General features: G+C 41.0%; 13 protein-coding genes across 20 annotated transcripts in view; 5 read left to right on the top strand and 8 right to left on the bottom strand.

Moving 5' to 3' along the window:
• Positions 1-480: 480 nt before the first annotated feature.
• On the bottom strand, positions 481-9635 carry LOC306703675 (immunoglobulin-like domain-containing receptor 1). 2 transcript variants are annotated; one of them, XM_079169725.1, is made up of 8 exons: positions 9366-9635; positions 7442-7612; positions 5917-6066; positions 5465-5584; positions 5208-5354; positions 4900-5025; positions 3001-3926; positions 481-1939 (listed from the first exon to the last, which is right to left on the bottom strand). In XM_079169725.1, the coding sequence occupies exons 1-8, from the start codon at positions 9412-9414 to the stop codon at positions 1901-1903; spliced, it is 1728 nt and encodes a 575-aa protein (XP_079025851.1). In that variant the 5' UTR covers positions 9415-9635; the 3' UTR covers positions 481-1900. The 2 variants fall into 2 exon arrangements, with proteins under 2 accessions (XP_079025851.1, XP_079025852.1); XM_079169726.1 differs by having other exon boundaries at positions 3099-3926.
• A 1987-nt stretch (positions 9636-11622) lies between these two features.
• Positions 11623-24779, bottom strand: LOC306704135 (immunoglobulin-like domain-containing receptor 2). Its single transcript, XM_079170351.1, has 9 exons — positions 24674-24779; positions 20877-21206; positions 20089-20208; positions 17122-17178; positions 15623-15769; positions 15376-15537; positions 13775-13976; positions 12768-13431; positions 11623-12126 (listed from the first exon to the last, which is right to left on the bottom strand). The coding sequence occupies exons 1-9, from the start codon at positions 24711-24713 to the stop codon at positions 12091-12093; spliced, it is 1758 nt and encodes a 585-aa protein (XP_079026477.1). The 5' UTR covers positions 24714-24779; the 3' UTR covers positions 11623-12090.
• Positions 24780-25095: 316 nt separating this feature from the next.
• On the bottom strand, positions 25096-29614 carry LOC306704538 (cell surface A33 antigen-like). The gene is made up of 7 exons (XM_079170928.1): positions 29475-29614; positions 29004-29170; positions 27761-27974; positions 27453-27617; positions 27195-27311; positions 26987-27110; positions 25096-26809 (listed from the first exon to the last, which is right to left on the bottom strand). The coding sequence occupies exons 1-7, from the start codon at positions 29524-29526 to the stop codon at positions 26167-26169; spliced, it is 1482 nt and encodes a 493-aa protein (XP_079027054.1). The 5' UTR covers positions 29527-29614; the 3' UTR covers positions 25096-26166.
• Positions 29615-32845: 3231 nt separating this feature from the next.
• On the top strand, positions 32846-46729 carry pou2f1b (POU class 2 homeobox 1b; the record flags this gene model as incomplete). Its single annotated transcript, XM_079170533.1, has 15 exons — positions 32846-32891; positions 39131-39196; positions 39840-39925; positions 40685-40780; positions 41852-42025; positions 42948-43068; positions 43165-43253; positions 43381-43554; positions 43702-43843; positions 43965-44119; positions 44273-44458; positions 44697-44811; positions 44916-45210; positions 45322-45407; positions 46182-46729. 15 exons carry the CDS (start codon positions 32846-32848, stop codon positions 46430-46432), a joined length of 2082 nt encoding a protein of 693 aa, XP_079026659.1. The 3' UTR covers positions 46433-46729.
• A 6146-nt stretch (positions 46730-52875) lies between these two features.
• LOC306704350 (uncharacterized protein) lies at positions 52876-59207 on the bottom strand. Its single transcript, XM_079170657.1, has 7 exons — positions 58992-59207; positions 55528-55622; positions 55036-55062; positions 54891-54911; positions 54734-54793; positions 54620-54649; positions 52876-53616 (listed from the first exon to the last, which is right to left on the bottom strand). The coding sequence occupies exons 1-7, from the start codon at positions 59053-59055 to the stop codon at positions 53530-53532; spliced, it is 384 nt and encodes a 127-aa protein (XP_079026783.1). The 5' UTR covers positions 59056-59207; the 3' UTR covers positions 52876-53529.
• Positions 59208-61815: 2608 nt separating this feature from the next.
• Positions 61816-67746, top strand: lamp1b (lysosomal associated membrane protein 1b). Of its 2 annotated transcripts, XM_079170032.1 has the most exons (7): positions 61816-61938; positions 62125-62206; positions 63785-63984; positions 64089-64217; positions 64932-64998; positions 65888-66055; positions 66144-67746. In XM_079170032.1, the coding sequence occupies exons 2-7, from the start codon at positions 62146-62148 to the stop codon at positions 66281-66283; spliced, it is 765 nt and encodes a 254-aa protein (XP_079026158.1). In that variant the 5' UTR covers positions 61816-61938; positions 62125-62145; the 3' UTR covers positions 66284-67746. The 2 variants fall into 2 exon arrangements, with proteins under 2 accessions (XP_079026158.1, XP_079026159.1); XM_079170033.1 differs by having other exon boundaries at positions 61842-62206.
• A 315-nt stretch (positions 67747-68061) lies between these two features.
• Positions 68062-73423, bottom strand: LOC306703720 (growth hormone-regulated TBC protein 1-A-like). Of its 2 annotated transcripts, XM_079169776.1 has the most exons (10): positions 73362-73423; positions 72850-72915; positions 72654-72743; positions 71995-72143; positions 71749-71907; positions 71275-71399; positions 70793-70889; positions 69563-69735; positions 69286-69471; positions 68062-68665 (listed from the first exon to the last, which is right to left on the bottom strand). In XM_079169776.1, exons 3-10 carry the CDS (start codon positions 72707-72709, stop codon positions 68564-68566), a joined length of 1047 nt encoding a protein of 348 aa, XP_079025902.1. In that variant the 5' UTR covers positions 72710-72743; positions 72850-72915; positions 73362-73423; the 3' UTR covers positions 68062-68563. The 2 variants fall into 2 exon arrangements, with proteins under 2 accessions (XP_079025902.1, XP_079025903.1); XM_079169777.1 differs by lacking the exons at positions 72850-72915; positions 73362-73423 and having other exon boundaries at positions 71995-72140; positions 72654-72812.
• A 659-nt stretch (positions 73424-74082) lies between these two features.
• Positions 74083-79072, bottom strand: dcun1d2a (DCN1, defective in cullin neddylation 1, domain containing 2a). 2 transcript variants are annotated; one of them, XM_079170762.1, is made up of 7 exons: positions 79027-79072; positions 77292-77508; positions 77044-77212; positions 76590-76720; positions 76411-76493; positions 75799-75895; positions 74083-75694 (listed from the first exon to the last, which is right to left on the bottom strand). In XM_079170762.1, exons 1-7 carry the CDS (start codon positions 79027-79029, stop codon positions 75615-75617), a joined length of 780 nt encoding a protein of 259 aa, XP_079026888.1. In that variant the 5' UTR covers positions 79030-79072; the 3' UTR covers positions 74083-75614. The 2 variants fall into 2 exon arrangements, with proteins under 2 accessions (XP_079026888.1, XP_079026887.1); XM_079170761.1 differs by lacking the exon at positions 79027-79072 and having other exon boundaries at positions 77292-77755.
• A 2233-nt stretch (positions 79073-81305) lies between these two features.
• Positions 81306-91385, top strand: tfdp1a (transcription factor Dp-1, a). Of its 3 annotated transcripts, none has more exons than XM_079170686.1 (12): positions 81306-81379; positions 83394-83481; positions 83690-83756; positions 84179-84300; positions 85247-85368; positions 85564-85729; positions 85850-85996; positions 86105-86173; positions 87143-87294; positions 88956-89122; positions 89988-90066; positions 90162-91385. In XM_079170686.1, exons 2-12 carry the CDS (start codon positions 83470-83472, stop codon positions 90298-90300), a joined length of 1242 nt encoding a protein of 413 aa, XP_079026812.1. In that variant the 5' UTR covers positions 81306-81379; positions 83394-83469; the 3' UTR covers positions 90301-91385. The 3 variants fall into 3 exon arrangements, with proteins under 3 accessions (XP_079026812.1, XP_079026811.1, XP_079026813.1); XM_079170685.1 differs by lacking the exon at positions 81306-81379 and adding an exon at positions 82555-82601; XM_079170687.1 differs by lacking the exon at positions 81306-81379 and adding an exon at positions 82610-82720.
• Positions 91386-91560: 175 nt separating this feature from the next.
• On the top strand, positions 91561-97414 carry LOC306703570 (rhodopsin kinase GRK1-like; the record flags this gene model as incomplete). Its single annotated transcript, XM_079169572.1, has 8 exons — positions 91561-91590; positions 93858-94571; positions 95323-95450; positions 96131-96288; positions 96382-96465; positions 96552-96676; positions 96783-96984; positions 97125-97414. The coding sequence occupies 8 exons, from the start codon at positions 91561-91563 to the stop codon at positions 97412-97414; spliced, it is 1731 nt and encodes a 576-aa protein (XP_079025698.1).
• Positions 97415-98132: 718 nt separating this feature from the next.
• mettl21cb (methyltransferase 21C, AARS1 lysine b) lies at positions 98133-100185 on the bottom strand (the record flags this gene model as incomplete). The annotated part of the gene is given in 5 exon segments (XM_079170836.1): positions 98133-98644; positions 99566-99683; positions 99761-99924; positions 100096-100164; positions 100167-100185. Coding segments are annotated over 5 exon segments (768 nt in total). The 3' UTR covers positions 98133-98246.
• Positions 100186-104796: 4611 nt separating this feature from the next.
• Positions 104797-108430, bottom strand: LOC306703592 (uncharacterized protein). Of its 2 annotated transcripts, none has more exons than XM_079169597.1 (6): positions 108276-108430; positions 105988-107454; positions 105744-105838; positions 105483-105623; positions 105194-105305; positions 104797-105084 (listed from the first exon to the last, which is right to left on the bottom strand). In XM_079169597.1, the coding sequence occupies exons 1-6, from the start codon at positions 108310-108312 to the stop codon at positions 105017-105019; spliced, it is 1920 nt and encodes a 639-aa protein (XP_079025723.1). In that variant the 5' UTR covers positions 108313-108430; the 3' UTR covers positions 104797-105016. The 2 variants fall into 2 exon arrangements, with proteins under 2 accessions (XP_079025723.1, XP_079025724.1); XM_079169598.1 differs by having other exon boundaries at positions 105744-105826.
• Positions 108431-110893: 2463 nt separating this feature from the next.
• The window catches only part of jam2b (junctional adhesion molecule 2b), a gene marked incomplete at its 5' end in the record, with an annotated part of 7333 nt that continues 3264 nt past the window's right edge, over positions 110894-114962 (top strand). Inside the window, 4 exons of the mRNA XM_079170711.1 lie at positions 110894-110945; positions 113436-113501; positions 114305-114415; positions 114570-114719. Of these exons, the coding sequence (XP_079026837.1) occupies positions 110894-110945; positions 113436-113501; positions 114305-114415; positions 114570-114719 (379 nt within the window). The remainder of the gene's footprint in view (positions 110946-113435; positions 113502-114304; positions 114416-114569; positions 114720-114962) is intronic.

Below are 114962 nucleotides of genomic sequence, written 5' to 3'. Positions count from 1 at the left end.
GTTTCATGCCTTAATTCTGTTTCATAGAAAACATTGCTGTGGAAAGAAAAATACAAGTTTTCATCTTTTAGTCATGTACTAACACACCACTGGACTCAAATCAGTCCGTACAGTCTGCAGATCTTATTAATAGCATCTGGTTCACCCAGCTGGCAGCAAAGCTTTTCTTCTTAATCAGACTTTAATGAGTCTTGAGTGTACAGTCATGTCTGGTTTAACCTGTTATGATTCCCCTGGGGCAAAATGTTGCTGTTGTAAATTCTTATGAAGTGTGCTGTGTATAAGCTCTTATTGTTACTATTTATAAAGGTATAAATGGCAGCTTCACTGTGTTTTGCCCAGAGCCTGCATTAGGTGCATTAGGTTCAACTGGATGTACATGTTAAGCAACTAAATGTAACATGTAGCCGACTACAGTGTTTCTCTAGTGGGGGTAGGAGTACCCCTATGGGTACTTTGGAGTACTGAAGGAGTACGTGAGATAAAAAAAAGAAGTTTATTTAAAAAATATCAGTCATTTTCAAATGGTCAACTTCCACAATGTTTGTTCAGTTACGTTGTATTTCAAAGGGGGTACATCATTGAAAAAGTTTAAGAACCACTGGCCTACAACACACAACTATTAACCCACATCTTTACGGTACATAAAAAACAAGCTGTCATTATTTGAATATAGGCATTAGCATAACTGATGTACAGAATCTAAACATAAGCCAAACATAAATCTTCATGTACAGTTCATCAATATTTAGTACACCCATCCAGCCAAAACCAATTTAAACTGTTTGATCAGAGCACAACGTCCTAAATCAAGTTCAAATTACCAGTTTAAAGTCTTGGATTTTATGTTCTCCCCATATGGTTCAAGTTGAGTTCATTTCTTCTATGAGTTTCTCTCTGTGTCAATTAGTTTGATGAAATGCAACTTTATTTAGGATTGTGCACCATGTGAGCATAATAAAAGCTTTTTACACAAAGACCCAGTTGATATTTTATTTTAGTGGTGCAAATTCCCAGATAAACTTGCAGGAAGTGAAATTAGCAGCTACCCCTGGAAGTCCAGAGGGCAGTTGCACACTTTGCCCAGTTAATAATTAATCTATAGGAACAGCCTTTTGATTTAAGTTATCATTTTGGTTTGTTTGGGACCGACAGATCAATCGAGCAATCTATATAATGTATAAAACATATGTATAAATGTCCCGCTTCCCACTAGCTGTATGTAAAAAGGTTTATTTAAAACATACATTCATGAAAATCCCAATTATGTCTGTGTTGATCATTCACTAAGCTCAGTAAGTCCACCAACTCTGTCCATCTTCATACAACACACTTTATATTGCTTTCTAATGTTATTATGGGTGTAAGGTTAAAAAAAACGACACTTTAAATAGTACAAGAAATTATGGAAAAATTAGAAAATATAAAAAACAAACAAATACACACTGTATCTGTCTCACACATTACATGTTCACAATGAACCTAAATAAACCAAAGGATCTCACAGTATCCAACATTCTACTTGATGAAACTGTTGACCATTTACTTAAAAAACACAAAGAAAAGATACTTCCATTCATCACCAGACACAAATTACACCGTTTAAAACAGCTCGGACAATAATCACACATGGGCTTCATAACATCTGCAATTTAAAGGCACAACTGAACAGTTTTTCTTCATGCATGCATAATAGTTTTCGTTACACTCACATACAGTGCATTCAGAGTAAAAGTATATCCATGCAGTACATTTTCATGACTCTCTATTACATTTCACAACAATTATATTCTTGCAGGCTGATTGAACAGATGAGAGTACCTACTGTTTGTCTTCATTTTCACCGTTCTGGAAACATTCAGGAACAAGTACAAGAAAGAAAAAATAAAATAGAAATGATTCAGATGACTACGCTGGTGCCGCTACGGGAACTTCTATCCTAAGAGAGAAAAGTGACAGAGGGAGAGTAAAGTTAAAGACGTAGATATCATGATTCAATCCCAGTGGTGGAATGCAACTAAATACTTTTACTGAAGTAACCTACTGTACTTGAGTGAAGTGCAATTATGTCACATTGTATTCCCATTTTATGCTACATTATTCTTATACTTCACTACATTTCAGAGATAAATGTTGTTATTGTCACTAAACTACTTTTATTTGACAGTAGTTACTGTTCATTGTTACATTAAAAACATGATAAGCAGTACTATACTACTAATCTACCCAGTAGTATACAAAGTATCTAAAATTGTCTCCACATTGACATAGTACAACATTAAAATGCTCTTACATGTATTTGTTAGTGATTAAAAAAAGAATATACTTTAAATTATTTAAGTATATTGAAATGATACTTATATACTTTAAGTACTTAAGGATGTGAGGACCTTTTCACCAATAGTCAATATACAAAAGCAGAAGAAAAGATCAAAATAACAAAGAAGTAAAAAACAAAAAAGGTGATGAAAGAATGTCTACAGCCATGCTAGCAGCGCTAGGGGTGTTTTGAGCTAAATGCTAACTGCAGCATGCTAACATGCTCACAATGACAATTTTGACATGCTGATGTTTAGCAGGCATAATGTTTACATGTTCACCATCCTAGTTTAGCATGTTAGCATGCTAACATTTGCTAATTAGCACTAAACGCAAAGTACAACTGAGGCCGATGGGAATGCCTTTAGTTTCGCAGGTATTTGGTCATAAAGCAAAGTATTGGACAACTTACAAATTGTGACCTAACCTCATAGTGGCCAAATAGAAGTTCTTACATTTTAGCGAGTGGGGAGGTGAATGTCTGCACAAAATGTAACAGCAATCCAACAAATAGTTGTCAATTGTGATCAATTTTACTCTGGGCCAAAGTGCTTGACTGGCTAAAAGTGATGAAGGAAAGAAGCCATGGCTAAAAAGTAACAGGAGACAGAAAGCAATGAACCAAAGCGATGAACTCATCAGACCATTGGTTTAGAGCTGACATCAGTATTTGGATCTTACAGAAAGGCGGTCGTAGTTCCTCCGACCGTTACTACGTCCTGGCTGGTTCTCGATGGAGAAGTAGCTGGGGGGCTTCTCTGGCCAATCCTTCCCTTTACCTCCTTTCCTCCCGCTGCTGTCCTCATCTGAGCTCCAGGATCCGTTGCGACGCTGAGGAGGCGAATAGCTCCTCTCCCTGCGAGCTGCTCTGCTGTGTATCTCCTCCATCAGGTCGTCGCGACTACGAGTCCGTGGTCTGGAGCCACCTCCTCTCCTCCCGGCCGAGCCTCCTCTCTTGTTCCTCGAACTCCTGTGTGGCTCTCCTGCTCGCCTGTTCTCCCATTCGGAGTCATCGCTGTAATCGCGCAGGATCCCTCGTCTGGGAGGGGAGACGTCCCTATAGCCACGACTGTCGCGGGGGAGACCGCCTCCGGGACGATTTGTACTCCCACTGGACTGGCTGGATATTCTGGGACCACCTCTGCCTCCGTCTCCACCACCAGGCCCCCTGCGTGAGGAAAAGCTGGGTACCCGCTGGATTATAGGAGGCAGGGTGATCACCCTTCTCTCTACCCCTCTCACCCCCATCTCATCCAGGGCCGACAACATACTCGGGGGCCCTGGTGTGTAGGGAACTGCTTGAGGAGCCGGCTGATGCTGTAATGGGAGCATATTCTGGTGACCGTGTGGAACCATTTGAAGTGCTCCCACATCCAGCCCCCTCACCTGGTTTTCCAGGTAGTCCAACACCTGACCAGTGCCACGATTGCTGCCATGCACACTGCCGTTCACGTGGTGTGGATGAGGAGGAGGCTGATGCTGATGCTGATGCTGATGCTGTTGCTGAAGCTGTTGCTGTTGCTGATGCTGTTGCTGCAGGGCCATGGGTGACAGCTGCATGGGAGCCATGGCAAAGTTTTGTTTGGTGGGGTAGTCCGAGTACGAGCCTGAAACAAAAGTGACAGACAGACGTGAATAATCTGCACCAGCTGACTTTTGGCCACACGGAGGCACCAGAAACAAGCTGTAAACACAACATTGGTACATTTTCATCTAACAAAGTTGATATGTTGTGAGCAAAAAGTTTCATATTTACATAGTCAGCAGTTAGGGAGCAACATGTGTTTAGCTAGTCACTAAATGTGTCTCGTCTTGGTATTGGGCAGGTTGGGTACAGTTGGTTTTAAGAGCTTTGTTTTTGCTATGGGAGTAGTAAAAGTTAACCAAAACTCTAGAGCTGAAGGTAACAAGTTTGTTGCTGATTATTTGCAGCTTCATCACTAAGAAAAACTCACATTCAAGCAGTCATGTGATCAATTATTCATATAAAAATATTGATTATAGCTGCTTTAATCTAGGCTTATTTTTTCACAGGGACTTTTCATTACTATATTATTATCTCCCCCATTTTTATAGTTTGAGTTTGATTTACTGACTAAAACATCTTTTACACTCTCACAATCCAAGGTCAAAATCCAGATAAGAGAAGCTCACACGTAACAAAATGTTGCCATGAGTCGCATGCAGCACCATGTAGCACCATGCAGCACCATGTAGCAGCATTTTGCCCATCAGGCTACATACAGGCCGTCCTAACTAACTGTTGGAGAACAGGAAGATCTCCAAACACTACTTACCAATGACTCTGACCTTATCTGAATGTTTTAAGCTACTTAATCAGTAATTAAGTATTATCTTAATCACCTAAAAATGTGCTAGAACTAAACAATCAATAAAAAAATGTTATTTGCTTGATATAAATATATTAAATATTGACATAAAAGTAGTGTTCACATAATGTGGACATTGTATCCTCCAACTACTGAGACCAAACATACGCCCTTGGGTCTGAGCAAGAATGATGCAACACCACATCACATTCAACAAAGCATTCAAGGGAAGTCTTTTGTGTGTATTCACCTGAGTACAGTATGGGAACGCCCTGGGAGGAGGCGTTGGAGCTAATGGGAGCGTAAATGGGTTGACCGTTCATCCAAGGAGACATCGCCTTCTGAGCCTCTCGTATCATCCTGTGCTGCATCACAGCTGAAATGCAAAGAGGGGGGGGGGTCAAAGGTTTGTGTGACTCGGTATTCACTTGGCAGATTTTCATATGTAGGCTTGAGCAAATACAAAATCTGCAAGAGACTAAATTTGATCGCTGGATACATATTTGTGTAAAATAATCAGTAAAATGTGATGTAGTTTATGGTTTTTATAAGGAGCACCTTTCTCCGGGCAGCAGCATGTCTGTGGACAACACGGGCAGCGGACGTAGCAGCAGCACTTCTGCGGGCAGCACTGGCAGCAACATATGCAGAGGAGCATGATGAGCAGGAGAGCACCGAGGATGATTAACAGGACGGTCAGCCAGTCTGGAACAAGTGAGAAGAAACATGATTACTGATATTTCAATCTCGGAAAGTCTTTTCAGGCTCTTTGTGAGCTCGAGTCGAGCGCCACAAGCTGAACTGAGGAAACTCACGGTATACGATAAGTTTGATTTCACGGTCCGAGTCGCCCGTCGTGTCACCGGCAGCGTCGATGGAGCAGAAATACACGCCGTTATCCCACCACATCACCTCATTGATGATCAGGTCGGCCTCTGTTCACAGACATGAGACAAGGATTCTTGGGATTAAAGTGTATTGAACTGGATCACTGCAGTAAAATGTAAATACAAATATTCAAACAAAAAGATGTTCAAGACAACCACAAAACATTTGCAATGGAATGCACTGATTGGCAAATAGTTCTTTGTTAACAGTATGTTCACAATCCAAACCATCTTAAGTATTACATTCAAGTACATACATTTTCCTTATTTCTATACAAACACATGCAGCTTGTACAGTGTCTTAAAATGTAGTCATGTATGATCGTATTGACAGTTCAGACAGAAATACTGTATCAACATTGTGATGGGATTAAACTTACGGTTTTGAATGGTTATTTTGCGTATTCTGTATTCTGCACCCAGGATGGGCTCATTAACGCCCCTCTTCTGGATCACAGTGCGGATAGTTCGCTGGCGGTCCGGGCAGTCGTTGGCGGGGTCCTGACCCAGCTGCAGAGCGGCCTGATAGGCTTCAGGAACAGAGGAAAATACCATGAAATATGTTCAATTTATTGCATGTGGCACTTATTCCTTCAAAAAGTACAACAATCAGCTTTTCAGTTTCAGCAGGTTAATAAAGCTGAATAACAATTGAATAGCAATTAGCTTATAAAATGTAAATCACCATGTTCGTGTGTGTTGCTGCTGCATGAAAGTTAGTGCGTGCTTAATTACATTGTCATGACCATCATTTTCCTTTCTTGCGATATTACAAAATACTGCTGCTCTAATAACATAAGATATTATCGTAGTAAACTGACTTAAATTACTTTCATTCATCAAACAAAATGTCATAAGCTATCACTCAACTACTGTTTTCTTACACTTGTATTTTTCAGTTTATAACTTGTCAATGACTGTTTAAGGATAAAACCATAAAACAAGACAAGAAAGATGCCCTGTTAAAGAAAGCAGCTTCAACAAACTTAGTTGACTAAACCTGAGATGGAAAACTCTGAGTTTTGAGTTCCTGAACAGTTGATCAGAGTTTATTAACTCTGAGTTAGGCTCGTGTGTGATAAATGAAAACATCATCAATGAAGCTTCAATGAAGGTGCAACAGGTAAACCACAGGCAGTAATACTATATATATACACACAGTAAATATTTTGACTCACTCATATCACTTGAGTCAACGTCGGTTTGGGCTGAAAACTAAAAGTTTTAAAATTAAAAAGAAAATGGTATACCAGACATCTTTAGCCCGTTACTCATGTCTGCTTGAGGCGAGCAGCTCGAGGCTACATTAGATGCTAGGTCAAGTTGCATTGTGGGTAATGTAGGCCCAATTTTCACAAAAAAAGAAGAATGGATAGAATAAAAAAACACAATATCTCTTGTTTCTTGCTGCATTCATTTTTATACTTTTAAGAAAACTTGAGCCCAACAATGTCAAGTGAGTGAAATGCTACTCTTTAAAGCGAGTGTTTGAACATAAAAAACCCTAATAATACTTTAGATAGTACAAGGAGACTCTGTATTGGAACAGCAGATATAGGGAAAAAAACAAGTTGTCAGCGAACATTTTGCGAGTGATATCTTCCTTAAAACTTTAACCTTATTATTTTGATAAAAGTATTACTGGGAGACAAGGTTCTAGTTAACAGTTAGATGTAAAAAAATACCAAACATCCAAATGAATACAATATATTTTGTTCTGGTCATTCTTCTGAGCATGAAAATATGACAAAACAAGTCTTTAGTGCTCCAGAGAATGAAAGCTACTGTGAAAAAGCTCACCGCGTCTGCAATTTGTTTATGCACACCACTATCTTTTTTTATATTTTGGTTGAGCTACACTATCGCACATTCAAAACCAGGGCCTCCTTCCACCTGCAGCCTCACCTGTGGAGTAGTACTCCAGCACCGGGTCTTTACAGAAGGACTTGAACCTCCAGGTGACCAGCACATCCTGAGGGTTTGCTGAGGTCGAGTAGTCACAGCGAAGGATCACAGAGGCAAACAGAGTCGTGCTCCTCTCTGTCTCTGGAACAATCACCTGGATGGACAGCAGCTCTGATAAAAATAACGACAAAGTGTAAAATAACAGCGCCCACGATGACACAATATATGAAATCACTGTAACTCACTGTAACCTTTTGTGTGTTTGTGTTGCAGCTTTGCTTGATGGATAAGAATCTCACTAAACTGGTTAACAGTTTACAACAGAAGTCATTACGTGTGCACCTATTGTACTCTGTCAATGGAAGTAATAACACGTCAATCACGATCAGCGATGTAGAAGTGACGAAAACAAGCTGATGACAGGCGACCTCACTGCTAATAGAGAAAAGTAGCAATTAAGGTTTGACTTCAAACACTTTCTTTTTTAAATAGTTGTTCAAATCTGATAGAGGTGAATGAATGTCAGTAAGTGTCCGACATGTGCTGGCAGCTTTTCTCAGTTGATTTATGTCTTGAAGAATATACAGTAGATAGATTAGGGCTGCAACTAACAATTATTTTCATTATCGATTCTTCTGACAGTTATATATAAATCGAAATTGTTTGATACAATAAAACACAGAAAAGTGTAAAAAATGTGTATTACTATTTGGCAGAGCTCAAGTTGACTTCTTTAAATTGACTTCTTTAAAGTCCCAAACTATTGTCGAGGATATTTTTGAAAAGCTGGAGCCAGTCAATTTCAGCTTTAGTGTCACTGGTTTATTTATTTTTTTTACAACTAATCAAGTAAGATTCTTCTCTAAGCCACGACATCATATCCTGACAACATGATCAGGTGTACATCCAATAACCCAGCTGTGTGTATTTTATCCAATTGCAAATGTATTTTAATTAACAACTTTGGCTTTTTGCCTTTTATTTACTGAGAATACAATATAAAACTGAACAAACAACTGGGAACATATTCTATGAACCACCCTGTCCAAAAAACACAGACATGTAAACATTTACAAAACTGAACTGCAGGTTTTAATAGTTTTCAGACTAGATTTCTCCACAACAACAACAACAATGTTGTTAATATGTAATTAATATTCTGATATAAACGTAGGTTTTGATGCAGAGCTGAGACAATTAGCCGTTCAACAGAAATTGATCTGCAACTATTTAGATTATATATTCATAGTTCAAATCAGATGTGATCTTCCTTGTCTTACATGATAGTAAACAGAAGATCACAACATTAAATACTCCACCCTGGCTCTTGGGAATATGACTAACATGTTTAATCTATTTCTGATCGATGAATCTTGTAAACAATCTGCAAACTAATTAATAATAAAAAATGATTGCATTTGCAGCCTTTTAAAGCTAATTTACTAGGATATAGAGCACAAGCACATTGTGAGGCTTGAACAAGAAAATGTAATTCTTGCTTGATAAACGACTTTAAAAAGTTTGTTCAGTTGTCAAAATGATTGATTTACTTTCTGTCTATATTTGATGTATTATTTCAGCTCCACAGGATAACATGTTATTATGTTATTACATGTGTTTTCCAAGACCGTCTGATGTATATTTAATACTGTCTTCTGTAAAAACGAGGCTGTTTCTACTGTGTGAACTGTTTGTTGTTAAGCACACCTATTATAGTGTGCAGTCACGTGACCAAAGTCGGCCTTGTCCTATTTCCACCTGTCGATAATTAACGTGTAGACATCACTGTTAGTTTCGACTGTTTGCTTAAGTAGCTTCACCTTAAATTCCGCCGCTTACGCTGAAAAAAAAAGCCAATGCAACTTGAATAAAGTATAAATGTTAAAGACAACATGTGTTTCCTGTAACGCCTTTAACGCCTCACCTGTCGGCAGGTGAGCCAGCAGAAGCGCCATCAGTATCATATTTCCCATCTCGTCGCTCTATATCCCTCCGCGGAAGCTTCGCTCTCTATCCCGTGGGAGACTCAAAATCCACCAGAAATCCCGAATATTTGGAGAAAACCGTTTTGCATCCGTTGTTCTGCATAGTAACTGTTCTTCACACTCGAGACGACATGCTAGTGGGGCTGTGTTTGTTCTCTGAGGTGGAAGACGAGTGTTTACAGCCGAACGGAGGAACAAGTTGCTTACAGAGCGAAAGAGAGAGTCGGTGTCGGAGGCGGATCATCCCCCTCCCCCCTCCAGCTTCAGGTGACATCATTGACCCCGCCCTCTCTGACAGGTGTAACGTGGAGGAAATAAAAAGAGGAGCAGGAACAACATACAGAAAAGATGTTGATGTTTTCCAAATGAGTAATTTGAGTCTTTCACAAACAATCACATGTTTTAGTAAGTCTCTTCTTTTGTAGTATGACAAGGGTTAAGACAAGTTGAGAAACAGTTCGATTAGCACATTACTAATTTATTAATTGTCTATGTTTTGATGAGTTCAGTGACCCTTATGAATTTACATGGCAGATGCAAACATTCTTTATGTGAATGTTAATATCCAGTCCATCAACCCAGTTGAATCAAAAGGAGTGAAACCTGCATAATCTGAATGAAGTAAAAAAACAAACAGGTCAGCTCGTCTGATGGTTTTCATTTATTTGTTTGCGGCAAACAGCCCCGAATGTATAGTTCCCTTTCGCGATGAGTCATATTGTCCGAGCTCTTTGTGCGAGGATGTTTACAGTCTCTCGTCCAGGAGGTGGACCCCAGCGAGCTTTGCTGTTGACACAAAACAAGCCCGCCCGAGCTGAGCTCGAGTGCCGCTCTCAGCTCACTGAAGTGCTCTTGAAATCCTGAGAAAAATGCTGCGTTCATGAAAAGCTTTGCCATCACATCTGTGTCTGGCTCCACTCTGATCCTGGAGACAGTCCAGTTTTTTCAAATACCTCCCATGTCAGTATCAGGGGAGGATGTACCTTTTGATTTTCTGTGGCTTGCTATCCAGTCTGTACACAACTTTTACACTGTACTTAGGCTGTGTTTTAAACAAATGTTCTTCTGTTTTGTTTTTGATCAACATTGAGGCTGAATTTTGCTAGAAATAAAAGCAAAAAGACTCTAAAGGGTTGCAAAATGACCATACAGAATCACAAAACAAACATAAACAGACGCAATGTAGCAACACGTAGTTCTTCTGTAAATGTTAATTGTTATAATGATGTGCCATCTAATACTTTCTGTAAACATTTTAAAGCTGCACACATGCTTTACACGATAAAGTGTGCTGATCGCGTGTGTAGTTCTGTCGATGGTTGTCATTAAAGCTCAAGTGTTTGTTTAGTTGTGTGTTTGATAAGCTTCGATAAGAAGTACACTGGCTTTATCCGAGGTACACACTTTATCACACATATTGTAAAACACAATAACCACTCAAACATCAGATTCTGCTGCAGACAGTGTTGTCATGTATCTTACATCAAAATCAATTTTAACAAAACAATTGAAATACTGATAAATGCAAGCAGTTTGTGTTTCTCTGTGGAGAGTGTGGAAGTGTTGAGAACAAATTAACACTAAAATAAAACACTGAATTTTCACTCCTGAAAGATTGTTCCTAGATAAACGTAACTATCCGCCCATCTGAGTTTATACTTGATCCCCTTATTTGGTAAATAAAAAAGAGTTAAGACTCAGAAGTCTGCTCAGCAACATATGATCTATAAATATATATAAATATGAAACTGCTTGTGTACAGTACGACACTTTCACGACACAATTTATCTTCTGAATTATGTGACGTAGTTGATTGACTGAAAAAAAACCTGAATCAATTCAAGGTTTAAGTAAAACTGCTAAACATTCTTAGCAGCTGCTTATTTGGGATGATTTGCTGCTTTTCTTTGTCTTATGTGTTAATGAACCAAATATCTTTTGGTTTAAAACTGTTGGTCGCATATTTAAAAATCTCAATGTTTTGTTATTTCTCACTATTCTCTGACATTCTATAGACCAAATGATGAATGTTTAAAAACAATCATAAGCTGCAGTCCGAGCTGTATATATCTTCTCTCTCGGCCAAGATAAATTAACATAGATTCAATAAGAGCGGAGACTTTTTTGAGTTTTCTTTATTGAAAAAGTATTTAAGCAGTGCAATAAAAAAAATCTGCAGAACAAATTCAAGGTACAGTACTTACATACAGTACAATATCAACAACAGACAAACACACAAATACTAAGTGAACCTGAGTTGCAATGTACTGAGTGAGAAGTGTGAAATCTGTAGGAAAATATAAGACTGTGGCATCCTGCAGATAAAACAATTGGCAGATAATGAAAAAAAACAAAAAAACATCTTGGCACTGGTGTCCCTCAACTCAACAAATAAACACATACATGACATCTGTACACGACACGTGAAGAAATGCCCAGATATAACTCATGCACATGAGTAGAAACGTCCTGTACGAGTGCACATTCGTTTCCAAGCATTTTTTCGATCCACCACTGCTGTTTTTTTTGGTGCAGTTATTTTCAGCGAGCGGAGCCAGACTTCACGTGGCTGATGGCAGAACCGTTAGCTTCTCCTGTCTAGCAACAGGACGGTTTAAACGAACGGACTGGCAGTGCTGTGCAGGTGGAGGCTGGGAAAACTTGTCACACTATGAGAGAGTCCCTGCTCAGTGCAGTGCTCTGTTAAAGAAATACACCGAGAGCCACACGTTAGACACTTTGCACTCATGCTCGTGCGAGGTTGCTCTAGTCTGGTGCCTCAGATTATTCACAGAAATCATGCAGCTCAAGCCGTGTTAGTAGCAAAGACTGTGCTACAGGTGGGGTTTTTCTATAATTAGTAAGTTAGTAAGCGTTTGTAACACTGTGAATGTTGCAAGAACAACCAGATTATACTGTGCATTTCTGAGTTAAATCATAAGCGTTGTTTTCAATTGCAAATTTCTGCAAAAAAATATCAAAGATAAAATCATGTCGGAACTAAAATGATATTGATTCAGTGTTAAGACCATTAATCGTGTATGTACATTGCACAAGAGACAATCAAATGATTTACATAATACTGTCAAACATTTCAAATGTCTAAACACAAAGCTGGCGTTATTCTTTTTTATTCTAGTCGTCAACAAATCCCATGAAAAGACCAAAACCAACACCGACAAAACTGAATTAATTATTTGTTTTTGGACTTTTCATTGGATTTGTTGACAATATGAAAAACATCGAATACACAAACTTATCGAGTAACTATTTACAGGATTTAGAGGCTCCTTCCTGAGGAGGAAGAAGCAAGTCCTTTGTTCCTGCTACAAGTAACTCACCAGGTTTCTGCTCCTGTCTCGCTCCTCTCGGCCCCCCTGCTGCAGTGTATGGGACGTTCCCTGGTGGGGGCGGGTGTAACAGAAAGGCCTCATGGTGGGGTCAGTGGTCCTGTATAGCTCTGATCTGGGAGGCTCTGCGGTGCGGTACCGGTCCGTGGTCGGGTCAGCCCTGCGGTGCCGCTCCGCCTCCCGCTCAGAGTACGGAGGCAAAGGGTCCTCCTCCTCTGGGCGGTTGCTGGGCGACCGGCTGTAGTAACTATCCTTTCCCCTGGAGCTGCCTTTAGAGGGAGTGTCACTGTCCTCGTCCGGTCTACAAGCACCTCTGTCCCTTCCTCGCCCCCTGGTCTTGCTGTCCAGCACGCTGCTGAGGAAGGCGTCATCGTATCCTTTGCCTTGGGGCGGTCGACCGGGACGATCGTTGTCCCATGTGTCCCTCCTCTTCTGTGGTAAAGGGGAGGGGCTGCGGCGGACCCAGCCATCATCTTCATCTCTGTAGAAACGCCTGGGAGGGCTGTAATCCCGCTGGTAGACCCGGTCTGGAGGCTCGGCGCGACGACCGCGGGAGCCGTAAGACTGGGCGAAGTCCTCCAGCTCGTCCAGGGAGCCGGTGCGCCCTCTTCTGCCCAACGTCTTCCTCTTCAGGTGCTCTGAGTGGGGGTTCCACCTACAGCCAGGAAGAGCACACAACTCAGCACACAGAGTTTGTATTATAATAATCATACATTTGTGTTTTTGACACCTTGAAAACTACAACACAAGTGCAGGTCATAAAATCAAACATGAAAAGCAGCTTTAAAAAGATGCTTTTCGGTAGCTTGATAGGAGGTTGGTGTGGAAGGAGGTACAGCAAATGTGTGGCTGTAATATCTTTCTTTAACGCCAGAAACACATGGAAAGATCCCATGTAATGGGCACCTGAACTGTCCGGTAAGCGGCAGTAAAACAGTTCATCCACAGTGGTGACCTTTACCCTCCCATAGACACATGCATGCACTGAATAATCATACCTTCTGTCGAGCTCATCGTCTGAGTGGTTGCCTCTGTCCCGCCTGGGCCTTCGACTCTGTGCAGGTGGAGCTGCTCTCATCGTTGAATGGTCGTCGAGGTCTGGGATGGGCGGGAGCGCCTTCATCTGCACCGTCTGATAGGTGTGTCTGAAGTCTGTAGTCCCTCCGTCATGAAGAGAGCTCAGCTCCGAGAGGCTACTGGCTGTTGGCACAGACACATCAGCGGAGCGGCATTTGCTATATTTTCATCATGAAATTCATTTGGAAAAACATTTTTCTGTAACCCGACGCTGGAATACACAACTGCAGCTGTGAAAATGATGTAATGGAACATTTCAGAGCACGATGTGGTCTGCTGGAAGTGCTATGTAGGTGTTTGGGGTAAGAGCATAGTAAATGAGGTGGCTATGACTATATAATCATGAGCACTGATTATAGCTGACTGCAGATTACTGAGTGCAGAAATGTCTCATGTGCCACTTCAGACTTATGTCACAAACAATTTAGATGACAAGTCTGGTATTATTATTTGAGCCCCCTATATTTTCAACAAATCTTACCAAAAACACCAACAACTTTGCATGTGTAGCCAAAGCCTGATATAGCTTATTTCTCTGTTATAGACCTCAAATGATGTGCAAAAACTATAAAAACACATCAATCAATAAATGTTTCTCCAATAAACACGGAAAGTTAATCCCACATAAGACGTCCTCCTGTCATAAATTCCCTCCAAAGCACTAAATGTGTATTAATCCACCGCTGAAAATAGTCCTCAACAAATATCCTATTTACTCCTGTTTCAGTAACTTCTACTAAAAACGTTTTGTCTTTTGTAATTGACTGTGGTATAATCCCATTTATTACACTTTGAGATGTCCTGACAACTTAATCAACTAGGGATGGGCAACATGATAATATGTACCGTGAGGCTATATACGTTTGACCCACTGTTTACCAATACAGTGTACGGAGGCTATCCCTTTAATACTGTGTCTTTTGGGGTATAAGACCAATGTTTCAAATCAATGGGCAGACACACGTTTTTCTCATCTAAGCAAGGACAGTTAGATGTTATGAAATGAATGTAAGGATGAGATGAAAACAAGCTCTTGTTCATTTACACAAACCATGCACATGAACACGGTCACACAGCCACACGGATGACAAGACACTGGCCTAATCTGTGCAGGCTTACGTTTATATGCAGCCGACTTGGCCGAGGGAAAATGAGCCAGGTCCTTCTCAATGTAGTACAGAACTTTCATTGAGTCCTGGTCTGGACTGGCATTCAGTCGATAACCAATGCGGGCTGTGGATGTGGACACACACACAGTACGTACACACACAGGGACATAACCATGCAAGGACACACATATATACATGCAAGTGTCAAATGCACGTTCTTACAAAGGACAAACTAACTCAAATAAGTTAAGACAGCATTTAAATAGCAAAACATGCATGTGGGAGACAGACATTTCTGTATCTTCTAGGTTAGAGACAGACTCGAGGATGAGGGATGATCGATGAAATGCGGGTTAGTCAAGTCAGTGTATCTGAAAGGCAATAAGACAGAGCTACACCTTATAAATACTCACCTCCAGCCAGGTTATTCTCCACTGAGGGGATGGAGGCGATCTTTGTCTCCACATGGGAAGAAGGGGCATGAGGAACAACAGTAGGAACACCAGGAATGTAGTAGGGATACACGGGCATCTGAGCAGGCAGTCCACTCTTTGCCATCTTCCCTGCCTCGTACACTGCAGAGCAACAAAACGATGAGTGACTGCTGTCAGGTTGATACTCAGAACGTTGTGGTAAATAAAGACAGTTTGTGTTTCTCACAGTGTCGTGGACAGCAGCAGGTTTCAGGACAGCAGCAGCAGCTGACGTAGCAGCAGCAGGAGTGAGGACAACACTGGCACCAGCAGATCCCCAACAACAACAGGAACAAGATGCTGCCCAGGACGACAGATCCGACAAACACCCACTCTGGAATATAGAGACACGATATTCTTTGCATTTTTGTTAGACATGGTAGGACTCAGTTAAAGGGATTACACAGGCTACATTATCCAAATGATACGTTTGCTAAAATGTATCCGTCCTTATGACCTCGATGTGACAATTGTATTTCTCTTCCTCATATTTTTTGATCCCTCAGTTTCCTCCCGCTGGAGCTCCAACTGCAGGAATCAGGCTCGGTTGCACCGTTGACAAGCATTAAGAATGACGATATAGAAATAGACAATCTTCTGTCTGTGGTCTCGTTTACTTACGAAGGTCATATAGAACATTGGTAGTAATTGAGACTGTTTCATAACCAGTTAAAAGTTCCTCACGGTAGTTTTAACTTTTGCACTTTAAAATGTTGTTCTTTCTATGTTTTATACAACACACACGGATCTGACAAACCCTCTTCCTTTAAAATGCGGGTACGATAGGTGACAGATAATGCAGCACTATACCTAAAAAAGTCTAAGAGGACAATAAATATGAGCAGTCAGATAATCAGAAACTAATGAACTGAGGTTAATTTGGAAGAAAAAAATAAAGAGGAATGGTAAGATTATTACCCAAAACCTCCACTGTAGAAATTCATCACAGATAAAATTCGTGGTTCAACTTTGACTTGCTGTAAAAGCCAAAGTTTTCTTATGCCATGAGAAGTTATTACAGACATTTTTGGTGCCCTCACTTCTAAACTGATCATCCGACCACTTGTATTTCTTGCCCATTGTTGGAGCGAGCTCATTGTGTTCCCAGATCTCATCAAACATGTCAGCGCTTCCAATAATAATTGGTCAGGACAACGTTAAAAACGACACAAATCATAACCAAGTTGTAATAAGCCATGCTGATGTTTCTGTCATCCCTTCAATGAGACCTCAGAGCATTTAAAAAAAAAAAAAAGGACACTTCAGGAAAACTCAAGGGAACAGTGATTGACTCATATCCATCACATCTCTTAAGTATCCAGACCCTAACAACACACTTCCTCAGGGTGTGCCCAAAAGCCAAATCCACTCAAAACCCCTCGCTAAGTCAACACATATCCCCTGTGGAATTTACATCATGACCAGGATAAAAGATCAAAAATGTGAGTCTAGGAGTTCCTTCTTTATGTAGCTTCAATAACTGACTGTGTGTAGTTTCAGGTTGGGTTAGACTCGACTTTCTGTAAATTTTTCCTCATTTTGATTTGTAACGGTGTAAACATGGGCTCGTGAATTTTGTTAGTAACAGAGGGTTTTGATTGGTTGGTGAGAATTCAAAGTAAGGAAGCAATAAGGAAGCTAGAAGATGACAGGCAGTGAGACGAAAGTGCAGGTGAGGTGCCGTACCTGGCATAATCTCCACATCAAACTCAGGTAGGATATCGTCCTGCTGACCTGTCCTGCCTGCAGAGAGAGGGAGAGCACAGGTGAAGGCCGGCAGAGGAAGCAGAAAGCAAGAGTCAAAAGGTCAGCAGAGTGGCTGTTTAGTGTTCTTTGACTAATTGAGGAACTGGAGGGACAACGTTTTTACATAAATGTCTTGTCTTACATGCTGTCATGAGGATATTTTTTAGCCATGCTAGCAGCGTGGTTTGAGGGATGGTAATGTTGGGGTACGCACATAAATGCCTCCCTGAAGATGAATTATAATAATTAAATTTCTTTGCTAGTGCCATCACCGGGTCTAAATTTGAATCTGCCCAAAGTTTGATTTATGACCAAATACCTGCTGAACTAAAGACATGTATAAGCCTCAGCCTTATTTTGTGTTTAGGCTAATGAGCATGCTAACATTCAAAAATAAAATGGTAAAATGGTAAACAATATATATGCTAGAAATCATCATGATGTCACTGTGAGCATGTTAGCATGCTGACATAAGAGTTTAGCTCAAGTGCGGCTTCACATAGCAGCTAGCATGACTTACCGTCACATGGATCACACTGATATTATTTTGGTGTCAAGAGTTCATGCTCATAAAAAATAATGCTTGGAAGTGTAAAAAAATACTAACCAGTAAACATGAACATAAGTCATGTAAGTCAGAGTTCAGAGTTCAAAATACACTTTACTAATTTTAGCAGGAGGCCAGCAGTGCTATATTTCTTCATTGAGCTGCACAGCATGCATGTGCCTCTCTAGTGGAGTTAAAACTGCTCACAAATTAAACTACACACACGCAACATGCATACAGTCTCAAACACACACACACACACACACACACACACACACATTGAGAGGTTCCATGAGAGGACAAAGAGGTTTTTTGGGAAACTGGGGCACATTCTAGGACAACAATTTAGCATGGGAGCCCATCAAAAGAGGTCACGGACGTTTATACGGCTGTGACACAATATCTCTTTTGTGCTTTACATACAAGATAAACAGGTCAAAAAAAAGAAACATTCAAGGCAGTTGAAAAACTGTAAAATAGAGGAACAATAAGGGGGCTGCGACAGGTGTGCTGGGACTGAGACACAACTGCAGGTGTTGATGTTTTTAGTATGTGTATATCGTGAGATACCGAGGACTATAATTAAAGACGAGTCACTGTCTGATCTGTCTGACTGCAGGGATAGACTAAACACCCGCTGGCTCCAGAGTGTGCTGAGTAGACTGTTACTATGGAGGGGGGAAAAAACAGTGTAACCTTTCCAACTGATAAAAAAAGTAATCTTGGTTCCCTGGCACGTTCATCGACATACCATGAAGCTCAGTAACACTGAGTAACCTGAGAGAGCCGAGGAGCTATGCAGCCCTGAGAGGTTGCGAGGCAGTGAGAGATGCAGGAAGGAGTAATGGAGGAGCGCAGGAGAGGAACTTGCAAGAAAAAAGGCAGCGCAGAGGGAGAAGAATCAATATGAAAGAAAAACTAAAAGAGAGATTAGGGAGATGATGGGGGAAGAACCATTGCAACTTGTTGCTTATTATTTTGACATTTTAGAAAATAGCTGATGTGCTTGCTTGCTGAGAGTTCGGTGACTGACATGTCGGTATGGTAAATATGGAGCTGGAGCCAGCAGCTGGTTATTTTAGCTTAGCATAAGGACTGGAAACGGGGGGCAACAGGTAGCTTACACAATATAACTATTTTGTTAACTGTGTTACAAAAAGTTTAAAATCATCAATTTGTGTTTTTTACGGGAGGTTATGTGCAGACTATTTATAGTTAAAACAAACAAATTATAACATGTATAGTTCAGCATTATTAAGCTGGTATTTAGTTATTTTCGAACAGCGCCAAGCTCGCTGTTTCCAATCTTTATTGCTAAATTAAACTAAAATAACTGCTGTCAGCAGCTTGATATTGAACTGACAGATATGAGAGTGGTATCAATTTCCTCATCTGATTCTCTGAAACAAAGCAAAAAGCGATTACATTTTGGTGTATAAAATTGGTAAGTTTGTGAGATCTGAAAATGTAAGGAAATGCTAATCTGGCACTGAAGTGGTTTTACACACTTTCTAATTCCAGTGTCTAATTCCAACATGGCAAAACCAAAACCCAGTGTAGTCTTGTTATTCTCACATGTTTAACCTCTCCCCTCTTCTCTCCTGTGAGCTGATTATAATCAGATTAATGCTCGGTGGAGGAGGACTGTATGAATGAGCAGACTTTAACACTACAGGGTTAGCCAAAGTTTAAGGAGGAAAACCCTTTTGGGTGACTGTTGTTAGAGTTTAGTCCCCTTTTCTACGTCTCTCTCTTCATGTCGACACCAGCGGCAGCCCTCAACGTGCCCCGGCCTCCTGCGTAAAAGCACTTTGCCATGGTAACAGCTTAAGGAGTGGCTTTGGCAACAATGGTCTCCACAGTTCTACCGTGGACGGGCTGCTTCAAGTGTCATTGACAGAAGATGAAGGATCTCTGACGTTCAGCACCAAAACGTTAGCTGTTCATTAATTAGCAAACCGAATACAAACATAATATGATCACACACAAACAGCCGCACATATCATCCCATACAGTGTTGAAGCTGTACAAACACTGACGTACTGTAATGTAACTGGCTTAAGATGTCGCTAGAGTACAGTCCAGTACACAATACCAGAGATGGAGAGTACTACATTTACTTAAGTACTCTACTTGAGTACAATTTTGACATACTTTACTGAAGCATTTTTAAATTAAAGTCCACTTCGACCCCGTAGCCTAAACCGTGTAAAGAGGGAAACGCCATCCATGGAAACTGTTGTAAAGACACTTTGGAACGCAGAGCAACAAAGAAACTATTTCTAAAACCTTCACCAACATATGGAACGAAACTTCACTGAGCTTAATATGGAACCAAACATTTAGGCATTTAGGCATACCGAGCACCAGTAACTCCAGCTGGGCCTCATTCTTCCCCTCCAGATCATCAGCAATGACGACTTTACAGAAGTACACTCCACTGTCTCCCCACTGCAGCTCCCCGATACGCAGGTCTGCTTCTGCACAGAGACCAAGAAGAGAGAGGTGAGGTCATGTTCACAGAGCAGGTCAGTGTTTAGTCGCTGTATTTGTGAATCACAATGGATTAACGTTGACAACAAACTGACTATGATGACATTGTGAAACAGCTTTTGGATGCAGACCACATTGACACCTTTGTAGTGATGTATGACCGATGCGTTGTGTTTGAAAATGTTCAATACTAGCGCTTCTACGATACCTGAGTTTCAGTATCTGTACCAAAACTACTATTTAAGAAGTATTAACATGTTTTTCTACTAAACTCTTTTCATCGTTTGATAAAAGAGATTAATTCATCATGTTGGTGAACCTTTATCTTATTTACTGTATCAAATGACGACAGGAGGGCATTGTTGAATGTTGGTGTGTCCCATTGACGCATCTGGATAAAAGACGGGTGTTTTGTCTTGATAAGGCCTGAGGTTTTACAAGGAGGCATACATGAATAGAAGTGAGAGCAGGAGGTTGTGATCCTGTGTGTGTGTGTGTGTGTGTACTCTATTGTGAGACAAAGACAAAAGAGGTTTATTTAAAGAACAGGAAACACAACTAACAGTCAGCTCTGAGTCCTGCGAGCAGTCATCAAACAGCTGCAGCAACTCTTTTTCCTAAATTCATAACTTTAAGATAAGAATGATGACATTACTGTTGACGATGGCGATGTCTCTTCCTTTGTAGTGCTCAGCCAGCGTCATGGAGGCTCCCTGCGCCGAGGCCACAACCCGAACCGTGCGGCTGCTGTCGGAGCACTCCAGGTGAGACGCGGCGCCCAGCTCGGAGGCCTGGACGCCCAGACTCTCGGGCAGGGTGAAGGACTCTCGTGTGCGGTCTCGGCAGTAGGACTTGTACCACCACTGCACCACCGGGTTCTGAGTGGAGGCCGTTTGGTACTGGCACGGGAGGACCACGGACTGGAAGAGCATCGCAAACCGCTGCTTCTCCCGCACTGTGACATGCACGCCATCGCACACACACACTGACAAGAGAAGAGAGAAAGGAAATGCAAATAAGTTCTGTGGTTGTGACAAATAGGTCTATATATAGAGCTACTGTCTCCAGGAGACGTGATTTGACTATTCAGAGAGTCGTGCAAATATTGTTCAAAGATTAAAAAAAAAAAGTGTGCAGTAAAGTTCAAACACAGCATTTATCAGCATTGAGAAATACCAGGTTCTCCTATTTGACCCACAGTAATCAACACCAGGCTCCTTCACAGAGTTTATTCACTCATTTCATAACCCAGAGAGGAGTTTCTCCCCCAGAATGACCATTAAAGGGGGACTATCAACTTCCAACTATATCTAAATTATGAATTTGATTAAGCAATTAATTGTATGGACAGAAAATAGTGGAAAACATTTATAGAAAAAAGAATTTCCTTTAGATCCAACGTGACATCATCCAATTGCAATTTATGTCCAACCAACAGTCGAAACCAATGAGAGAAAAGGTAAAGAAACAAATCCTTACATCTGAGAAGCTGTAACCATGTTTGGCATTTGTGCTTAATAAATTACTTAAATTAATAAGATTCATGATTTCAACCCTGATTAACTAATGCACACAACAACGGCAATACATCATAAAGGTTGTGAGGTCCTGCTTTTGTTGAAACTGGTTTTAAGAGGTTTTGATTTAAGTGGGGTGTTATTAAGAGCAGATTCTAGTAAGGCTGATTCTTAATGAATCAATTAATGGTCTATAAAAGGTCAGAAAATAGAGAAAAATGCTTAGTGTCATTAAAGCTTAAAGACAAACAGTTCAAAACCCAAAGATATTCAGTTTACTATCAAATAAGACCAAGAATAGCGGCACAATCTTCACAATTTAGAAGCTGAAATTTAAATAGTTAATCCAGTAATCAACTAATTGTTTCAGCTCTGTAGTCATATTTACTCTACCCTCATTGATATAAGTGAGGTGGCCAAATCATTGCAGGACTGTTGCACTAAACTTGAGAGTAGACAAAAACAAGTATAAAGACAGGAAGAGGATGCAGATGACATCCTGACGTTACAGGAGAAACAGCTGTGCCTCTTCTTTGTCTGTGCGGGTGATCCACTGCACCTGGGAGATATTTAGCTTCATATTAAAACGGGAGCAAAGACAGGAACAGAGATTAGGCTCTGCTGCTCGGTACCAGGGTCAGGAAGGTTAAATTCCAGTGTGTGTGGGGGGCTGGGGAGGCCTTTGGAGAGGCAGGGGGTTGTCATCACAGAGGGAGGGGATGGAGAGGTCGGATACTCGCGGGGGCTTTCTGCAAGTCATATTAGCTCTAGGTGGGGCAGGAACTCCCTCTAAACATTTCCCAGAAAGACAGGAAATCAAAACAAAACAAGTCCACCAGCCTGACTCTCCTTAGGTCTGTGTTTATCATTCATCGCTTTTCCTAGTTTCATTCTAACATGAACCCAAGACTGCTTCTATCCAGGCCACTATTAAGACTGCAACTAAGAGTTCATTTCAATTCATTTCAATTAATCGTGTTTAGTCTTTGAAATTGTGGGAAAAATGCCCAATGTGACGTCTTCAGATGTCGTGTTTAGTTGTCCGACTAACAGTCCAAATCTCAAAGACTTTCAGTTTACAATAATGGTTGTCATTTCTGCTTGAAAAATAAAAAGTTTAGAAAAAATTGTTGACAATTCTTATTATTATATCGGATCAGCTCACGTTTCAAACTAGTATGCTAATGTTTCCTGACCTAAAACTTAAGTAAATCAGGCGACTTTAATGATAAACTGAGTATGGTCAGATGAGCTTCTTCAGGTTTTCTAAACATTATCTGCATATTTCCAAGTACAGCGGTGGAGCCAGATGATTTTATACAGGATAAGAGAACAAGAGGAGGGGTGACCGAGCTCCTAAGTTCCTCCCATGAGAGAGCTCTGGTCTTCTCTTTGTTTCCTTTTTTTTTCATGGACCGGTCCATTGTAAGGGCTAAGCCGCCCCCTCCTCTCTGTCCCACTTGAGGAGCAGAGAGGGGGAGGAGGTCACAGGCTCCCAGCCAATAAGAGCATCTGGCCTCCTCCAGCTGGGTGTGAGCAGACCAATTAACTGCTAGAGATTTGAACCAAACCGTTACTCCATGAATGGCCTCAGTCTGAGGTGAGAGGATGTTCTGTAAATGATTGTTTATCATCAGGTGTGACTCACTGTAGGTTAATGAACAGGTTACAGAGACTGCAGACAGTCTCCTCCTCCACCTGTATGCAAACTAAAGGCATCGTTTCAACATTAGACCTCCCTTTAAAACAGTGCATTGTCACAAAAGCACTCCAGGTCAGAGCTCTGCCGCTGAACGCTGCATGTTTCCTGAACACGGTCAGACGTTTCCTCTCCAGAGCTGTCACATTTCCTGCTTTTACTGCAACGTACATTCCTTCACGTTGACTCATTAGACCCAACAAAGAAACACCAATAAGACTGAATACAGTCTCCATGTTTGATTAAGGATTTCAAAGCAATTTGACAGCAACAATCATAACGTTTGTGGCAAGTGAAGTGAGTATATTTGGTGCTACACGCACAGATTCACAGGTATATATGCCCAGCCCTATTGAGACCTTATGTACACTTTATGGTCCCTAAATAAAGTTTTATAGGTAAAGGAATATAGTATGGGGCTGAAACTAATGTCTTTTTTTCATTTTGATGTATCTGTCAATCATCATTCTTGATTAATTGATTACAATTATCTATAACATGTCAGAACAGTGACAAATGCCTGTTATACTTCCCCACACCCCAAGTTGTTCGGGGTGCTTGTTTTATTTGATCAACAGAAAAAACATAGTTTACTTTCATAAATGACGAAGGCAAACATCAAATCATCATATTTGAGAGCATGAGACCAGGGAATGTTTGACCTTTTTGGCTTGTGAATTGAAGCAACCAATCAATTATCAGAATAGTTTCAAATGAATGTTCCGTTTATCGATTTATCGAGTAATTGTTGCAGCTCTATCTTACATTGCACATTTAAAGTACAGCTCTCCCTCTAAATGTACAATCATGCCTTAATATCGTAAACGGTGGTGGTGTTCAACACAGTTAGGCCTGTAACATCATAACTATAAGCCCCTATAGGCCCAGTGGATATTATTAACATATCTGTGTAGGTCTATACCACAGTGTAAAATCAATACCAGACAGTATTAATCCCTTGATTATTAGGGTCGTCACATAAACCACATAACTTGTTACTGAATCGTTAAAACACGATTCAAAACATCTGTAAAATGACGCCTTCAATAAGATTAGAAAATAAGAAAAAGGTTAAACCATAAAATAAGCACTTTACTGAGTCTCGTGCTCGGCAGAGACGGTGCCTGCTCGCCGTTAGCGATACGTTTACAGGATCAACAACCTGTTGCGCTGTCGTCGTAAAGATGATACATTTAAGTGAAGAAGGCATATTTAAGTGAAGGGAACGAGACTTACCCGATGCGCACAGTAAAATAGCCAGCCGGTAAAAGTTCATTCTACAGTCCGTTTTATGGTAAAGTGCAGTTAATCCGCATGTTGGTCATTCTGGTTGTCCGCTCACTGCAGCGGTAAGACTGCGACTAACGGGACTGTACCACTTCATAGGTGAGTCCAAACACAGCACTGATCCGATAAAGGCCTGTAACTCCGGTGCAACAATGTATATACAACACAATATTTAGTAGAGTTGTTTCTTTAGTTTGTATATGTGTGGAGTCTAATTTTGATTTTCTGCAGCGGGTGTAGTGGCAGGCCTCCCGGGAAGAGTCGAGAGGTTTTCCCGGTGGGGAGGTGGAAGAGGGAGGGGGGGCAGCTCCGTGAGTGAATCAGTCACACTTGGCTGTGAGTTTTGAGGAATTTCACTGCACAGAAACGGCAACATTTGACCCACTTTTCTTTTATTGAACTCGATTAGTTTTTCTTCATGTACAAAAATGCAATTTGACATTAGGGGGAATCATTTATCACACAAAAACATTTAGAAAAAGTTGCACACAAAGATCACACGCAGTAAAAAAACTAACCTACACAAAGACACGTTAAAAATAAGCATTCAAATCTAAAATAAATCTAATACATGTGCAGCTGAGGCACTTTATTATTCTCGAGCACAAACTACAGGTTAAACCTAAAATCAAAGATAATGTACACATTTTATATGGTTGAGTGAAAAAAGTACAATCCCTTTTGCCTGAAACAATGTTTTAACAACAATCCCCAAATTACTGCAGTAGATATTTGGCCTGAATATGTGAGCTGTATACGTATGTATTTAATGATTGGATGGTGTTCAATGACCAATTCAATTGAGATAGGCACTGGACAAGTTTTTATGGAAAAAAAACACAAAAAAACATCAACACTACAAAGGGTATGATGACACTATAAACTTTATGACATAACCTGGCACTAAAAGCCCTTTCAGACACAATGCGACAATGGCACCACTCCGCTCTGAAACCCATATTTCCAATGGCTTGGGGATAGCTTTTTGCTGCGTTGAGCAAAGTGCATGCGTGAATATCTGTGTGGCTAAGAGAAATGAGGCAGCCAGCCAGGCACAGAAGGCAAAATAAAGGAAAAACTAATTTTGTGTGTGTCTGAATTTCCTGAACTGTCCAACACAAGTTTGTGCTATTATCAAGACCTCGGGATGAAAGCCCTTTAGAAACACGTTTCCTGCCAACCAGGCACAGCAGGTGTGCTAGCAGGGCTAGTGCTAGCGCTTGCTTCTTAGCAAGGGACAGTTACATCTTCATTGCTGGAAAAACTCCACCTACTTTGCTACACCTAGTCTGATGTGTGCTGAACCAAGCGGTGTGTGGAGCTCAAATCGCATCGTGTCTGAGAGCTTTTAGGTCAATCCCTAAACCCAGTCAAATATTTTTAGTGCATAAAAAAAAAAAATACAATTTGAGGGCATGTAGACATTCAGTAACACAAGGTTATTAATACCGGTTTCTGTTTTGATCGTCGATGTAATCGAGGCGATCGCGGCTTCCGCGGTCACGCCGCTCGTCGAGGCGATCCCGACTACCTCGGTAAGTATCGCGTTGATCGTCAAGGCGGTCACGACTACCACGGTAAGTATCGCGTTGATCGTCAAGGCGGTCACGACTACCACGGTAAGTATCACGTTGATCGTCAAGGCGATCACGACTACCACGGTAAGCATCGCGTTGATCGTCAAGCCGATCGCGGCTCCCAGTGTAATGATCGCGCTGATCGCCGAGTTTATCACGACTCCCAGTTTCACGGCTACGTTTTTCATCAAGACGATCGCGACTGCCACCGTAACGATCACGTTCGTCATCGAGGTTATCGCGACTTCCACGGTGGTGATTGTGCTGGCTGTCCTGGTAACGTCGAGAGTCTACATCATTGCCCTTGCCGTCATTCTTTTCTTTACCGCTATTGTAACTGTGTTGGTCGTCCTCCAACTTACTACTAACGATGTAGTTGTTTTTAGGAACAGAGTCCTTGTCTTCAGACTGGTCGACCGGCTTTGTCTCGCTGCTTGACTTGTCGTCACAGTACTGCTCTCCTGCTTCAGGAGCATCTCTGTCATAAAACGCAGCTTCTTTGGGGATACTAACAGACAAACAGGGGCAAAATACACAAAACAAAGAGAACATGGTTAGGTTGGGTTGTTGGATGACCTAATTAAAGCACCTGTAAACCCCACTTAGATACTAACAATGAATAGACTAACATTAGTGTTGTTGGTGGTTTACAGTGGCAGAAACACACAGGATATATCACACATACCCTTCAGCATATTTGTCCTTTTTGCCCTTTTTCTTGCAGTAACAGAAGATTAAGATCCCCAGCAACACCAGACCTGCGAGGACTCCTCCAATTATAGCTGCAGTGGACCCAACGTTCATGCTGCCTGAGGAGAAAGGAGGAAAGACGAAAGTCTTTAACACTTAGCCCAGCACTCAGATTAGCAGGTAAATCATGTTAAAACACTCACCGGGTGTCACAGCTAAAGTAAAGTTACAACTGTTGGAACCAATCCGATTTGCTGATGTGCAAATGTAGAACCCAGATGTTTCTCTGGAAATATTGAAGAGAGCTAGAGCTCCATCCTCTGCAAAATAATGACAACAATTAGGCTAAACAATTCTGAGATGATGGGCCATTCTTTCCATTCACACTAATGAGGGGAACTCTCCAGCAGCCTCCCAAAATGCGTGCTTCAAAGTAACACATGGATGGTTGAAATGCATACTTTCGGTTGTCTTCGGTGGAAATGCTTTGCGAACGTTTTCCACACTGTAGCTGGTCCATTCATATAGGGGTTCAGGTGATCCCTCCTCCGACATGCAGGTGAGAGTGATGTTGTTCCAGTACGCTGCTTCTCCCTGAATCCTGCAGATCGGCTTAGAGGGAGGCACTGGAAGAAAACATAGAGTTTAACTAAAAGGATTCAATCACTTTGCAGAACTTTGCAAGCAGAATTGATCTGACACCCTTATGGAGACAAATGCAATTATTCACAATGGACAGACTTAAAACATGTCAGTGGTTCATTCTTACCCAGGACTAAAAGGGACGTGGTGGCAGATGTTGTTCCCTCATCATCGTTGGGGATCATGACACTGCATTGGTAACTGCGGCTGTCCTGCATGTTCACCTTTGTTAAGCGCAGTGTGCTCACTTGTCTGTCAACGTCAACCTCCACAAAGGCTCTGCCTTCATAATCAGGTGCAATGTCAATCGGATTGTTTATAAAGTAGGTGGCCACTAAGAGCTGGAGAAATAAACACAAACATATTATACATATCACTGATCACTATAATATACTAATACAATATGGTAATAACTCAGTATTCACCAGCATCTTAATATTATAATCAATGGGATGCCACATAATGTTTAAGGATCGTATGCTGTACAATATGGGACCCCAACATGTTCAATGTTAAATTAATAAATAAATAAGACATTATGAAATAAATAGGATAAATAAATAGCATTACAATATGTAAATTAATTAAACCCTAACCTTAACCCTTGCCACGATACTATTTTTTATACTATTTATTATCACTATTTATCAAAAATACTAAATTATGTGTTTAGTGCAAAGTTTTGCTGAATGAACTGTCGCATAAATTCTCCGTCTTATAAACGTCTAATGTGTGCAGCAGTTGGTTATGTGGAAGATGCAATCTTTACTTATTCATAGGACAAAGGTCATAACCGCTATAAACGCCTTGGAACTTATCCAGTGTCACATTCAGCTAAAGCAAAGAGGACAGCTCCTTATGGGAAGAGGACAGCTCCTTGCCTCAGCGAATCATTGTCCATTTTAAGAAGGACATTGCCACAATCTTGATATAACTTTAGTCTATGTTACTACAAACTAAAAAAAATCCCTGGTTTAGCAGTTGTCTCAGTGTGGGTGTAGTTTTCTGAGAATGTTAATAGATTGTAATATACACAATAATATCAACATAAAATAAATATGTTACTATTTGGATGTTTATTACTGATAAGTAGCAATATGCGGATCCTACACTTCCCATAATGCCGCTCAAATGCAGACACTCCCTGTTAAGTAAACACCTGCGTCTTTCACACCCCATGACCCCAGTTTCAGTTTCTGCTGTAATTGTGCAGCTGAGATAAATACAAGCAGCACTCCAAAGGACGAGTTAACTGATCTTTCCATTTAAAATGAGTAGAGTTCCCCTTTCGTATAGCTCCCCACACAAGGCTGTATTTAGAAGATGTTATAACCACACATTGCACACGCAGTTCTAGTTAAACCTCTCACCATTGGTTCACCAGCATTGTCAGGGTAACCTTCCCATGTGAGGACGAGTGCGTTGGCGACCGGTCTGGCTGGGATGAAGGAACAGGTCAAAGTAATATCACCTTCTCTTGCAACCTCATATCCTTTCTCTGGAATAGAAACCTGCATACTCCTGCAGCAGGGGAGTACTGAAACAAAAGAAATATGTAATGTCGCTTGCCCAGTCATAGCTTATTTGGTATTTTTGAAAGAATTGGTAGATACTTTGTTTATTTAATAAAAACTACTCACTACACTATGTTTGTATGACTAAATATAACATACACCGTGTTTCTCTTGAAGGTAGATTGAATAAATGGTTTGAGTTCAACACAATCCTGCTTCCGGTTGAGTAGCAAGAAGTTGGATGAATGATTAACAGAGGTGATAATATAATAAAGGTGTGGTGGTGGTTTATCGGAAAAATAGAAAGAATACACGCATGAAACTTACCTGTGACGATCAGAAATAGCTTTCGCCATCCAAACTGCCTCTTTGTAGTCATTGCTGAATGAGGGTAGAAACGTTCAGCAGGTAAAAAATCTGAGATTGAAGGTCTCAGTCCAAGAGCAAGAGTCCGCCCAACCTTCACGGTGAACTCCCAGGTATGGAGAAGTGAACATTTCCAGGTAATAAGTGAACAGCTTTAGGTCACATGTCACCAGAGGACCAATCATTGACCTGCTATACCCTTGATCATACCTGCCTATTGCAGATGTATTTAAAATGGAGGGGGCTAGACAACAAGAAATACTTAAATTATAAAATACAAGTGACAGAGACAAACAAATAGAGACGATAACTGATCCCTGATACAGCACAGACAGACATGTAGACATATGGACGGACAGGTGGATAGATAGATGCAAATCAGTCAATGTAAAACTAATGTCAACAACAGTGTACAAAGAAAATAAACTATAGCCAATCTGAAACAAATGATTTAACTGATCACAGTCAGTAACCAAGTTGCTCCACATTTTAATGGATTTTGACCTCCCCAGAAAGTTACAATGTGTCCCCACACCTGCTGCTGTACTCAGTTTGACCTGCAGGCTGCAGTATTGCACTGACAGTGATGCTGCGTGCGTTCAATACAAAATAGGTTATGTCTGACCTATAAATGTATCACGGCACAAACACTATTAAAAGAACAGGAATGTAATTGAAAAGATAATGACCTTTGACCTTGTTGCTTTAACTTGCTGTGGTATGAGGTGAAAGGCAGAAGGTGTGATGGGAAACTGGACTGATGGATTGGTTTTAAAATGGTGACTTGCTGTGTAATAGGACAGATGTGACCTTGGTAACAAGACAGTGTGTGCTCATTCAGTGGCTTTTGGTGACATGAGGTTGCGAATTTAGGCTTGATTCTGGACATTGATACAATCCTACGTGGGCCAACAAGTCAGCTGTGTTTAAGCAGGCTTTTGAGTCATAACATAAAACATTTGTTGTGTGTGAGAGGGAACTTAGATTTCACATACAAGGCTCCCAAACTAAAAACTGAATTTCTCTACACCACCAAAAACACAATTTGTACACAGTGATGGAAGAAATATTCTGTAAAAGTAGAATATGAAATACATTGCAAGTGAAATTCCTATGTTCAAAAATCCTACTTAGGTAAAAGTACAATAGGATTACCTGCAAAAACATGGTAGAGTATCTAAAGTAAATGTACTCGTTCTGCAGAGACCGTTGATACATTATAAAAACGTTATTGCTTCGAAATGATTTGAATAAAGTATGAACACATTCACTAAGTCTGCAGCGGGTAAAGGATGTAATTGGCTAATGTTTTTATCTATTTTTCCTACTGTTCCAGGTGCTTCTTACTTTCCAATCAATTCTGTATGGTATGAAAATGAATTTGCAGACGTTCACAAGCTGAGCACAGCCAGATAAACCTGCTGAGGGACCCGAGGCAAACATTAGCCGTTGTGACCCTATTAACCCCGTGTGTGTTGTGTAGGCACCCTGTTTCCTCTCATCATGCACGGTGCTCACAGTAGACGACGCATAATAACTTCACTACCGAGAAACTTACTAATACTCCTATGCTAGAATACTAATTGGCAACAGGTTTTCCAGGTGTTGATTTGTTTTTTTGTATTTATGAATATATGTGAGCACAATTTCAACAGAAAAATAAGGGTATTAATCTAAATTTTGACGCAAGGCACCATCACAAGACAGGGCTACATCATTAGGTAGGACTATTAATTGATACAGAACATTTGTGGTGCAAATTTGCTATTAATCAAATTAGCAAAACCAATTGGCGTGCAGTGGACGTGGGCCTAACCGGTTGGAAATCAAGCCTCATGGTGTTGTGGGTTCAATATGAAAGATCAAGTCTGGACTCATTTTTGTCGTGTTACACTGTTGTTACATGGTTGTGCAGCTGAACTTCAGGTTGATTTTATAATACTGTATTGCATTACCTTGAAAAAATTACTTTCACAAAAAGTTATTGCAAACTTGAAGTTCACTGAGATGTGTGCACAACTTATTAAAACATTAAACACACAAGCAGTTATAAACGGTATACAAACACTGTTTATACTGTTTGTAGTGGTTTATAACACACTACAATGTAGTTGTAAGTAGATGCAAGAACATAGAATATAAGTATTATTATTATTAAATTATTAAATGTATTTATGTTTTCATAACAACTGATGTATTTAAGCAGCAAATAAATGATTGATAACACAGTAAAACAGCTGTAATGCCAGAACAAATCCTTATAGTGTCATTAAACATTTATTATTTCTACAGATCATTCAAAGGTTTAAAATAATGTATAGATACGCTCAAAACACACGTAGAGCTTCAAGATTCATTCTCGACTGAATGTGGATGTAATGTAATGGGCTATCTTGGTATAAGCAGTGCAGATTGATGAGCTAAATGTAGGAAGTGGCCGGGATAAAAGGAAACGTGTCCCCACTTCCCATCCCTTCATATTAGAGAAGTGAAATTTCCTTTCTCTGGTCAAGGCGAGGTCAACCGACAATTTGTCTCATTTGTGTTTTTTTTCTTTTCGCAGGATGGATGTAAAATGATATTAATTGATTTCTGGACGTATTTGAGAATGCCAAAGTAGGCAGCAAGCATATTTTTTCCTTAGTATATAGGTTAAATAGAAGTAACAAATTTCAACTTAACAACATAAAAAAGAAAAACACAACTTTCATCAGCCGTCAGCAATTATTCCACAAAGCTTCATGCTTTGTTTAAAAAACGTCTTTAAATATAATAAAAATGTCTGTCCAACAACAAGCAACATACAGCACCTAGATTTATTGTCAAAAATAAGTCAACACATCTGGAGTGATAATACTGTATTCTTTTTAGGGTACAATTAGCTCATAACTGCTTTGTTATTGATGTCTAAAAGAGATAATGGTGATAATGACAAATAACCTGAAGATTGAGGGTCATTGTTGTACAGAAACACATTTGTAGATGTTTGTTCCGTCTGTGTAAATACATTTGACTTTAAATGACTACTAATACTCTGTATCAGAGGTTGTAGTATGTAGTTTGTATTACTCAGTTATATTGTCACCTGTGCGCTGGTTTTGATCTTTCTAGATCTTTGGGATCCACTCAAGCTCCTTTCAGTCCAAATCCACAGTGTAAGAAAAGTTAACTGATTATTTAAGTATATAAAATAAAGCTATAGAGAACAACAACCCGCACACACTCAACTGCCAGTGCACGTGCGTGCGAGTGTATGTATGCATGCATGCATGTGTGTGTGTGCGTGTGGCACTGGTAGGCTCAGGGCTGGGATTTTGGGTTAAATATTCAAAATGGCGGACGGAGGAGCAGCGAGTCAAGATGAGAGTTCAGGACCAGGTAATGATTACAGCATTTTACATATTCATACTCATATTCAAACTGTCTTACTCGCAGATTATGGTAAACGGAGAGCAGATGAGCCGCAGATGGACTCACAGATGTGGAAGATATTCAGTTGTTTACACTCAGCTAGCAGCTGCACTTTGACAGAGGAGGAAACGAGCTATTGCGGTGCGATGGCACAAATTACATGGAAACATGCCTCCCCCCCTTTGTGTGATTACACGGCCGTACGCCGCTACATATTCATACCTCTGTCGACAAATACAGTTTAGCATATTTTATTAGTAATCGCCGACGTGACTCCGGTTCATATGTGACACATTTAGACATTTGGCTAACGCAATCTGATTGAAATGAGGATGCTAGCCGAGCTAGCGTTAGCTCCGCTGCTAGCGCTGTGGCTTTGTGTTGATGCACAACACTGGAGCGTTTTGGACGAGGTTTGCATATTCATTTCGGAGAGCCGGGGCAGTGGCTGCGCTTGTTTTGTTGTTGTTTTTTTCATATGGTATTTGGAGGGAATAAAACAAAATGGAGCACACCTGTATTTTTGTTAAATACACGGAGTCAGCTCGGCGTGCTTCGGCTCGACCTGCTTTTTTTTTTTTTTTTTTTTTTACAGCAGAGCGTTTTTTCCCTTCAGCCTTTTGTGCTCGGTGGAGCCTCAGCTACACTGTTGTGTTATTCATGCGGGCCTGTGCGGGGTTCACCATATCATCGACCGACACAATACCTGCCTGTCAACACAACATTTGACGTATATATTGACTCAAGTGTTTGTAAAAACGTCTGTCCGCACGTTACACGGTTGTCCTCCGACTGGCTAACCGGCTAACTCACCTCCTCTAACTTGGTCAAGTCGTTCAGACTCTAAACTTTACGTTCATTTTAACTGAGCTAAACATACAGACAGGATTGTGGCTGTTAAAACATATGTAAATAGTGTTGTGTTTCTCTCGTCGCCAGAGTTTAAGTTATAACTACAGTTTGATTGAAGTTATGTTGAGTTTTTACTTGAAGTGGGAGTCGTCTCGTGCTGATAGCGAACTGTTAATCCATCTCATTTGAATATTTAATTTATTCCTATAACTTTTAATTAACTGAGCACTTTTTTTTTAAAACTTGGTTTGAAGCCGTAAAGGTCGTGGCTGTTGAGTTTTGATGGAGTCTGAATACAAAGATCGTACCTGTGAATCCCCCCGAGGCGCAGGGAGGAGGGAGTGAGGCCCACTTCCGGAAAGACACAATAATAACAGGCAGGGCATTCTTACTCCTCACTGTGTGGCTGCATGGCCGGGCAAGACACAGCTTGATGCCACTCTTCACTGTGTCGTTTAGTTTATTGAAAAAGAACCAGTGTGTTGCAGTAACTCAACAGAGGATTGGGGCTTATTATCTTTTTACTTCACAGTTAATTGCTTTTACACAAAAGACAATCTAAGAAGTGTCCTTAAATGTAAGAGTAAATAGATTTTTTGTCTTTTGCATTGTTTGCCGTTAGAGGGCTTATGTTACTGTGACATATCTGCCTTTGCATGTCAAAGCAGAATATTGAATGGATCTGCAGTTTTTCCAGTGTTTCTTCGCTTGTTTTATTTTTCACAATAAAATTCCGCTTCATGCCTTGGGCCCCTCTGTGGATTTAGATTGTATTCCTTGTGATACAAACGCACAATGTATTTATACCCTCCCTGCATTGTTCTGAGGATCACAGGGTAACTGTACCCACAGTAACGAGAGAATCACATCACCAGTAATAATATGTTTCCAAGAGAGACGTGAGACTGAATGATTTCCCATATCATGAGCCGAGCAAAAGGAGTTTGTTAGCGTATTGTGACATACAGTATATGGAAATACATATTAAAAAAGTATATAATTAACGTATTAAACTGGGCTTCTTGAAAGAAGAGACGAGAAGTAATTCGGTCATCCTCACACTTAGGCTACTTTTCTCATTTAATCAGTTTTTTTTTCAGTTCCACTCTTATTCCAGCCTTGTAGTTCCATCATGAATATTCATTACTGTAAACACAGTAGTTATGAATAATGCATCACACGCAGTAATAAATTCAGGACATGGCATCTCAAAGTACGGAGACGGCCTCCATGAAGGCTCCAGTCAGACGAGCGGAGGAAAGTATCACAACTAATCAGAGCTGTGTGGTGCGCTCCGAACAGATGACCACTTGTTTCTGCTGATCTGTAGTCCAAAATGACCTTTTAGGAATAAAGCAACTGGCTGAAGATCAGCCATTATCTCCAAAAAAACAGGGTTTATTTAACACAAATAACAACTAAATAGTTGGGTTGTATCATATATATGTATATATATATATATATATATATATATATATATATGTTAAGCATTTGGAAGGGGCACAAATATGGAGGAAATAGGTATAACAAGTGAGATAATCCACATAATGGGAGGCCTTCACGAAAAGTAGACCCAGAGGGGCTTATGATTGGTTGTTGCCATTTGGCATGCTGTCCCCCTATGACTCTCCTGTGTCTGCCACTATTAAGATCACTAATAATAAACATTTGCCAGAATTTCATGAAGAGTTTTTATGTTACGAAGCGTTTTAAACATTCAGTCTCACAACAATGTTGTTCTGCAGCTGTAATCGTGTGTCCTCTTTCTAGAAACGAGGCAAAAGTGGGAGAGTTTTGCGGTAAACAGCCAGGGTGTCCGGTAAAATGTGACACGAAGTTACTTGTTGCAAGAAAGTGAAACAAACAGCACATTAATAACCAGCAGCGATTGCTCGTATCAGCTACCTAGATGTGTATTCAGACCGCCTGCACCATCAAACTGTAGCAGTGAATCATGGCTGACCTCCGCATGTGCTGTTATGAAGTACTTGAAATATTCCTACTCTCCTCTCCCGAGAAACTTCACTTTAATTTAGCTGGATTGAATTTTCCAGCTGGCCTATAGACATTCGGCTAATGACCACCCAGGAGATACCACCGTAGCTTACAGTGGTGTTAGCCGCATTAGCCCTCGTCACATTACAGCGCACTGTATTCGGTTCATTCTTGGCCTCAGTCCAGCGCTGCTGTTTGTGCCGTCTGTTGTCAGATTGCATCGGTTTGATACGAATATTAAAAGGAAGCTTAGCGTTGTTTGGTTATTAATTAATAGCATTATCTCTCGTGACCATACATTCCGTCCGTCCCAAAATCACAGAGTGCTCGGACTGTTTCCCCTTTTTAAGGAAAAGTTGTCTTGATGCATTCTGTGTTTTAGGATGAATATATATATAGGCAGGAGGGCAGAATGTGGAGATGTACTCATTAAGTTCAGCTCCGTCTCATGTTGAATCTCTCCCCTCACATTAACGGCTCTGCAGTATTCAGCCAGCCTTTCCCACATTACAGCGCTAATGAGAGATCTATTTAAAATTCTCTTGGCAGGATATTTGTGTAAATGCATTGTTCCGCAGCAGGCTTTTTGCAAACGGATCAACCGAGTAACTGTACATGTGTTGGAACCGCCTTTGCATCCACTTCTCCTGTCTGTCTGTTCATTTGTTTAGCGTGATGTGATCGTTAAAGAGGTCAGAAAGATGGACCCCGTCCAGATGCTTCACACGGATGTGGCATCTGTACGGGTCGTAAAGTGGCCATCTTGTTAAACGGCAGTCTGGAGCTCAAACCAAACACTGTGTTGTTTGAAGAGATCAACAGTGAGAGTTTTTTTAGTAATGTGGTAGTAAATTTGTTTATTGTTAAGACAGATATTTCCAAACAGGAGTACTTCCGCAGGTAGCAGAACTAGAGAATACTTCACATGTTTTAGTTGTAACTTAAAATGGGAGGATTAGGCTGCTTTACTTTGAAATAATAGACCTTTGTTAAAACAAAACAAGGCGTTGGCGTTTTTTATATTTCATAGCCTTAACGGATGGTCCAAAAAAAAGATAACCTGGGGAATTACTTAATATTTAATAAATTGGTAGTTATATACACATAAATAAGATGGCAAATTGGTGTTCGGCTGATCTTTAGTGTGTTTCTTTAATAACCCAATAACACTTTAGCTGCAGTAGTTTGTGAAAAATATCCATTGGTTCTAGTCTCTCAATCGTGAGAATCTTCTTCTTTTCTGTGACATTTATCATAATAAACCCAACATCTTTGGATTTTGGACTGTTTGACCCCCCCCCCCCCCCCCCTAACGTGAACTCGTCTGAGCATTTCAGGAATAAGAAAAGTCGGGATGCACCACTGGTTCTAGGTCTGTAGCTGTGCTTCATATCAGCATGCTGCTGTTTACAAACAGCTGCCAGCATTGCTTAGTGACTGCACACTTGCCCTCGTCTTCTCACCATGCTGATAAAGGCCTTGTTTGTTTTTCAGTGTGTTGGCGCTACCGTGCCCTCTCGCCGTTGTGTGATCCGGTCAGCTAGTATGTAAATGCCTTTTCGTGAGGCAGCGGCACAAGTGAAGAAGTAGATTGGAGCTTTATACAGGAGCTGTTGTTGTGGATTTAGTTGGTAAGCTCCTCCCCCCTGTAGACCACCATACAGCCACGCATTACTGTCCAGCCATTGTGATTCACCGGACACCAGTTTCCCTACTGTATTACCTCTCGGAGCATGCTGGAAAATGAATTTAAAAGGGCTCCGAAATGAAATACTAATGGAATGTAAAGCTAATCTAAATATGCTAATCCCCCAAACACTTCATAAACATGGCCGGCAACAGCCCGCCACCCACTCTGTGTAGTCGCTCGCTGAGGAATGCTTTAGCCACAGGGGGTCCAGCAGTAATGACAGGCTTGTGGTGGATTAATGTGGAGTTATTTATTTCCGATTGAGCGAGTCCCCCCTCCCACTCGTACCCCAGCCCCCCCCCCCTTCGGCCCGGTCTCCATGACTCCTGGAGATACTACCAACGAGCAGCCTGAGACGTCCTATTAATGCGGTCCGCCGTGCTAACATGTCCAGACCATCACCGACAGGCCTCACACTGCATTCTGGGATATCTTCCGCCCTTTACCTGCTCTTAGCTAATTACTTTTTTAGCCGTGCACACAATAATTGGTCTTGTGCTGCCGCATCCCCTCCCTGTTCTGCGCCAAGTGCTAGTTTGAGCACTTTTTTCTCCCCCCCCCGTCTCTGTGTCGTCCTTATTCCCCTGTTTTTTTATCGTCCTCCAAAAGCCATCCAATTAATATGCTAATGAGCTGATAAATATTTATAGGGGTTTAAATTATGCAGAAAGCTCTCAGAGCCCGGTGTGAAATGCGTCGCTCGCAGGACTTCAAAGCCTTTGCATTGCTAACGAGGTAGGGGCAGATTTGCATACGGCTTTAATCAGCTGAATACTGATTATGCTTCATTATAGAGTTGGAGATGGGGGGGATTGGAGGAGGCCGCCAGCTGCACTTGTCGTTTGTTTCATTCCAACAAGAGAGGTTGAACTTTTTCAGAAGTACAGACAATCTTGGCACGAGAGAGACAGAGAGAGAGAGACAGAGAGAGAGAGGGAGAGGGAGGGAGTGCAAAGTAGGCACTGTAAAAGAGAGAGGGGCAGCAGAGCTATAAGGAAAGAAAAGAGTGTAGAGAGAGAGAAGGAGCGCTGTTTGCCTAGACCCTGTTGGCTTTCCCAGTGTGCGTCTCCCAGTGTTGCTCAGTGGACCGTGGGGTGGACAGTGCCACTGTGTCTGTGTGTGCAGCTCTGCTTGTATTGAACTCTGCTCGCTGCTGACCAGTGGAGAGTGAAAAGAGAGAGAGAGAGAGAGAGAGAGAGAGTGTGGGAGGAGGAAAACGGAGTGCCGGACGCCCCGTCGGTGGGTTTGCCCGGTCGAGGCAAATTTTCCATGATAGTTTCTGCAGCCATGCTGGAAAACGCAGTCGGAGCGATAACGGGTGAGTTTTCGGTGATGGAGCTCAGCCGGAGTAACGTTGTTGTTTCGGCGTCCCTGCGTGACATTGGCACAAAGGTTGATCCGGCCACCGCGGTAACTGTTGCGTTCGTTGTGTCAATGTGGCAGTTATTGTGTCATTCTCGCTGCAAATGACAGTCTTTGTGTTGGTGATTTTGCTCATTAATGTTCGCCGCTTTGAGTTGGTGAATGTGACAGAAATGTAACTGCAGGATAGGAATGTCGTACTCTTCATTGAGAGTGCTCCTCAAGTCACACAGGCAGGCTTGTTGTGTTTTTAACCGGCGGTAGGTGTGAGTTTGTCTCACTATCTGTCTCTGTCTGGCTCTTCCAGATGCTAAAGTGAATAATCAGTCAGAAACTACTAAATGTGCAATGGAAAGTGGTGACGGGAACACCGGTGAGTGACCTCCAGCTTTTTCTTTTTTCCTTTTTAATGGGACGGAAATCAGAGTTTTACCTCCTCATTCAACAGGTTTCAAATTCAAAAATGTCTGCAGTACAAATCAGAAAAGAATCACTAATGTGTTATTGACTCATTAAAAAAAAAAAAAAAGACATGGCAAATTTCCAAAATCCTTATTGGCAGTCCTCTTTGAGTTTCCCTCACTCGTGCCTATTGAACACTCATTTGCTCAGTGATTCTGTGTTACAAACTATCGAACTCCTTAGTGAACATAGTAGATGCATCTTTATATACCGTGTACTGCAGAATGACGTCCATATTAATGCTTGCAGTTTTAAGTGTCAATATTGTAGAATTCGGTGATGATTCACCGACCAAATTCAACGTCTCTGGGTCAGCGTCACAGCTGCTGTCACTTGTTAAAAAAAATATGTCTTCCTTCCTACCTGACAGCAGCGTGTTCTACTGACGCTGCCACAGGTTCACTGTGGGCTTCTAGTGTTTTGTTCCTCATTTATTTTGTGTTTTAAAATAACAAAGAGTGTAAATTATGTTATGCCAATCAAACCACAATGAAAAGCATCTCCTCTGCTCCTCTGACGGCACGTTTTTCATTAACTTGTATTTCTATCCTCAGGAATCCAAATCAATGGGTTTGACTTTCAGAGGCAGACGGTGCCGACCACACTCACTAATGCACACGCACAAGCCCTCCTCCAACAGGTAACGCACGACGCCATCGCACACTTCACCACGAGTCACTTTTTGTTGTTGTCCTGTTTTTAGTGGGAGCAGTCTAACCGATAACCGTTTTTGGTGCGATGTCGCATCTTGACTGTAGTTTTAGGTCTGAAGTTTAAAACAGAGGTTTGCTCATCTGCACGGGCAGGAAAGAGTTCATTTAAATGAGCCAGGCTCTCCTCGTGTCGCCTGGCAACACGGGCAGATTAATCAAACCCTGTATGCTAATTAGCTGCTCTGCGGTTGCTCGGAAACAGATGGCAGAGAATATGCAAATCTATGCAGAATTTACATGCACTGCATAACAGTTATTTTAATTAGCATCTCAACTCTTCCCCCCCCCCCCCCCCTCCCCCTCCCCTTCCCTTCCCACTCACTTTCCTGGTCTCTGAAGGCTGCAGCACATTTAAATGCCCCCTTTCTCACTTCGTTTTTAATTCAAATTCCTCTCCCTGCTCAAAGACTGAAGGCTCATTCTCAGAGAGCCGCTCAGGTAGCACAGAGAGTTCATGTTTTATAGTGTTGTGCTTATTTTATTTACACGGCTCCTTTTTCGGTGTGAATGAATCAACCTTTCAAACTGCTTTCAGTGAAAACATTTTGGATCTTGTTGTTATTTATGATAAAAAAAAAAAAGCTGTGGCTTGTTTGACCAGACCTACCATGCTGTCAACACTTCTCAGTGACCTACCCTGTAGGAAGATTTCTCCTAAGCCTCCCTCTTTGCTTCACCTCCACTAGTCTAAGTCGGAAGACTCGAGCGCTCTTCCGACCTCCGTCCAGCAGAGCGTATTGCCTCAAACCCAGCTAATGTTGGCCGGGGGACAGATTGCAGGAGTAAGTGGCCCTGTTGCCTCATATTGCTTTGAGTTAAAAAAAAAACTTGCATCTGGGGGCGGGGGGTGACACCTCAACATGATCAACCTTTTTTTGCTAAAAAAAAAAGATCGGGCGATGAAAATTGCCCCGGATTCTGTGGCTTCTGTGTCTGCCTGTTCATCCCAGTGAGTGTTTAAAGGCTCTACGTCCAAATCCTTTCCGTCACAGAAAATGGAGGGATGGGTTTGGACATGGCCTTGATGTGTCTGTGCACTCACGGTCCGGCACATTCCATATCCATCCATGTTCTCCCCGGGGGGGCCGGCCATGCTGTAGTTGAGAGCACCGGCCGTGTTGAATGCTCTTTACGCTATGCTGGAGTGAATGTTTACTGTGCATGTGGACGAGAGTTTGAACAGGACGTCGACGTGCTTGTGTGCCTTTCTTTTTTTTTTTTGCCCAGCTGCATGAGTCTTCTTCTCCATTTGCCTCCATACTGGTGTTGCCACGATAACGACAGTTTTAGCACGACTTTGATACCTTTTTTATGAAAAGTAAAGTTCAACAGAAAAGTGTCTATAAATAGTCAGAACATTCGCCTCATAGCATGATGGTGAATTTGCTTTCTGTAAAGGTGTGTGCGTACAAAATTAGAATAATAAAGTAGAGGAGAAACTGGACCAGGCTGAGTTCTAGTTCATTTCAACAACCGTTGGCAACGGCGTCGAACAATACAATCCACCTGTTGGAGCAAAGCAGGGACAAATTAAGAATGTATCTTATTGATGGAGATGGATTCTTGCCATCATGTCAGATCCCATTGTGGTATTATAGTTATCTTTAAGGTAAATATTAAACCTTTCATGGGTATCAAAGCCAAAACTCAAGTATTGTGACAACACTGACTCATCCAATCTCTGATATAACATAAAAGTGGTTTCCTTAACCGCTACTTGAATTCTCTTATCTTTCTTTGTCCCCTTCTGTCTTTCTGACCTCCCATCACGACCGTGTCCCTCTCTCTCTACATCTGCCTGCCCACCTTTCTCTCGCTCTCTCTCTCTCTCGCTCTCTCTCTCGGCTCCTCAGTTGACCCTGACCCCGGCGCAGCAGCAGATGTTGATCCAGCAGGCCCAAGCTCAGCTCCTGGCTGCGGCCGTGCAGCATTCAGCCAACCAGCAGAACAGCACCACCGGGGCCAGCATCTCGGCCTCCGCAGCCACGCCCATCAGCCAGCTGTCGCAGCCCATCCAGATCGCCTCTGTAAGACACTATCACCCATGTTTCTGTTCATGCAAATCCTTCATGTGTATCTGGACAAACCTCCCAGCCCTGAAAGGTGTTGAATGAAGCCGATAGTTACGTTCTGTTTTAGTCAAATGATTTTGTTTTCGACATGGCTCTGTGCACATATGCCATTCGTCTCTTATGGGCCGTCCTCCTGTGATCTCCGATATGTTTCCGTTTGAAGTTTAGGATTTGTGGCAGATTTCGGACGTGTGCCACAGAAAGTTACCATAAATAAGCTAATTAGACTTTAAATAGCTCTATTTATACATTTTTGTGAGTGAAAAGTTTGACAGCATGTTTTGCTAACATGCTAGCTGTGTAACGCTATGTTTATTATACACCATTACAGACACAAGACAAAGCCGTGGAAACATGGCGCCATTTTCCAAGCGATACGGGACTTGGACTATATGTAATTTATTTAACTTCATGAATGTTGTTTTCATACTGGTACTGATTATGTTTTGTTGTGACTTGCATCAGCTGCTGACTGTCTTTCTGGAAACATTTCACTCACTGAAATGTGGATTATATGGAAATTATAATACAATACAATATATACATAACTCATGTCTGTTACTGTTACAAAAAACAGTGCTGACTGTCTGTGGTAATGATAATTGCTTTAAGTCCATGACAGTAGAGTACTGAGAGGATTGTTTCTTTTCTCCACATGAATATATATATTTATATACAGCAGAACTGAACTATACCGCAAATAACCAACAGTGGTCGGTATATAGTATGTATTCCCCTAATTGACATACACTGTGCATTAAAATAAAATGATAAGAATCACAATATTGTGGTATTGGTATGTGTGTGTTGCGTTATAAACGGCTACTTTCTCGGCATGAACGGAGTGATGATTGTTTTGTTTTTTGTTTTCTCGCAGCAGCTGCAGCCGCAGAATCTAAGTCTGCCTCAGTTTGTTCTGCTGCAGCCCGGCCACCCGATCGCCACACTACAGCAGCCCACTCAGTTCATCATCTCACAGCCAACGCAGGCCCAACAGGGTGAGTCAAACACATGCCGTGTTTTTATTTGCATGCAGGATTGAGATATAAGTCGGATATATTTCATTGTTATTAAAGCAGCCTTTCACTCTGTAGGCATATTGCAAGCCCAGAGTCTTCTAAATCTACCTCAAAGCCAAGCTAACCTCCTGCCGACTCAACAAAGCCTCACCCTTGCAACTCAGGTTTGTAATACAATCGCATTACAAAACCACCGTTTATATATTAGCTTGGTGCAGTTTCTTTGTACCACTTGTATTTTTCGACTTCTTCTTAACCCCAATAACAAGTCCACTCTATGTTTTGCTGCAGCCTGCCACTCCAACCCGCACAACAGCATCCACACCTATCCAGTCCCTGTCCCACATTCAGACACCACCCAAACGGTTGGACACGCCCACTATGGAGGAGCCCAGCGATCTGGAGGAACTGGAACAGTTTGCCAAGACCTTCAAACAGAGGCGCATCAAACTGGGCTTCACGCAGGTGTGAATAGATTGATTGATTATTTTTTTCCACACTCAAATTCATAGTGTATACAACAATAATTAACTTGTACTGTAGGTGGGTCTCGGCTAAAAGCTTTCTTTTTCACGTTTCTCTGTCTCGCTCCGTTTCCCTCCTTCTCACCAGGGGGATGTTGGCCTGGCCATGGGGAAGCTGTATGGAAACGACTTCAGCCAAACTACCATCTCTCGCTTTGAGGCCTTGAATCTGAGCTTTAAGAACATGTGCAAACTCAAGCCATTGCTGGAGAAGTGGCTCAACGATGCAGGTTTGTCCCTGAACCGGCCTGAACGAAGGCCAGCATGCTTTGATTCTTTGCTCTCCTCAAAGAGATGCGTCTTTCCAGTGCCTTGTCTTTACCTCTCCTCTCTTCCTTTGTGTCGGTGCTGTTTGTGCAGAGACCCTGACATCTGACCAGTCCCTGTCCAGCCCCAGTGCCCTGGGCTCCCCGGGCATGGGCATAGAGGGGATCAACCGCAGACGGAAGAAGAGGACCAGTATTGAGACCAACATCCGAGTGGCCTTAGAAAAGAGCTTTCTGGAGGTTCGAAACTCATTTTCCTGAACACAACAATATTGATTTAAGCAGGAAAATTCAGTTTAAGCTCACCATGAAGTGTCCAGTGAGTAAAATATGTACAGACCATAGGCTCCTCAGTGCTGACAGGGCATCTCTGGCTTTTTTGCCCTCTTCAAGCAGAACCAAAAACCTACCTCTGAAGAGATCACCATGATCGCTGACCAGCTCAACATGGAGAAGGAGGTGATTCGGGTCTGGTTCTGCAATCGCCGGCAGAAAGAGAAGAGGATTAACCCCCCCAGCAGCTGCTTAAGCGGAGGAGGCAGCACCCCCATCAAAATCTTTACCCCCAGTAGCCCTCTGGTAAGGAGGGACACCATTCCCACTCAAGTGTTTCTTCGAGGACCGTTTTCTAGATTGTTGGTCTGTTCTGTTTCAGGATCAATTTGAAGATCTGTTACACTTTCATTTGGAGGTTTATCGTGACATATGGATTTTTTGTTAATTGTTCTCTGGAATTGGCTACAATGCCAAACGATTCATTATGTTTGTGTCACTCTTAACACGGTAGCTCATTCAGTCCTCTCGTTCTGTTTTCCAGGTGGCCAGCACAGCAAGCCTTGTGAGCAGTCCAACTATTAACACACCCACCACTCTGACTGTAAACCCAGTGATGCCTCTCACCAGCACCAGCGTCTCCAATCTGTCTTTCACAGGTGTGTGTACAGATGTGCTCGACGTGAAAGCGTGTGTCTGATCACACAAAATGATAGAATTGAATGTTAACTTGTGTTTGTTTCTCCCCTGCGCTGCCTCAAAGGCACAAACACTGCATCCGTCATCTCCACTGCACCTATCATTACTACAGCCGGCTCTCCGTCTTTAAGTCCCTCGCCGACGACCATTCAGTCCAGTAACTCTGAGAGCAAGGTGCACATCATCAACCACGCCCCGACGTCCATAGCCACCACTTTAGGGACGGGTCAGGTGATGGTGTCGGCGTCGGGTCTGTCTGCGGCGCTGCAGGGCGCACAGTTACCCAGCAGCTTCGCTGCAATGGCTGCCGCTGCTGGGCTCAACTCGGGACTGATGGCGTCCTCCCAGTTCAATCCGGGGTTAGTATAGGCTCTGTCCAAATAAGGCCTCTGATTACTACCAATGTAGTGTTGGCTCAAGTGTTCTGATGTCTTCTCCATTGATTTGAATGGTCTTGTCTGTGTGTCCAGGGGGGCCCTGCTCAGTCTGACTGGCGGCCTTGGCGGCGCTCTGAGTCCTGCCCTCATGAGCAACAGCACCTTGGCTACCATCCAAGGTGTGTATCAATGTATGTATTTTAAATTCTTCAAAACATTTCCGTACTATATACACACACTCGATACAGTCCCAGTTTTATGACATTATATATGGAGGCGGGGTTCCCAACCTTTTTGTGTATTGACAGTTTTGTTGCAGATTGGCTGACAGAAACAGAAAAGACGAGAGAGAGCAGGCGTAGAAACTGATCTAAGCCAACATTGTTTACTCCGTAGAGCATTTCATAATGGTTACTTATTGAATGCTGTCATAAGGTTGGTGATGATGGACTGGTTGCATCACGTACTGTTGAACCACTTTCATTTAAAACCAGTATAATCGTTTGTAGTATCACAGGAAGTGTTGAAGGAAAATGCCGCACAAACTGTAACAAGTTCAAAGGTATTTTACCAAACATGACTAATTAAGAAGCCGATGAATAAATGAATCCATGAATAAAATGAAATTCAGTTTACAAAAAAAACATATCTATAAAATGTACAAAGAAAATTAATTCGAAAAAGAAAGAAAATCCATCATGGGTTTATGTAGATAACACATTGTTTGCATAATTTGTTTAATTAGAGGAAAAGTGAGGCCACAAGCATTTGCATGTCGAGAGCAAAATAATTCCGGCCACGCCCACGCGGTTCATGGTGCTGAGACAAAATCACTTCTGTGAGGGGGAAAAAAAAAGAATCCTGCTGAGAGATGATAAAGTTAGCTGATGAAACCAAAAAGAAAGAACGTCTATCATAATACATTTTAAACACAGCTCTCTCCTCCTCCACAGCTCTGGCTTCGAGTGGCCTCACTTCTCTGGACGGCAGCAACCTGCTGTTCGCCAACACTTCTGCGGGCACCACGCCGATCTTCCTGACCCCCCAGAACCTGTCGCTGCTCACCGGCTCCCCCCTCAGCCTGGTGTCGGCCGGGCCGGGGGGTCTGCAGCTCACCGCTGATGCTCATCATCATCATCAAGCCACCGCGGCCGCCGTGCCTGTGCAAGCCTCGACCATTACCACTGCCTCCAAGGCTCAGTGAAGCCAGTCGGGCTGCATCCTGAATTGACGCCCGGTTTCTTACGTCGTGCACTACTTTCACACCATGTAGGGAACGGGGAGGTCGTTTGATATAGGCTCTGCGCTTCACTAACCACCCCACATTCTTTCCACTGTAACTATCATTATTTAATCCTTTTGCTGCCACCAAAAAGAAAATAGCCTCAAATGAGGTTGAGGTTGACTTTTTATTTTTTTAGTTTGTTTCCTGTTGTTTCCTTTCATGATTCTTGGATGTTGTTTTCCTACAAACAGTAGCCAGATGGACACTGTTGTTGGCCTGCCGCTCCTCGTGAGCCTTGAAAAGTGTCCGGGAAAAAATAATATCCTCGGCACCATCAAGCTGTTCACATTTTGTATATATATATATATATATATATATATATATATACACACATATATATATATATATATATATATATATATATATATATATATATATATATATATATATATATATATATATATATATATATATATATATACACACAATATATATATCCAAACTATTTCCAGGTCAGAATTTTGTCTGAAATACTTCTAACCAAAAACTTTAGGATTTTGCTCTTTTAACATTCAAACTAAACGATTTACTACTAATTTCACTATATTCATCATCACTAATGGGGATTTGTGTGTCGCCCCATCTTTAATTAACTCTTTTGGGTGTTTTGGACAGGCCTTGACGTAAATCATATCAAAGTTATATTATAGAGACTTTTTTTGTTCTTTTTTTTTTTTTTACATTTTCAGAACTTTGTAAGTCTAATATTAAGTTCAGATTTAACTATCACTTTTTAATCGTGGTTATAAGGCTTTAAAAACGAGTAATAAGTGGCCGATATAAAGGTTATCGTTGCTTTAAGGGTCGGAGGGACGAGACGTGTCTCTCTGAGCCTCTCTTTCTGGAAACACTGAGTTTTACACTTTGCTGCGGTGGCAAAGTGGCCCCTGTGCTTTTGTAAAACGACGGTCTCGCTGCGGATTCTAGACACTGATAGAAAATGACTGAAAACATTGCTTTGAGAGCTTTATAAACAGCTGCAGTCATGTAGTCCTGTGTCTGGTTGTGGGTGAATTTGTTTGGGGATGGTTGGTCTATTGGATAGCTGTACATTTAGTTTGGATTCAGAGGTAGAAACGTCTGCATGTGTTGTCTACAGCTCAGGCAGATGCTGAGAGTTCAGTAAACTGCATGATCCACCAGGCTGGGGAGGACTAGTCAGGGGGGGGGGGGTGCGGTCATTATACCAAATGTATGGTGGCATTGGCTAGATGGGGTTATTGTATTGTATTTTTATTTTTTTTTATAGTAGTACCGTCGTATCTACTTGTGCACAGTATCTGTACCAAAAAACTGGATTGATGAGCTGCAGTCTGCCTGTCTTTGGGAGGAATGAAATTCTGTCTTTTATTTGTCTGCAGTCGTTGGACTGGCTCACGTACTTTAAGATATACCAAAAATATTTGTTCAAATAATTGCTGTGTGTAGTCGGTGTAGCTTAGTCTAGTCAATATATTTATGAGTACAAAAATCTCTCTCCATCGTCAACAGAATATAGAAATGCAATATTTTGATGATCATTTTCCAAAGATGACCTTTTTTCTTTATTTTTCATTATTTGACAAAAGTGTCTCATCGCTCAACTTTTTCATTGGCAGCACAACTGACCAAAAAGAGGGTTTATTGGCGGGTGGGGGCACGAGAAAGTAGTTTCCTATTGAATCTCAATGTTTCTGTTGATCACTGGGGCCTCGCCCCTAAAGCCTGATCCTGGTTATCCCTCAGCCATGTGATGGCTTTGTTTTCCTTTTCATCTATTTTGGACTTTTCTGAAGCGTAATGGAAGGGTTCTGTTTTTTTTGGGGTTTTGTACTAATATTCAGCCATAAAACAACAGCTTTAAACCAAAGTGGTTTTCCTCAGTAGTTTCTGTACCTGTCCGAGCACGCAAGTTGACGTTCACACGATCTCGACTCCCCCACACTGCTGATAAATTATTTTCCCCTCTTCTCCCACCGCGGTCAACACCGGATATTCCTGATTTGGTGCTGCTGGATGAGGGTCACAGAAACTTAGCTTTTACCAACCTGCTGTTGAGAGGCCTGCATGCTTATAGCTTTATGACTCCACCCTGTGAAAACCAGGCTTCATGGTATAGACCTCCCGGCTGGAGGCTTATTAAAAAAAACGCAGAGATCGGATCATCAGAAAACAAACACACCACACCTTCTCTCAGCGCCGCCATTTTGAACCAGCATGCTATGAAAACAAAAAGAAAGTCCTGCTCCCTGAATCTGTCTGTGGACTAGTACTGTTATGTGCTACACATTCAACCAAAAAGAAAAACCAATAAACCACCACCGTGATGATAAAATCCCTGAGACCGCAAGCAGTGTAATCTGTCCATGTTATCCTCCAGTGTACTTCTTTTCTGTTGTTGAATTATTTTGACTGAATATACCTCAGCAGCACTTAAACATAAGGTTCACCTTTAGGCATTTCTGTGTATAGAACAGTGTAGAATGTATAATTACTGTCTGGCTCGCCGGTCAAAGTTTATACTGATGAACCACACATAAAAGGACAACCTACTACTGCTATTTTCTAGTACTACTATTTATGGGGTATTTCCAGGTTTAATTATTATTTTGAGATCCTTCTTGCCAAAGTAAAAGCCTTTCTCTTTGCAGCTAGGCGGGTGTCTGGCTGCTCACGTTGCTGGTTTCCCCCCCGTCTTTAAGGCCGCACCGGGCCTCGAGGACTCGGTCCTGTTCCAGTGCTGTTTGTAGTTACTAAAGAGCTGAACATGTGCTCGCAAGATAAACCAGTTGCCATCGGCACCATAGGATGTTACTGAAATATTTATCTGAATTAGAGAAACGATCTTTTCTTAATTCTATACATATAAATATATATATATAAACACGTGTAAGATATTCATATTTTATATTTGAACCAGTATGTTATCAAGACTGAATGTAGTGTTTATTATGCTTACTCGAGAAAAAAAGAAAAAAAACTCCCCTAAAATCTTCCTTTTTTTTTACTATTGCAAATTTTTTTTTCCTTCGAAAACTGACGACCAAAAAATAAGCGAAGAAACCTGAGACCACGCCCCGGTGGTGCGTGAGTCGCTGACACCTGCGAGGTGTTTTCAACAGGAAGTGTCCTGACTCTGAAGCATCTGATCTTAATCTTTTAATCGATTTTTTTTTTTTCCTTCATTTTTAGTCGTTGTGGACTTGATTTGTTGTGCTGTCTTTAACAATCATTTTAATATTTTTTTTTTTTAAATATTACTTTATGCCTTTAATTGTTTTGTATAGTGTGAGAGGGCAAGATCACTGGCTTTCTTAGTTTGACAAAGAAGATTAACATTATCATTTATGCCTTATTGTTACGTAGAAGACATGAGCATTGTAGCATTGGTGTGTGTGTGTGTGTGTGTGTGTGTGTGTGTGTGTGTGTGTGTGTGTGTGTGTGTGTGTGTGTGTGTGTGTGTGTGTGTGTGTGTGTGTGTGTGTGTGTGTGTGTGTGTGTGTGTGTGTGTGTGTGTGTGTGTGTGTGTGTGTGTGTGTGTGTGTGAGAGAGAGAGAGAGAGCGAGAGAGAGCTTGAGAGTTGAGCTCACCTGGTGCATTGTTTTCACTGAAACAAAACCGTGTACTTTGGGCATTTCGGAGCGTGGGATGATTATGTTGCTACCTATGTTTTTAGGTGTGACTCAGACAGGTTGAGGATACCTGTGAGAAAAGCTTTACTAATAATTCCAGCAGGTGGATGTGTGTGTGTGTGTGTGTGTGTGTTTGTGTGAGAGTGAGTGTCTTATAAAGAGAGAATAGGGAGGGCAGTCTACAAACCATTATGGTGCATTTCCATCTTTCAACGGGTCTTTGAGAGTGCTTTTTTAAAAACATGGTGAGACATCAGAGTACTTATTTAGTTTTTGTCCTGCGGGGGAGGTCGCTACTGATTAACTAAAAGCCTAAAGCAAGCCAGTTCATGGGTCAAAGTACAGTTTGTGGTCCTAGTTGGACTGTTTAATCTCTGCTAATGATCTTATTAACTGTCAACTGACGGTCTTTCTGCCGCTGGCTTTGCTTTTAGTGCTTTGGTTTCACTGCGCGATCCGGAGATGTGATGATGCTCTTGCAGATCAGCCATGAATGGAGTTGTAGTTTGTCAGCCCACCACACTGGTTTGCTGGGTTAAGGTTGACAAAAGGAAGTGTGGAGCACCAGTTTAGGCAAAAGGAGCTGTTGTATACCTCATTTCTAACTCAAGACTGAGTGAAAACTGCTTTAATCTACTTATGAAATATATAAAACAAAACAAAAAACGCAAATAAAGATGAAATCACACACACACTGGTGTCAGTGGAGAAGCCCGTTCATACCTGTACTTTGTGAAGGGTTGTGGACAATGCCACCACAAGGGGAGACAGAATACATACCAGTACTCATGAATGTCTGCTGTTCTTCTTTCACGATTTGGTGTTTTTGTGCTGCACACTGATGTATTCTTCAGCAATGATTTGTTGTAACTTGAGATTTAAGTTTATTTTAGTGTATTCCTTTGTCTGTTCAAAGTTACTTTTTTTTTTGGTGATACGAATAGACGACCCCTCCATGTTTCAACACTTTTAAGTTTGACAATCCTTGTTTTTATTTTGCTCTCTGACCGGGTACCGGTATGTACATGTCTCCCCACTTGACGGTGCGCCGTCGCAGCCCGGTCTCTCGCTCTCCACGTGGTACCAACGTTAACCAAAGACTTCTAACTTGATTGTATATGAACGACGCCCCGTCTCGGCTCTTCCCCCTCGCCTCAACGCTCAAGCATCAATTCCCGGCCGCACGCTCTCTCACCCGAGTCCTCGATTCATCTGTAAAGAGTTTGCGTTTGTAATTGCATGCGAATGTGTATCCGCCCCGGAAAACACTCCGGCGTCCTGTTCGGCGCGGCGGTTTCAGTGCCTGTGGGCGGGGATTAAAGGGGGTGACCAGGGGCTGAGCGGGCTTCTCTGACCGACACGAACCAATCTGGTGGTGGCTGGGTGATGTTTGTTAATACACACTGAGGGTTTAATCCTGTGCACACTGTACATGCTCAGGACTCTGTATGTTTTGCCTGTCTTGAGCGCTGTTGGTTGTTCCCCCTCCACTCTCACTCCCACTCCCTCTCTCTCTCTCTCAAGGACTGTGGTGAATAATGCTGTTCCTGCCTCTCACAGTGTGTCCGTCTCTTCCTCGTCCTCTGTACACTGTATAGTCCAGAACATTTACCCTGTTGTCTCCAGGAATACACATCCTGCGGTCGATTTTGAATCTCACTGCTGTGTCCCTCCTCCTCCTCCTCCCTCTTCCCACCCTCTGCTCTCTCCTTTACCATCGTCTCTTCACTACAGACTCTTTATCAGCTGTGACACTATGCATCATGGTCCTTCACTCTGCATGGACTGTGTCCCTTCCGGCTCAGACCTCTGGCCGACGGGCTTCAGTGACACTTTGTTTAATGCTTTACTCCAGGTGAGGTTGTTGGACCTCACAAGCGCTATCCCAAAGCAAAAATCCAAATATTTAACTTTTGACAAATGCAGATACCAAAGATATCTCTCTGTCCTGTGTCTTTCTCTGTTTTTTCTCCCTTCCACCCTGCAGCATGTGTATTAAGAGACAAACCCAGCACTGGCTTTAGTCCTAGCCTCAGTAATTCCAAAGCTAGATGTATATTTTGGTATATTTCCGAGAAGAACTTGCGTGGAAAGCGTCCGTTTCTCGTTTGTTTGTTGTAATCTCTTTTTTCTGTCACAGCATGGAACTAATTGCAGAACTGTCTTACTCTTGGTAGGTTGAAGATATAGTATTTTTGTATGTTTTGGGATTTGTCATGTGTGTGATTATCAGTTCACAGCCTAAGTGACCATGGCTTTCAACAAGGAAAAATGAGAAAAGGAAAAAAAAAAAAAAGGAAACGCCAACCATGTACATATTTCGTCTGTGTATCTCAAAAACTGCATTCTGTAAAACATTTACTACTCGCGTGGAAAGCTTGGGCTCATCTAAAGGAATGTGTCCCCGATTTATTTCCCCTTTTCTTATTCTGCGGTCTTACGATAATTGTCTCTCCAGGACTCTTAACGTAAAGAGTCCTGGTTTCCATCGTGGACAAATCACTGAGGCACTCTGCTCCGATTTGACGACAAGGGGAAACTAAAGAACTGCCTCCAGCCATGGCGGCGTAGAACTGAAAGGTTGTGTAGGAGTTTTAAGTATGTGAATCAGGATACATAGTAGATTTTGATGCATTTGTCTGCTGTATTTTTGTTGGTTTTGTTTTTATACACATATAAAAATAATCTTTTACTGTAACTGTACAGTTCTCTTTTGTTGTAAACATCATTAAAACATTTTCCAAGTGCTTTGACATGTGCTTTGGCTTTTATTGGCATTCAGTTACACAAATGAAGCACACTGGTGATATTTTACAGCAGCCAGAAACCACAACTTTTAGCCACGCTAACGGCTTCTCACTGAGGTTCACATTTTAATTTAAAACTAAAAAGTGACGACACTTAGTTTCTGCTGTACTCTGTGTTTAGCACTAATAAGTAAATGTTAGCATGCTAATAGGCCAAAATAACACTCAAATCGAACAATGTTCCTGCTACACATCTGCATGCATTGTTAGCATTAGCATGTCAGCAACCGCTGTGCTTAGTTGCAGCAGCTTATAGTCACCAGTGTGGCTGTTAGATATGGAAATTGCAAAAAGTAAGCGTTTACAGTCTGGCAGAAGATATAACGGTAATTAATTGTCATTTTTGTAATTTCATTTATAAGATAGCAAAAAAAAGGCCCACTACAATATATCCATAAGTTCTTTGACTTCACTTATAACGACAGAGAAAAGCAGCAAATCGTCATTTTTGAAAAGCTTGATCCAGAGAACGTTTTTCATCCTTGCTTGATATATTAATATGTGATTCGTCATCAAAATATTTGCCCTATTTGGATCACTTATTCAGCTAAACGTTCCAGATCAAATTAGCAGAGCTGTCTCTGGACCATGCTGGGCTTCAGCGGGGAGACAGAGGAGGTGGAGCGGTGCCGCTGGGGATCAGGGACTCAAAGGGATCTGGATCCCTCACCACAGCTTGGGCCGACTGTAGAGGAGAGAGACAGAGTTCAAGATCTGTATTGATTAGACCAGCAACTTTACCGCTGACCAAAGTGTAAAGCGGAGGTGATGAACCATCCACATCTTGTTAACACATACTAAAATGTTCCTTTTATGAAATGTTTTATTTCATAAAAGTGTATTACATTTCTGTGTGTTAGTGGTCCTCTTCCAATATACAATACTGCAGATGACGATTAGTTTCTGCTCGTTAATAAACAGTATATTTAGTTTGTAATGAAAGCCGGCAGACATTTGACCCCCGATGAGTTGGATATGACCAAAATCAAAAGAAACATGTCTAATCTCCAGAAATAGTAAACCATTGTGCATCACAACACTTAATCAAGCGGTTTAAAGGGTGTTTTGAATTTAACTGCACAATGATCACAGTGATGAAAGATGATTATATTGTGTTATTCCAATAATCAATATCAAAGAATATCAGAGCATCTAGGTAAACATTGTAGCTTTTGGAGTTGGTCCTTGGTGACTGGATTAGTGGATATTTAGATTATTACATCTGAACATGTCTACTCAGCTTCAAGAGAAACTTGTTCAAGTCCAAATCAGGCCACAACATCATGCAGTTTAGTGTAAAGTTTCCCGTTAACAGGCTGTTTTCACCGAGGACATGTTGACATGTCACAGCGGGATAATCACAGGTGTAAGAAATAAAACTAATGATGGCTCAATTTTATTTAGCTATTTCAGTTTCAGGGTCCTGGTCCTTAATAATGAGTTCCCATTTTAATTGTTTGAGATTATTAGTGTTATTTTTACTCTATGCAGAATGATTGAATGTAATAAACATTAGGGAACTTTTGCTTAAAATGTGAGACAAAACATTTGAACTTTTGCAACTTTTTAAAGAGCCGTTTCACCCACATGTTTCCTTTGCTTTTGACCTTATTCTACAAGTGTAGACATTTTATGTTGCTTAACATTTTTGACTGTAAAAGACCATGTGAGTGAAGAAACAACCTTACCCCAGATTTGTTTTTCTTGGCAGCTTTTTTCTAGAAGAGATCAAATACAACATAATGATTGAATGCTTAGGCGCCAGAACAGGCGAGAATGTGACCTTTAAAAGTCTTACTTACGTTTACTTTTGATCGTTCAAGCTCCTGGTAAGGATCAGTATCCTTTGCTCTGTTAAGCTCCTGGAGAGGAAACGTGAAATTATGAACAACTGCTTTACAGCAGAGCAGCAGAGTTCAACATCGTCTGGTCATCAAGTGGTTTGAGAGTTCTCCTTACCTGGTAAATGCCGTTATCTTCCTGTTTAGTCAGGTGCACCAGAAAAAAAGTGAAATGCACATATTCAGCACATACACATGCACTGAATAGAAACAGTTTATACCAATCAATAAACAGTGGAGAAATGGAAAACATGGATACTTACAGGCCCTGCAACAGGTGGCATGTAAAACTACATAGAGAGGAAGAAAAAATGAAACAAGCATTTTATAAATGACTATATCTAAGTACAGGTCTGCACCTCGCTGAATTTTTAAAGTGTTTAAATCATTGATTAAACACAATAGTTTAATCAAAAATGAGTCCAATCGTATGCCTTCAAATTAGGCTGTTGATCGGACAAAAAAAATATTTAGAAGATGTTATGCTGTGCTCTGAGAAATTATAATGGGCATTTTTGTTTTACTATTTTGTGATATTGTAAAAACATTTAATCGAATATCCCAAAAATAACTATCAGATTAATTGATAAAGACAACACATGTTTACATCTGAGAAATCTAAAGTTTTAAGGTATTAAATGAATAAATCGGTTATTCAAACTCATCAATTAGCTTTCTGTCAGTTAAAATGGACTGATTGTTACTGTAACCAGTGTGGTGAACCTGAAGCCGGTGCTTCCCGTGCTGTAACTCACCTTTTCTCTGAAGAAGAGTGCCGTGGCAACAATGCAGTAAACAATCAGTATCGAGTCCAGGAAGTAGCAGACGACCGGATCGGTGAAAAAAATCCCTAAAGGAGAGAAATAGTATAGGTTTTATGTTTCATTACATTTCTGCTTGGTTTCAATATTTATATTTTGTGAGATATTTTCTCCATTAAATACATTTTCAGAGGAAATGTTTCCACTTTCGTCTGATGGATGGACCATTTGCTTTAGCTTGCAGATCCATATTTTAAAAGATAATATCAGATAAGATATATTTATCCCCGGCAGGAAAATTCCCATTACTGCAGCACAAATGCAGAGTGGAAAAGTGAGTTAAAAGAATTAAATAAATTGCATTGTAACAAGAACTTCAAACATTTTATAGTTTATAATACCTGGGATTATATTTATCCACTAATTGTACAAATATTTGCGTGATAATATGTACAAAACTCGAAAATACTTGTTTAACCTTTAGTAGAAATATGCAACTATATACTATATGCTGACTATATCATTGTGTTGTATCAATATTCATGCAAATGCATATTCATGCATTATGTAGAAACAAGTAGCTGTAGTTTATGTACACATAACATAAATGTGGGAATATATGTATGTCTAATGAATGCATACAAATCTATGTAAATATGTAAAACAAGGATTCTTATATATGATAATAAAAATAAAAATGAATATTGTGATGCACTGAATTTTACAATATAAGATACAAAACATGAATAATAATAATGTAATACATTAAAATGTGATATAATGCCATCCAATGGAATATTTCTTATTTATTAATGATATTATTATTATTTTCACTTGCAGTGGGTAAAATGTCTCTATCTACACAACTGGGTGTATATGTATGAATAACAATTTATTAACATAATAATAACAATATTTAACAGCTCACAAATATCACCGGTGTCGGGTCACACCTAAGTATCTTAAATGGAGCTCAATGAAGAAAAATGAAACACCTTCCATTGGAGTGTTTAATTTGTTCTGGTTTTATTACTTTCACTTGCTTCATGTAAAATGTTTTAAATGCAGTAAGTTTTACTTGGGACATTATTTCTGTAAATTACTGTAAGTTTGTTTCTGACTTCAGAAACAAACTATAATAGTAGGACATAAGGCCAACAATGTGTGTGTGTGTGTGTGTGTGTGTGTGTGTGTGTAAACTGTATCAAGACATACAGGATATCCATTCTGCAATATGAGATGGAAAATACCAACATGAGGCCCAACGTGAGGCATGTGTGAGAGTTGAGTAAGACCCCTGAAACAGGAAATAAGAAAGTACATATCTGCAGTTCGGTAGATCAAACGTCTTCCTCTCAGTTCGATGGGCTGCTCTGAGGTTTTAGTGAGAACTGTTTATCTCGCTGTGCGGTTGGAACAGAAGTCATGTGTTAAAGACTTCACCAGTGGTGGTGATTAATTGAAGCTATAATCTTCATCAGATCGTGATCTTCCAAAGTTGCTTCAGGATTTCTTTTAGTCTTAAATTATTTTAATACTTCAAAAAGAAAATGAACGTGGGAAGGTTAAGATGAGCAATCCGCCTGGTCAAAGTTCTCAAAATGTCACAAAAAAAGGAAATGTAATCTTATTATAAATGCTATGATACCTTTAATGAAATATTTCAACATTTTGTGAAATAAGCTAACTATGTATTCTTGATACAATTCTCATGTCTATAGGCTAAATATGGAGCTGCAGACACTGGTTAGCTTAGCTTATAGCATACAGACTGGAAACAGTGTAAACAGCGAGCATGGCTCTGTCCACATGGTAACAAAACCAGCACCTCTTAAACTCACTAATTAAAACTTGCAGGTTTTTTTAGTTCAGCCTGATATATATATATATATATATATATAGATATACTTTATCTCCAGTTGAATTTGAGAGTTGTGTTCTTGAATTATATGCTTTCTTACAGACAGTAAGCTAGATAAGTGGAGCAGATAGATGTCTGTCTGCTAAATGTGAAGCAGCCAGTTAGCTTAGCATAAAGACTGTAAACAACAAAAGGGGGAAACAGAATGCCTGACTCTTCCCACCAGCACTTCAGTTTTTGTATGAATTAAACAAATGAGATATGTTATGTAGTGAGGTGCTGGGGTGCATGTGTTACCTTTAGACAGAGCCAGCTAAACTCACAAAATGTAATTTTAAACATCAACGTGTCATTTGAGGAAACGTTTGTGATGCACATTTAAAATACTTTCATTAGCTGAAATAATTTTGTGGTCTGAATATTTTATTCAGTGTAAAACATCATATAGCTTTAATAAAGAGCTGAAACAAGCGGAAATACAACCAACATGTTCCACAGTCAGACAGGATAGAATAAGATAATCTTTCCACTGTGTGTCACGGGGTTGAGGATGTTATTTCTTGTAAATATATGATGGATTTAATCGCTCTTAATGCTAACCGCTAACCACAATGCTTTTTTTACTGGTGAACATGATAAAGTGTTTTGACATTTCTCGACATAAAGCAACATATCATCAGCGAGTAGGAATTGAGAAATGAAGCTATTCTTGTGTTCAAAAGGTCACAAGATTACAGGTAGCCTCTGCAGCTATAAGTAGTAACGTATATATATTCATTTTTTTTATGGCAGCAACCCTCCTTTACAAAATATATAGTGAGTTTTTCGGCTGAGGGAGTTTTGTTTTATCTTCACAAGTTGCTTCGGAGAACTAACAGCCGAAATTCACCTTTAGTGTTTTCACACTCTGGTGTCTAGAGGGAGATTATTTATTCATGCACGCTTTCTTTCATCATGATGAGTCTGACTGAAATGCACGACAAGACTTAAAAGTGTTTTTGGATCATTTTGAACATTTTTTTTCTCAGCCCTCCCTTACTACGACATAAAAGGGAAAGTCTGGGAAACATCAAATGCACACAAACTTCTCCTCCTGAGAACTTCTCCAGTTAAACCCAAAGGAAAGAAATGCAGTACATCTTTCTGTACTTTACGTTGACAGTGCTGGATTATAGACACATCTAGATTTATTCATAGCGACATATGATTGGATGAGTAAGAGAAATAAAATAACCAACATCCCTCTGCAGTATGTAAGAGTCAAGAGCAATAAACATAATGTTTATTGAAACGTTGTTTATTGAAATGCTCGCTATTCATAATATTTCTGAGTGAGTGAACAGGTGCATATCAAGTTATTTACAGGGTGCAGTCTGTTCTCTGTTTCAGAGAAGGCCTGTGTTACGGAAGTTAACAAAGATTTTTACAACAGGTTGTGAATACAAAACGCATTGGAGTTTAGTTTTAAACTAATTCAACATCACTCTCTTAAAAATATGACTCTTTTCTAATGCAAGCCAGGTTAGATGGATGTCCTTCATCCCATATACAAACATGTCAGCCCAAACTCAATTATAAAGTCGAGCAAGTCACTTACCATCAGAGGAAACGGGCACCAGGAGCACAAAAAGCACAAACACGCTTGTCCTCAGTGCGTCCATGACTCTCCCTCCTCGATCGATTTCTGTCTGTTCGGTAAAAAACACGCTTTTCTTTCTGTCTTTCTCTCCAGGTTGCTTCTGGTTGCTTCACTTTCAATTCTCTGTGATCAGAGGAAGTGGCTAGACTGACTACCTGCCAATGGACTGAGACGTTGGCTGTGTGAACTTCAAAGCACCGTACAACCTTCAACACCCACATTAAGTCTAACTGACTGATTCGTGTTCAACCTTTTCCCCAAATGTGACAAAATCCGTCCTTCTACACTGATCTGAACATCACATCAAACTCCTCTGACTCTGATATTCCTCTAGATTACAACAAGTTTATATGTACAATCAGCTCACAATGTATTAAATATACCCACACAGTTATTCCCCCTCTTCAACATGCAGTACAAATCAATTACTAAATTATTGTAATACACTAATGTAGTTATAAGCATTTATAAGACACCATTTAACTGTTTCCTCGTGAGTTCTGATACATTTTTAAACATTTACTATCTTTTCTGGGATGCCTTTTGTGACTGTGGCAATTGCAAAACAAATGTACTAATAAATGTTTTATAATATACTGTTCATTATGCAACATTACAGCTGTGTTATGCTGTGTTATCAAGATTGCATTACACATTCTCTTCATACACATTTTAGCTGTTGACGAAAACAAAATTAAACTCACATTAACGTCCTTATATCTGCTTACAGCTACATTATAGTGTCTTATAATTATTTTAAATATTTATAGGGGGTTAAAATTATTTCTTATCACAATAATTTGTATTACAAATGATAAAATTAGACGTTCTAGAGCTTATGTAATAGATGACAAAGTAATCTGACTTTAGGTGAATGTTGTTCCTTTACAACCCTAAACTTTTAGAGGTGCATTGCATCAGTTTTACAAGGTACTTGCAGGGATGAACAAACTTTAAAAATGCAGCATATATCGATGGCCTGTATTGAAAAATGTGGCAGAAAGACTGAACCACAGGTTATCACGTGCAGAGTAGAAATCAGATTGTGTAAGTGGTAAAGTACAAAAATGCGCCTGTTGGTGAATGATTTGAGAAATATAAAGAGTCCATCAGCAGACTGCAGAAAGATTGATTTGATATTTGCAGCCGGTTAGAGTCTGTTTAAGCAACTGTGTGTTGAAAAGGTCAAACGATAAATTGAGCCGATGATACTTAAATGTTAGTGTGTGTCTGTGTAAAGGAAGAGGTTACCAAAATGAGACCTCTGCACTTTCCAAAGAGTGGTGTCTCAAGTTGCATAATCACACTGATCTGTGACACACTCACAGAGACTATTGAACTAGAGGTAAGTGAGGTCAGGTAAAGATGCAGGGAGAAGACTTTATTTGAAACTAGCAGATAAAGGATAATGTTTGGATACACATTTATATTGTATCGCTTGTTGAATTATCAGAATTAAAAATCGTACTTAAAGGAACAGCGTGTAGCATTTAGGGGGATCTATTGACAGAAATGGAATATAAAATTAATAAAGTATGTTTTTTTTAGCGTATATTTGACAGAAAATTTAAATTTTCGTGTTTTTGTTGCCATAGAATGATGGTCCCAGTGGGCAACATTTTGGGGGGCCGAGACCCCTTGATTGACACTTCAGACCTCCTGAAAGCCTCAATGGCAACATTTTTGATGGGTCTCGAGACAATTTTCAGATGTTTCACTTGGTTGCAATATTCAACCTCACCGCTAGATGTCACCAAAACCTACACACGACACCTTTAAATAAAAATACAATGCTAAATATACAGCCGATAAAAAGTAAGAGTACCCATTCTTGAAAAGTGACACATGTGACTGACATTTAATCATGTATGACATTATTAGATTGTTAAAACTGATGCATCAGTGTGAGCAGTATTTTACTGCTGGTCGAGGTGGAGCTAGTTTTTATTTCTTCTCATATAGGCTACAGTTTGTCAATTTTGTCCCCAGATAAATCTGTTTCTGATTAATGGGTGACAAAATAAATGAAAGCAAAAATCTATTTTAATTTTCTGGACTTTGAAACTGTTACTCTTTTGTGAAATATTAGATCATTTTAGCCTACCTCTTTAGGTCTTGAACAATTATCTAAAATAACACCATGTGAGATGTTTACAGTGTTTGGCAGAGCTGCTAAAAACTACTAAACATCCGAAACGTGACAAAGAGACTCAACTGATTATTAATAGGAAGGAAAACCTTTTTGGGAGCCACTGATTTAATGTTTAGATAGATAGACAGACAGACAGACAGGGACATTTGTTCGCTACAGCAGCATTATGATACATGTAAGCAATCAAAGCAACAGTATAAAAAAAAAATATTGAGTATAAAAATGCACAATATATACAATGAAATTGAATAATATTAAATTGACTAACTAAACAGTAGTGCAAAGATTTAACAATGTTTTGTATTTCATTAGCTCACCAGATGTCTTTTTAATGAAAAATCTTTATTTGAAAGGAAATGACTGACTACTCGTCTGATGTTAAATAACTGATTTGAGTGGAGTAGAAGTACACATTTGTACAAGTACTCAAGTAATGTACCTCGAAATGATATTCTTAAGCACAGTACAGTAGGTGACAAACATCGTGTACTGTGACATCACTGGATAAAGACACGTCAGTATCGTGTTTAGACGTCATTTTATCATTTAACTCTTAAATACGTGTGTTAATGAGCAGGGCGTGTCAGCTGCTCGTCACGTGACTTCCTGGGTGTTTCTTAAAGCCTCGGTCACATGATCCAGACGTTCGTCTTCTTTCTGTAGCAGCGGTGATAAAGTGTGAGAAGGAGAGCTAAATTAAACCTCACAGCTAGCATATGCGAACACAACGAGTCTAAACTTGTCACCAGAAACGTAAGTGTGTTGTTTTTTTTCGGACAACTGTGCTTCGTCATCTCAACAAATCAGTGCGCGTGACTTTTCTTCTCTGCTTGTTGTTGTTACGCAAACGTTAGCCGCACTAGCATAACTAAGCTAGCGTTGGCTAACTGACCGCAGCTCTTGTTGTTGTGTTGCTGTGATTTAAACCCTCACGAGCAGCCGGAGACCAACCGGAGCAACATGACGCAGATCCGTGGTGTCCAGTCGTGGTGCCTGGGAGTAACGTTACACTTGATTTTAGGTGAGTATCGCTCCGGTTTTACGCTTTATCTGAACATTAATAACCACTATAACTATAACGTTACCGAAGGTCACAGATAACCCTGCACCGATAACAGATAACACAGATAACGCCTGCACCGGTAGTATGAAAGCGACATTTCCTGTGTTTTCTGGCGATTTAATCTGTTGTGACTCCACTTGAATGTAGGTTATTGTAGCAGTTGGCATGTCAGACATGCACGCGTTTAACTTGTGGGTTTGGTTTGGGGTTGCTTGGCCATGAACATGCTGCCCTCACCTGTCTCTCCGCGTAATTTAGCGTCAAACTGAGGCTCCTCAGAGGAAACTGCTCACTTTCCTCCATCTCTACCTGTCCTAGTGGGAGAGACCAGGGGGAGGAATGAAGTAGTTGTTGGAATGTCATACATCCATACAACTCAAGTAATGTATCTAAATACAATGTTGAGGTAACTCTACTTTACATAAGTATTTTAAAGACTAGTCTTAAGATGTATACAACTATATGTTGTGTTTACTCTGATTTGAGTAGTAACTTGTGTCTGTTTTTACATACAAAAGTTAAATTACCTCTATTGATTATTATAAATAACATCTACTTCTTCTCCCTCGTTGAAACCTCCAGAATCTATGAATAAGTATTGTTCACATCAACAGTTTAACTGTTGGACACACAATATCACTGACAAATGTGTTCTCTGTGTATGTGAGCTGGAGGTTCAAGTTTCCAAATCATTCTGGTGTAAGTTGCATATTGGACCATTAATTGACCTCAGAAATTCGAAAACTCAGAGTTAAGGTGATTACAGGGAAAGCTTCAGGAGATGAAGGTGAACATTCTTCTAGTATCAAACTCTGCACACGTTCTGCTCAGTGACACAAACACTCAAGTGACGTACAATAAGGAAAACTCGTCTCTGAGTGGAGGGGGGTCTTTATACTTCCTTTAGATTTTTGTGGCAAATATTGTACTTGATAAAAGTTGTAACTATTAGTTGATTGACAGAAAGAAATCAGCATAATCAGTGTTGGTGTGTACCATTTATCGCTGTTGGCTCTCAGATAAAGGATCACTGGTTTAATATGCTTCCTGTCACTTGTGTGCGTGTTTGATAAGGAAGCAGTAAGCCATAGTCGGGTGATAATAAAGCACCAAAAAACCCCACCAGGCACGCACTTTTTTTTCCAGATCAAAATCAAGCTTTTGTTTTTAGATGTCACTGCAAGCCTCAAAGCTCTGGTGTCAGATATAACATGACTTGCTAGAATATTTTTACACTTATGTTAATGAATAGTTCAGGATCTGAATACTTGTTTTACCTGATTTAAGGTAATCTCATTTTAACTTAACCAGATCTAGAGTAAATGAATGGACATTTTTAGATACAAATGGAAAGAAAAAATCTTAATGTTGAATTAAAACGTCTTCACTTCTGTAGTGAGAACAAAACCTGATGTGCCTAAACCATTTACTTTGACGATTCAGAAGTTCACTTTTGTTGGTTAAACTGGTATTGATTTAACAGTGACCACCTTGCATCTCTGTGATACTAGACTCACAACTGAACACTTTTTGCAGCTGCCGTCCTGCACCAGGGTTTAGCTACAGTAGCCCCGCCCACAACTGCCCAAACCACCACCACCGCTGCGCCGCACAAAGACCCCGGCAGACCCGAGAAAGGAAACTACGTGGTCACCAGAAGCAACGGCACTGCCTGTTTACTGGCATCCATGGGTCTCCAGCTCAACATCACCTTCAACTCCGTCTCCCAAAATAAGGTGCCTAAATATAAACTCCCAGTTGCCTGAATTCAGTTGGCGCTATAAATACAGACTCATTAACAAGTTTGAAATGCTAAACGTTAGCTCCTCTTGGTTTACAGATGGTGCAGGAGGTTGTGAACCTTCAGCCCAACATGACGAAGCCCTCTGGATCATGTGACTTGGACAGAGCCGCCCTGCTGCTCACGACGGATGCAGAGAAGACCAACCTCACCTTCATCTTCACTCTGGTAAGTTACTGTGCTTCTTTCTCATTTCCTTATTTTGTGCCTCCTCGATTCCGCCGATCTTGGCGCATTCCTAAAATGCATCTCGAGGAGGCTTGTCGGAGGAGCTATGAGCGAGGAATCACCGGTGTATCCTTTGCAAAGTGTTTTCGGCAAATGTAAACAAACAAGAGGCGTGACACACACAGCTGTAGTGATCTCAAACCATGGCTGGACTCTACAAATGCAACACTTCCTTTTTGTGATCATAAATCGTATTTAAGATGCTCGGATGCGCCATTCATCTGATATTTGTTTTTATTCTGAATGTAGCTTCATCCAAATCAACTGCTATAATCCTGACGTGATGTTTACAGGTGCAAAAAGCTACGACGTGAAATGATTATGTCAATAATAATAACATATAATAATATTATTAATATTAACAACTAATTTATTGTAGTTCATATAGACAGGACTGTTTGTGTGTATATAAGATATGTCACTCTTAATTTGTACAGTGCTTTTCATACAAACATGTTTAGTTTAAAATGACGGTCCGAGGCGAGGATGTCTCATTTGTTAAAACTGTTTCCTCGCCTCCTCTAGTCTCTCCCTCGCCTCCTCCGCTCCCCCCTTCGTGCACTTCATGAAGTTGCCTCTAGGTGGCAGCTGGAGCTCGCGGTAACCTCGCTTTACTGCAACGTAACTGACTGACGTCTTGCTGTTTCTCTCCAGAATACCACGTCCAAAAAGTACCACCTGAGTGAAGTGTCTCTGTCAGCAGACTGGCCTGACATGAAAGGTGAGTGCGTTTGACCTGCCGGTTTCTATGGTAACTACCCTTTTTAATCAGGTTGAATGAGCGAGTGTCCAACTGATCCTGTGATGCTCCCCAGTGTTTGTAGTGTAATCTGTGTTTTTATTGTTTGCCACCACACATACCCACTCTACCGTGTCGCTCTATAACTGACTGACTTATTTAGAGAGTGAAGGCTCTCTTGACACTGTAGTTAGTAAATACAAAGGAAGCTCTTTACATGCCCTCATGTTTCAAATTACTTTTATTTTTTAGTGCCTTTCAGGAAACAAGAGGTGTAACATTGTCACTGTTTTAACCCCTAAGCTACAGGGTTGTGTGTTGATGAATATTTAAATTGACTTCACTAGGTGACTATTGCGTTTAACTGAGCAAACCACTAATTGATAGTGTGGGCATGTAAACGAGCACAACACGGCTTTCAGAGGCTGCTAAATGTTTAGTTCCTGTTCTAATACACATCATGAAATGGGAAACACTCCAACTCTTCCTCAGTCTTTAGTCTCCTGCTGTAGTACTTTGTTCTGTCTGTAAACATTAACATTTTGCTCGCAACATGAATTCATTCTCTTATTGGTTATGCTAATTAGCTGGAGTATTGCATTGCTCTGTTTTCAATGAGCTCTTTCGTAGTGATTATTTTTAATGGATACATTTGCTGTTGAGATCATGATGCCTTGAACAAAGCAGCTGCCTTTAAATTCTCCATGCAGTGTGGTGAAATCTTGATTTAATCCTGTCTACCAGCATCCTTCTCTAAAGTTTTATCTTCATCCATTTAAATCTGTTCTCTTCTCATTTTGTACCTCGTCTGTGTTACTGTTACGTGACTCCTCCCCCTGTAATCACTCCCCTGCTCTGTCCTCTGCTACAGTACCTCTATTGGTCAATAACGGCAGTCTGGACTACCTGCGGGGCACCTTTGGGTTCTCGTACATGTGCCATGAGGAGCAAATTCTGAGTGTGGCCCAGGATTTCTCCATCAACACCTTCCAGTTGCAGGTGCAGCCCTTCAACGTCACCGGAGATCAGTTTGGAGCAGGTAAACGTGCCGGTCTAGTAGAATTGATAGAAGGTGAATCTGCCGTCTCTCTTTTAATTTGTCCCCTCTGGTGTTTTCGCTCCCTCAGCTGAGGAATGCCAGTTGGATGAAGATGACATGCTGATCCCCATCATAGTCGGCGCCGCTTTAGCCGGTCTCGTCCTCATCGTGCTGTTGGCTTACCTCATCGGTAGGAAGAGGAGCCACGCTGGCTACCAGACCATCTGAGGTCACTCGTGTTCCCAGAGGCCAGAGCGTGCTATCCTTAAGATTAACCACTGTTTTATGAGACTTGACACTCCACCCTGTCCCCCCCCCTCCCCCTATCCCGTCATCCTCCCTGCATCTGTGTGTGTGCGCTGTTCTTTGCCCTCATCAGTAACACTAGTCATTATCACTTTGTGGAGGTTGATGTGCTCTTTCTGAATGGATGGAAAAACTACGTGAGGCAGGGGATGGATGTTGAGCAGAGGGTCCATGAGAGTTCTCACATTGTGTTGTACTATTTATGATTTCTGTGACAGGAATTTTGAGGGAAAAGCTACTGTAGCTGTTCAGCTGCCTTGGGGCGACCATTTTCTTTTTTTTTGGTGGTCTTCCCTGAAATGAGGTTTGTTTATAAAGGGAATATTTTTGGCTGTAACTTAATCCACTTAAGACTTTTTTTTTTTTTTTTTTTTTTTTGATTATGGCAACTCAACATTTAGCCCAAGTTTGTAGATTTGATGTTAACATACTAAAATCACAGTAACTTGATCTTAAAAAGGACACGTGGAGTAGTTGAGATGCATTTTTGAATTTATTTTGTTACTTGGATTACTGATAAGATGTCCCGTTAGTTCCCTCTTAAAGGTACACAACTCATTTTGTATGGAGACTGCACAAGAAAACGTTTTCAGCTTTGTATGACAATAGGGTTTTCTTTTGGACTTGATTTTAAAGAATAATTTAACATTTTGTGAAATGGGCACATTCGTTCTCTTGCTGAGTTGGATGAGAAGATCAATACCACTCTTAAGCTATAGTCAGCTGACTGCTATTGACTGTCTCCTGGCTGTATTTTCAGACATGAGTGGCTTGAATCTTATCTAACTCTGGGCACAAATGTGGATTTCCCAAAATGTCAAACTATTTGATTAGTGATGGTAGCCACTGTTTTGGAGTCTGTCTGTTACAATGTTTCCACAAAACAGGAGTTTCAATCAAACAATCTGAAAAACACTTCAGTTTGCTTTGGTGGATGAAAAAAAAGCTCAGGACATCACTGTACGAGTGTAATAATCTGGAAGTGTTTAAATCCACTTCTTTTCCTGAATATGGCCCCACTTGGGATTTTGTCTTGCTGAAGGGGAAGAAGTTGCACTAAAGTTATCTCATATGGCCCCCTGTAAGGACTGAAGTGGCCAAAATAATATGGTCAGTGCCTTCCCAGCTGTAACATAGATGGGATTAAAGTAAAGCCAATACCATAGAGGTACTCACTCACTGACACTGTGCTGCCATGCCTGGGACGCTGTCTGTGTCTCGCATTGCCTTCATGTACTGTTACTACCATATGTTTGATATTGTAGCAGAAAGTGCAGATGTTTTATGTTTTTATCCTCTGTGATCTAAATGTCCATGTAGTGATTTTAATTGATTAGTTTGAGCTGTTTTCTAAAGGCGAGGTCAATAAAAGTGAATGAACGAGACTTTGACTGTTTGTTTTGCCTTCACACGGTTCATCAGCTGTCAAACGTGTTCCTGCTTTGTTTGGACGTCGTAGAAGTATAGGTACACTTATTTTAGAATAATTGTGATATTGAATTCTGGAAATGCATTGTAAATTCAGATTTATTCATGTATCAAATACTTAATTACATTAATATAGAATAAATGTACACTTATTTTTGACGGGTTTTTACGTCATCCAGATGTAAATCACTTTTTAATTTAATGACTGAAAGCAAAGCCAGCGGGATTCTAAACTATTTTATTACTGTGTAGTTTTATCACATCTTGGCTCATCAGTTTGTCTGTAAAAGCAGCGTGAGGGAAGATTCTCCAAAGATGTTTGACTGTTACATTCTGGGTGCCTGGGGACGATGGTAACATTGAAATCACTACTTCCCTTTCCCCCTTTTTTTTTTTTGGTAGGTGCAGTTTTGAGGTAGATTAGACCAAAATATTACGTTCCTGTAAACGATAAAAAGTGAAACACAAAGTTAGAACTTCTGATTTTACTTGAGAAAGATAAATGGAAGGTTTGAACAGTTTCCCTGCGACATATATTGATTCACATTTTTCCCCTCCATAAAATACAGATAAAACTGAATTTATAAACTAATTTATTCACTCCCATATTACAAAGTAATACTTCTATAGTACATGTCCTAGAAATGTGGCAGATTTAAATACATTTGACAAAGTATCAGGTTTAATGATCTTTATAGCAGCTGACATTTTCTGCAGAACATGAGACAATGAGCAAAAGTTTTAGAAATCCAGTCAAATGGTGGATCCAAAACGTTATGGCCTTCCAGATTCTTCCTCCAGTATTCGTTGTCTACATTTCTCTCTGAGTTTATCAATCGTTGCCATCGACAGGATCCCAGGTTCTGTAAAGATTTTCTGTAAACAGAGTTTGAGAGAATGTCACCAAACTGATGACGGTTCAGGATTATCCCTCTTAAGACATTTACACAGCTACACGCCAAGCTAGAACACCGAATAAGCTTCACGTAAACGCCTCATCCATAATAAACTGGCTCTTTATAAACAAGGATTTCCATTCCAGGAGTGGGTTGAATCTGTCATAATCAGTATATTCAAATCCTTATACTTTTGGTAAATCTATTGCAAACTGTCATGTTTTCATGGAAAGATGCTCCACTCTTCTGTTAAGGAGCATTTTCTATCACTGTATTTTGACATTTTAGGAAAAAAACTATCAGTCAATGAATTATCAAGTTTATCGATTTAATAACCTTAATAACGAGTAATCCTTTCAGTAATTTTTCAAAGAAAAAATGACAAATGCGTTGATTCCGGCCTATAAAATGTAGATTCCTTGCTTTTTGTCTTGATATGATAGTAAACTGTATATATTTGGGTTTACATTATGAAGTATCTGGCTGAAGAATCTATAATGAAAAAACAATCATCAGTTGCAGCCCTACGGTGCTTAATGCAGGTTGACCTTTTGCAAAGGTTTGACCTTTTGCAAAGGTTGCTTCCCTTTCTCCCCGCACCTGCATGAAGGTGTGGCAGTCCAGAGTGAAAGCTCCACAGGTGATTTGTTTGAAGCACTCGCACACGTCCGTCAAAGAGCGAGCTCTAAGGATCTCCGGCTGGTGGTGAATAATAACAGTCAGAGCAGCACGGAAAAGAACCTTGGAGCCCTCGTAGAAAAGACAATCCCAAACTCGCAAAACTGTCTGCAAGAAACAAGAAACAAAATAGATGTCTGTTAAACATCACCATGAACTCCTCCCTTGTCTCTACCATTAAACCCCAACTTTTCCACACCTCTATGGGGAGTATGTCAATGTAGAGGCAGATGAACCAACGTGACACCACCAGTGTCCATATGCCGGGATACTGGGCCATGAGCTGTCCTACTGCGGGAGCTTTAGCCTTCACCAGCTCCCCGAGAACCTCCTGGTCCGTCTTCAGGCCCATCATGGCCGGGCTGTAGAAGTCTACAATATCCACAAAGTAGATGAGTTTATGAGTGCAGTAGTGATACTTGCTGTGAACTCTAAGATCACATCTAAATGTTTCATATTGCTGTGTTTGTCCAGAACTTTTTGCAAGAATAAAGTTTCCATGCGGAGTGCCAGAAGGCTTCAACATGTGTCCACTAGTCTTTTATAATACAACTAGAGTCTTCATGAGCAAGCACAATTCATTTGCATTGTTATGCACAACTCTATATAGTCATTATTCCAAATATTGTAGCTACCTTAACTACCGTCCTTAATATTTATTTATGGCATCAATGACCCAAACTCTGCTCCAAGTGGATCATAATAGAACACAGCTATTGGTTCAAAGAAGTAACAAAAGGAGCACTTTACAGCAAAAGCATTACATTTGAATGATGAGTGATTTAGCTGAGATACGATCTTTCTTCCCCTTATAAACAGGAAGGTATGAAAACCTTTGTTGCAGGTGGGTTGAATGACTGCATTGCACGGCTCTCGGTTCTGCCTAAAAGTGCTCGCGTTCAGTATATGCTGCTGCCTCAGCTTTAATTGGAGCGATGCAAAAGAACGCATCACTGCTCATCATGCTGCCAAATTATGCCTCTGGGTGAGCCCATAAACTTGCTTACCCTCTGCAACTGTGCAATGCTGCATTATGTTGTCGTACATATTTTATATTTTAGTATATTTGCATTTTTTCAATGTCTAAGTCTTTGTTTTATTGCTTTATTTGACCTTTTTTTCGATAGTTTTGATTGAATAAAGGCCCTGCACCACCTTGGTTCAACACAGCTGTTTTCACTTACATTGTCTCTTCTCAGGACTTTGCTTGACATCTCCCTCATGTTCTGTTGCAGCTGTGAGTGCCGGACAACACACACCTATACCATTTTTATTGGTCACAAGGTGACTTTGGTTACCTTGTAATTCCAGAGACACGTCCGCCTTCAACCTGAGCAGACCTCTAATCAGACAGACTAATAAAGAAACACCTGTATGGGAGTGCAGGGCCCTTAATTGTGTGTGTGAGCACTTAAAAAGAGCAAACTACCTGGGAGCATTCTGCCCAACAATGCATCCATGAGCCAGAAGGACTTCTCTTCATCTTTGGTGATGATCATGAGGTAGCCTGCAATGAAGTTCATGCCCTGACATGAACAGAGACAGCGGTGATCTAACTGTGAGCCTACTGGCAAATACATGACAGAATATATCCAACAACATATTTCTAAAAGTTGAATTAAGGATGTGAGTTTGTGATGACATACTTGCATGTCTGGGAAAACGTGTATCTGTACACCTTTCACTTTTACAATAACACTCATTGACATCCTCTGCATTTATTTGGTCCAAAGAGGTTGTAAAATATGACTTTGAATTTAAATTAAATGTTTAGGTTTGCTGTACAGGACTCTCACAGGGAATAGTGAATATTGACCCTTCACATGTATTTAAATAAGGGACTAGCCAGTCCTGTTCTTTAAGCAAACAGATGTTGTGTTAAGGGTGGGGAAAATAAAGTGTCTTGTTCACCTGACAGTATCCCACTTCCGCATTATGGTGTCCGTAGGCCAGCAGCACGTTGTACAGAGCCCTCTGCAGGCTCGGTTCTGCTCTGCTTTGGAAGAGGACGTTGTCAGGAAAGGTCCTATGCATGTCTGCCAAAAAGGACAAGACAAGAATTGTTCTACGATGATATGAACCTGTGTGTCGATACAAGTTGAGCTGTGAATGTGGATTGTAGTGGGGGCGGGGAGACGGGATGAGGCCTTTTTTTTCACAGCAGACGTCCTGACTTTTCATGGCAGGAAACTTACAGCTGCTACTAATAACATGCACGATGACTCTGTTGCATTCAAGTGTCTCCGTACTGACAGGGACAGTGTGACGGTGAGCCAGCATGCACAACACCAGGACCCTGAAACTGAAGCAGCTGAATGGAACTTAGTCATCATTAATTTGACTTGTTGACAAAATGTCGTCTGTGTAAAACGCCCGTTGTTGCACCTGTATGAATGGTCTCCATCAGCTTGGTGTCGTGCTCCATGGCCAGCAGAGACTGGTAATGACCCGGGTTGCTCTCCAGTCGGTCCTGGGCACCGCTGGCTGCCATCCAAATCCTGGCACGGTGCTCATTGGGCACGCCTTTACGCACGTACCTTTTCACTTCCAGAACAGATTTTATAATTAACAACACATAACCAGAGAGCGCCACAAAGGCACCAGGAACTACGGTATGTGTGCTGCTTGTACCTGTCAAGTTCTTCTCAACATGTGGTTTCTCCTGAAGGAGCTTGGACCATCTCATGGACCTCCTGTTGAGGACGGCCACATACTCATTCATCATCTCCTTGTAGGGTTCGAAATCGTGGCGTCTCTCGAAGCCATAGGGGTCGATCCTGCTGAGGCAGATCCACACAGTCCAGTACCAATGTACAAATGAATGACTACTATTCACAAAGCACAACTGTGAAGAAGCAGCTGACAGCTGGGGTCACTCTCCTCCCCACCCTTCTCTCCCGCTCCTATTCCCTGATGACAGACACTACAACAGACTCCAAGGGGTTGGGTTTCTGTTGTGGGGAGATCAAATGCCCCAGCTGGATGAATACTCCGTTTTAAATTACTTTGAAGTGAGATTAGTGGCAAGGAGCAACATTCAAGCTGAACAAAAATGACCTCAGAAAATGTATTTTCCACAAAACAACTCTTCGCTATGATATTTTGCTGAGTTTGGTAGTTGGCTTTAATATAAAGCTTTACATGTTTAAGTAACACAAAACGTGCAAATACAAAGAGTTGACGAGGAAAGAAGCTGACGTAAATAACTGACAGTCAAGACTACATTTAACAAGCGTTACTAAAAGAAAGACATACAGTCAGAGTGAACACCACATCAACACGAAGCTCACCTTTCACTGGCATTATTACAGGTAAGAGGTTCAGAAGTCTTTCCTTTCATTTCCATTGTGTGTTGTGCTGCAGGTAGTAGTCCACCGAGGCTATAAACAACCGGCACAGAGGAGGTTATTTCATTTTGTTTCCTTGGAAAAGATCTGGCTGCTGTCAAGGTAAATAACAAAGCGGTCTGAGTTTCAAATGACTCACCTTACAGACTTCTCTGAGAGGAGGGGCTAGTTGAAACAACACCCAGGTAGGATCCACAGGTGAGGGCTTCATTTGCATGCAAAACAATCGGAGGAACAGAAACAGTGATGTTTGATTGTATGTCCCCTTGCATATTACTGTCCATGATTTATGTAGATGGTGAAACATTATTTCCTTGTCAGGATTTTAGAAACAGAGTACACATCCCTCCCTCCTCACTTCAGTCCCACTTGAGAAATATGTAACTATTAAAAAAATAGCTATTTGTTCAGCAGATTAAACATATTTTCTGTACGTTTCATCTCACGTGATCTAAATGGTATTTGAAACCTGTCTCCACATTGTCAGGAATAATATCAAAAAGAAGACTAAATCCATTTTATAATTCTTATTTAAATGCGTTTAAAGTGACTATAATCAATATTTTCATATCAATGTTTTTGCTGCCCCCAAGTGGCTGAAGATTCCCCCCCCCCCCCTAAAAACATTGAAACTGTAGAATATAAACTTACTGTCAGATAGTTTTATTCACCAAATTGCCAGAGAGGATACCGAGGACATGCTTTAGTTGTCCATAAAGGATATGGCCACATGTTTCATGTTTGTCTGAGAACAATAATAAAGAGCTGATATGTACACTGAAACAGGTTTAGCTCGTTGTAATTATTCCCTCTGTTCACACTGGCCATTAAAAAAAACCTGGCTAATGCGCTTCTAGTGCAACAGAAGACTTTGTTTTTAAGACTCAAGAAAAAATATTCTTTAAATGGAAGCTGCAGTTCTCCCTGTTTCATTTTCATTTCATACAACATAAAATCTGTATTTTTTTGTGCCTTCGTTTGGTGGCAAAAATGGAGATTAAAAGAAACTAAAAAAAGAAAAAACAAACAAAGGTCATCATCTTATTGAAATTGAGAATGTTGTGGTTCACGAATGGGGTCTTAACTCCTAAAATAAACTTTTATACTGGCTACAAGTAGTCGTGGTCTTTTTCAAAGGTTGGCACAGCATGTAGCTTCATAGTGGCATATATGAGGAATGAACATGTTACACTATCATTGAGACTGCTAGACATCTTGATCGGCTCATCATCCAATACAGTACCTCTGATATGTGGCATTGTAAAGTTAAAAACAGGGAACTAACAACATAATGAACCACGTGTAACTAATTCATGGTGTTATCAAACTGACCAGAATACCACATGTAAGAACTAAAAAACATCTTGTTAAATATTCTTTATTATTAACAATCAACAACATGGAGGGATATTCTGGGGGGGAAAAAAAGAAATATTAAAGCTTTCTTTAACACATTCAGATCAGTATGGTCATAACTCTTTTTTACACTCTGGCAACCACAACTGTGCTTTACAAACACACTCTCGTCTAAGCAGCTATTCTGTTCTGTAAGTGATGGAAAACGTCCCTCAGCTAGCTGATCAACAAAAGAACAATTTGTGTGTATGATTATGGAAAAACTCATGCTTTATTCATCTTTCTTAAATGAACAATATACTTCGGCTACTTAGATGATGTATTAACAATATATTCTAACTTTCACTACCTTCAGTAACACTGGACAGATGGGCTTGTACGAAATATAAATATTGAACAGACAGATATTTATTCTTAAGGCTTACTTTTTCGTCCGGTTGTTGCCCTCTTTAGTGTCCTGGCTTCTGAACTTAAGGCTTCGCACTGCCATGACATACAGATATGTGTCGTGCAATCCTACGGGTCTGTAATTCCTTCACTTTAAATTTCATTTAAATGCTGCTGAATTGTCACTTTAGCATAATTTATGTCGCGGAGGGCCAACAACTCTGTCCTCAACAGTTAGAAAGAAATGATCTTTTGAAAGCAAAATTGTGGCGCGGTGGACTCCGTCACTTGTAGGATTCAAGACCAACTCCCGACGGAGTTCAACCCGACAGATGAATACCACCAACCCACATCATTCTTCAAAATTAAAACACTGCCTTTACTTTAGTGATGATGGATTTGTGAAACCAGCCCGAGGGGACGTAAAAAGTGTTTAACATGCTTTCTATGAGAAGCTCACGATTCCATGATTTGACAGATCCACCTAACAATTAAACCAACAGCATGTCATCCACTATATTGAGGCAGCTTAGCATTTACTGTACATAAAAGAATCATCTTCTGCATTTATAAATTGAACGTATTTATATTATTCTTCTTATAGCTCTCTTTGTAAACTGTCCCAATAGATACAGTATGTACAGTAAAAACTGCAACAGTTCTGTTGGTGCTGGTGTCGTGAGCAGTCTGTCCCGGAGTTAGAGTAAGACATGGGAACTTTGCACGGTCACTCAGAACTTCATATAACAAAACAAAGCTGACGAGGGAGAGTCTCATTAAAACACAGTTTTTTTTGTTGCCTCTTCAGTCCCTTTTAGAGTGCACACAGCCAGTGAGCCTCCTCTCAGTGCCGTGTCCATCCTGGTGGTGCTCCTCCTGGTGCAGAGCAGAGGGACGTCCAGGATGCTGAGAATCCGACGGGAGAGACGACGGTGAAACCGGCGATGTCCGTATGACGCCTCAAAAAAATGTGGCCACTTTGTTCTCATAGTTTTTACTCGGCTCCCTGAAAGGTGGTGTCCTGACAGTTTCAAGTGCTTCTGTTTTCTCTCTGGAGTCTACAATGTTCACTGTTTTTCTTTGTACAAGTCTTTTAAAAAAAAAACTATGAAGTCACTGTAAAAGAAACAAGGTTCTGGCTTTCCAGAGTTGGGATTGGATTTAGAGAGTTTTGCGTTTTGATCCTGTTACAATTGGTCGGGCGAATTCCACAAAATCATCTATAAGGACTGGCCATGCTCCTGAGAAAGAAACGGCAAGACATCATGAGTGTCACATTGATTTGAATAGGAAAGTTCATATCCACAGCATTACAGAGAAAGCAAACGGGTCATCCAAAACTCACCTTCCTCATCGTAGTTTGACATATCGTCTGCAATCATGTTCCCAAAGTCCAGCAATAGGTTCCATGTGTCCTTTGGGATGGATCGTTTATGGTGTTCCTGTAATGGACGAGTGCCGGTCAACATATTGGTACATACAGGCTTTTATGCAGCTTGTGTTAATTGTTTTCTATCTCTGAAACCAAACACTGTAGACATTGTTTGCCATTATAACGCCATCGTGTAAATCACTGATTCTGGTTCTGGAGGACCAAGTCTTGCAGGTTTTAATTCCAACCAAACACCATTTGTTTACACTCGCTGACCCCCCCCCCCCCCCTCTTTGGCTGAGTCATCAAGATGTAATAAAAGCCGGCACACAGTCTCAGCCAAGTTCCCCATCACCGGACCAAATACATTTCAATGAGCGATGCACCAATGCAACTTTTCAAATAAAGATATTAGCCTTTCCCCCCCAATTTAAACTCTGTATTCCTAACTGTGCAGAACTCATTTGTCTTGTCTGTTTGTAAGGTACCATGAAGCCAGGGATTACTGCGGCCATAAAAACCATGGCCTGCCATGACTCCACGGATGTAACTAATGGGAGAAGTCCTAATTTCACTTGGACTCACCAAAAGGAATCTGTTCCAAAGATCAAGGAACTTAAACCGCCCTGACAGAACCAGGTTCCAGTAGGCTACAGCCATCTCCAAATCTGCACACAGACAAAAAGCACAACACTTCATTCCAACCGTTTGTAATTCTGTGATACCATTCAGCAAGCTGTTGTTGTCATTGTCACCCTTCTTACCTAGACCCTTCTGTCCAGGGTTTTTGGCAAAGTTAAAGGTGAACTGGTAGAAGTCCTTGAACTTCCCACTATCTTTGAGCTCCTGCTCTAATCTCGACAAGAGGGCCTTCAGCTTTTCTGGGCTGTCACACCTAGAGAATTTAGACAATTCAAGCAATAAATAAACAACAAAAACTCTAATTGAATAAACACAAGCGACCCAACCAGTTGCAACATGTTTTTGCTTTATGCTCGTGACAAATTGGCTAAAGTTAACTTTGACACATGAACCTTTAAAAGTTAAAACACAGCAGCTCTTCGCACCGAGTCATTCCACGAAGACACAGAATACTCAAGCCGTGGTTGAGTGGCTCTATATATAGACAACCTTCCCTCCCTGGAGCAACTCTAACAGAACCACCATGCGAACATACTTCGGGCACAGTGTTTGTGCTCTGTTGTTGTCAACACTCACCCCAACTCCGACATTCCATCCAGAAACTCCTTCTTGGTGAACTCGCACTGAGTGGCCGCACGAAACTTCCACGCAACGACGAGCACGGTGATACTGGCCGGATCCAGCGAGAGGTCGTCACAAAACTGCTGGATCCCATCAATGCCGATCTTATTTTCATCCTGGGGATCTATTAAGGGGGAAATAACAGGGGGAAGCAACTCTATTCTCGTAAATATTTCATGATACGGCATAAGAGTCCCACTTACCTTTGTAGCGATTGTAGAGCTGGTCCAGCCTTTTTCGGTCTACCGACGTTTTCATGGATTCCTTACAGTAGAGGTCTGGATTCTGAAAGTAGTTGTCGGTCGCAACTTCTAGTTTCCAATCATTCTGTGTGAGGCAGTACACAGCTGTCTTCTCCCCAGCCTGTGTGAAGGACATGAACTGCCGTACCTTGTCCCTCTGCGAAGACTTCAGCTTATGCTGTGTAAGTACAGGACAAGGGCTGTCAGACACGGGCGCGATCAGACCGGGGAACACCGACAACAACACGCAAACACAGACCGAAACACAGACAATAACACACAGCGAGACGCACACATCTACAGGCATTCAGGCGACAGCAAAGACTGCGAGACACTCAGAAACACTCATATATCAAAAGGTTAGTCTGTCACACTGGCACACACACATATTATAGGTGCCGAGCCAAGACGCAGTGCTGGTAATTATGTCCTATCCAAAAAGCAACGTGGGCTTTTCTGAAGGGGGATGTTGTGGATTCTCACAGCACATGCTGTACCCAGGAGGGCCCCTCAGATAACTACAGTCATAGATGTAACATGAGTAGGGAAACGGGATGCCATCACCCGGACCGAGAGGTGCAACGAGTCTGGAGTGGAACACAAGCACCATGCCAGAAATACACAGCAATATATATATAAAAAAAACGAATGTAACAATATTTGCAGTAAGGAAATTTGCACTTTTTAAAAGCATATTCAGGATATAGTATCATTAAACTGTAATGCAGCTATTACAGACCAGAAACAACAGTTAGCTGTAAAGTTAGTCATACATTAACCTCATTCAAGACGATTTCTGGTTTCCTAACACTATATAGATGTTATGCTTATTTGATTCATCAATTGATTGACAACAAACATGATAATCGATGTATTGTTTCATCATCAGCTGCTCAAATGTTAGGATTTGGTTATTTTCTCAGTCTTCAATGATAATCAAATGAATGTCTCTGAGGTTTGGACTGCTCATTGGACAAAACCAACTACTTGAAGACATCGCACTGGGCTCTGGGAAACTGTGATGAGCACTTGTTTACTATTTAACTAACGATCGACTACCCTGATAGATAAATCACAAATCACCACGCCACCTCCTCACACCAGCTGCACTATCGGAGCACTTGCACTATGCTGAAGAGTAGCATTTCCTGAAACCGGAGACTGAAACTCTGTGAGTGCATCAAGCTGCTATTGACTCCACCAGCCGGTTACCAACGTCTGTTATTAACAACCACATGAAGGCAAAGGTCTGTTCAGTCCGCACGGATCACTGTGCGACCAGAAGGGTGACGACCGGTTAGCATTGTCTACATTCCACCAGCTAGTAACTTATACTGGCTAATGTTAGCTAAGTTAGCCTAAATGTATCACCGATGGGGACAGGATCGCGTGAATGGACTGTCAGTGTGGTTATGGATGTGCCGGGTTTTAAGTCAAACGACCCCGTGTGTGCGTGTGTGTGTGTGTCTTTGGGGTCTAACGACTGAGCTGACCACAGCCGAAGTTACCAGACTGAGAGAGACGAGTAGCTAGCTAGCTGCTCTCAAAACATCCACTGACCTTCTCTGTAATAGCAGCGAACACGAGTAACTAATCATTGAAGGCTCGCAGTTTAATACTACGAGCATAGTCTTCAATGTACGCTTTAGTGGCGCCACAGCCAATGCCTGGGTTTGTGTTTATTTTGGTTACCTACCATTTTCACACCCGCTGTTTGACCAGTTTCGTAGTCCGACTGTCGCTCATTCTGCGCCTGCGCGGAAGTAGTCGAGCAGCTATTGTTGGTTCCAGTCATCCATGGTTTTAGAAGAAAGATGAGGCATTACAGTAACTGCTGTTATTTAGCTTTTTATAATTATTTGCCAAAATGAATCTTTGTGCTTGTGTGTGTGAGAGAGAGAGAAAGAAAGTGAGTTTTTTACACTGTTATAGGCTACAATGCACACCACAGGAAAACTCCCCAAAACACCTTCATCCCTCACTCCTACAAACACTCTCTGACTGCTGACATCCAAATACGTTAACACACTTCATCTGTAATAGGTACTCCCTTCACTGCACATAACAACGTCTCCTAATAATGTGACACACAATGAACACAATAGGATCAAGAGGTCGATATAAAAAACTGGATGTGAATCCCCCTCAGACACACGTCACTAAAGCATTGTGGGTATCCAGGGGCCCCACACTTTCAGATTTCTGTGTCAACTGGCTCATGCTAATATTTTTGGCACTTTTATATGAAAATGCACAATATCAACTGGCACGATGGAGGTCTGAAGATAAGTCCTACAATGTGAACTAATCTTGAGGCCCCGTCTTGAAGTGGGTCCCTGTGTCAAATCTAGTATTGGGACCTTTTTTGTTTTAGTTTTGTACTAATATGATGCATATTCCTAATTGAATGTGTTTAATCAAATGACCACACACCGTGTATCTAGGGCAAGGCAGTATTAAGGCAAGCAACAAGTGTACTATTTACACAAAGAGTATAAAGGACAGGGGGTTAATGGGGACCCAGCTGCCCAGTAATTGTCCCCTTCACTGTAGAGTGATATTTGTTGAACAATGAGGATTTTGAGTCCCCATATAGTATGAGAAGAAATAATGACACTGATGGGTGGACTCAGGCTCAGCTGAGTTTTATCTCATGACAAAATGAATACACCCTTCCACCAAATGTGAAGGGTGTACAGATAACTGATAAAGTATCTGTGGATGTCAGTCTTCCTTTTTTGTTGTTTTACAGTGAAAACACATGAATGGCTGAGTTGGGTACACTAACTTCAGAGTTTGTCAGCATCAAGTTTATGTAGAGGGAAAACTCTTGTCATTCATATTAGCTGTAAAACACATTCATGGGCATTACACTAATCATACTCAACAAATTGTATTTTGTTATACTGGGAGGTGTTTCTAATATTTAGTCTACCCTCAAGAAACAAACTCGATATACTGTAACCTAATACAATTCAACATCCCCACAAAATACATCATACACTATTATAGTTGAATCAAAACCTAACAAAACAAAAAAAAACTGAACGCTATAAAGTAGAATTGGTTTTAGGGCTGTTGTATTAGACTGCATTAGTTTTAGTATATAAGGTTCAGCTTTTGTTGTTTTTGCTGTTTTAGAGAGGTGTTTATTCAAATTCATAGTCATTTTGGAGGATGACGTCTTGTTGTTTTGGTGAACTACATTGCATGACACTGAGAAGTGATTATGTCCAGCCCACTAAAATAATAGAAACACTTCTCAGTATAAGGCTATTTCAACAGCACCATAACAGTAACCTCAATAACCTCGAGGAAGGTAACGTTTTTTACAACAATTACAGTTGTTTACTTTCAATTGTATGGTAATTACAATTAATTTAACTACAACGAATAAGATCTGACCAAAAGTACTAAAACAGAATATTCAAAACTTGTCGAGTTGAATATGACAGTTGGGAAGATGGTGGTTGATCACCTGTTTGGGTGGGGAAGAGGTTGTGTGGAGCAGTGAATGAGTATGATTGATGGTTCACACAACATCAGATTGTCCCCGCTTGTGACTGAACTCTGCTTCCAGCTCACATGTGATGTTGACTATAATAAACTATGACTGCTGCCAGATGGTCACAATGGTAGATGTGGGTGACTGTTTTTTTGTACTATGCAGCAGGTGCATTCTCAGACCTCTATATTGACAGCACCGCTGGATTTGTGAGTTTTGTTATGATACACACACAAGCTGGTTGTTCAGTGCAGTCTTTGGAGAAACAGGGTCGGTGAGTTCAGGAGTAACATGCATCCTCATACTCCTGTACAGCAGATGGCGGTACATGTATATTTGAAGCTGGTTGGTCTCCACCAGAAGTAGGTTGTGGGCATGAACTACACCGACTGCTCTGCTTTCGTCTCATCGATGCTGTCCAATCAGACGTCGCTAAAGCGAGACACCGCCAAGATCAGATTGTGAGACTTGCTGCTGTAGCACGGCTAGCAGAGAGAGGACAGAAAGGGCTAACAAACAATTTGCTAACTTGTGAAGTGCACCGGTAAGAAGTATTTATCGACTTGTGGCTCGCTACCCAGCGGCCGCAAAACAAAGTTATTGATGTTGAATGTCTGCTTTATTGTGTTTTTAAAAGTCTTTAAAGTATACTGCCAACACACACAAAGCTAACATAGTAACATTGCAGGTGATTCTGGCAGTGTTGTGGATGACAGCTGTGGGTTAGCTCGCCCGCTAGCCACAAGCTAGGGGATCGACAGTTGGCTAACAAAGCACCGGTAGCTAGTCCTGTCTTTGCGAACGCAATCGCGAGTTAGCTCGTTGCTAAAATACTCCGCAGGCGTTGCTAACTAGCACAATACTAGTCGTCACTGTACTTTACGCGTTCATTGTAACGCATCCTCTGGCAAGCCGCGAATTTAACGTAACATCGGTAGCAGGGCTTCGGTTGGTTTAACACAACGGCTCACGGTAGTTGTGATGAACTGGTTACCAGACTTTAGTCGTCTGTGATTAAAAGGTAACTTTAAAAATAATACAAAGTTAATCTGAACGTCTGTGTCCTGAAACATCACGAAAACAAACGTTTAAAACGTTCACACCAGTGTATTAAGTTAGCCAAAGTTGTTCTTCTTAAACTCGGTATTTTATTCACAGTAAAAATAATCAGCCTAGGTTTGTAGTTTAATACATTTTAAATATAAATAAATATTTCTGAATCAACTTCGGGACAAGCTCACTGTTAATGTTAGTTTATATATCTGACAATAAGAGACCCAAGACTGTCAATAAAACACGATTAAACATCAATAATCCTTATCCCCAGAAAGTGATGTATATCAGAAGTTGTGGCGGAATATTTTGGGGTTAAGTTTTAAATGTTTCATTACATTTACAGTCGGAATTAAACACATCTTGCCTCTGTTTAATGTGAGACTTTATCTGTTGATTTGTTAAGTGGTTCGTCTTTCTTCAGATGAAAACGATCGCTTTTTGATACAGCTCCATTACTGGACCAAAGAGGCTAAACCTGACTGTACTAACTGTATAACGGCAACATACAGAAAGTTAAAGAAAAGAATAAACTCAAGGGTGAACCACTCCTTATTAATACATGTTTTTGTGTGTGTAATTAAGCACATAATGATCACAAAGTAGTTCGACATTGCTTAGTTAGTTTCCTGTTTGGAAGGATTTAGACCTCCTCTTCCTCCATTCTGAAATGCCAACAACAACAGCCATCGAAGAAACAGGAGAGTGCACTCGTAAGTGCACACAATCGTTATATTAACTTCGCTCACCGTGCGAAATGCTCACTTGTTTCTTAAACGTTAGCCCACACTCAACTTTGTCTAAAATCTGCTGCACGGAACCAAAATAATCGGTAAATTGTACGTGAATCCTTTCAAAACGTGCACGAGCTAACAAGCTAGCTAACGCCAGCAGGCTGATTCCACCGCTAACTGGTAGCAGTCACAGTTAGCTAGCTGCATTCAAAAGAAGATTGTTCATTGCTACCCTTGTATGGAATGAATGATGTTCCTGTCGCATGCAGCAGTGATATCTGTAACCATGTGGTGCTTTCACTTTAGTCACATTGTTAGTTTAGCGCTGGTGTGCTAAAGTTAGCACGGTTGCGTGTGACCTGTAGCAGAAGTTCTCCGATGCCTCTCCTCCGGACGTGCTCGGTACCTGAAGTAGGCCTTGTGCACACTTAGCGTAGTAAAAGTTGTGAGCATCAATGAGTGGTCTAATGTGCTTTTCTGCATACATAGTGCATCCAAAAAATTCCCTCAAAGCTTCATGCAATCGAGATTGTTCGGAAATATGAACATTTCCCGTCAATTTCTGTCCTGTCAGAACAATACCGGGTAACTCTAAGCTAACGTTAGTGCTGTAGCTTTGTACAGTGTGCTGGAAGCAAGCAGTCCAAATGGGCCTTAACATAGACTTAAGTTAAATTAAACACACAAAGAATATTGGAAAATATTAAATAATATGAAAAATATCATGGTAACATACCATTAACATTTAGTCTGTCTTCTTTCTGTCCTCAGGGGTCTGAAAAGTGACAATCAGAAGAACATTTTCTTTTTTTAACCTGAAGCTCAACTCCTCCGGTCCTTTGGGATCATGGCTAAAGATGTAAGTAACTACATTTTATTTATTTACTGGAAAACAGTTTTGTTTATGTGCCACCTTGTAGGCACTGTAGTTGATGCGAGATGAAGGTCTATGTGTTAAGATGCTATAAATGAAGAGATACCCCGTAACCTCGCGTATCCCCTCCTGGACTCGTGCAGTGTCTTTATTGTTGTGATTTTTCAGTGTATTAAGTCCTTTTCCTTTGCAGGTTGGTCTGATAGACACAAACGGAGAACTGAAGGTTTTCATCGATCAGAATCTGAGCCCAAGCAAAGGTATTTCTGACTAGTAATTGCCTTTTTAATACAGCAGTTGCACACAGTGAACATTATTTCCTTTAAATTAACGTCACTCTGTCCTGACTCTGTCATTTAAACCACTGCTATCTTAATGGTGCAAAAATAAAGTCTCAACGTACCTGTCTAAGAATATCGTTTTAATCATTTACTCTAGATTTGTCTTTACAGAGAAGGGCAAAAGGCAGCTATACTGTCAATTTAGATTTAGTCCAGATTCAGCCACCCATCGCATTGGATGTGTCCAACAAGGATGTTACCATCTAGTTTAATTGATTGCGTGTCCCTCAAAGGAAGCAATGTTTCTTTAGGTGTCGGCCTATGTGCTTGTTATTGGACGACAGGGGGCAATGCGGTCCCAATCAGGAGCTCTACTCATTACTTCTCCTGTCTTCTATTAGGCATCCTATCTTTGGTTACTGTCCAGCCTACAGCTGTCCCCGTGGCCAAACAGCTACTACCCAAAACTCTTGGGCCATCCAATGTGAACATTGCCGCACACATGCAACATGTGCCACACATGGTAAGTGATGCTGCACACACAGCTACCACACTATATGGTTTTATAATTACAGACCACATTTGTATGAGAGCTTAGAACCTCTCAATAGATATAATATATAATAAATATCTATAATAAAGACCTGCAGATGCATTTGTGTATAGATTGTCTTTGCCATGTCTTACTGTTGTGTAAGCCCCTCCGTTATCATAGTGAGGTGACCGGGCGGCGGGTAGATGGAGGCAGTTGATCCTAAGCTTATCAACTCTACAGTCAGCAGGATTACACCCATCATCCCATTATATACATGGAATGTATATATAACGGAAATCAGCTTAGATATCACCTTAGTGAAGGAATATATCACCTGTCTCCTAGTCTCATATTACTATTTAATATTAAGGATGGAACTTTTAAACAATTTCTTTCATTGGCCATGTTCATGACCAATAATTGATTTATAAAGTAAGGATGTCCAAAATACTAAATGTGTTCTTTCTCCATTAAAACTTTATATAAACAATTTTTCTATTTGCAGAACAATCCAACTTTATTGTGCATTTGTAACATAAATTATGTGAATGTAAAATTTGTTGAGTCACGAACCGACTGAACCAATTTTCAATTGGACTTTGATGCTTCTGCCTCGCATGTCATTATTCAACAAACGGCTCAACAAATTCAAAGGAATCAACAATAATTGTAGTTTGTATTGAGAGTAATTACACGCAGCGTTCCCATTATGAGCTCAAGCCAGCCTTGTAGCAGCAAATAGTGTCTGTAGCCCACAACAACAAATGTGAGTCAAGGACGACAACCTGTCTCGTAATGTCAACAAGACATAAGAGATAACTGTAGACTTCACACTAACTGCACACCAGTGATTCCAGAGGGTCAAAATCCAACGAGCTACAAGTGGATAATCACTATGCTTTAATGTTTTCTTATCTTTTTTTTAATATTGCAGGTGATAGGAACACCCCAGAGGCCTACGGTATCCAATACCATTTTGGTAAACAGTCCACATACTCCCAGTTCCCAGTTCCTCACTCAGAGTCAACCATCAGACGCCTCTCCGTGGTCATCAGGGTAAGTCTTCAGAAAAGTCCATAAGTTTAAAAGCTTTGGACATCATTGTGGATCTCTGTGGAGAATAAATACGTTGTTTATTTGAGCTTTTAGAGTATGACATCAGGGGGAAAAAGAGAAAATGCAAACGTGCTCATCATTGTGTTTGATGTGTGAAGTTTGAGTGTCGTTGGGTTTTTTTTATTCTGTCTGCAGAAAACGGGGAAAGAAAGGGGAGAAGAACGGGAAGGGCTTGAGGCATTTCTCCATGAAAGTGTGTGAGAAGGTGCAGAAGAAAGGAGTCACCACCTACAATGAAGTGGCAGATGAACTGGTTGCAGAATTCAGCTCTGCAGACAGCCACATGTCGCCCAATGACGCAGTGAGTGCTGCGGTTACATTTTCCGAAATATATTGCTCGATTTCTTTTTGATTATCCTTTAACAATCTAGAAGTTTTTGCTAATCTTTTGAATCTTGTTTTTTTTTTCTTCCCATTGTAGCATGTGTACGACCAGAAGAACATTCGGCGGCGTGTGTACGATGCACTTAATGTGCTTATGGCCATGAACATTATCTCTAAAGAAAAGAAGGAAATCAAATGGATTGGCCTTCCCACCAACTCAGCGCAAGAGTGCCAAAACCTCGAGGTATGAAACACAGAGAAGACTGTTCTCACTACAGCTCGTGTCGGGGATGTCCTGCCTTTCTTAGCCATGTTATAATTCTTTGTTGCTGTTTCTTTATTTTAACTGCAGGTGGAGAGACAAAGGCGGCTGGAGAGAATTAAGCAGAAACAATCACAGCTTCAGGAGCTCATTCTGCAGGTGGGAATGAACTGACTTTATCAGGGGGGCGGGGGCTACAATGCTCTGCTCTGCTCTGCTGCTGGAGATGGTTGTTCATACATACCTTCTCCTCGTGGCATTTCAGAGTGCAAGAATGAACACTCGGTGGCCATTTTATTCTGTACACCCAACACATCAACGCTGCCATGAATTCTACCCTCACAGACATAACGTTTAGTTCAGAGAGGTATTTATTGAGTTATATGCTCAGTTTACCAGTTTGTAGCTTGCAAGGGAGCTGCACTGGACTGCACTTCAGTAAGAGGTGTTTCTGATAGACATTGCATTGACTCTCATTATGATACGTTCAAGCTATTCAGTGAAAATTTGTATTAGAATTTTTTGGCGAGAAACAAATCAATACGGTTGTTTGAAGGAGATGTTTTCACATCAATATAAAAGAGATATAATTATAACCTCTTTAACTTATAAACTTCTAATACATAATTAAAACTAATAATTCTAAGAAGTTGTTTTTTTAAATCAATGCAAGTTTTAAAAAAAACATTCAAACACCTGTCACTATGATGAGTCCAGTTCAACACTACTGCAAACTATCACCTCAATAATAAACATATAGTGAAATAAATAACTGACGGTGTCAATCAATACTGATCATTATTATTTTTGTAAAGTGAGAATCATGGGCAGAGCTGTTGCATTCGTGTGAGTTTAAACTATTACTTTGGGATAATGATGAATGCACAACACAGCTTGATGATCGTCACATCCATTTAGAGCTACTATGAGGGTACGAGCAGCGAGAGGAACTCTGTGCTGAACTACAGTCAAGTGTTTTGTTAGAAAGTATTTGCAGCAGGACTCTAACAATGCAGAGGTATGAACCCAGCGTAAGCATCGCTGAAAGAAGTAGCAGAAATGTTCTGTTATTCTAAACTCTGTGGATCTGCTTCAGAGTTTTCATCTTTCTTTGATCTCGTCTCACAGCAAATAGCTTTTAAGAACCTGGTTCAGCGGAACAGACAGACGGAGCAGCAAGCAAACAGACCTCCACCCCCCAACTCCATCATCCACCTCCCCTTCATCATCGTCAACACCAGCAAGAAAACGGTCATCGACTGCAGCATCTCCAACGACAAGTATGTGATCGTGCTACTCTTCACTTTCATCTCTTTTATGAGAGACATTGTGAGTTTACCTTCAAGACTCAAATTAAACCAAAAAGTTATTGTGAAATCTTGAGTGGTGTTGTCTTAGGTCGATAAACAGACCTTCCCTCTGGCATCTAAAACATTTGAGGCTAATATAAGATACCAATATATATTTTGGAGGACAGAAGGCTCCTTCTCCATTACGCTCTGTGCGTCTGACGGCACCTCTGTGGTCACTGCGGCGATGTTGCTCACAAAAACTACATGAAAACTACAGTCGTACTTGGTAATATTTGCACAGTATTAAAAGATATTATCTAAAACGATTGGCCCCCTGTTGTGCCATTTATAATGCTACTTGATGTTGTTTTTCTACAACCGATGATGATGATTTCATCAGCTGCTCCTCTAAACGATTTCTTGACTTCCCAGAAAACACAGATATGTGGGAAGTGTTGTGAATGTGAAGAAAGTTTTGAACATGAGCAGAAATCTTAGGATAAGAGCTGTACAACTCCAGAGGTTTATAAATGAACTGAAATTAATCTAATTTATTATTGAGGAAAAGGTGCCACATGCACATTTAAAGAGGTCAAAGACACAGAAGAGGAGGGAACAGAAAAGAATGCGCAGAGATGACATTAAATGAAAACAGTTGATCTCCAGAATAAATAGTTCTGCTCAGTGGATGATATTGTTGGTGTGTTAAGAATGGCGATGCGATTTAAAGCAGCAGTAGTCCTTTCAGCATGGGTGGGAGCATATCTAAACAATCATAATGTAATCTGCAACAAACTCTTAAAGCACCACTGTGTTCAACAATAATTATTTTAGTGGGCAATTTAAAGAATGGATGCAAAATAAACTGCAAAAAAAAAAAAGTCACTTTTAAGAGGCTCTAATGCACTGCAACAACCTCATAAAGGGCCTTCCACACAGAACAGCGCCACGGCGCTCTGAAACCTTTTTATCTCCGGCGGCTTTCAAAGGGTCGGGCCCCGTGGCGATTGTGTGTGAAAGGCCCTTCACACAACAATCCCTGTTCATGGCTGCAGTGCTGCAGAGGAGAGCTGGGGCTGGTTAGCTGCGGCTGGTTAGCTGGGGCTGGTTAGCTGCGGCTGGTTAGCTGGGGCTGGTTAGCTGCGGCTGGTTAGCTGCGGCTGGTTAGCTGGGGCTGGTTAGCTGCGGCTGGTTAGCTGAGGCTGGTTAGCTGGGGCTGGTTAGCTGGTAAATAACTGTGAAATAAACACAACCAGACGCACTTTTTTTTCCTGCAGTTCCTACAATGTGAGGACGTTGTAACCCTCGAGGCTTTTTATGACTTTTCATTGTTTCAGGGTGACCCACAAAGTCTGGAGAACCAAGTAAACAATTCACTCTTAGCCAACGGAAGGAGGACCGCATACTGTAAAATCTCTTTACTTCAAACGTGTCATTTAGCGTCGAATCCAAGTAGTCTTAAACATCTTTGGAATGTTTCTTGCTGTCTTATTAGCCGTTTTTGACAGCCATCGGTGTATTTATATTTCTTGCCATCCATACTTGAGAACCCAAATTGTGGCTTTTGAGTTACGCGAGTGTAACGCCATCCTGCGCTGTCCTGCTCAGCCTTCTTATTGTCTCCTGTTTTTACTCTTTCTCATCTGCAGGTTCGAGTATTTGTTCAATTTTGACAGCATGTTTGAGATCCACGATGACATCGAGGTGCTGAAGCGTATGGGCATGGCCTGTGGTTTGGAGGTGGGGAAGTGTTCTCCAGAGGATCTGAAGGTGGCACGTAGCCTGGTGCCCAAAGCTCTGGAGCCCTACGTCATAGGTCAGTGCCCCAGTCCCCAGAGTATGACGCGCTCTCTTGTTGAGTTGGTAGGCTGTTGCTGTGCCTCCCCTTTTTTGTGTGGATAACCACTTAAATCATGCCCACAGCAGGTGTCATAAATACATGGACGTATGACATATGAGGAGTAAATGCTAATCTTGACTCTCACCCAGTCTATTGAATTCTTAATTAATAAAATAAAGGTGCTAAACTCATCCACTACAGGGTTTCAATGTGCTATTAATTACATATATCAGAGTATGATGATGCAATGACATCATCTTTAAGGAAAGCGCTTCCTGTTTTAATTTCATTCATTTCAAAACCGTTGCTACTGTTTCATTAACTGTCTTTGGCTGACTCGCAGTCAACCACAGTCAACCGATGCACTTTTGTACCTGTTAAGTGAAAGTGAAATCCAGTGAGCTTGACTCAAAGTCCTCCCGTGTTCATTTTCGCTTTGCAAAGCATTGTTGGATTCTATTTTTAGTTCTGGACGAGTTTTTTACAACACACCGAGAGGAATAGAAATGAAGTTATAAAGACTGACCGGTTACTCATTTATTAGACATTTTTGTCATCCTGCACCATCAGGATCCTCTCGGGGAAATCAAATGACTTCATTGCTTCTGGTGTGAATATCTATTTTTGGTTGTTAACTGATTTATAAGCATTATTAGTTTTGTTAAGCTGCAAATTGACCGTGTGTTATGATGAATAACAGTAGAGATTGCTTCCTGAACAGATTTTATAATCAGCAGATGGATTTAGTTGTAGTTTAGCTTTTGACATTGTGCTAAAATATCCTATCTGCCATCATAATATCCTCTGAGACCAGGGTTTGATTGACTGTTGTTCTTCCCAGAGATGGCAAAGGGTCCCATCAGTAACGTCTACATCACTGGAGGGTCCTCAGCAAATGGAACCCGTTACCCTGCAAGCAGGTGAGACGTCTTTCCGGTAACTCGACCTATAAAGGTGACGGGTCTTTCTCTTTATCCAGCATTAATGATTAAATTCACGCCTCCTCTGCTCGCAGTGACGGCTGCACTGACGGCACCATGGCCTCCAGCTCGAATGACTCTCACTACAGCGGGTCTCGCGTGGAGACCCCAGTGTCTTATATGGGGGACGAGGACGACGAGGACGAGTATGACGAGAACGACGACGAAGACTAAACCCGTCCACGCCTCGCCACTCCCAACAAGCACAGTCCTTCAAAACCACCCTTCACCGCGGGAATTTAGTCCCTTTTGTGTGTGCTTCTTCAACCTTCCCCCCCCCCCCTCTCTCGTTTCCCATGCCTGTATTTCTGTCTGGCTTTCTCAGGGGTGTAGATGAATATTGAAAGAACAGAGGTGTACGTTGCAACCATCCTTTTCCTTTTTTCTCCTGAATCACGTGCAACTGCAACACGGCCTTGGGGCAGGTGTCGTCCAAGGGAACTGTAGTCTGTGGCCCAGCCACCACGCTGACGTCTTTGTATGTTTAATCCACTTCTCAATAAGCCATCCCACTAAAAAAAAAGAAAAAAACACAACCTCTGTAAAACCTACTGCTGTTGGAGAATGTATACTGTACATGTTTGAATAGTTATTCCTATTATTTTTGCAATTACATATGGCAGACATGATGATCAAAATGTTCCGAGATGGCCAACGTGTCTGCTTTAACATGCTGTGTTGATGCAACAATGAATGACTGAGTACAGTTGCCGTGGCATCCCAGGATGGGGCTCCATCAGATGTGTTGATACTTTTTTTTTGTTTTGTGTTCCCGGGCAATAATTTGAAATAGTTTCTTAACCTCCGTTGTGTTCGGCTGGCTTCCTTCTGTTCTGTAGGCAGCTGCTTTCCTGATCTTGTTTGCTAGTGTTGTTTTTTTTTTGTTTTGTTTTTTGTATTCTGGAGTTGAGGAGTTCTCCGTCAGCACCCTGTCAACGCCTTGGTAGTGTTTACAGAATAATGGCACCAGCAAGGTAAAGACTTTTTTATAACCCAGGCTCCTGATAGGTAAATAAGCTTTGTTTGTGAATTACGTATATGAATCCTACGACGATTGTAGCTTATAGTATCCTTTAGAGGCCAGTGGTAAAGATAGACCTTCAAAAATTATTGATGTAACGAAGTGCGTGGTTGCATAGGTCTTTATGTACTCCCTTCAAAGATCTCCCTTTTAAAACATAGCAACACATGTACTGACTCTTCCAAAAACCTTTTTCTGTAATCTAATATAAGTTTGCAAATTAAAATATAGATTGTTTTAATAATTTTGTGTCTATAATTTGTGGGCTGTGTTCCTCGAGCGTTTGTTGTGGCGGTGAACTGCTTTTAAGGCCCTCGACTGATTTGAAGCACGTGGTTCTTTTTATAAAGAGCCAATGGATGAAGACCAGTTCCCAGACTTGAGTGTGCTGGTGAAGGGTTTGGGGAGGAAACATGTTAGACACTCGAGAGGATAGCTGTGAGGTGAGAACAATTGATTATATGCTCCTTTACTCGCATTATGCTACTGTCCGCTTTTAATTTCAATAAACGGATGGAGTTACAAGAGCGCTCGCTGTCTTTAGGACGGTGCCCTTTTTAAAAAATGAAAAAAAAAAATGAGGTGGCCAAATGTTTTTGACATCGATGAGGGCCAAGATGGAGAACAGGCTGCGGGGAGCGGATCATTTGAACGTTTTGGTCAGTGTCTGGCACCTGCTTAATACGTCTGGTCCTAAGGCAGCAGCAGGATGTGTCAGTGCAGACATTTAAGCTCTTTTACCCCCTAAAACTTCTCCCTTTTTAAAAGGAAAGCTCACTTTATTTTTTCCATCTTAAAACAGGCATGCATATATACATTAAGGGAGTTATTGTTTGCTGTTGTCATTCCTGATCATACTGGACTGCACAGAATCTCTTCCTAAAGCAGTTTCAATGTAAGTGATGGGGGACAAAACACACTCTTAGTTCTTTGTAAAATTGTAATAAGTTCAACTGAAGCTAATGTTGCGCTGCATTAGTCTGAGTTGGTCAAAACAAGCTGTTTCCTTGCTAAACTGTGGCAGAAGAATCCTGACACTAAAGCAGTGATTTAATACAAACATTACACTGTTTTTTTTTGTTTTTACCTCTGTGTGCGTCGGTCTTGGAGTCACCTACTTTAGCAGGAACTACCACAGAAGAGGTTTTGAGTACTTTGTCAGGTGCACATATTTCTGTCTGTGGACAGACTTTGATCAAAATGAAGGCAGAGTTTGAAGATGGTTGTGGTCCAAGCAAGGGTGCCAGAAGTAGGGGGGGTAGGAAAGGGGGGTTTGTGAAAGGGCCTTTGCCCCTCCTACTTTACTCTCCTGGCTTGATTTGGCGTCTCGGCTGGTGTTATCCAGCGCAAGATGCTCTCTCGTTTAACTCCTCGAATGTCTTGTATAAGCTTGAGCTGAACTCAACAATAGTTTTACACAGAACTAGGACTGCGTTCTTTGTCCCCCTTCATTATAACTGAATTTGTTGGACTGGATCTCTTTGTGGCCAGTTCGGACACAAGGAGCCATTACAACAACCGACTAGAGACCACATTGCGCTGGGATCACACCTGCCGTGAGTCCACCTCGGTCCAGGGGCTTCGGGCCCTCTTGCTCGCACCGCTCCGATCTTCAAACTTAGCCTCCACTACACATCTGCAAAGTTTCAGGAGCAAAGTAATTGCATCTTGCAAGTTTGTGACGCTATTGCTTTAATAAAATCTGTCCACAGACATACAAACACCTGTAAAAGTATTGAAAGTACTTTGTAGCAGTTTCCGCTACAGTAGTGTTGAGAATTTGACCTTTTACTGAATGTAATAGGTTACAGATTACTAGTTAACCTGTTAAAATGTCATTACGAATGTAACTATTTGAATTACTTCCCCACTTCCTACCCTGTCCTCTTGTTGTCTTCCAACTCGGCCTTCATTTAGATCCCAACTACACACCTGTGTAGTCTTGTGACTCCATCTGGCACGGTTGCGATGCTGTTGACAACATCTGTCCAAAGACAGACAGACAGAGAAATATACACAGTACTCTAAATTGCCATGACATACATTTTGTAATGTAATTATGTAATGCTGTTACATGCAGCTATTTACTCCCCACCACAGTACAGACTCCAGAAACCAGCGCTGCAGCGTCCAGTAATAATCCTTTCAATGCGCTGTACATATTGGCTCTAACCATTGATATTTCCTACTTCAGAGTATTTTATTTTAATTATAATTTATTATAATTTATTTCATTAACACCACCATCTGGTGTGTTGGGGAAAAAAATCCATTCCAATGTTTTTTTGATTTGCTCCGTAAGTTCCCGAGTTAATCACAAACATTGTGATTTGCCAGTTGACTGACTGACGACACTCCAGCTGCATATACAGCCTGTGTTCTGTTCCAGCATGTGCTCACACACTTTGTCTGGGGCATTAGGGTGTTAATGGATTACCAAAAGGTGTTGACTCAGGTGTGTGTGTGTGTGTGCGTGTGTGTGTTTGTGTGTAAATGAGGGTGATGCAGTGCTCAAAGTGTGCTGGGATCTAGTTGAGACACCAGTCTCAAGTTCCCATTTCTCTCTCATGCTGCCTCTCCCACTACTCTGTGATCTGTGTACGTTTTCTCATCTTCGCTTCATCCTTTTACCACCTCGCCCCTGCACATTAGTAAACAGTATTTATCCCCATTTGTCTTTGCAATGCCTCCTCTTTGCGTGGCCTAACAGTCACCTGCCCGCGACATGGATATCGGAGGACTGACCACAGTGGTAGCTAATTCTGCTTACATCAACGCTCGCGGAAGCATTGATGGCACCAGTACAGCAGCAGCTCGGGATAAGAAGTACCATTCTCGCCTCAAACTGCCCCACATCACTCTGTGCGAGGACCTGAGGGACACCCTGGATGTGGCCTTTGACGCAGTCTGCGTGGAACAGCCTGTCGGCAAACGCCTCTTTAAGGAATTCTTGGATTCAAATACAGAGTATCACGGGGCTTGCCGTTTGTGGAAAGACATCGAGGGATATGACCTGGCGGAGGACTCGGACAGGGCAAAGAAGGCCTCAAAGATTGTCGAGCGTTACATGGACCCCTCTGCCAAACACTACTGCCCGTTCCTGTCGGAGGACATCACAGCTAAGGTGAAGGAAAGCCAGGAGGCTGCAAGCGATGATCTGTTTGCTGCAGCATTGGCCTCAACGTTGGACTTTCTGCGTGAGGCCCCCTACACTTTATTCGTGGACAGCTTGTATATGAAGCGGTATCTGCAGTGGAAGTGGCTCGAGATGCAGCCCATGGATGCAGACTGGTTCCTGGACTTCCGCGTGCTGGGGAAAGGTGGGTTTGGGGAGGTGTCTGCCTGTCAGATGAAAGCCACAGGAAAATTGTATGCCTGTAAGAAGCTCAACAAGAAGAGGCTGAAGAAGAGGAAAGGCTATGAGGTGAGAGAACAATTGCAACTCTTGCTAATATGCTCCTTTATTCACTATACTGTTGGTCTTTAATTTGAATAAAAGGCTAACGCATAGTTTTAAAACAGGGCATGAATTTATACTGATCAACTTAGCCCAAACATGTTTAACATGGTGGACTGGTAAAAAGAATTCAACACATGCTGCAGGTTTTGGGCACTTTATAGTTTGAAATGTAATCTTTTTCAGTGTGTGGCATGTTGGGTCCTTTACTAATATTAATATCATCTCATTATCAGTCAAATAGTAATAAATACGTGCCACAAAATGAGAATACTATCGTCGCATTTCCCCGTACATAGATTTCAGGGAAACACAGAGCTCTTTTAATGGCGATGCGCGCAGTGATTTGAATAATAAAGGCATTTTGCTGGCTTCGTGTCTCAGAGAAAGTGCCCTGCGCTGAGCGGAATGGGATGGTGCTAATCATCTTTGTCCCTGCCTCTGTCTCGTTTGGCTTTATCCTGCAGTATTAAACACTGAGACAGGGATAGAGTGATTACTGGGAGCTTTAGTGGAAAGCTCTCTTGAATGGGACTTCTTGGCACAGTTACATCTTGCCCTCTACTTGTCTGAGGTCATTTTTTGAACCTCTTTTTGAAATGGCATGTTCGTCTTCAACTCGATAGAAGAAAAGTCTGTAGTTTTACATTTTCTTTAAAAGAAAATGTCAATGTACCATTGTTTTTCAAAAATGGCCTTTTCTAATGTCCTCCTGTAGGGGGCGATGGTGGAGAAGAGGATTCTGGAGAAGGTTCACAGTCGCTTCATTGTGTCATTGGCGTACGCCTTCCAGACAAAGGACGAACTTTGTCTGGTCATGACCATCATGAATGGAGGAGATCTCAAGTAATTTCACACTCTCGTGTCTCAAAGCACAAACATGAACACATAGACTCACTGAGGAAAGTTGGAGCACACGTTCCTCATCCTTGCTATGCTGCTGTGTTATCTACAGCATTTTTAATTTGACAAACAGAACAGGTTTTTCATACAGTAACCTGTGCAGTCGACCAAAAAGACTGATGTGAGAGAGATGTTTTATCATTCCCAAAAGTCAGCTGAGACACCGGATGGGAATACATTCAACAATCAAACACTATTCATCCCTGAGTGATGGTTCCTAACTGCAGCTGCATGTGTGTCAGTTACAGTATCTCACTAACATTCATGAAATGAAGGTACCTGTTCAGGACCAGCTGTATTAGATACACTGAACTGCAGGCGTTATGCAAATTGTAGCTGTTATTCCCAAGAGACATGGGGCTAGAAATAACAAAAATAACCCTGAGTTGTCCCTTCAAGAGCACCGGCCACTTAAAGTCACGTCAAGTTGTCTTCTTTTGAATGAATCCTTTTATTTATTTAAAATCTGATTTGAATGTGTGCGGAGTGTATTTTGCAAAATGAGAGCATAAGGAGAACAACAGCAGTCCAGTATGAAGAAACAGCATGTAATAGTGCAATTGTATGCAGATGATATATCTTTATGACGGAGCCAAATCTCACCTGTTCTCTGTTCCCTGAAGGTACCACATCTACCTGGTGGATGAGAACAACCCGGGGTTTGAGGAGCCAAGGGCCTGTTTCTACATCGCTCAGATCATCCAAGGCTTGGAGCACCTCCACCAGAAAAGAATAATCTACAGAGATCTCAAACCAGAAAATGTGCTTCTAGATAACGATGGTAAGGCATTTTGATTTAGACACTCGAAAAAAAAAAGGCCTTGTCGGTGTGTAAATAATAGCTGATTAAGATATATTCATGTTGTCCAACCAGGCAATGTGCGTATATCTGACCTGGGTCTTGCTGTGGAGCTAAAAGAAGGCAAAACAGTGACCAAAGGATATGCTGGCACACCAGGTGGGTCTCATCCGTATCAACAATGTCATGTTGAGAGGCGTACTTTCTCTGTGAACGTACTAAACATTTGACTTTGTCTCTTGCAGGGTACATGGCTCCGGAGATGCTGAAAGGAGAGAAGTATGACACTTCAGTCGACTACTTCACTCTGGGAGTGACGCTGTTTGAGTTCATCGCTGCTAAGAACCCATTCAGAAACAGGGGGGAGAAGGTCAGTCACGTTTCATTAAACCTTGAGCGTCACCCTGTGCACAGAATGGCACACTTTGTGAAATAAATAAGAGGATCATCATTAAGACTAGTCGTCTCATGTTTAGGTTGAACGTGATGAGATGAAGGAGCGTATGCTCACCCTGACGGTGACCTATCCGGACAATTTCAGTGAGCATACAAAGTTGCTCTGTGATGGGCTGCTGGCTAAAGAGGTTGATCAGAGGATGGGTTTTAAGAATGGCTGCTGTGATGAGATCAGAGCACACCCATTTTTCAGTGACATCAACTGGAGGAAACTGAACGCAGGTACTATCTATTTTCTATACGTTTGTGTCTTGTTCAGGGTTGTGTAGAACCTCTATAACTTTAAATACACATTTAAAGTTACATAGACGCTTTCATCCAAAGCGACTTCCAATTCAGATTCACATTTCTCGCCTCTCCAGGTATTCTGCCTCCTCCTTTCGTCCCCGACCCTAAGGTGGTGTACGCTAAAAGTCTGGATGACGTCGGGGTTTTCTCCTCGGTGAAGGGAGTGGGCTTGGACGACTCTGACAAGACCATTTTTGATGAGTTTTCCTCAGGCAACATCCCGATCCCCTGGCAAGAGGAGATGATCGAAACGGGAATTTATGGAGAGCTCAACGTTTGGGGTCCTCGTGGCAGCGTCCCAAACGACCTCCGCCGAGAGTCGATACTAGAGCAGCCAAAGTCATCAACCTGCTGCGTATCGTAGAGTCTTTGAATTACCTTTGTAAATACATCAACCATACAGACTTGTGCAGCATAAAGACTGAAATACTCAGGACACAAGTCTCTCCTGAACTTTCTGATTGCAGAGTTAAAACCATTTGAGACTCTAAACGTTATTGGTAAGTGCAGGACAACAACAAGAACAGAATGGAGGTGGATTTTCAACCTTGAGTGGACTTAAACATAGATTTAGCAGTAGAAAGAAAATAATTCATTGACTTCTGCCCCCCCCCCTTACAATCCATCTTCATCTTCTCTTTCTTTGACTCTCTCTCAATCTGCTCATCCTCCTCTCTTTGTGTGTGCATGCGTTAAATGATTTTAATGCTTTTAGATTTTAAATGCATTTTTAAAAATCTGTATTCAAAACTATATCCAAAGTGTATTTGGTGCTGAGTGATGTTAGGCCCATGTTAAACATGTTAAACATGTAAAATGTTGATTTCCCTCTTCCACATGTGCTCCTCTAGAGTGAATGCCATTTCATGAAAAGTGCTTATTTCTTTACGCTCCCTAGTTTTTATTATAAACAGCTATAGGAACTTCTGCTGTTGAAATACCAAAAGCTGCAGCACCAGATGTTCCATAATTGACGACGAAAAAACCAAGAGCATCATTTTATTTTAAAAACACGTTGTTGAGCAAAACATTCTGAAATCAACTGTATAAGAAAGTGCTGGCAAAATAAAAGAGCTTATTGAAATGGGAATTTGAGCGTCATTTCTGCCTTCTGCTTGGATGTGGGTTTTTCGTTTCAACATTAGGTGGGACATATTCAACCTTTAACATCTCAGGAACCTCCTGACGCTCCTCCATCACTCCTTCGCTGTGGCCTTGTATATCCTCACCTCCTGCTGTGGGAGCTCAAGTACCAGCGTGCTGTTGAAACTGCTCTTAAAACACTCTGCGAACCCCAAGTCTGACTGGAACCGGATCTTGTTGGCCCACAGCAGCGTTGTTTGACTTCCTGGTCGGCAAAAGTGACGCATGGTTTCCAGCAGTTCTTCGAGGCAGCCGTGGGGATAGACCACGTCAGCTGCGAGCACGTAGTCGTAGTGGGAGGATGGGTAGGGAAAGTCTCGCCCCAGGTCCTGACCCCAGGTAAGGGCAGCCACCTGAGGGGTGTGGCGGGACCGGCCCTTGGTGTTCCGCAGAAGGTTAAAGGTCAGATTGGACAAGATATCCGGCAGGTCGGTAGCTGTCACCCAAGCACCTGGAATAGAGTACCAGAAAACAATAGCAGCTGAAGTACAGATAGAAAACACTCACCTGGCTTTTCCTCTAGCACCACGAGGATGACGTGTGGTATTGAGAGAAACTATTGGATAAATTGCAATGAAATGGTTTATACATTCTGGATGAATTGTAATATCTTGGTGATCCTTAAAGTTGCTATCGAGTTCACTTTGCAAACATATTTTAGAACTTTTCACAGCTCTAAAGCTGAATTATAAATGACTATCTCCATGCTTGATGTGTGGGATGTATAACAGATATTTGTTGTCTATTGATTGAGACAAAGGAATGAGGAGAAACCAGAGGAAACCATAGAAAGGCAATGATTCCCTTTGTGTGAATGGGTGTTTTATTTAATCTTGTTATGTTTCCACTGCATGATTGACAGAGGGACCAAAAGATGACAACATCAGTCTGATAATCTCTCTGTTTGTCAAGATATCTTTACAGCTGCAGCCTACTGGCATGTTTGCAACGGCAAAAATGTGTTGTGGGTGGATATTCATGGTCCACAGACAATGAATCACAGTGTTTTAGTGACCCGCTGATGTTTCCTCGAGTTCCACCAACAGCTCCTCCAACATGCCAAAATGTAATGTATGAGCAGATACCCATAAGATATTCAGGGCATATTAATGCAATAACTCCCTTCATGGCGTTCCCTCTAGCACTACCATCAAAGAGTACCACGACTGTTCTTAGGTAAGAAATAAAAAACTACAAGTTTGACCAAAATGTCATTATTATCACTAATTTGATAAATAATTAAAAAATAAAAACAGTTTTTGTTGTATTAAAGTAGGAAAAAAAGCCCGTTATGATATTACTTCAGTGTCAAGATTTACTATTGAATGTCACTGTTTTACATATTGTCACTCTATTCTTCTCATAGACTTACCAAGCAGACTGGCCACTGTTGAGAGCAAGCCAGTCCCAGCTCCAATCTCCAGCACCGCTTTGTCCACCAGGTTCATTTGTTGCTGCTTATCCTCCAAGAACTGGCTCAAAGCTACTGCCTACAGAATAAATTGTCATTATCACATTTGCAGCAACAGAGGAGTTCAGAGAATGTGCAGACACACACAGGACGTACCCCGGGCCAGATCAGAGCACCAAAAGTATCCATAGACTCGCGGATGCTGATGTCATAACCAGCGATATAAAAAGTCTCCTTCCCCAGCGTGTTGTAGGCACTCGGCTCCCAGATGTTCCTCCTGTCCAAAGCCTCTCCTGCCATCACTTTCCGGTCTGTTAACGCTGCAGACGAGAGTGTTACATGAAGGTGACAATGCTGCAGATTTATGGGACTCATCAGTGTAACAAATCAATCTGTTTCCATCTGTTTCTCTGCAACACAGACACCAGACTCGTGATGGCAGTGCCGAATACAGAGATACACATTCTCGTCAGTGTTTAATCCAAAATTACCCCCATCTGTGGGCCCCGGCTCCACCCGTAGTTTCCCATCCTGTTTGTCGTCCACCTCCTTTTTCTTTCCATGATGTTGCTGTCGGACATGTTGGCCGGCTGTGGACGATCTCTCCATGACCACTGAATCAAGAATCAATCAGAATCTGGTTTATTGTTTGAGTAGGTTTTCACATACGAGGTATTTTCTTCGGTGTATTGGCGCATAACAATAAACACAGAGAAAATAAAAATAAAAGCAAGTTAAGTTAAGATACATAGAATTGAAAGAAAGCCACAATCTTTCCTGCTTAATCAAACGTTTTTGTGACACAAATACCATCACGGTGTAGTTTTTGATTATTAAATGAGTACTACAGCAAAATAATACTGTACTTCCAAAGATCTGGGAGACTCACAAAACAGATTAGAGAAAGGATGGTCAAACCCTGGATCCTACACTTCCTATCGTGCAACTCAACCTTTACATAATAGTTCAACCTAAAGCTATAGGCCTTTAAAAAAATGTAAAACAACTTTTTTTGACTGTAACTCTTTGTTAAGTTTGGCATATAAACTGCGTAGACACGACACACAACTTTACCTTTTTCCTACCCTAATGTGGATTATCACAAACATTTGCATTGTTTCTCTTGCTTGGTGTTGTGTTTTATCTTTAGTGTGCATAATTAAATGATGCGCATATGTATGATTTATTTAGGCTCATTAAATGGGTTCAAAATGGACTAGATATAGTGCATTAGTCTATTTGGCTGTCATTAGACTCCGGTCTGGAGCCCAGAAACACAGCTGGTTAAACCCCCAGGTTTAAGCAACACATGGGGGTACACGGGACGCATCGGGTTGATGCACATCCCATTCAGCTGGATCTCCATGCAAATATAATTTTGAAAGTTTGATGTAATTCAAAAAGAAAAATTAACGTCAGAAGTATGTAAAAGTGATTTACTGATTTTCTTCTTCTTCTTCTTCTTCTTCTTCTTCTTCTTCTTCTTCTTCTTCTTCTTCTTCTCATTCACTGAAAGTAAAAACATAATATGTTGCTGAAACATACCTGTATGAAGCAATCGTCTATTATTCCTCTTTGCTCTCTGTTTGTGAACTTGTGTCCGCTGTGTTCTTGTGTTCATAAAAGCAGCATCGTTGGTGTCATATACGCTTGAGCGAGGCTGGGATATTTGGGCAGACAGAAGCAGAGAAATAGATTTATAATGAGCAACCCTGACCCCTCCCAGAACTTGAACATCAACTCTTGTGGCCAGTGTGCATATATTACTGAACCCTTTTGTGGCTTTAAAATCAGATCCAGCATTTTGTATCCTCTGAAGATTTTTGACAACATCTGCAGAACGCCTCTGATTGTTACTGCCTCTCATCCTTAATGAAGCAGACATCTGGTTTTAAGCAGGAGTTTCATATAGGGCTATAGGGACTTGCAAATATTTGAGAACAACATGTATTCACACTGCACGGTGCCAACTTATTTGCATATTTATGTTTGTCCTGGGAGGCAGATGTGTATGAGGTTTGTTATCGATGTGTGAGATGGATGTGTGCCACCTGCCAGGCTTCACATAAAACAGGGTTCATTTCTAAAACAATCAGCAGGAGAGTGAGCAAACTGTTTACAAAGGCCTGGCCTGGAACTGACACATCCCCCTGTGCCTTCTCTTAACCTGCGGGCTTCTCCTTTCTCCCTCTAGGTCCCATTAGACAATTAACCATAAAAGAAAAGGCTGTGATCTGGAGAACTATTTTAGGGCCTATATAAAAATGATTGGGGTGGTATAATTCATTTTGAGTTGGGTTATTAATGTTTTCTTTTAACCGTCCTCTTGACTGCAGCATCCTCCGCACAGATTGCTTTTGGGCATTTTAGGCCTTTATTAAACAGCGATGTTGGAGAGATTAGTGCGAGAGATGCAACAAAAGTCCCCAGCGAGATCTGAACCAGAGACGTTGCAAACCTGCAAAACCCCGAGACAGAATAAACAAAGATAAAAATCTAGTTAGTATAATTTAAAAGACCCCCTGAACTCCCAAAAACTATACCTTCAGCCAATAAACTTACAATACCCTCCCCTTTTTGACCCCCTTCTCCTCCCCTAATACATTTGTGTACATCCCCTTAGTGTGACAAAAACAACATGCCAACCACGGATTTATTCGCCAGAAGGGATGCAGACAACTAAAATATAACAGCCTATTAGGCTATTTTACATGACTTTCACAAATAACTTCATGAGTTGTTAGGCTGCTAATAAAACAATTTGAGTGTAACTTGCTCCACGAGCAATGTTGAACCTCTAAAACACAGTCTTTGCAGACTGAGCTGTCACTTAAAGTCGACATGACTTGTAGAAAATGGTCTAAAATGTGTCCTTTAGCAAACATGAATAAGCTTTAACACACAATTTCATCCAATTCAAACAACCATTGGTTTGCGTATGCATGTATACAGCTGTGTAATCTAGTGAACATCAAGTCTGCGTCAAGATACATTATTGTACCAAGGTCACACAGATTGGAATTTTTAAATCAATCAACTTCCTCACCTCACTATATTGACTATCTTTTTAAACCATCCAGGAATTCATGGAAAGAGGCAAACATGTATAGAAAATACCTTAAAGTTCATACAATGCATTCAAAATATGGTTAGAAATATTATAAAGTCTACATGATTTGTGGCTAAAACCTTCACTCGAACACAATGGCATGGCCTTTTAAGTATATCCCACCTTTGATATAAGCTAAAGCTATTTTTTTTCTGAAATCTGACTACACAGAGTTGAGGAATTACGTGAGAGCAACTCAAAACACTTTTTTCTGTGTTGTTTGTACACTGACAATGAAGCAAAACCAACATATTAGTACTAAAAGTCTGTGATGTGAACACAGACTCCGGTGCAGTCTGTACCACAAAGTTTATGCCTGAGCACAGATACGGTAGTATTCAGCGCGCCCAGTGTTGGTGAGCCTGTCTGTGGGGCTCAGTGGGGAGGATTCACAGCCTTCGGTGCGTCAACACAAACAAGTCAGCAGACAGCTGGTTGTGAAGCTAGAAAATGACTTGAACTGACAGACGGCAAGCAGCGACACTGAGTCACTCTCTTCTAAACAGCAACAATACAACAAGCAGTCAAGGTATTTGGGGATTTCCAGGGCACCAGGATCTCGACACCCGGAATCAACAATGATTTATCAATCAGCCAAAATGGCTCCTGTTTTATTTATGTCTTATTCATCTTTTTGAATGTAGGAAATGTACCCACCCGATGATGACTAACTAGATTGGATTACATACAGAATCTAAAAATATAATTATGTAATGTTTACAATGTTAAGCGAAGCCAGGGTATGCACATTCAACTGTGATCTCTTAAATCCAGCACAAGTCACTTTTCCAGGCAGGGGAACAATGGAGAATCTGCAACGCTCACATGGGACAAATAATGTTGTGTGGGATTGTAACATTTTTCATATAAGTGAATGTGTTTGTGTGGTGGTGTATGTATGCGGGCCAGAAAGATGAAGAGCTGCCAGTCATCACTTTAGAGGTGGTAATCCTCACCTCCACATCCGAAGGGCAGGAAATGGTGATGTGGCCGGTGGAAAATGAGTCAGACACTGCAACATGTGAATCCCTGAAGGCTTTACAGTAGCCGCATGTGCAGCGTGAGTGTGTGAATACATCAGTTATATCCATCATTAATGGGCGCTAAGCTCCTGTAATTTGAAAGGGGAAGGCGAGGATTGGAATTCAATGAGTCTAGATGCCACTCTGACAGAAGAGCATAAACATATATATCCACACAGCAATGTTGCAGACAGTAAATATGAAATCTGAAATCTCATTGTGAACAGCTTTCATCGCTATGATAGATTTTTGGCACCAGAACGGATTACCGTTTGTGGGTCCTGGATGGACTGGGGGTTTAGATAAACCCAACAGACTGATGGTTGTGTCACTGTTTCACTGTTAACTTTAAACCTTAAAGACATTTTTTTATATGTCCAACTCGCAACTGAGGGTAAAGTTCAAATCTACTCAAATCACATTTGAATGTGCTTCAAGTATACTGTATATATATATAATTGTACTAAAAAAGTGTGCATTGATGTCTGCATTTAGTATTTGTGACACACAAACTCTGTATAATATTCAAAGCATCAATACAGCAACAACTCTTTACTATGTAAAGTTATAATGGAGTATACCTGAGCAGAGAATGACATCGCTCTCCTTCTCTGTGTGCTGTAATCTCAGCTTCTCGGTGCTTTGTTGACATAGCCGGGCCGGCTGTGCATGTTATATGAGTAACAAAGTAGCACCCACCCTCCGGTTCCCTCTCAGGTAAACACTGTTAGCTCTGTTATCACTGTTTTCATTGTTTTCACTGTTAGCGCTGTTAGCACCGTTAGCTGTGAACAGCCAGCTCGCTGTCGACATACAAAGAGCCGCTGAGAGGCAATTGATATGCTCTGAAAATTGTTTTGTGCACCTTTGATTTCTTAACAACAGTTATATTAGTGAAATATACAATATATATAATTATGTTAGCTTTATCTAAATATTGAAATACACTTTTTGGTACTTAACAGACTAATAGACACACTTGAACACACGTGTATACTAAGTACACATTTGAATGATGTCTTCTTTTTCATAAGGGAAATAATGACAACAAGCTCATGAAGAAATAGCATGTTTTTTTTAATTTACAGGATAAAAACAAATAAAACCATACTTATATATATAGTGTAAAACATGACAGGTCCTGATTCCAGTTGCATTCAATAAAATGAGTCAAGTTTAAGGCATTGCCTTTAAGTCAGTCCATTTGCTTTCCAAAATGTGATTTTAAAAGAAAAGATTAACAAACTCTGCATCACATGAGACAAAGAAGCGGTTCATTCACTAATACGGGTAGGAGCAGATGAAAGACTGAGGTACCGAGCATATGAAGTCATTGAACTGTCCATTTCCTGAAACAATCAGCAGATCAGAAAGTCAGAGACACATTGGTTGATATCCATCTTTGGTGTAACATATAAAAGTATTTTTGTCCCTCCAGTTCAACAGTCCGACTCTTACCATATGGCAGCATTTGCACACACTCCTCAACACCTGCGCTGTTATCGGGCTGCCCTGACACCCAATCAGCGTAGCTCCAGTGGGATCCATCCAACCAGATAAAGCGACCGGTCTGACAGATAACAGGGGGTTAATTGATGGGACATCAGATGGAGTTGTTAATTTAATTCATTTTCCACATACAAACACAGCAATGAAATAAATGAACCACTTTCGTGATGTGATTAGTGTCGGCTAAATAATCATTAACAGATTTAATACCCGTCACTCCCTGACTGAGCATGCACACCTTTAAATATCGTAATGCTCCAATCCAGGTGCGAATAAGTGATCCGTTTTGCTCCAGCATCATGTTCATCACCTCTCTGTGGATGTGTTGGCTTGTGATGGAGGCCAGGTGTCCCCCAGCCGCAAGTTCCTGGCAGAAGAACTGCAATGAAACGTAGACGACAGAGTGGGATTATGCACGGCTGTGTTTTGCTTAAGATGTATACATTTATAAGGATTGAATGGTGAATCTATGCGAGAGTGGAGAACACAATGTAAATACCTCCGCATCTGCAGCCGTTTTTGGCCCTCTGAAGAACTGGTAACGCCTCCCCTCGAGAAACACACCAGGACAATGGCTCCGCCCTGTGGCCAAATCTAAATTTACAGTATTCTCAATCTTATTTCAATTTATTTTTTTTCCCCAAATCTATCACAAACAAAACTCTTGTGCACCTAAGAAACAACATCTTGTGTTCACTGTAATCGTCCCTCTTGTCCATGCTGTGGTTATGCATATGCTTTACCTTGCTTGTTTTGATTTGGTGACGATGTTGTTTCTTCATGGTTTTGAACTCCCTGCCTTAAAGCCCGTTTTTCTCTTTCCGGCGCCACACCAATCTGAACTCCTCCATCAGGACCGTCTTCCATTTCTGGGAGCCCCATTGAAGACTGCTTCTCGACTCTGACAAACTCACTCTCTGGTTCCTCCATCATCACATAGTTCGTCAAATAGTCTTGATGTGTGCCGTAGTCCATGCCCATCCTAGCCTCCTCGTTTGGGAAATATTCCCTTGAAGATGAGATCTGCTGCCCCATAATGTCCAATGCTGGCCCTTCTTCCATGATAGCAGCCTCTGGCATGACCTGCTGATGAAAAAAAGATTCTTCGTCTTCAGACTCCATCTCCAGCTCCATGATTGGTTCTCCACCTGAAACGTTGTCCATCTCACTCATAAGCAACTCGTCCTCCTCTGGGAGATGTTGATTGACAGGATTTTGATTCTGAAATGTCGCCCTGAGAGACTTTTCCACTTCTGACAGCTCTGTGTTGTCATCATCCAGTGGCTCCAGCTCCATGATTGGTTCTTCATCTAAAACGTTGTCCATCTCACTCATAAGCAACTCTTCCTCCTCTAGGAGATGTTGATTGACAGGATCTTGATTCTGAAATGTCGCCCTCAAAGACTTTTCCACTTCTGACAGCTCTGTGTTGTCATCATCCAGTGGCTCCAGCTCCATGATTGGTTCTCCATCTAATACATTGTCCCTCTCACTCATAAGCCCCTCCTCCTCCTCCTCCTCCTCCTCTGGGAGAGGTTGATTGACAGAATCTTGATTCTGAAATGTCGCCCTGAGAGACTTTTCCACTTCTGACAGCTCCGTGTTGTCGTCCTCCAGTGGCTCCAGCTCCATGATTGGCTCGCCCACCATTTCATATTTTCCCTCCATGTCGATGTGCCTCTCTTCGATCTCCTGGCCCGTTTCAGTCTCTGCCTCGAGGTTCGTTTGGACCTGAAACTGTTGAACATCTGGCTCTACCTTAACCTCTGATTTCACCTTAAATTCTGGGTCATCGTTGAGCTCTGGCTTCATCTTAACCTCTGGCTCCACATCGGCGGTCACTTCAGCCATAACTTCTGGATTCAGATTTACTTCTTGCTCCACATCAGCCTCTAGATCCTCCTTAACATCTGGCTCTGCTTTAACATCTGGTTCCTTCTTAATCTCTGTCTTTTCTTCCCCCTCTTGCTCCTCTCTAACTTGTGGCTTTACCTTGATCTCTGGTTCCACTATACTCTGCTTCATGTCCACTGGCACCGGAGACAATTCTTTCTTCTGCTCCTCGAATCTTGGCCTGACTTGAGGCACAGGATCTTCCACCACCACATGACCCTGCACAGGAACCCAGTCTCCCAGCAGAGGGCTCTGTTCTCGTTCAGTCAACACTGGGGTTTGTTCCACACCAGGAGCAAATGGCATTCCCAGAGTCACTGCAAGGAGGAAGTAAAAGTTAAATTACAGGTGAAATAAGGCAGATTCCCTTACCTGCCCCAATGGAGGAATTATAAGACAACGGACCCCTCAGACTGTAGGAGACACTAAACTGCTGAGTCATGTTTAGTCATGTTGCGTTTCCATGTAGTCGTTTTGAAGTTTTGATCATCTTCTTGTATTGATTTTGTGTCTATCTTTGGTCGTTTTGCATATTTTTGTAGTAATTTGATGGACTTTCCAGACAAGAAATATCAAGAGTCACTTCAAGGCTCTGGTCAGTAATCCATCCATGCCTACACTCATCATCACATAACGCAGGACTAGAGTCATGCTGTTATGCAGTTCATGTGGAGCAGCATGGATAACATTTAAAACCAATTACTTTTTATTCAAACCAAAATACCATTTCCTCATATTTTCATAGTATTTACTTTTATATATAGTTTTATTTCTCCCAAAAGCAGTTCAAGTGTGAATGGGTGAATGAGCCATATAAAGCGTTTACATTGTAAATCCTGAACAACAACCAATAACAAGAATGATTTGTACATGATACGATGAGATAAACAGGGCGTAGATGATTAACTAGACTCTCTTTAATAAGGACGTGACAAAAATCACAGGCAGATACATTTTAACTTCAGTCTTCACAGAAATGAAGTGACTGAAACTTTACTGAGACTAAACGCAAAGTCTTTGGTGACTGAATGAGAAATGTTAACAGAACCCAAACGCAAAATTGCAAAATGTAAATTTCAATAAAATCAGTCTTTTGGAGAACACACTTGTAGAACAATGTTGAAATGAAATCTCTCACCTGCTAGGCTCAGTGACAATAATGCCAGCGTCTTCATCTTGACCTGTTTGACCAAATCTGTATTTAGGATTGAAGACTTTGATTTACTGTCAAATGTGCCTTGTACTCGTAAGTTATTACCAGCTGTTCATGTGCTCTTCTTTGCGACTGCTATTTATCTGTGTTTGGTTAATCTTTATGTACGCTATTAGTCCTGCCCCCTTTTATTCCACTTTCTGTCAGTAAGTCATAAACCAGGGCCTTCCCGTTACCTTATCTTATTTTTTCTCTTTTGTTTCCTCTTGGCATGCATTCCATCATAAAAGTAGAAAGTAGTTTATTGATTCTTCAACTGAAAATGGGTAAATAAGAAGGTTGGTTCGAGACAAAGGTTAAACTGGCACCTCATGTAAAAACAACCAAAGATATGATTGACAAAACAAACTATTTTGACAATTTTGCTCACAAACTAGCCACAAAGTTTAAATAGTTGACATGTCATTTTCACAACAACCGTCCACTTAGATCTGGACGATGACCTGTTAAATAATTAACTGTAATTCAGTGGTATTATTAGTAACACATTAAATGTCTGTCAATGAACTGCCAAAACAGTTTTGGTTCCTTGTGTTTCCGTGAACATTTTAAAATGATAATTGAAAAGGTATTTATTCTTGATTTTAACTAACTGTTGTTTCTTCACTTTGTTGTAAAGGACTCAGCCTGTACGAAAGTTGCCACATAAATAAAGTTTATCATAAAGTTTCCAATCATGTTTCTTGTGTTTCCTGCTTCCTGTGTGTTTCCTGTGCTCTCCTATTTGTCTCTGCGTTCCTAATCTCGTTCTTTATCTTTTAACTGTTAGCACATACTGCAGATGCCCTTACAAAGTACATGCTGTTGCAGGAAGTATGCATTCAATTGGGACATAATACTTCATTATAACACCCCACCTTGAACGTTGACCCTCTTGCTCATTCGTGCGCTGCGCAGAGGATTGTGGGTCGGCAACCCCCCCCCCACACACACACACAAAACATTTTTGGGACATACACGTTGCTGCTGATTCAGCAACACCTCTCACACACCAACCAAACCAGAGAAAACGGGACCTCTGTCTCACACCTTTTCATACAGTTTTGAGGAAACCCGCAAACTGTAGTAAAACGGTGCACCGCGTTTTCAGATTGTCAACGTTGAAAGTTGAAACCAAACTGTAACTGAAGCCAAACAACAAAACTACTTATGCATTGAGTAAAACATCTTGGTTTGGCAGACTTTGATTAGAAACATATATGTGATCATGAAAAAACGGGACCTTGAATCAATCCAGGTACACAGTGTTTTGTTGGACTTTGTGCAGTAGAGTGTGAGGAGGACAGCTGTTTAAATGACTCCTCAAACTGGTTGACACCAACGATCACGATACATTTAAAGCCTCCCCTTTGTTCATATATAAGATTCACTATCTGGGAGAGATTTGTTTATGTAAACCAAGTGAGCAGCGGGCGCTGAGCTGGGTTGTTATGGATGTGTGTGTAACATGACAGCAGTGGATCCTGCTCACAGCAGAGCAGCTGGGATTGCTGATTGTGAACAGGTGCTGCAGCAGAGATTTTGTGACTTTGTATTCCTCTCGTACGCGTATGCACACGTGTCTGCATGGCTGGTCCCTGTGTGTGTGTGTCTTTGTGTGTGCATATGGCCACAAATGTAAGCATGTGTGCACATTAACGAGAATGAGCGACAATGAGCTGTTGTGTGGCTGCTGGTGGAGAGAAACCTAATAGCCAAGGACACAGTAGCTCAGCCAGCAGCTGTCCCATCTCTGCACCTCCTATTACACCCACAACTCCAACCATGTGATACTAAGTTGAGTTAATACGTTCAGATGGACAATTACTTGTTTTAAAGAAATGATGTCACTAACAGGGCAGTTCAAAGAACTACTTAAGCATAATGCTTTCACTTGAGAACAAACTATATTTTTTTCTTAATTAACAAGATTATTATCTTGTTAATAGTGAGAAAGGTTTTCATGGAAATAAAATTGCTCTGTTTTTCTTGAGATACCTCAAGATCCCAAGATAATTTTTTTAAAGCTCAATTTCATGGAAGCAAATCATGTTCTGCCAGTTTAGTTTAATCCAGATTTATCTTGGTTTGGGACATTAGGGGGACTCGTGTCTTTAAGCAACACATTGTTGCTAGTTTGTGCATTCAAGACACGTGGTGACTCAAGAGACAATCCGGCAACTGCTCCCTCACATCGTACATAACACTCCAGCTTCAGGTTTGAGGGATCTTATTTATTCAGAAAAAACAGAGCAAATATTTTTCAATGGATTCTCTGATTTTCTCTGAAGTTAACAGACCCTTGCCAAAATAAAAGCAGCTCATATTCCCCCGCTGGCTCCGCCTGCTAAGAGACCAGTGGTGTCCCTGAACGTCTCAGGACAGCAGCAGCAGCGCTCCCTTTCTGTGCGCGCTCCCCGTCAGTTGTCCCGGATCCGCGAGAGTGCGCACGTGCTGCAGATGAAACTTGAAGAAGCTGCTGAGAGTTTGGAGTAAAACTCATCTCCAGACTGAACAGACACATACGGACCTCACGACGGATCTGTAACTCACCGTGACTAGACATGAACACCATGAAGATCCTGGCGCTGCCTCTTCTCGTCACTTTAATGAATAGTGAGTTTATTTCTGGTTTTAATAAACAATTTATTCAACAATAACACCTTATTAATCACATAGAAATAAGCTGCAATATGCTAATAGATAATATTGCTGGACGTTTTCAGTGGAAGAAGTGCATTCATTAGGTTGTTCAACAGAGTAAGTGTTGGCCAATCTATGATGTTAGCAGGCACGTTTTAGGAGCTTCTGCTAGTCCATATTTCCACACTCTGTGGTGTGTTTTTAATAGGATGCTCAGATTATCATCTCAAAATGGTAAACATTTATAAAGATGTGCATAGAAGAAACTGTTAAAAATGTAATTTGGACTGCAATACCATCACCCCAATATCTCTTAATACAACTCAGTTCACCGTTTATTAGAGGCAAAGCTTAAATATGATGGTGTACCATAACCTATCAAGTTAACCGTAATATGAAAATGGTATCATTGTTTTGTTTGACTTTTTAAAAAATCTGCAAAGGAAAATTAAAAGAAATCATCAAAATCATCACAAAGAAAAAGGAATAACCCTCTTCCATTTCTTCCTAAATATTTTGTGTGGTCCATCAGAAATGCGGGATTATTACGTGATTTCATATTTTTTTTACTATTTAATAGAAGAAAAATGTTTTGATAAGAAATGTTTTCTTCAGGCGATGCATGTTTGGCCGTGTGCAACAGATTAGCTAGATTTATATTGTGACAACTAATGATTTCAACATGAAGCAGACTGATTGGTTTTTGTTTATGCTTTATTGATCCTTAATTTGTGAGATGTAGTTTGTGCATGTTCAGTGGAGGAGCTGTGATGTGTTCAGGGACTGCATCAGAGGGTGACATTGTGCAGGGAGTGGTTGCTGTTTGGGCTCCCTGTTTACATCAATCTTGAGATCCACAGGGTGATGAAACACATTTCGCGGCCCCGCGGAGGAGTCTGAGATCCCAACGTTTCAATTTGAAGATAGCCGCCGACTGACCCTGTCGCTGATTGCACTAAGATGAAAATGACCTCTCGCTATCTGGAAAAATGCATTTGAAGTTGCTTTCCAAACAACACGCTTTAAATTGCAGCTTTGACATGTGTTTTGATCTTTCTTGTATTTACTCATGAGGACCAAATTTCCTCACAGAGATTAAAAGATTCAGACTTCCTCAGTTAGGACGAGGCTGGTGAAGAATTGTATTTTCTTTTTCTTCCTTTTAGTGTCAATGATAATGGCATGGTATTATGATTGGTAATTTAAAATGATTATAAAACATGTAAACAGTTGACATTTCAGATTAATTCCTTTTTAAAAATTCAATGTCAATATGGACTTCATGTCTTTAACATGAACTAGATATACCGTAGTTTAACATTAGTTCATGGCAAAAATTCAGTTCAATGGTTAAAGCAGGTTTAGGTTAGGCTGAGGGTCAGGGTTAAAGGTTCAATCCGTGAAGAGCCTCACAAGTGTGTTGCGCAGATATCTGGGTGTGTGTGTTATTGTGCCAGCTGAGAAGTGTAAGGTTACTGTCACAAAGAGCTTCTTTGTCTGCGAAAGAAAAGCATGCTTTCCATGCATGTGTGTGGCACACACCCACCCACCCACCCACCCACACACACACACACACACACACACACACACACACACACACACACACACACACACACACACACACACACACACACACACACACACACACACACACACACACACACACCACCCCCCAAATGTTCACCAAACCAAGACGTATGCTTTAATATTTTGCAAATAAAAATGATAATTTATCGTAGTCATTTTCTCCCTTGTCGTCTTGTTACAAGTTGTTTTGTCCTTCACAGTGAGCAACAACTGGATTTAAGTTTGCTATTCATGAAAAACTTTCACATCAATTGAAATATATTCATATTTAACTATATTTCGGTAAAGCTGGGTTTTAGTTTTTGCTGCTGTGAAAACTTGTTGCCATAGAAATCCATCATTAAGGAATTCAAGCTGACTACAGCCACTGAACTCTGAAGATTTGGGGCTTTCTCAGCATGTTTGTGGGGGAATGTTATGTAGGCTGTGTGTGTGTGTGTGTGTGTGTGTGCGCTGGAGGGATAGTTCACTAAAAGAGGTTATCAGGTCGGGATAGAGCAGCTTGTCAGAGAGTCATCCATCACCTGCATTCCTACACACCACCGCTCCTGGTACCACCAGGATATGGCAAAACACTGTCAGGGAGTTCATGTGTGCATCCACACAAAAAGAGAGCAGATATGCATTGTGGGTAACATTACTTTTTGTATAGGATTCCATGACTGGTATGTGTAGGCTGATACTCATTCTCATGGGCTTTTTATCCTGTTTACGTCTCAGGTCTGATTGCACTGCAGCCCAAAAAGCCCCAACACTTTCTAGATCTACAGATATGTTTAGCTTACAGATATGTTTAGCCAATAATGTGAGCAGAGGAAAGATGGTAAAAACGATCTAACAATTTACAACAACTGGTTGGTCCTCTCTCCCCTGCAGTTCCTGTCTCCATGTCAGTGACAGTAAGCAGCAGTAAACCCAAAGTGGAGGTCCACGAGCACACAGGTGAGACCGTGCAGTATAAGTTATTTATCCTTCAAAATGACCACATCTCTAAAGAACAACTTTGTATAATGTGATTGAAGTTGTTGGTCTCTTTAAACATTTGTCTTATCATTAATGTTTTAAAATAGGAATAAAAGAGCAACTTTACACTCAGTTTTAACAAATTCACCTTAATTTGTGGATTTTGTCGCCCAATTCGAAATGATTGGAATAAAAAAACAACAACGAGAGAAAAGTTCACTTTATGTTTTATGTATTTGAACTGTAATATCAGATGAGTGGGGGTAGAAGTGGAGTAGTGATGGGAGGTAATATAAATTATGTTAATGAGACATTTAGGAACAATTTGACAGCAAAGATGAGGGGTGAGATATTATCTCTGATACCTGCTTTGCTTCTCATTCCAAAACAAATCAGTCAAATTAACAGACAAACCAATGGAAAACAGATTTATATAATCTAACTTAAATTACTCTTATCTTCTTTAGTGAGAATACCAGATGCATCATATGTTTCAGAACAATTTGGAAAATTAGCTAAAATAAAGGGGAAACAGAAGATATCTCATTTCATTCTAAAAAAAGCAGGAAAAAAACAGGAACTGAACAAAACAGCCTTCAACGTACATTTGAGCTGAAACTTTAAACCCGAACAAATCCAGCAATACTTCATGCTGACCACTATTCATGAGCACACAGTTGTGACAAAAGGCAACAAATTACAAGAAACGACCTGCAGATTCAAGCAAAAGTACATCTACTGTATTCATTAAGTAATTTTCCTGCTGTGCTTTCTGTCCTCAGATGCTGTGCTCTCCTGTGAGTTCAGGACAGAGAACGATCCGAACCCTCGAATTGAGTGGAAGAAGAAAGGAAAGGGCGTGACATTTGTGTACTTTAATCACAAATTTACGGGTTAGTGAAAGACCTTTACTGCACAAATTCCTTTGACTGCTCTGAGCTGAAATGGCTGATATTTTGCTGCTTTCCTCCCATCATCCTTTCATTATTACCTTTTGATTTAGCCATTAGTTAAGCTTTGTCCATCATCCATCACCTTCCACTATAGGGTCTTATGCAGAACGGGCAAAGATGGAAGGAGCGACGCTGACGATACACTCTGTTACTCAGAAAGACTCGGGGGAATACCGCTGTGAGGTGACTGCCAGCGAGGACCACGTCAACCTCGGGGAAGCCACAGTAACCCTCAATGTGCTCGGTAGGACGGGAAACATGCATGTGTTTTATATGCAGATATTAGGTTGAATGTATGTGTACTTCTGTGAGACAAATGAGGGTTAAATGAATGAAGCAGACGTCAACAGCATTTTGCGACCTGATATCCTCTAATTATGAACGTAGCTCTGCTAGCTTCATCGTCACAAGTGAAGTTGTATAGTATATGATGGGCAGGGTAAGCCGGTCGCCCCAAATCACGCATGGTTGGATACATATGTATGCA

The sequence above is a fragment of the Pholis gunnellus genome (genome assembly GCF_910591455.1).
Source record: "Pholis gunnellus genome assembly, chromosome: 12".
NCBI lineage: Eukaryota > Metazoa > Chordata > Actinopteri > Perciformes > Pholidae > Pholis > Pholis gunnellus.
This window is presented reverse-complemented; position numbering and strand designations above follow the sequence as displayed.

Bases quoted from the DNA above. Each gene is read 5' to 3' on its own strand.
- tfdp1a (XM_079170686.1), top strand. The intron at 84,301-85,246 runs GTAAGTGATGCT...TTAATATTGCAG, and splicing joins TGCAACATGTGCCACACATG to GTGATAGGAACACCCCAGAG. The intron at 85,730-85,849 runs GTGAGTGCTGCG...TTCCCATTGTAG, and splicing joins ACATGTCGCCCAATGACGCA to CATGTGTACGACCAGAAGAA.
- LOC306703720 (XM_079169776.1), bottom strand. From the start codon at position 72,709: ATGGAAATGAAAGGAAAGACTTCTGAACCTCTTACCTGTAATAATGCC. The intron at 72,144-72,653 runs GTGAGCTTCGTG...GATCTGCCTCAG, and splicing joins TGTAATAATGCCAGTGAAAG to CAGGATCGACCCCTATGGCT. The intron at 69,736-70,792 runs GTAGTTTGCTCT...TGGATATTGTAG, and splicing joins GTTGGGCAGAATGCTCCCAG to ACTTCTACAGCCCGGCCATG.
- LOC306704135 (XM_079170351.1), bottom strand. From the start codon at position 24,713: ATGAACTTTTACCGGCTGGCTATTTTACTGTGCGCATCGG. The intron at 21,207-24,673 runs GTAAGTCTCGTT...TTCTCTTGTCAG, and splicing joins TATTTTACTGTGCGCATCGG to TGTGTGTGTGCGATGGCGTG. The intron at 13,977-15,375 runs GTGAGTATTTAT...CTGTGCCAACAG, and splicing joins GGAGAATAACCTGGCTGGAG to CCAGTAGCCTCTCGGAGCTG.
- LOC306704350 (XM_079170657.1), bottom strand. From the start codon at position 59,055: ATGGACGCACTGAGGACAAGCGTGTTTGTGCTTTTTGTGCTCCTGGTG. The intron at 55,623-58,991 runs GTAAGTGACTTG...TCTCTCCTTTAG, and splicing joins GGTGCCCGTTTCCTCTGATG to GGATTTTTTTCACCGATCCG. The intron at 53,617-54,619 runs GTAAGGTTGTTT...TCTCCTCTACAG, and splicing joins CCAAGAAAAACAAATCTGGG to TCGGCCCAAGCTGTGGTGAG.
- lamp1b (XM_079170032.1), top strand. From the start codon at position 62,146: ATGACGCAGATCCGTGGTGTCCAGTCGTGGTGCCTGGGAGTAACGTTA. The intron at 62,207-63,784 runs GTGAGTATCGCT...CACTTTTTGCAG, and splicing joins AACGTTACACTTGATTTTAG to CTGCCGTCCTGCACCAGGGT. The intron at 64,999-65,887 runs GTGAGTGCGTTT...CCTCTGCTACAG, and splicing joins AGACTGGCCTGACATGAAAG to TACCTCTATTGGTCAATAAC.
- LOC306703675 (XM_079169725.1), bottom strand. From the start codon at position 9,414: ATGGGAAATATGATACTGATGGCGCTTCTGCTGGCTCACCTGCCGACA. The intron at 6,067-7,441 runs GTGAGGCTGCAG...CTGTTCCTGAAG, and splicing joins GCTGGAGTACTACTCCACAG to CCTATCAGGCCGCTCTGCAG. The intron at 5,355-5,464 runs GTGAGTTTCCTC...CACTTGTTCCAG, and splicing joins AATCAAACTTATCGTATACC to ACTGGCTGACCGTCCTGTTA.
- LOC306704538 (XM_079170928.1), bottom strand. From the start codon at position 29,526: ATGACTACAAAGAGGCAGTTTGGATGGCGAAAGCTATTTCTGATCGTC. The intron at 29,171-29,474 runs GTAAGTTTCATG...CTTTTGTTTCAG, and splicing joins GCTATTTCTGATCGTCACAG to TACTCCCCTGCTGCAGGAGT. The intron at 27,111-27,194 runs GTGAGTGTTTTA...CTTTCTCCTCAG, and splicing joins TACTTTAGCTGTGACACCCG to GCAGCATGAACGTTGGGTCC.
- dcun1d2a (XM_079170761.1), bottom strand. From the start codon at position 77,637: ATGCCTGTAGATGTGTGCGTCTCGCTGTGTGTTATTGTCTGTGTTTCG. The intron at 75,896-76,410 runs GTGAGTCCAAGT...CGTCCATTACAG, and splicing joins TTTGGAACAGATTCCTTTTG to GAACACCATAAACGATCCAT. The intron at 75,695-75,798 runs GTGAGTTTTGGA...TTTCTTTCTCAG, and splicing joins GTCAAACTACGATGAGGAAG to GAGCATGGCCAGTCCTTATA.
- LOC306703592 (XM_079169597.1), bottom strand. From the start codon at position 108,312: ATGAAGACGCTGGCATTATTGTCACTGAGCCTAGCAG. The intron at 105,839-105,987 runs GTAAAGCATATG...CTGTAAATTTAG, and splicing joins ACCAAATCAAAACAAGCAAG to ATTTGGCCACAGGGCGGAGC. The intron at 105,085-105,193 runs GTAAGAGTCGGA...TGATTGTTTCAG, and splicing joins TGTGCAAATGCTGCCATATG to GAAATGGACAGTTCAATGAC.